Source organism: Mixophyes fleayi, chromosome 6 (genome assembly GCF_038048845.1).
Source record: "Mixophyes fleayi isolate aMixFle1 chromosome 6, aMixFle1.hap1, whole genome shotgun sequence".
Classification (NCBI taxonomy): domain Eukaryota; kingdom Metazoa; phylum Chordata; class Amphibia; order Anura; family Limnodynastidae; genus Mixophyes; species Mixophyes fleayi.
The window spans coordinates 33,203,143-33,347,321 of NC_134407.1; the positions used below are offsets into that span (position 1 = coordinate 33,203,143).

At 40.5% G+C, this 144,179-nt stretch overlaps 7 protein-coding genes across 7 annotated transcripts in view; 5 read left to right on the top strand and 2 right to left on the bottom strand.

Moving 5' to 3' along the window:
• The window catches only part of CALHM1 (calcium homeostasis modulator 1), a 7,821-nt gene extending 2,545 nt beyond the window's left edge, over positions 1-5,276 (top strand). The window contains exons 2-3 of the mRNA XM_075178260.1: positions 662-1,112; positions 5,119-5,276. Of these exons, the coding sequence (XP_075034361.1) occupies positions 662-1,112; positions 5,119-5,276 (609 nt within the window). The remainder of the gene's footprint in view (positions 1-661; positions 1,113-5,118) is intronic.
• A 16,855-nt stretch (positions 5,277-22,131) lies between these two features.
• Positions 22,132-34,989, top strand: CALHM2 (calcium homeostasis modulator family member 2). The gene is made up of 3 exons (XM_075216215.1): positions 22,132-22,511; positions 29,144-29,737; positions 33,600-34,989. The coding sequence occupies exons 2-3, from the start codon at positions 29,195-29,197 to the stop codon at positions 34,014-34,016; spliced, it is 960 nt and encodes a 319-aa protein (XP_075072316.1). The 5' UTR covers positions 22,132-22,511; positions 29,144-29,194; the 3' UTR covers positions 34,017-34,989.
• A 4,022-nt stretch (positions 34,990-39,011) lies between these two features.
• LOC142161019 (RING finger protein 122-like) lies at positions 39,012-50,339 on the top strand. Its single transcript, XM_075216219.1, has 6 exons — positions 39,012-39,117; positions 40,281-40,424; positions 42,473-42,515; positions 47,000-47,041; positions 47,357-47,439; positions 49,034-50,339. The coding sequence occupies exons 2-6, from the start codon at positions 40,282-40,284 to the stop codon at positions 49,128-49,130; spliced, it is 408 nt and encodes a 135-aa protein (XP_075072320.1). The 5' UTR covers positions 39,012-39,117; position 40,281; the 3' UTR covers positions 49,131-50,339.
• Positions 50,340-50,461: 122 nt separating this feature from the next.
• Positions 50,462-81,524, bottom strand: PDCD11 (programmed cell death 11). The gene is made up of 36 exons (XM_075216216.1): positions 81,387-81,524; positions 79,903-80,014; positions 79,217-79,345; positions 77,867-78,034; positions 77,528-77,689; positions 77,122-77,245; positions 76,409-76,590; positions 76,211-76,318; positions 75,451-75,657; positions 74,333-74,457; positions 73,490-73,550; positions 72,438-72,584; positions 72,071-72,322; positions 71,580-71,723; positions 69,097-69,291; positions 68,125-68,295; positions 66,849-67,068; positions 66,162-66,314; positions 65,743-65,858; positions 64,991-65,472; positions 62,718-62,780; positions 62,215-62,302; positions 61,171-61,260; positions 60,982-61,084; positions 60,161-60,338; positions 59,657-59,710; positions 59,328-59,450; positions 58,210-58,332; positions 57,968-58,115; positions 56,950-57,063; positions 56,241-56,393; positions 53,875-54,101; positions 53,596-53,764; positions 52,484-52,637; positions 51,918-52,083; positions 50,462-51,370 (listed from the first exon to the last, which is right to left on the bottom strand). Exons 2-36 carry the CDS (start codon positions 79,993-79,995, stop codon positions 51,199-51,201), a joined length of 5,364 nt encoding a protein of 1,787 aa, XP_075072317.1. The 5' UTR covers positions 79,996-80,014; positions 81,387-81,524; the 3' UTR covers positions 50,462-51,198.
• An 82-nt stretch (positions 81,525-81,606) lies between these two features.
• ATP5MK (ATP synthase membrane subunit k) lies at positions 81,607-87,079 on the top strand. Its single transcript, XM_075216220.1, has 4 exons — positions 81,607-81,760; positions 84,328-84,424; positions 84,503-84,594; positions 86,857-87,079. Exons 2-3 carry the CDS (start codon positions 84,338-84,340, stop codon positions 84,590-84,592), a joined length of 177 nt encoding a protein of 58 aa, XP_075072321.1. The 5' UTR covers positions 81,607-81,760; positions 84,328-84,337; the 3' UTR covers positions 84,593-84,594; positions 86,857-87,079.
• TAF5 (TATA-box binding protein associated factor 5) lies at positions 86,936-101,209 on the bottom strand. The gene is made up of 11 exons (XM_075216217.1): positions 100,730-101,209; positions 98,953-99,193; positions 96,148-96,463; positions 95,856-96,019; positions 94,584-94,719; positions 94,368-94,488; positions 93,301-93,430; positions 91,560-91,724; positions 90,495-90,672; positions 89,414-89,591; positions 86,936-88,449 (listed from the first exon to the last, which is right to left on the bottom strand). The coding sequence occupies exons 1-11, from the start codon at positions 101,181-101,183 to the stop codon at positions 88,232-88,234; spliced, it is 2,301 nt and encodes a 766-aa protein (XP_075072318.1). The 5' UTR covers positions 101,184-101,209; the 3' UTR covers positions 86,936-88,231.
• Positions 101,210-104,407: 3,198 nt separating this feature from the next.
• Positions 104,408-128,860, top strand: PCGF6 (polycomb group ring finger 6). Its single transcript, XM_075216221.1, has 10 exons — positions 104,408-104,642; positions 107,688-107,787; positions 108,475-108,571; positions 111,341-111,396; positions 112,632-112,691; positions 112,777-112,885; positions 115,683-115,710; positions 118,770-118,868; positions 121,187-121,273; positions 128,124-128,860. Exons 1-10 carry the CDS (start codon positions 104,478-104,480, stop codon positions 128,178-128,180), a joined length of 858 nt encoding a protein of 285 aa, XP_075072322.1. The 5' UTR covers positions 104,408-104,477; the 3' UTR covers positions 128,181-128,860.
• The last annotated feature ends 15,319 nt before the right edge of the window (positions 128,861-144,179 follow it).

Below are 144,179 nucleotides of genomic sequence, written 5' to 3' on the forward strand. Positions count from 1 at the left end.
TGGAAAGCCGCCCTGCATGCACACCTGCTCTTTTACTGCTTCAATTCCGTCCTCTCCATGAGTACTGCTTCATATAGCTTTTTTTTACATTTACTCTTCCTATTCCTCTTTGCTCTCCCTTTCTTATATTCATGTGTTTCCTGACCAATTTCTTACTCATGTAAGGGTAGATATACTAAAACCTTTAGAAAGAAAAAAAAGTGGAGATGTTGCCCATAGCAACCAATCAGATTCTAGCTATCAATTTCTAGAATGTACTAGATAAATAATAACTTTTATCTGATTGGTTGCTATGGGCACCTACACCTACATTTTTCCTTATTAGAAGTTTTAGTACATCTACCTACATCATTTCTGTCGCTTTCCATCTTATTTTTTCTGTTTTACTATTCTGGTTCATATTTAATGTTTGTGTATATGGTCTCCCCTAATAGAACTCTAAATATGTAACTTTTTTTTAATCAAGGTTCCCTAACCAACTAGTAATCTTTTAGTCCAGCCCTGTGCTAATGCCCCTATACCCTTTATTTTTACTATGAGAGGAAAGGGTTGGAAAATATAAAGTGTTTTTTTACCCCAAAATTATAACTTTTGGAGACCCTTAGGTGCCTTGAACTGAAAAAGTTTGGAATCTAACCTGTAATTTTTTTCTTTCTTCTAGGCATTTGGCTGGACCTTTGTCTTAATCATAACTTTCCTAGCATTTCTTGTCAGAGCCATCCGACCCTGCTTTACACAAGCAGCCTTTTTGAAAAGCAAATACTGGTCCCACTATATTGACATAGAACGCAAGCTGTTTGACGAGACCTGCACTGAGCACGCAAAAAGCTTTGCAAAACTGTGCATTCAACAATTCTTCGAGACCATCAACAAAGACATGGACATGGAGCATCCCCATATTTTAGAGAAAGCAGCAGAGCAAGAAGAAAGTGACAAACTCCTTGGGGTCACCAGTCAAGGGACGATGAACACGCTTCTAAAGAACTGGCATAAATGTAAGCCCCCTCTCAACTTGAATGCCTATGACCACCACAATGGGAATGGATGTATTAAAGAAAATCACCAGTTTAATAACCTAAATATACCCAAGAAAGAATTTGTAACTTATTATAGTAAGGTTTAAAGGCTTGATGACTTCTAAATGGAAGACGAAGGACTAACCGTTGACTAGAGGACCAGTAGATAAGGCACATTAATAGAGGTGGATCAAATGATCATCTCTTGACAAGTTCTACCACATCTTCTGTTGTATCAAGAACATATTTATGTATGAAATAGTGTTTCTTTGATAATAAAAGTGTAATTTAATGAAGGATGTCAAGTGATATTTTGGAAGTTATGGATGGACGGTGAAGTGATGAGAAGTTCTAATTTCAGAGAGGTTCTTCAGTGGCTGGAATGCAGAAGACCATCGCTGAGCTACACTTCTCTGTGACAGATTTTGGGAAATATATTGTGAGTGGAACTGTAAGCACAAACCCCCCAAGAGTCCCACGTGGAATTTGTCATTTCTGGCTTGCAGCCAAGTGGAGTGCAGAGTGACCTGAAGTTAGACATTTGGTTACAAGCCTGGACTCCTGCTTAGTAACTTTTTATGTAACAGACTAAAGCTACTTTATTCAATTGTGCCGTTTTAAATGGCAGAAACTTTCCAATGGAAAGGTGCTTAAATATAATGGAACCAAATATTTTCATCAGTATTAAAGATAATATTTATAACACAGTCTGTTTGACTTGTGAAATATAAAAGTTTCATATTTTTGTGTTGTTTTTATTAATTGTTGGCACCTGAACTAATGTGTGTTATTTAATTGCAAATAAAATCATCAAAGACTTTTGTATATGTCATATAATGTAACTAAAATAACCGTCAATAAAACTTGTTGAGTTTCTTAGTGGTAAAAAAGGAAAACAATGGTGTTTGATTGATAAACTGTACTGGGGTTTTTAAAACTTTTAGATATTACACGTTATATATATTTATATATATATATACACGTCACGTCATAGTGTTGTCGAATGCAGCATCTGTCTCTGAACAATTCCCTTACAAAAATGACCACAAACATTTTCATGTGGAGCCAACCTGATTGGCACAATATTGACTGTGTATGGTTAATATTGTATCAGTTAAGCAATACAGTATACAGGGTGATTCAAAAGTTGCAGTACACCCTTTTATTTCAAAAACTCTACAGGAAATTGGGAAACCTGAATACTCCAGTAAGGTATGGGTGACGTGGTCTATCTTTTACGGTATGTACCAAACATGGGCGCCATCTTGAAATCGGCCAATCGCCCAATTCCTGTAGAGTTTTTGAAATAAAAGGGTGTACTGCGACTTTCGAATCACCCTGTACTTATATTTTAGTGAGTTAAATAAGTGTGTCCACTTCTGTGCTCTTCAGAATTCAGAAGGAAGGGGTCAAAAGCTGACATGGTCTGAACAGATGTCTTCATAGGCTGGGTACACACTACAGGGTTTTCAGCCGATTAGCGGGTCAATCACACAATAAACTACCGGTTGGTCCAATATCGCATTAGTGTGTACACCCCAATGATCAAGGATTATTATTCAAAAACACATTGTATCGTTTGGTTTGATTTTATAGACTAAGAAACTTGGTCAACGATGGATTCTGCAGGGTGTATGCTCTCACGACCAGCAGCGTAGACGGATGTCTATGGAGTCATGATCTTTTCATTTGATTAAACCCAAACCTCAGACTGAACCTTGTGCCTCACCTTACTGATTGAGGTTCCCACAAACATTCCCTAACATGTGTGAGCATCCATAAGGGTCTGCAGGTTCTATTTCAGTGTCTTGAATGTGAAATGTTTCACCTGCGATGCAATCACCAGATTGCAACACAGGTGAAAGTGGCCAGGTAATTAATGAGCTGATCGCATGGGATCAGACGTAGTCTAAACTAGTATGAAAGACTGTGTGATTGCTTATAATACTCATCAGAGAAAATCATAAACTAATCCTACTGGGATTAGATAAGAGATTGAGGAGTCTATGCATCAAGCTAATCAAGCACTTCCCGCATTATTTAAGTTTAGTTGCTATGTATTAACTGCCTAACAGAGGAGATTTCACAGAAATTATCTGTTTAGGCAAATACCGTTCAGCATCGCAGTCCCCATGAATTAATATGGGGACTGCGATGTTCTGCAATGCATGAGGCTTTGATAAGCTTTGCATTGTATAAACAGGTAACTCCATGTCAGGATGGCGTTACCTTTCTTTTCCTATGGGATCCTGCTGAAGCCTCTCTGGCTTCGCAGAATCCGTTACAGTGGAAGTGCTATGTTCAAAGCACATCCTCCTTTCACCGGCAGCGCTAAGCTGCTGGTAAAAAGGAAAAAAACTTAAGCACTGCTGGCATGATGCATCCCAGCGGTGCTTAAATATTCATCACTGCGATTTAGTTGCACCGCCTTTTATTGATGCATAGACCCCTGAGTGACCTAGGAGAAGTGTAAATTGTTACTTATCATCATAAATCCTACAGCCTGATGAGACCTTAGGGTTCTGCATAATTTTATAAGAAAACTGCAGGGTTATTATACTCGGCATACTATATAAAGATACAATATAGTTATGGGATAGCACGGTGGTTAAGTGGTTAGCACTTCTGCCTCACAGCGCTGGGGTCATGAGTTTAATTCCTGATCATGGCCTTATCTGTGTGGAGTTTGTATGTTCTTTCTGTGTTTGCGTGGGTTTCCTCCAGGTGCTCCGGTTTCCTCCCACACTCTAAAAACATACTAGTAGATTAATTGGCTGCTATCAAAATTGACCCTAATCTCTCTCTCTCTTTCTCTCTGTGTGTGTGTATGTTATGAGAGTTTAGACTGTAAGCTCCAATGGGGCAGGTGCTGATGTGAATGAGTTCTCTGTACAGCCCTGATGAATCAGTGGTGCTATATAAATAAATGATGATGATGATGATGATGATGATGATGATGATGGGACAGAAAGTCACCAGTGTGGTAGAATTCCCTGCAGGGCCACCTACCTTGATAATGTTTCACAATTATGGTCACAGAAGATGTGTACAAATGGAGCTCATTGATATGCAAAACAAAAATACCCTTTCCTATAAAAGAGATATTTGACGTGTATGTGTTAAGTCAACTTGAGAAAATTACTAAACCAGACAGGATGTAGTAACAAATATGATAGATACGCATATGCTAAGTGATTTGAGAAGAAAAAATAATATTCATGCTTGGTAAAGCATGAGGTTTAAACAAAAACTTACAAGTATGTTTTAAATAAATGTATTCATTTATATTTTTAGGTAGTTGTGACTTATGATTAATTAAAAGGTCTCCATGGAGCAGTAAAACAAACACTTTAAAAAAAAAAGTCTGATCAGTATCAGAAAAATGATTTTGGAATGTTTCATTTCATCTTAATGTTGTTGTATCTTGAGGATTGATTCTTGATTGTATCTTTCACTTTGAAAATGTGTTGTATTGTCTTCCTCCAACTCAGCATATGTATACTTTGCATCCTAAATCAGGTTTCTAAGTGATACAAAGTACAGCAGCTGTTCAACCAGAGTTCCCCTGCTGAATGTCTACAGAAGCACAGCACAGTCAGAGACAATAGGGAAGGGAACACCTAGCCCAGCAGTGAAGTTAAAGAAGAAAGAGTTCTGCTTTATCAGGTTGTATCACAGAAATTAGAGCAAGGAATCCCACCCAGCATGAAGTTATGTAATTAGTTAAACAATATATTGAGAGTTTTAAATATCATCCTCTCTCTACACATGTCAGCTGTTACATCAGAAGTTCATATTAAATTTGCGTGATGGCGGATTCCAAACTTTTCTTGGTTATTCTGGCTTATTTTTTTCATACTACAAGGCTTATCTGATGTCTTGGACGATGGACGCCTCTTAGAGTAAGAACCCCTTCCTTTCTGAGATTGACCTCTAAGAGCGATTGGCTTACCCCTAATGGAGGACTGTCCTCTTGAAACTGAGCTACCACGAAAGGGCTGCCGAAAGGAACTGAACCGTGGAATTCTGGGTTTAGAAGAATTAACTGCTAGGAAAGTACTTTTACCTCCAGTAGTCTGACTGATCATATCATCTAATTCAGAACCGAATAGGACGGACCCTGAAAAGGGTAACGCCTCCAAAGATCTTTTAGATTCCAAGTCCGCATTCCATGAACGAAGCCAAAGCGTTCTTCTAGCTGCCACTGCTGAAGCAGAGACCGTGGAAGAAATTGAAGCCGCATTCTGGGCTGCCTCATAGAGATAACCAGAAGCCTCTTTTAAATGAATGGCTAAAGGAAGATATTCCGTATCCTGTAAACCTGCTACTAATTGGTCAGCCCAGGACTCCATAGCTCTAGCCACCCACGCGGATACAAACAAGGGTCTAAAAGACGAGCCTGCCCCAAGAAAAATATTTTTTAGGAACCCTTTCAATCTACGATCAGTAGAATCCTGGAGAATTGCTGCGCCTGGAACTTGCAAGGTGGTATGACGTGCCAGCCTAGCCACCGGAGTATATACCTTGGGTAGCTGTTCCCAGCGAGATACATCCTGTCCCTATAGAGGATCAAGCATAGCATATCTACGAGAGACTGAAAACTTCTTATCTGGATGTTTCCAGGCAGATTCAGCAATTTCCGTAAGTTCAGGGTAAGTAGAAAAGCAAATAGTTTTAGGTCTACTGCGCTTAAATAAACCCTGGACGGGAAGAACTAAATCCTCTTCCATGCGATCAAGGGTCTGACGCTAACACCAAATCCTGAACCCCCTGGTTTCTGGAATTTTCATCCCAGTCACCTAATTGTACAGAATCTGAATCCTCTCCTACCACGCCTTCCTCTCCAGATGAACCGTCAGAAAGTAACAAAGGATGAGAATGGCGAGGGCACTTTGCTCTGGGAGCTAAACGTGTAGAAGAGTCTAAGAAACTATTTAATCGGTCCAAATGCTTCCCCAAGGCGGATGACCATGCGGGTTCAGATTGAGATGTAGAGGGCTGTATCTGAGACAAGTCATGCACCAAACCGCCTGAGGTCCCAGACTTAATTATTTCGCTAGAATTTGCAGAAGCAGAGCCAGAATCCACTCCAATTACAGTGAAATTTGTCTCTGCCTGTCTATTGATAAGCTGGGTGAGCATAGAAACAGACTGCGCCAAAGAGGAAACCCAAACCGGTTCCTCCGCCACGGGGGAAGGGCCACCCCAGGTCTGCCCGCCTTGTGCTCCCGAACCACACCTTGCACACACAGCCCCTTTGTCCACTTGTCCTACTGGGAGTTTAGCAGAACATTTAAAACAAGAAAATATTTAACGCTGAAACTCTTTCCTTTGTTAGACATTTTATATATATATATAATTCCTCTCACAAATTAAATATAAATTTCCTGTGCTTTCTTTTTTATTCCTTTAGAAAAAAATAGCTTTTAGCAAATATATTGAACTGGTGCACGCTAAAAAAAAATAGGTTACCAGCCCTTATTTCAATAGGGTAAGGGTGGGAATAGGAGAACAGGTTGTGAAATCAGAAAATATACAGATATATATATAAAATGCTTAGTGGCGTCTGTGTGTGTGTGGGAAAAAAAACCCAAGTTGCAGCGCCACCTGCTGGGCAGAGTTATACACTGACCTACTAAATTCTTAGTGTGTGCGGGAAAAAAAATTCAAAAAGGGCTGAAATTTGGTAGGGCTCAAACTCATTTTCGTGAGGTAATTTTACCTCATGAACACACATGTGTAGAGGCGTGCGTTAGTGTGTGTGTGTGTGTGTGTGTGTGTGTGTGTAAAAAACTATTTTCTCAGAAAGGGCTCATCCAATTGACCTGAAATTTGGTATACTGACATTATTTGACAAAAAAATTAGAATAGTCAAGTCAGTTAACTTCCATCATCCCCCCTTCCCCCGTGGGAGGGGTAGTAAAGGCTAAATTTACGAGTTGAGGGGTCAAACTCATTTTCGTGAGGTAATTTTACCTCATGAACACACATTAAAAAGGGCGCTTGCGTCGGGAAGTAACGCTCTTCCCCTGAGGAGGCCTGGGCTAGGTCCAAATGCATGACAAGAACCTTTTTAACACCTTAAGTAGCTTGATTTGACTAGAATGCATGAGTATCATGCACGGATTAACTAGTATATATATATAGACTATACCTGCATATATATATATATATATATATATATATATATATATATCCCCTATGGCGTTTTTAACAACAGAGGTATCTGAAGAGGATCCTGAGGGGAGAAGTCAGCAGAGCCCTGTCAGTCTGTGTCTGATCGAGTCGCTGCCCAGTCCTGTCAGGTAGAAAAGGGCGGGAAAATCTCCCTCCTCGGGATCTTCCACTGAGCAGCCGGCACAGTCTTAAACTACCTCCGGCTGTCTTCTTTGTCATAAATAAAACCTCGGACAGTTCAGTCCTGTGAGCATATATTCTGCCTCTCCTATTGCTCACTCGGGACTCCTTCTGCATCCACAACACCTCCTGCGGCTATAGAGATCCAAGCCCCCCCCCCCCCCCCCTCCGCGGGGGACTTGGTATCTCCCAACATGTCCGGTCCTCAGACGGAGTGCAACACTCTCTGCCTTATGGCAGTGTCGGGACAGAGTGATGACAGGCGCTTAGCGATGTCACCGCTCACTATATACCACACAACCGTGTAGTTTCTTTTTTTTTTTCTTCCTTCTTAAAGGAACGGAACTTTGTTCCATTATAAATATCTATGAGGAAAAAAATGTTAATAACATTAAAACCTCACCTACACTCATTTCAAAACTAATAAAAAATAATAAAATCTAACACTAAACAGCAGGTACTGCTAAGCAGTACCAAACGCAGCCCAACTCCTTGGGCACTTAGACATAACTGAGGTGGATGGGACTGCAGAGGGGAGGAGTCAGCAGCAAGTTTAGTTCTTAACTGTTTAAGTGCCAACTCCAACGCCCTCAGACAACCCCAAGGTAGCAGTGTCCCCCAGAATGGATGAGGGAGAAAAATTGTTATTTTGCAAATTTTTACATCTACCAACAAAGAATTAAAATATATATATACTATAGGCCTGTGATTCTTAAGGATAGGTACCATAAAATGTTGGTATGTACGCTGGTGCTGTCAGGATTTTTAGCAAAGCTGGCCACACACAGACCAATACAGCCCCTCGTTGGTGGCCAACCAGAACCATGCAGCCAAATTTGTCCCAGAACACATTAGGGTCTGTAATTGTGGACCGAAGATGACTATAGATAATTTTCCAACCGCATTTACCAACATGACCCCAAGCCTGATAATAACCTGACCGAAAACTTTTGGACTATCAAGCATTTGAAGTCATTTTGGGGACAAAAACATTGGTCTAATTGGTCAATATTGCTGCTGACATATGGCCAGGATTTTAACAAGGGCAATGTGGGCAGTGCGGCCACACAGGGTGCAAGACCGAGGGGGTGCAAAGGCCCCCACTATCAGCCAATGGCTTCAGTGGAGAGGAGCCAGAAAGAAGGGGAAGAAGACCAGAATAAGCAGTGAGGCGGTTAAGAAGAAAGAAGCAGACAGGAGAAGAGAAGGTTATTAAATAATTAGTAAATAATACTGCCAAGAGATCAGGAGGGGGAGCGGGGGCTGGAGAGAACCAGGGGGGAGAGGGGGAGGGGTGGCTGGAGACAACAGGGTGAAAGGGACTGGAGACAACCAGGGGGGGAGAGGGGGCTGGAGAGAACAGGGTGGGAAGAGGGGCCTGGAGAGAACAAGGGGAGGGGTGGCTGGAAAGAACAGGGGAGAGGGGTGGCTGTAAATAACAGGGGGAGGGGTGAGTGGAGAGAACAGGTAGGATGCACAGCCATATCCACCAAGAAGTAGGATGGGGTGGGGGGCACTGTTTTTTCACAGATATACTTGGTGGCCACACTTGAAAAACCGCTGAAGAAGAATCAATGCTGTCTCCATCTCCTCTAGGGCGCTGCAATAGCCAATATGAAGATAAGGTGACGTCTGCATTTTTTTATGATCGGAGACAGACGGACATAAGCATACTAGCTAAATATGGGCTTTGTGCACTACCTGCACTTTGTATTGCGATAGCATCTAAAATCGAGGATTTGTGTTCCAGGACAACATATTTAAAAGAGCTTTTACAGGTGGAAGGTGTGCATTTAAGAAAGCGTTCCTGGATTAGCAATTGGAAAGGAGCAGCACATAGAATTTTCCTGCACTGTGCCGATAACTGAAATCTGTGCTATACCTTCAGTGGGAAGCTTCGAGTTAACAAGTGAAGTAAGGAAACAATAGTCAGACACATACAATAATATTTGTCTTATTATTTGTATATTTCCTAATAATTATTACTAACTCTTACAGTCATTCATTATCGGGGTATAATAAAAGTTGCACATTTTCCTCTATGTTGAGTCATAGTTGAATATACAGCACCCGTGACAACACAATACAGATGTTCTAAGAGGCATCTTTCTAAGCAACCATTCTAAAATTTTATTCCTTTTTTGAGTGGGCCCAAAATATCCAGGCATCACACATGTCTATCACATAACCCTCCATTACGAGTCAATCGTTATATCAACACAAATCTGTCATCAACTTAACCACAATGTATTAAAAGTGAAGACAAACTATCCAACCATCACCTTTCACATGTTCATCTAAAATGCAGGATGTTGTAAATACGTATGAAGGACACGTGAATGGGTTAATGAACATATTTAATGCTATGTGCACATGTTTTTTAAATTCAGTATGGCAAATGCAGAAATTTAACTTATACAAGGATGTGTTAAAAAATAGGCGTTTACATTTATATTGTAGAAAACTTATAATGGTGTTACGAGCTGCGGCGGTGCCCAGCCGCAGAGACTCTCCTACCTCCGTCCCGGCCGTTGCTATGGCGACCGGGACGTCACTTCCGGGGGCTTGCCTACTGTTGCCGGGGCAACGGATAGACGCTCCTCTCTCCAGCGCCGCGTCTCGGCATTGCAGGGCAGCCGGGCGCGTGTGCAACATCGGGGCAAGCCTGCGGGCTAATTAAACAGCTGATGTAATTAGAGAGCTGGGCTCTCATTGGTCTGCTTCAGTATTTAGGGCAATGAGGTCTGCTGCCTCATTGCCGGTTATAGCTTCTGTTTGCCAGTCTGCTGAACTGCTCTCTGCCTTGTTCCTGTCTGCTGGAAATTCTACTGACTACCCGTGTATGACCCTTTGCCTGGATTTTGACCCTGGACGTGTTTCTCGTGACCTTGACCTCTGGCTTGAATACCGACCTCCCTGTCTGCTCGTGACCCCTGACCTTGGCTTGTTTATCGGATCTGCTACCTGCTGCCGGCCCTTGACCTCTGCTTGGACCTTACTCCGCTTGCCTGGGTTCTCCCCAGCCGGTACACACTTCACAACCCTCTGTCAGTCTGCAGCCCAGTCTGTCCCCACCATCAGGGGCTCCAGTGAACACCTGATTGGCAGAGTAGACTCCGGGTTGTGTTGTGCCGGCTGGAGGGGTTCCTAACAAATGGATACTGTATTTATAAAAATAAAAGGAAAGTCTCCAAATCCCTGTTAAAAAAGATGCATGATGTCACCCTCATCAGAGTGTACATCATCCTCAAACTAATTCATCCCCGCTGGAATCCACCATCAGACAGTACAGTGCTAAAAATTATATAAGTAAAACAATAATAAATAAATAAATACAATCACAGTAACACCCACTATTTAGTAAATCTATTCCTAGTATGGACCACAAAATAGAAAATAATTTTGTATGGTTCACACAGAGTTGCATGTTGACCTGTCCACATGTAGTAAATAGTATCACATCACTATATGTTTTTGAGGCATGCCATTGTTTGTAATCTGCATTTATTGTGTGAGTTATATGTGCAAAAAGGGTAGAAAGAGGATCCCTGTTTTCCCGCAACTCCTTCTCACAGCTGTCATCTGGCCAAGGGGTATACCTGCAGCTATACTTCTTTGGTACTTAACGGCAGCTAATTTCTCAGAAAGTGAGAAAACTGTTCCATCTGATCTTAAAATGGGTCCTACCACTACCGTATGAAGAAATAGCACCTTCTCTGCTTTCAGCCAGTGTTTATATGATTGATGACTGTTACCACAGTTGCGCTATATACCAAGCTTAGCAAAAACCCTGCACATATCTATACTTAGACTCACTAATGTACTATACCTGCTGTGTACTGGTGCATGGAAGTTTTGCTGTACACACAACATTAATTCAACTGGTACGTCATACCAAACCTGAAGTGGTGCATAAGTTTGACCTCTGCAGTCATATGGCCCTCTGATTCAGCTGCTGAAGCTATATCTTTCATTTCAAAAGATCAATATGCCTGGTTATTTATTTGTATACAGATCCAAGCTGTGGCATTTCCCCAAAGAAAGGTTTGCAGAATAGAGAAACTGCTCAGCCATATTTTGGATAAATACAAAGATCCCTTCTTTGTATTTATATACAAGCAATAGTTAACATGGACAAAAACTCTACTGCCATAGCGTCTGGTTGGCTTGACTGATTTGCCCGATCATCTACAACCTCCAGTAGTGGAGAAGCAGCATACCTCCCAATCTTCCCAATCTGTGGTTAAGGAGGCTTTACAAGCTGAAAGTTCAGAAATTACTTTGCAAGAGGTTCTACACGCTATTAACTCCTCTGGGAAGAAGGTAACAAGAAAATAAATGAGTAGAATCCCACAGAAATGAGTAGAATCCCACAGAGGGTAACTGCCATCCCAGCTAAGGGTGGTATCCTCACAGTCAGGTTGCATGAAAAGGCTAAAGGTGAAAATCTGGAATCTTTTTTTGAAATATGACTGACACAGATATATGGCACAGATAAGTTCATGGACCAATTTGCAATTGAAAGATGCCTACCCAATCTCCATCTCCTGGGGCATAGAGATGCTATACTTAATCAGGCTTGGCTGAAAGCTCCTTTGCTCTTTCTAAATTAGCCAGTGGTAGTGCTCGCTGATAATTTTTTACAAGTAAAACTGCAATCACCTGTCGCTGCAGGGGTGCTTGCTCCTTATGGAGAAATCTGATTAGCCCTCTCTACCTTAAATAGCAGGACTTAGCCTCCCTGCCATTATATCGTTGTGCCTGCACCTCATTACCGGCTTCTTTTGATGTATAATACTCTTGATAACCTGTTGTTACCCTTTTTGAACCTTGCCTTGATTCTGGACCATGCCTGCTCGCTGTCTGCCTCAATCTTTTGGCTTGTCAATGGTTAGGCTAGCTCTCTTCCTGTCCTCGAACATTTGCATTCTTACTGGTTTACCTGCTGTATACTGTGGTGTGTGCTGTCTTCCCTGGGGTATATCTACTAAACTGCGGGTTTGAAAAAGTGGAGATGTTGCCTATAGCAACCAATCAGATTCTAGTTGTCATTTATTTAGTACATTCTACAAAATGACAGCTAGAATCTGATTGGTTGCTATAGGCAACATCTCCACTTTTTCAAACCCGCAGTTTAGTAAATATATCCCGTAGTGTTCAGTGCAGTCTGTTCAAACAGAGCAGGTGGGTGCAACAGAGCTACTATAAGCATAACTGTGGAACATTTCTGTTCAATCTCAGACAAGAAGTGCTAACTTATACCATGTAGGGTCTTCCTATCACAAAGAGGATAGCTAGTGGACATTGAAGGTAATGCCCTAACTGCTGACACACTGGAAACTCACTAATAATGTATTCAGAGAACACACATAGACAATCAATGCACATCCCAGTGAGCTCCCTCTTAACAGAGAAACTCTACTTCCATAACTCATTACAGTGATCAGGGAGAAAATATATTTCTGCTGTACACTTCCACTTCTACCGCCAGAGGGAGACCTGGTCTCAAATTAATTACAACAATAATCTACAGCTTCTATCCCACACTATATCAAAATTATAGCTCTTGTGGCACCAAGTGGCCAAATGTGATATAACAGATTTGAGCTTAAACTAAAGCATATTGTCCCCAGGGGCGGATCCAGAAGTCAATTATACTGGGGGCGATTTAGCCCCGCCCCCTTTTTGACACCTAAGGCTTCTGACGGCTGCACACTATGTGCAGATCCGTTCAGCAGGGAGAGTTAGGGAGAGAGTCCTGCCCGGCTGCTCTGATTGTGTCAATCAGAGCAGTTGGGCAGGACTCTCTCCCTAACTCTCTCTGCTGAACGGATCTGCACATAGTGTGCAGCCGCCGGCAGCAAGCCCCCCCCCCCCCCTGGATCCGCCACTGATTGTCCCCACCCTTCTTTACCACTCAAGAAACCTGGGAACATCAAGTGCCACACACACATGATCCCTGTACAACAATCAACAATACAAGGTTACTTCTGCGAATATATAATGTCTGCCCCATTATTACTGTCAGCATGAGACTCTAATTCGACCTTTTCTGGGATCACCATATCATCTACCAAATATATAAAGACTAGAAAAAGGAAACGCAATTAGTCTTCCCCGCAGTAAAATATATAACAAAAACCATTAATGCATATAAAAATAAGGTTATTAAAAATAAATATTATACAAGTATTATAATAAAACGATCTAGAGTCTCTAATATAGTTAAATCAATTCACCAATATTCATATCCGAAAATTGTCTTTATCAAAAAATTATCTGACAAGGGATTTTCACCCTTTATAAAACCCGATGGTGCACATAAAGAGGAAAGGAACCACAGTATTTGTAAAAAATAATTATTGCAGTCTTTTCTAAGTTATTGGCCAAATAGAAGCGACATATCCATACTTGATATACAGGATCAAACACTTGTTATAAAAGATGAATCCGGAGCTTATAAAAAGTTCCTCTTATGAATGTTTAATACCCTCCGGTCACTTGATAACAAGACAGTTCAATTACCTGAAACATAAATGAATGTCTTGCCCAAAATACTTCAGGTAGTTGTTAGGAAATGTAAATACTCAGGGGGCTTATAGTTGCTGAATATCTTAGCATACTAACGGCAGTCCATCCTAGTAGATTCATGCAGTGGACATAATCATATAGATCAGTATAGTATAGAACAATATTTTGGTAGATCTATGCTAACCATGGAATGGATCCGAGTTACCAAACCAAACCTGGAACATATCTCTACACCACTGTCCCACTTACATCACTCATATATAACAAACAGGCTTAGCCCCTTCTGCTTTGAAAAACTGGTGCTCAGAGATGTGAGGGAATATCTCCATACCAGTCTCTACAAAAAACACTATCTAGGGGAAATCAACAGAAATAACTTCTTATAGAGGACCATTGGCCCTCTCCCCTAAAATTGGGCGAAAAATGCTCAATACACCAAGGCTCCATGTGAGAGTATAATGGTCTTAGAAAATCAATATACGGTTATCACCCAATGGTACAGATGCTTCAATGTCCCAAGTAAAATGTTACCTGGATTTTAAATGTTGCCGATGCAGCATCTCAGTACTTGATTCAATGATGAATCTGGTGTGGGGTGCCCAAAGCATATCTCTCAAGAGGTTCTAGGGGATTGAGTGCCAGCTGGTCCTCATTTCTGGATCTTAAGCATAATTAATGCTTAAGATCCAGAAGAAGAAATTGCTTCTGAGGAATTTTAACAGCACCACAAAATCTGTTATCCCAGTCAAGTGTAAATCCTCTTCTACCCCACTGATAAGGGACTGGCTCAACAGACTTGACTTCTGTGGGCTGATTCATGTTCTTGCATATCTTGCATTAAGTAGCTCGGTGAATGCTCAGAAACCTTACTACTGCCTACGACCTGAGAGGGGGAACAGGCGAGGGAATGGGCACAATAACCAATTAACATAGACCATTTACTGTAGGGGCGTTCCAATGCATATGCAGCCAATTCAAGTCCTGGGTCATTAGTAAGTAGACTTGTTTTCAGCCGTATCCTTTGCACCCACTACAGGTCAGATGTACATGTCAATAGTGACGAGTGACACAGCATAGTCTTGGAATTACAAGTACACATATGAGTACCACTAGGTAGCATAGAACATCTGTATGCAACTAAGATGGACTATAAAAACACATTGTGGGCCTGATTCATTAAGGCATACAAAAAACCCATGCAAAACGAAGATAAATTGTGTTTTTTTTTAAATGCACATAAATCAGGCATATACATGTCTGTAATCAACAAGGACTGGGTATGAAGAAAAGACTCTTATTGAATTCAGGTCTAGGTACGCTCTTCTCTGACCGACATTATGAACTCAGAACTCGCAGAAAAAAGACCAAACTGATATTTTTCTTATTCCATAAAATACATCTATTAGGATGTTATTAATGTCTACTGTACACATAATGCATTTTACAGTTGCTGCTGATTGCAAACACGACCATCATCACCACATTTTTTCCTCTGGGGCCCAAGACTGCTTGGTACTATGGCAGGAAGACTCCAAAATGAGTTTTTTCCTGTTATAATGCAACCAGGTCTGGCTGGCATAGCCTAGTGCTGATATTGGCATTTTCAGAGTAACTTCACACTTTTTGTGAACCCCTTTTTGCCAATACCAGGAGAGGCTGGCAGCTGATTTTACTTTTTTGGGAGAGGTGGGGGAAGAGGCCTCATTTTAAAAATATTTTTTTTTTTTGCCAGGCTATAGCGCAAGTTACACTTAAAGCGTATCATACATTTTTAACATTAAAAAAAGAGGATAAATTATAGATATTAAACAATGATTTGGATCATTCACTGTACTTATAATATTCTGCATCATTTCTGTATTGCTTTCATATTATTTTGAATATATTATGCTTTATATTTATTTTTAATTGCATAGATTTTGTATTTTTAGATGTATATTTATGATTGATCCTTTCCCCCCTATGTAACCATTCCACAATAGGAGAAGTTATATTATTATTTGTTAAAAGATTTTGCTTTTGGTGACTGTCATTTTGGATGCTTCCAACAGTTCTCTCCCCTCTTGGAAATAACAGGGTGGTCGTGTGATCTGTTTTTCAATAAAATAAAAAATATGGATGTTTTTAATCTGTGTTCTGATTACATGAATTTGTATCTATATTGTTAAATGTGCACTGCTTCAGAAAGGGTGGGATTTCCATTGTAAACATTGCAGAATATACATGTATTGATTCTGACTTCCCATTCTAATAAAACCTTTTCTTTATTGAAAATTTATTTAAACTTTTTTTTCTGGTGCTGATGTTTTCTGATATTTCTACCATTATTGGATTCTTGGTATTGTTAACCTCAAACCAGGGCACAGCGCTTATGATACTACTGAGGAACTGAGGTGCAGATATATGGATTTATACTGCACTAACCTGCCATCTTGAGGGCATAGGGAGTACTACAGATAAAATGCTGGTTTTCCTGCCAAGCTGCTGTGTGACAAGTGAAAGATAGAAGTCGACATAAGTGAGATCTTCTTTCCTAAACTATGCACTACTATGGTTGTATCTATATTTAGTGTTATTTTCTTAACTTCCAGGCTATATACAACTTTCATCAGCAAACACAAAGAATTTATACTGTTAGTCACTTAACTGGCCTGAAACCGGCTTAACCACAAAATCACTTACAGGAAATTTTTGGTAACCGTAAATATTCTGCACAATTACAAAGTAGGAGTATTCATACATATCTTCACTATTTCATAAAGCTCTTCATGGTTTTTACATAAAAATATATAAAAAGGGCAACATTATTTAAATGGTTAGCATGGAAATGTATAATGTTATCAAGCTTATCGTGTTTAAACAACATTGTCATTGTTCCACCAGTAACAGGGATTAGACTCATGGGCACCCATCCACCATGGGAGAACACACCCAGAAAATAGGTCTTGTTACCTGTCCACCTATCATAGGCTGACTACTGCTCCCTTCTTTATCTCCACTACCATGGGAATATTGAGGGGATTAGAAGTGTGTGTGGCTTGGTGACTAGGAACTGCACTTTTGTCCCAGGTATAGACTGTGACCGTGGTTTGATAGGACTCTGTGGCTTTGTGTATCTGCCAAAAGTAGACAGACATTCCGCTGGCCCTACCCTGCAGTAGAGAGATAACTATTAGGCCAAGCGGATGGGATCCTTAGTTGGATCATCAGAAGACCCTGCAACTGTGTGCTTACCTCTATGCGAATTGAAGCATCCATCTGGTGAACAGTAAATCGGCATAACATGTACTTTCGTCACACAATAAAGCTGGGTTTTGGTTGCAACTATCTGCCTAGTTGATTTTCAAGAACCCACTACAGTCCTCATATTTGGTGGCAGCTACGATGGGATCACCTAGTTCTAGCCAAGCCCAGAAGGGGGTGTGGATACGAGATCAGGACCAGGCTCCGCAGGTAACTAAACCACACCTGTGGATGACAATGTAACTAATGAATGGCACAGGGGAAATGGCTGGACTGGAACAGGAGAATAAAAAAATATAAAGAAAGGACACTTGAAAGGAATTTGGAGAGGAATATTGAGATTGAACAAAGTGACACGAAGGATGTGTTGGGAGCCAAGATGCTTCAGAGGGATCGATAGCATCCGACAGGTCAATCCGAGGAGGATGAGGAGGATGGTGAGGAGGTGTCAGAGACGTTGAATGGGTCAGAAGCGTTTGGGAACACTGCAAACTCAGGGCAATCCCTTATGACCCATGCCTAGCAGATGTAGGCTATCTTTAAAGTCCTCGACCCCAATCCTAAGGAACATGAAGGGGCCTATGTAATGATGGCAGTTCTGCGTGCACCGGTGTGATTGCCTGAGAGGAATCGAGGACCAGTGGAGACAGTTGACAGAAGACCCCGTTTGTGATATCAGGATGTACCAACTTTTAATGAAAACACCATGGACATTGACACGCATCTGCAACTTTTTGAAAAGATGATGGTGGTCCATGGTATCAAGGAGGAAGACTGGCCATGTTACTTGGCCAGTCTTAATCATAGTCTAATCTGTTGATGCCAAAGTTCAGAGGATAACTGGATCAGCTCTGCTCTATGGGTTTGGCTTCTTGGTTGGAAGCAGTCACCATTGATGTAACATTAATTTAATTGCTTATGCACTTGTCCAAAAATGTGTGACAATAACACAAAATAAAGTTCATCCCTAAACTGTTAACCCCCATATTTTTCCTAGCACCCCTGGTCCTACCTTCTAACATTCCCTGCTCACATGTATGCTGTATAGATGTATAGTTGAATTATAACATGAAAAAAATGCATCCATTTGATCCTTAGAAGTTACTAGCTCACCAGAGAAAAGACCGCCAAATGTACTTCTACAGGCAATTCTGTCAGAAAATACCAAATACATCTTGACCATAATTGTTATATGATATGGTTTATAAAGGAGTCAACCCTGTTATAAAATATACAGATTATGGGGAGGGGAGTTATTCAATTAGATGTGAAGTGTCCCTGGAACGTCGTGAGACACTTTGCGGCGGAGATCTGACAGAAATCTCTGTTGATTTTTCCTCACAGCTCTTTTCTGCGAGGAAAATTGAGCAGAGATTTCTGTCAAAAATTAGCAGAGATTTTGATCGTAATTGCCAGCAATAAGCACAGCGAGATGTCCGTGCTCCACATCGCCAGCAATTAAATTCTCCCCTAATGATTCCTATACTCAGGAGAACTAGACAAATACATTTTGGGGTAAATGTTTGAGTTTTCCCTAATGACAATAAAAATGATTTTTCTTCCCTATATAGGGGGTAATTCAATTCCCCCCCGAAGTACCGTCGCATTATGGATATTACCGTTATTACGGTAATATTAAGCCGGCTTTCTGTTCGCAGCTCAGGGAGCTGCGAGCAAAAAGGCAGCGTTAGGACTACCGTAATAATGGTAATTACGTGCACTATTACCGCAATAACGGTAATCATTTTAGCGCGCTGGTACTTCGGGGGGAATTCAATTCCCCCCATAAAATGAAATAAAATGAAAACATATTTTTCCACAGTGCTATAAATAAAGCATTATCTGTCACACAGACAACAGTACACATGTCACTTGTTTAGACCTAGAAATACACTGTAGTAATATTTTCTTTATGGTAAATTGAAAAAAAATTATTCTGTTTTCTACGCATTTTCAGTGGGAAGATGGCTATATCTTTTTATGTACGTGGGTCAGCATGGTCAGAAACAGTTAGTCAGCAGAGCAAAATCAGGATCAGAGAAGATTAGTCATACAGCGAAGGTCAAGATCAGGAATCAAATGGTTAATGCAGGAGAACAGAAGCACTTGAGCAGGACACTGAAGACCTAATACTCTGGCAGCAAAGGACTGCCAGAGTCTGCCTTAAATAGGTGTTTAAACTTTGCGGTCAGTAAGTTTATTGACCGACCATCAGAGTCGAAGGAAGCACGTCAGGTTGCCTGGCAACAGGCGCACAAGCGTAGAAGGCAGCTGCAGGAAGGTAAAGGGAAAGCCGGCCATTGCATCCCGTTGCTAGGCAACTGGGGCGCGGGTCCATCAGAAGAGGAAGTCGTCCGTCACCGTGCAGAAGAAGGTAAATGGGGACGGCGCCTGACAATATCTATATGTAAAACACCATCATCCTGCATAAATAAAAAAACATATAGCCATCTTCTCACTGGAATCACATAGAAAACAATCCAAAGTGTGCATATCTAGAACACCATCATCCCACGTAAATTATTATAGAGCTGTTTTACTAGAATAAAACAATGCATGTAAATGTATTTGTAAATAATACATTTTATTATTTTGTTTTACCTACAGATATATATATATATTTATATAGATAGATAGATAGATATTAAAATGTAAACACAAAACATTTTTAAATACAGCTTCTGTAATGTATAGGGAAGATTTAATTCGACATGAGCTGTCTTTGGAATACACTTTGCGCCGATGTTGTGACTGGAATCTCCACTTATTTTACCTTGCACGAGAAATGAGCAGAGATTGCTACCGTAATTGACAGCAATGTGCGCAGTGCGATGTCCTTGCCAGAGATGTGGCGCGATGTCCGGCTGAGCACATTGCCACCAATTACAGTAGGAATCTCCAACTCATTTTTCCTTGAACTTCTATGGGGTGCGAGAAAAATGAGTGAAGATTCCAGCCATAACATCGGCATACGTTCCGGAGACACCTTGTGCCAAGTTAAATCTCACCCTATGGGGGTAATTCAATTAGCTACAATGTTCTCAAGAACATTACTGTTACTACGGTAAAAATATAAGCTCAGTTTTTGTGAAAACGAGCGGATATTTCAGTAAAATATACACGCAAAGTATCTCTGAAATGCCCGTGAGACACTTTGCACTGAATTGAATTCCCCCCTAAGGGGGAGATTTAATCTTTAAAAAAATCCACTCAAGATGTCTCCGAAACGGCTTCGAGACACCTCGTGCAGATTTTTTTCCACAGAAATATCTATCATTTTTGCTCACGTCCCATAGAGGTGTCAGTAAAAATGAGTGGAGCGGATATTTTTAACATATAAATGGTAAAAATGCTTAGTCGCAATGTTTCTAAGAACATGGCGCCCAACTGAATTTCCCAGAGTTGTTTTTCCTCTATTGAAAGAAACAAGTTAATGCCATCTAATGGCAGCAAAATTAATCGTGATCAATCATCCCGATCATCCTTTTCTGTGATCATCCATTTCAGAGCCGTAACTTAGAATTCTAGCACCTGGGGCGAGAAAGACAAATGCTGCCCCCCTAGCCCTCGATTTTAACCAAATGAACCTAAAATATTCCTAAATTGCGTCCCCCTGTCGCACATCCCTAGTTACGGCCCTGATCCACTTAGTACAACCCTGTTAATATCACTCCTTCCATATTTTTGCCATTACTGGCAGCTGTTCAGTGTTGGGATGGATAAAGGGAAATAAGTTATGTTATATAGTAATGCCTGGACATAGGTCTGTACTGTAACCTGTATTATTTTCCTGCCTTTGGTCTTGTAAAACAGGTTGTGTTGGGTGTGATGCGGTTACAAATTCTCCAGAGAAAAGGCCAAATATAGTTCTTTACACATTTCTGTCAGAAAATACCACATACGTCTGTCATATTAGTTACATGATAACATGCAGTACATGTAGTCTGAGACTGAATCCTGTATGTAGATTTTATGACACGTGTTTTATACACACTTGCCAACTTTTCCTCATTGGCTTTAGGGAGATCCCGGGGGAGGTGGGCGTGCGGGGGTGGGGCTTGATGAACTGCATCATTTTGGTCCCACCCCCTAAACGATTATCACAATTTTGGCAATTACAGCAGAGGGTGGGGCTATTAAGTTCACCCCATGCCACTTATCTATTGCGGGAGTGAGAACCGGGAGGTTGCCCTGCTTTCCCTGGGGTCTCCCAGAAATAAGGGAGTCTCCCGGACATTCCAGGAAAGTAGGCAACTATGCCTTAAAGAAAAGTAGCTAATGAGTCTCTAGAGACTGAAGTGACTTTTACATTTCTGTCTCCATTACTAAAGTCAATTTGTCTTACCTGTCAGTCTTTGATTAAATCTTTGTCTCCATGAAAATGGCCACCTCCATAGGCATCAATACATGGACATAGGACACAATTTCTGAACTGTGTCATCATGCCACAGATGGCGAAGCCAACCACGTCTTGTACTGGCTCATTATCAGGGAGAATGCCAGACTCTTCAGGAAGTGAGGGAGATCACCCCTATTTCAGGGAGTCTCCCTGACATTCAGGGAGAGTTGGCAAGTATGGTTTTATATGGTCTGTCATGATAAAATAGCATAAACAGGTTGGGTATCAAAATACTAAACTTTTGCAAAGACCCGGCAGAGTGTGCACTAGGTTAGTAAAAGACCCAGCTGAGTATGCAATAGGTTAGTAAAAGACTCAGCAGAGTATGCACTAGGTTAGTAAAAGACCCAGCTGAGTATGCACTAGGTTAGTAAAAGACTCAGCAGAGTATGCACTAGGTTAGTAAAAGACTCAGCAGAGTATTCACTGGGTTAGTAAAAGACCCAGCAGAGTATGCACTAGGTTAGTAAAAGACCCAGCAGAGTATGCACTAGGTTAGTAAAAGACCCAGCAGAGTATGCACTAGGTTAGTAAAAGACTCAGCAGAGTATGCACTAGGTTAGTAAAAGACTCAGCAGAGTATTCACTGGGTTAGTAAAAGACCCAGCAGAGTATGCACTAGGTTAGTAAAAGACCCAGCAGAGTATGCACTAGGTTAGTAAGGGGATGTTTTATTTTTTTTAAAAAAAGCAAAGTGCATAGTAGGTGAAACTTCTGCATGACTAGTGTAAAACTCAGTAATACCAATCTGCCCATGGTTAGAGGAGTAGGAGGGCAGTGCTTAGATCCCCGTTTTTTCCGCTGACACCCCCTTCTGCAGGGTGTGCATGTCATTTCCTATGAACACACCCCGTGGAGGATTCTTGGACAGCAAACCCTGAGCACGTCAGTGTCCTGAGGAGCTCTGCCCGCCCCGGCCATCAGCTCCTGGGTGCAGATAATGGAAGACACCCTCTAAGGCGGCTGTAAGTAGTGTTATTGCACATGCTATAGACACGCAGCGCTGTAGTACATAGAGAACACTCTGCAGCCTTATTAGAAGTTTACAGCTTAGAGCAGCTTCTCTCCAAGTTACTGATTCTTTTTTTTATACAAGAAACTATAAATGGCTCAGTGTGATTCATGCATCTTTCCCTTTTTCTTTTTTTCTTTTTTTTTTTTTTACTTTTTCCAGCTTCTTTACAAACAGTATTTCTCAGTTTCAGTCCAGTGTAATATTATATAATGGATGTGACATTGTGGTTTAGAATTGTAATTAATGGAAGGGGGCAGAGAACGGGGAGTAAACTGATATGTTTCAGACAGATGAGTGTATTTGCCAATAACATTTTAGACTATATCCAGCTGTTGTGACTTCATGTTCTAACCTTGGGCAGGATTTGTTTCTTTATATCTGGTGGGAACTTGAAGGTTATCAGAGATATTTCCATAGAATGTATTAATGCATCTGGTAGATTGACTGATATGTATATATAGAGATCGATCAGTGGATAACACTGATAATGTTCCACTCTACTTATGTAGAAGAAACCACCAGACTTACATTCTGTTACTGTGAGATGAAGAGGTTTAAGTTACATCTGGGGCTTTCAAAGATATCTGTGTTATCATTAAGTTCAAATTAAGATCTTAAATCCCGTTAAAGAACATCCCTTTGTAATGGTTTGTTCAGCTGAGAATTTTGGCATAGTTTTCAACCTGCTTTTAAAATGCAGATGATTGACCTCAGTACCTGCACTCCTGATGCAAGAATAAGTCTTAAATTACTATATTATTAAAGAACCAAAAATGCTGGTCTATAAGCAGTTCATGTATATGGCACTGTTAGAATTGTAGAATTATAAAATTGTCCGTGTGTTGTTTAAATGTTAAAAAAATAAGTAATCATTAACTAATTAAACAAGTCAGGTTTATTTGTGAAAATTTAGCATATGTTGCATCTCATTAGGTAAGAATCACCCTCAATACCAGAGCTGCATTAAGTAATTACAATTGTTTTTTTTGACACTAATTACTTTAGCTGCTGTTACAGCAATAGGAAAACTTTCTTTGACATATCCTTAATATGCATATTATGTGTATGTGTAATATGTATACATTTATTCATATGACATTACGTGCTATATACTGCATTTTATAACAATATAAAAAATATATGCCCTTATGACCCTTAAAGGAGCATATACTTAAAGCCAGACTATTTTGGACATTGATATATATCAAAGCACATGTATAGTGAGCTAAATAGTATACCTGTAAATACTTATGTTTTTATGTTTTACTATATCTGTCCAATCTGCTGTTTTTTCCCTCAGTGTAAATAGACATTTGCAAAAACTGATTACAATTCTTTGTTCTGTAGTACACTGGGACGGTGGAAAATCAAAGGATTTGTGATTGGTTTACAGTCTTTTATGTAACAAAAGCTTTGTACAGACTGCATATTGGTGGAATCATACATAGCGGCATTGTCTGTGATGTCTCTGCAAACTTATGTTATAATGTATTAACGGAATGTTAATCCTACATCGGATCACTTTTGCACAATAAGATCCAGGGGTGTAGCTATATCTGTTCCTCGTAGGGAAGAGAAACAGGGAAATGAAATAGAAAGCGTTGCTTCTCTCACCACTCTTCAACACTGGTTCCATGTCTGCTTTAAAATGCAATTCAAACTCCTCGCCTACAACCACCGATCTTCCCCCTACATATCCAACCTCATTTCCACATACGCTCCCCCCTGCCCACTCCACTCTGCCTCCGACTGCTGCTTCACCTCTTCCTCTACCAACTCCCACCTCCAGGATTTCTCCCCTGCACGGTTCCCAATCTCTGGAATGCACTCCCAAGCCCAATTAGGCTATACACCAAGAGCCTGATTCATTAAGGCATGCAAACCGAACGTAAATTGCGTTGTTTTGTTTTTTTTAAAACGCCCGTAATTTGGGCATACGCATGTCTGTATTCGACTAGAAGCGGGTCTGAAGAAACATCTCTTGTTGAATAAGGATCTAGGTGCGCTCTGCTTTGACACACACAATACTCTGCAGGATATGTGTAATACATATTTGTAATATAAAGACCCAACAGAACTCGCAGAAAAAAAAAAACATTTATCGTTACCTGTTAATAATATAGTCATTAATGATAAAAATAAGTTTTATTTTTTTCTATTTTTTCAATGAAATACATTTATCATTATGTAACAATCTCTACTGTACATAAAATTTATTTTTTGTAGTTGCTCCTGATAACAAGCACATGCTCTAGCATGTGTATGTGACAATCATCACTATCACTCGACTCTTACATCAGCCTTGTAGCTGGTGCAAGTGATAGAACAGAAATATACGTATCTTTGACACGACCAAAATTTGAATCGGACGCTAACCCATTGCGCACGTGAAATCGCAGGCTGTCGTAAGTGTCCTTTGTGCTCAAAGGTGAATTGGATGTTCTTGCATTCTATAGCCTATAGTCTGGTTCTGGGCATGCGCAAAGCGATTTTACGCAAAATACTGCACATATCAACATTTATGTTCCTTAATAAGTTGGGCCCGAGCCTTTAAATGTGCCCTTAAAAATCATCTTTTCATTCAAACCTATCCGCCCTCTTAAATCTTACAAGCGGGCCCTCTCTCCTATTGTTTTCTTTAAGTAATTGTCAATTTGTTGTTTTATATAATTTTTGTTATTGTGTGTTTTTTTGTTTTTTTTTATTAAATAGTTGAGAAGATAATATAAACAAACTAACTTTTACGATATATACCGTAACATATCTTCAAGTTATTTTAAATGGTGTTTGAAAATAATTATTGAAGGGAAGTGAAGAAGGATGGTGAAGAATACACTGTAAGTATTTGTATAGATTATCAACCCTAACCCGAGCTCAGGGAGGGCAGAAACCTCCCGTGGAGCAGAAGGGCAAATCGTAGGTTTTCGGGATTCAAAAAAAATAAGATATAACAGAAAAGACTGTTTCTGGGCAGCACGGTGGCTTAGTGGTTAACACTTCTGCCTTACAGCACTGGGGTCATGAGTTCAATTCCCGACCATGGCCTTATCTGTGTGGAGCTTGTATGTTCTCCCCGTGCTTGCGTGGGTTTACTCCGGGTGCTCCGGTTTCCTCCCACATTCCAAAAAAAAACATACTGGTAGGTTAATTGTCTGCTTTCAAATTGACCCTAGTCTCTCTCTGTCTGTGTGTGTGTCAGGGAATTTAGACTGTAAGCTCCAATGGGTCAAGGACTGATGTGAGTGAGTTCTCTTTACAGCGCTGCGGAATTACTAGCGCTATATAAATAGCTGATGATGATGATGATGAAAAGACTGCCATGACATGGGATTGAGATTAGCTTGGCAGAGGATTTTGAAAATGGAGGAAAGAACTGAGAATACAATAAAAAAAGCTTCCTTTCATATTTCAGGGGGTAGGGACCGTTCAATGGTGGCTCACTTGGGAGCTACTTTGAGTGAAGAAGTACAGGGCCATTATCTAATCAAATGTATGTGGTTTATTGTGTAAAAAGAATGTTATTTTCTTCGTGCAGTATGCTAGACTTATGTTTTGAAGGCTGATCTAGCAGGAGGGTTCTACTCGCTTCCAGTTTTTAGCTACTAGCTGCTGCTAATAAATGGGAGACCAGTTGTTGCCTATTTTGCAGATTTCCTCCACTCCGCTGGTGAGGTAAAGGAGCTTTGATATTCGGAAAGAGCCTGGGGGAGAGCATAGCTGCAGCATGACTTGGAAGGCAGGCCAGTCTATTAACATACCAGGGATGCTATTTTACAACTGCTTTGCCAGGAAAACATGGTGTGATAGAAACGCTGGCAAAATCATTGATGGACTGTATGTAAGTCGCAGCTTTCTGACCTGAGTTTTGAACTCCAGGGAAAATTGTAAGTATTGAAAAGACAGGTTTCTGAAAGCTTTGGGCTCAAAAGCCGCATCAAAGGATTCTCTGGAGTGAGTGAGAGGGAGGGTCTCCATTCATTAGGCCTATTTTGGGTCTATTAACCTGACTGTCAGCCTGCAAGCTAATTCATAGTAGCACCTTCAAGGTATAGTTTGAGTCTCTGTCAGTACCTGGGGGAAGAGGCTGGAGCCCTCCGCAGGGCGAAAAAATTGCTGTTTGTTCGTAAGTGAACTAAACCTTCCAACTTTTGCCTGTTTATGAGCTGAACATTATGTCCTTTTATATATTAGTTAGAGACTGACAGACTAGGATTTATTTTGTTTTGTTTTCGTCTTTAATAAGACTAGCTGAGGCAAGTTGTACCAAAACATTGGACTGCTGTGACTTTTTATGGCTGCTGTGTGGAAAAGTGCCTGGTCTATCCCAGGAGACCTCATCTGTACCCTGATCTCGTGACTAAGGCCACAGTGGAAATTCCATTTTGTATATACATGCATGGCACACAAGACACTGTGCAATGCATACATAAAATGCCATCCCAGAACCTGGTAATAGGTTCACCATTAACATTGGACATGTTAGCACTGTGGTTAGCATGGCTGCCTTTGTATCCCTAACTGTGCATGTTTGCATGTTCCTCCTGTATTTGCATAGGTTTCCTACCACGATCCAAAGACATACTAATAGGTTACTTACCTTCTGATTTTACTGTCCTTGGTGGGTGTGTAACCGAGCAAAGAAAACTGGTTTGTAAGCTCCGAAGCCTGAAAAGAATTCTCTTGACCATACTGCATAATGTAAATAAAATAATAATACTTATTTACAAAGCTGCAGTGGAAACTCAGGGAAAAAAGAACAATGTAGTTTACTTTTATGCTTCGCATAGAAACATTTCAATTATTTGGTTTAGCTTTCCTGTAAGCAATGTTGGTTATGTGCAGAACACTTTTCTTTTTTGAATATAGCTCAATAATTTTGGAGTGCAAACTGTCAAAGTACTTGAACGAATATATATCATTGTTGTTGCAGTTCAGTGGAGTTTATTTTCTGGCTTGTCCCCCCACCACTCTTTCACCCCAGGTGATATCCTGGATAGTTTTACACACGGGTTTATACTTGTTCATGGGACATCTTTGCACGCAAACATACAATAGGGAATTCCAGCCTTCTGGCGTTATTCAGCTAGACACGTATTACTTCTAAAATAATGCATGAAAGTGAGAATTTCACGTTCATCGGTCATTGTCCTCGCCTGGAAAAAAGAAATGAGATACCTTTAATAATAGACGATAATAGAAGATATTACATAGCTGTTTGCTTTTGACAGCTTTCTTTGTCATCCGACAGAAAAAAAAAACAAACTGGTTGGTTTACTCTCACGTTTCCTAGAACAACTTTTTAGTTTTTCTTCTTTTTATAGAAATGTGTAGGGCTTAGTCATCCTGCCGCTGCCAGTTGTGTAACCGAGCCAAGTTCTGTAATACTCAGAATAGCCATATTTTGTGTGCCATTGTATAACACAGGTTGGCGAAATATCCCATTTAATAGATTAATATCTAAAGCCGTAATGATATCAGTGAGTAGAGCCTCTAATGTGATGTTGGATGGAGTTAGCAAGTGCAATGAAAGCAAAAGAAAAACATACATGCTTTTAGCAGCTTTTTGGGAAGGAAATTTGTGGCATGTTTTCTTGAATTCTGTAGGTTGTTTGGCTCTCTACTTTCTTATGCTGTTGAGTAAAGCTCTGCCACACACACCAATACTGTGTGTGGTCCTAAGAATATCTGCATTTCGAGAATTATCTAATTAAAACATTTTGCTTGCATTGTTTGTAAATGAGGTTGACTGCAATTTGTCTGTGTCATCTGCCATCCATGATAATAGGCATTAGTATGATACGATAGCTCGGAGTGAGTGCTGAGTGACTGGATCAGCCAGTGTGTGGCCAACTTAAGGGATAGTGTATAACTGTATTTGTGGAAAGGCCATATAGACTCCAAAAACATACTGGTAGGTTAATTGGCTGCTATCAAAATTGACCCTAGTCTCTCCCTCTGTCTGTGTATGCGTGATAGGGAATTTAGACTGTAAGCTCCAAAGGGGCAGGGACTGATGTGAATGAGTTCTCTGTACAGCGCTGCGGAATCAGTGGCGCTATATAAATAAATGGTGATGATGATGATAGACTCATGCCCAAGCTACCCCCTATGTATCCACTGGTACACTGTACACATTTTCTAATGGATAGCCTTGCAAAGTTTAATTTTATTTCTGTGTGCACGTTTTAAAAATATATGTTGATCATATATAATATTAAGTCAAAACCACTCAAACTTATGATCACACAGTAATAGCTTTTGCAATTCTTTATGATGATGAATTAAATCGAACAGCTGCTTATTTTCATTTTAAACCTAGCTTAGAACTTCCATGTGCTCCTGACTTTGCCTTTATTCAATTATCTTGTTTCCATTTCCTACATCAATAGCTCGAGATTATTTTCTCTGTTAGGAATAGTAAGCAGAAATCAGAAGGAAACAGAAGAGAGAAGGGAAGTCGGAGGAGTTGGTAGGGCAATCATACACAATAAATATATTTGCAACCTCATTTTACAGAACCTTAGTTTGGGGGGGGAATTAATTTGTTACATTGGTGTTGACTGTTTTTTGTCTTCTTCACAGTATAAAGATTACACTTTTGTAATAATTGGATCTTAAGAGTGCAGAAGAAAAATGGCATCATTAATAACCGAAAACTTTAAATTCTTTGCTTTGTTCTTCAAGAGCAAAGATGTGATGATATTTAATGGACTGATTGCCCTGGGAACTGTGGGCAGCCAAGAATTATTTTCTGTGGTGGCGTTTCACTGCCCTTGTTCTCCAGAGAGAAATTATTTGTATGGACTGGCAGCCATTGGAGTACCAGCTCTTGTCATATTTCTCATTGGGATCATGCTAAACAACCACACGTGGAATCTAGTAGCGGAATGCCGTAAAAGGGCGTTGAAGAACTGTTCCACGCCGGCTACTTTCTTACTGTTTGGATCTATAGCCGGGAGAGCCATGGTGGCCCCGGTGACCTGGTCTGTGATTTCACTGCTCCGAGGAGAAGCGTACGTATGTGCACGGAGTGAATTCCTCAACCCTGCCACGTTTCAAGACTTCCCTGTTGGCTACGGACCAGAGACCATGGCTAAATTTCCTTGTAAAGACACACCGATCATGGTTCTGCCATACAAAGAAGAAGTCATAAGGAGATTAAAGTATGAATCGCAGGTAATGTTCTACAATCCTAATATACAACTTCTTGCAAGTTTCTGAAAGCAAAGATAAGCCATAAATCAAGGTCAGTCTGTTAGAAGGTTATAAATTGAAAGTATGCTCTACATTACATTACATATTTACATTAAATGCCTGTATAGGGTTTCTCTACTTACAATTTCCCTGTCCTCCCCTAGAGACACAACTATGTTGGAGTACGTCGCTTAAAGCTATGCTCAAGTGGAAGCCACTCCGACTACTTCTGGGTCATCATCACCATTTATTTATATAGCGCCATTGATTCCGCAGCGCTGTACAGAGAACCCATTCACATCAGTCCCTGCCCCATTGGAGCTTACAGTCTAAATTCCCTAATATACACACAGACAGACACAGAGAGGGAGAGAGGGAGAGACTAGGGTCAATTTTGATAGCAGCCAATTAACCTACTAGTATGGGTCATGGCCTAATCTGCTATTACCACATCATTTGACTGACTTCCCAGGTCCATTCACCTGACGTCTTTTCAATCTCCTATTATAACGTGCTATATTGTGATGCCACATTACAGTATGTGCTACATAGTGGAAGGTGGAACCCAGGAACACTGTCAAAATTGTTGTTTTTTTAAAAGAGGGTTGAGGGGAGGATTGGTCCATTGTGTCTATACAAGAGCTTTATACAGCAGGTCACACTTGCTCATGTCTTGCTCCTTTTGCACCATGTGTCTTTCCACGTTTGTCAATCCTACAGTTCGGCCAGATCATTTCCTAAACATACTAGTGCCTATAAATCCAATACATAATTGACCACAAACACAGGCAGATACCCAGTAACATTCATGAACATATTATCTGATACTACCGGACTGTCAATAGGCATCGTACTGGTTCTGTGCCACAAACACTGTAAATCTGGGGTCAATCGACAAATATTGTTAGTTATGATTTGTGGCAAACTTCAGACCCGCTAACCTAATCTATAGACAATACCAGCACTAAATTAATGATATTGCAGCTGTGCATTGTTTGCAGAACAATGGAAAGTGGTCATTTCAGTTTCACCAAGTAGGGATGAGTTCTGTATTACAACAAAAGAATGCAAATGTAACCTATAGGCCACTGTATTTTACATACGATTTACTCATGTTGTATTCCATTTGAAATGTTAATAAGTACGTTCTACATAAGTGATCATCACACAAGCCCTTAAATAGTAAAACATAAGCTTCTTATCTATAGAAAATGTATATCTGTATCTTTAAATAAATGCGTTTTTATGATGGGGATCTGCTTATATTTTCGAGTCTGGTCGGTTCTTATCGTTGGATACTATCCAGTTTGGCCTGTATCTGTGACCTATTTGGCTGGACTTCTTATGTCATTTTTGTAGACCATAGTGTAATAAATGCCAGCCACTTGCATTAGAAATAAGTGATAGGATGGACTTGGTAACTTACTGAGTATTTATAGACTTCTGTAGTTCAAACTTTGGTACTGAACAGTATTCTGCCAGACTTATTCATGTTTGATTATTTTTATTAAGTTCATACAGTGCCTGTATACTATGTAAAGCACTATATAAAATATTTAAACATAGAAGAACATAGAAACTCCCCACAGAAAGGTCCCTGTTCAGGAATCGAACCCATGAGCCCTGTGCTGTGAGAAAGCCATACTAATAGATCTGATACCTGTGCACCAGGAAATCAGCTTATCAGCCCCTGGTCTGGTGTCTGCATCACTTCCAGCTTCATTGCACCCGAGGTGACATGCATACCAGTTGCGGTCATCAGTAGTTGGCTTCGCCATCTTAGCCCTGCCCCCTGCTGCAATTGGCCAAACTTGTGACAATAGTTTAGGGGTGGGGCCAAAATTATGCGATTAGTCAAGCCCTGCCCCCGCACACCCACCTCCCCCGGGATCTCCCTGAAGCCAACGAGGAAAAGTTGGCAAGTATGCTATCAAAAAGGATATAAAACACATTCCATTACAGAGCAGCATACATTATATAACATTATACTATTTAGTCCCCTTTAAAAATCTAAATGGCATGAACATAGATTTGACCATGCAACATAAGGCATTTGCCAGTTAAGGAAAGCTAGCAAAATTGAAAAGAGTATAATAGATTTAGGTGAGCAAAATATTTTTTTTACCAATTTGGACATTGATTAATACACAAATGGAGAAAATGGGTATTTATCAGTTTTTGCTGTAATGGCGACAGCCACACACAACATACCCCATATTTATCATTATAACTAGGCAGCTGGTGGTGTCTGATTTTTTTTTTTAGAAAAACTGACACCAATTACATAGAAACATATTCATGCAACTTTAAAAAAATGTATTTTCTTCTATTTAAGCATGTGGTGACCAAGCCTTATTCTTATAAGCAATGAACTTGTAGCAGTTGGCTTTGCAGCTGTGAGTGTATCTCAGGAGCACCGCACGTGCAATGGGCTGTCTGTTCCTGTGAACTTCTCTAAAGCAGATAGTTGGTGAAAGTGAATATTTCAGTGCGAACAAAATATTGTATGTTTTACTCTAGAGATAACGTGCCTGTTTACGCCTCAGGAATTGTTAATGGTAACTTAAAAAAACATGTCTGTACCCATTTACAGATGTCATATTTGTCAGCTGTATTCCAGTCTACAGTTCTCTTTATTCATTGTCACTGCTTGCAAAGTTTCTTCCTTGTGGCTGTGTGTTCAGGGTTCTGATGTTGCTTGCTGCCTTCATACCAACAACTACATAGACAGTGTAAATTAAATAATACACTATAATACATACCTCCCTGAACCACACTTCATCTCCTCGTTTTGGTCGACCTACATTTCATATCTCCAACGTTACTATACCTAGACACGTGCCAATATATACCGCCTCCTCTCTTCGCAATGGATGGGTTGAACCACCTTTAGCTTGGACATAGTCGGTATGATTATCTTGCTTCAGATATCCCAGAAGGACATTTCCATCCCTAGTGAAATATTTTTGGCCTCTGGAAATTTATGGTAAAAAAGCGCAAACAAGAATAGTGATTTTGCGCCAATATCCTGAGCCGGATGCATTTTAAAATGCAATCGGCTCTGCATTTGCACCATATGCACCAGATTTACGCCATGTAAAAAACAAAAACCTAGGCAATCATAATTTTTATGGAAATGTCCTAAACAGAAATGTTTGCTAACATGCGCTATACTAGGCTCACACGCATTTGTAAAAAAAAATATCTAAATTTACATACCTCTATATAGTGCATGCTGTGTGGTCTGGTCGCCAAATAGCAACAGTCACACAAACGTCCGCTAAATTCTAGCCAATGAAGAGTGGTATCAACAGGAGAGTTGAAACTGCAATCGTCCAATCAGAAGCGACTAGCTAAAGGTGCTGGTCTGCATCGGCCGCATTTGCGTGAACACCTTTACTGTGCTTCACCTATATTAGAAGGCCCCTTCCCCATTCTGCCTCTGAAGTCATGAGGAGGGGTCAGTGTCAGATGAGGTCACTACTGCATCTGTGTATTCTCTTTATGTGCAGAGTGATTTTGCGTATTTTGCAGTGCGCAAACAAACATGCCGTACACTTCATCAGCCCCAGAATGATCAAATCCAAGTAGTAGTCTCACTGTATTAATATGTGGTTTTTAGCATGTGTTGGGTCGTTTTATGTCCTTAGTCACGATATATTTTTGTTTATACAGTAAGTAGCCAAAGTTCCTGGAACAATATTTTAAGAGATCTCATGCTAGAGGCATGTTTCTAAAAATGACTGTAGTTAATAGTTTGTGTAGACAAAATTGATTACAAATGCTGGGCAATGTGTTTGGCAGATGAGCTCACACTTTGTTTCATTTGTTTGTCCTCTCTTAGTTCCTTGGTTGGATCCTAATTGCAGTTGTTGCTTCGACCATATTTTTGCTAAAGTGCTTGCAGCATTGCTGTTCTCCTCTAAGCTACCACCAGGAGTCTTATTGGAACCAGTACCGCTCCTGTGAGAAAGACCTCTTTAACCGCACTGCCGAAGTCCACGCAAAGGTCCTGGCCGCCAGTAACGTTAAACAGTTTTTTGGCTTTGTGGCTTTGGATAAAGATGAGAAGGAAATGGTACATGATTATACAGTGAATGAAACTCAGCCGAGCCCTCAATGGAATGAAATAACTGGGGTCTACCTCTATCGGGAGAACAAAGGCTTCCCTTTGTACAGTCGTCTCCATAAATGGGCCAAAAAAGTCATTGGGAATAGCATGGATTCGGGATGCAGAGAAACGGCACTGCTTGCAGTGTGAGACAATGGACATATTCTTTTAATCTGTAACCGTGGGAAAGCACTGCTAAGTTGATGTCCTATGGGATACACAGAGTAATATGAAGTTCCACTAAACATCACTATCTTATGGTTTGTTTGTTTTTTGGACCATAAAACACTCTGGAGGATAAAATACATGGGAACTCTCATGGTTTAAAACGATTAAATACAACTATCCCCCCTCCCCCCTCATACGAGCACCTACCTGCCCCTTCTACTTTGTCGACAAGAATGTAGAACTCCTTACAAGTGAGCAATCCAAGAGGGGGTGCCTCTTTGCCTACCCTGCTGAATAGCAGCATATGATGCCCTGCATATATAGCCCCGCCTCCATATGGCAGGTCTTGGCCAAAGATTTTGACCCCGCTATTGATTACAAGGACATGTTTCAGAGAAGGTGAGCGAGGAGAAATTCATTATTGCGGGTGAGGGAGTGTCCTGTTGGCTGCCAGTTTGCCTGTTCGTATTAGCAGCAGACCACATATCAGCTTTTCTTTGCTTATTATGGTCTGATTATAAGGTATATGCTTGTAAACAACCTGTTATAGCCGTTTCCATCATCCATTGTGTCCTGTCCTTTTTATCCTGTTGATATGAATTGACATATGCTCTCTGTTGTACCACTTACATTTCTGAAACATACCCGTGTGCCTTTAAAAAAATGTATTTTCTACTTTTTAAGCATATGGTGACCTAATGTTGTTCTTAAAAGCAGTTGGCATTGCAGCTGTGAATGTAGCTCAGGAGCAGCGAGCGTGCAATGGACTGACTGCCTGTTCTCATGAATTTCTCTAAAGAAGATAGTTGGTGTAAGTAAATTATTTCAGTGCAAACAAAATATTGTAGGTTCCATTGTATAGATAACCGGCCTGTTTACGCCTCAGGAATTGTTAATAGTTATTTTAAAAAAATAAATAAAACTTGATGCCTGTAACCATTTCCAAATAAATATATTGTGTTCTTCACAAAACAGCTGTATTCTATTCTACAGTTCACTCTTTATTCATTGTCACTGATTGCAAAGTGTTGGCTGTCTGTTCAGGGTTTTCATGTTGCGTGCTGATCTCATGTACTCCTCCTTTAGGCTACACATTTTACATGACAATGGCAAAACATGAATGTCGGGGAATCATTACTGATGAATCATATGAAATTATTTAAAGGGATAGTTATCTTTGTTTTCTTTATAATTAAAAGTAATAGATCCATAATGTGTTTGCTAATAGAATTCTATACCTAGTTTGCACTGTTGGTTAGACTGTTTGAGTGTATTTAACCAACGTTTAATCTGTATAGGGAATCTTGTTTGTTTACAGAGTCTTTTATTTATAATGGGAACAATTTCCTAAAGCTGAACTATAGATTTACATTTTATGGAACAAACCTATAAAAGGAAGAGAAAACTGTTACAGCACTACTACAAAATGTGATGAAAATAACAAAATCCTTATCGTATAAATTGCCTCCCAATCAGGGCCACCTTAACAACATTATGGGCCCCCGGGCAAAGCAGTGTAGCGGGGCCCCTACCTCTATATATGTGTATCATATATAGATAGATATATATATATATATATATATATATATATATATATACATATACATACATATACTTGCAGGATTATTTATTTTTTTTGCAGGATTATTTATTTTACTTAAGAGCCCTGTCTGTGGGGCCCCCGGGCACCTGCCCATCGTGCCCAATGGAAAAGATGGCCCTGCTCCCAATGAAGGTAGATTTCAAAAGGATGATGAGTATAGTAATGTAAAAATACAGCAATGTTTTCCCACGTTTAGTGTGAGATAATCATCTGGTTATTGTTGGCTCTGTTGATGTCTGTTTTCTGTGCTGTTTAAATCCTGTTCATGGGAATGGGAGACCTAGAATACTATTATTTTAAAGTTGTAATTCTAAATTAAGTTGTACCTGTTATGCATGGTGGAGTCAGCTATGTTTGTAAGCTTCAGTCTCCTTAATCAATATTTTTTTAAACCCATAAAATGGCTGCCTCCAGTGTATATATTTGGTGTAGGTGATAAGTGCACTTAAAGACATAAAATCAAACGAATGAAGAACACATGGAGGGATGGTTTAGCTCTATAAAATTCAAAGAGGGGCAGGGTAAGTGTAAAGTGGCAGAGTGTTTGCTAACTCTAAATGTTATACATACCACTCAAAGATAAAAAAATATATATATAAGAAAAAAAGAAATCTGGTACAAGCAGAATTTGCCACCAGCGCTGCTAAAAATACTATAAAATAATAAATTTCAACAAAGTCCCATATTACAATTGTGACTCTCGTTACGCTGTGTAGAGAGAACCATATGTGGACCTTAAAACACCAGTTTGACAGACCCTCATTAAAAGATGAAAACTTATAGTAGTATTTTAAATTCGCACTATACTACAGAAGTATGAGATGCATTTACTGCACACAATTATAAAATGCTGAGAAGACCAGAGTGTGTTTTGTGACACAAAAAGGCAACTCCATTCCCTAACAGGTATGGTGTTGAGCCACAGGTATGGGCTTACATATGAGGTGGGTGTGTCAAGCAGCAGGATTTAAGGGATTTAAAGAACCGATCACCATACTCTACATAGGGCATTTTTTAAATCTACTTATTAAGTAGTGCCTTGTGCGCTAGGCGACAAGCAAAAAACAAAATAAAGGTGTTGTTTGTGAACCCATTAGCCTGGGAGAGGCTAAACATCCATGAGACTATTTTCATCACAGTCATGAGATCCTAAAGCAGTGGGGGAAACGGGCAAGCCGCCAGCCACTCTGCAAGCCTTCACCTGTGGCCCCCCAGCCAGCTGCTGAGGATGGGACATAATCGCTGCTTTATAACAAAGCCGAGCAGAAGACTGAATGGGAGCAGATGAGTTCTGCATCATGTGACCTCTGCACAATGCAGGGAAGTAATGCAGCATACCAGAGGAGGAAGGGGCTCTAGCTGTAAAAGTTGGGGTGTGTTTGGAGTCATTTCTGGCAAGTTGGGGTCTAAGGTCATGGGGCTCTTTCAGAGCAAGTGTGGGTGGGGGGTCTAAATGGCATGTGGTGGAATTTTGGAGCATGTGGGGGCATATGCTGACCTATATGCTTCAAACACCAATAAAATGCAATTAAAATCAGATGCACTTACCTCCCAATTATAGGGGCTTACATCTAGCAAGGGCTGGCTTGTGAGTCACAACCAAATGAGCCTTTTACGTAGGTTTGATGGACAGCTGCTAAGACAACATAAGGCCATATTTTGACACAAAACCAGAGAAGAAATAAGCCAGTGCTAGGTTAATCCCATATTATATATGGTACCGGCTGCATGTGCCCATCTGGGCTTCCTGCAGTGTTTTCAGACTGATGTGTAAATCTTCCAACTCTGCTGGAGATGAGCCGGTTCTGGATCTGTGGTTCCTCTGGGAACATAATCAAACTCTATCTTGTAACCCCTTCTGACAATGTCCAGAACCCACTGAATAGAATGTGTCCACCTTTCTGCCTATTCTGTGAGCCTGCAGCTCATAGGTGGTAGTCAGGACTGAGCCAGCCAGTAAACATTGCAATGTCTTTTGACTTGATCACCCGTCTTTGAGCCTGAATGGGTTATTTGGATACAGTGGTGCTATCTTGTCTGGTGTAGGGTCTGCCAGGCTTATAACGTCTTGTATCTTTGGTGTGTGGGTGAGATAAGGAAGTAGGAAAATACTTTTTATTCTGCGGCAGGTAGATTTAACCCCACCATCTACTTTTTCACAAAACTCCACTAATTGAATATTTGTTAATCCTCAATTATCTAGGGGTCCATCTGCTCATTACACATTTTGGAAGGAGTTATGTGAAGAGTAATTGAGTGATTGAGATCCTTCTTTCAGCTTCATCTGTTTAGTCTTAACCCACATGACATACATAGACACGTCTTTCTTGAGTTGCCACACTAGAATCCGTGGCAGACCTACAATTTTTTTTTAGGGGAGGTGATTTGTTGCCCGCTGCCAGCCGCACACTATATTCTTGTCCGTGCAGGCAGAGACCAGACAGCGGATGCTGCCCGACCGCACTGATTGTGTTCAAAACACAATTAGAGTGGCCGGGCAGGATCTCTGGCTGCCTTTTAGCCGACAGGGACAAGAAGGTAGTGTGCAGCTGCAGGCTCTGGATTCACCACTAACTAGAGCCAAAATAATGATTTCTGTAGAACACTGATGGGAAACCTGATACACTTCAGGGGCTGCATGGGGCGGTCCTGTAACTTTCAACATGGCCACCTATTACCCTTAATCTCGGTGATAACTCTCTTATTTTTTTTTTTTATCAGACATCATCAGCTATTTATATAGCGCCACTAATTCTGCAGCGCTCTACAGAGAACTCGCTCACACCAGTCCCTGCCCCATTGGGGCTTACAGTCTAAATTCCCTAACACACTCACACACACCTCTATCTGTAATAACATATCAGCAGGTATAATAAACAAGTGTTACAAGCTATTACAAACAAATCTGACAAAGCAGGAAGGAGCTGGGGCCACAGGTGAAGGCTCAGAGGGCCGCATGAGGCCCTTTGGTGCTCTAGGGGGTATGATGTCTGAGATAGTGAGGGGGGGATGTAACATATGCAATGTTAATATCTTTAATTTTACTAGAATATAGAAATATAAATTCCCCTTTGTGAATCTTGTAATTTCTCTTTACTATGTTGATGTTTTACTTACATGTTACTTTATATAAAATTGTGCTGCTTGATGCTTTCACCATGGTTTACAAATAACTACATTCATTCTACAAAAGTTTTCCTGTGCTTTTTCCATGATTCCCTCTGTACCTTTTAAACGATGCGTGGTCCCAGCACAAGTCATAAACAAAAGCTTGGTCCATGCTGACTGCAATGTGACCCTTCCCAAACCAGCCCATTGTCCCTGAACAATGACAGAACAAAGGACAGGATTTCCTGTACAATTCTGGGTTACCCCCACATGGTCACCTGATCTCTAAATGTAGGCACATTATGACTGCAGATGCTGATGAGGATGAAGCAGAGAATTGCCTCCCTACAAGTTCCTGCACATCATGTCTTAGTAAGTACCTTTCATGTTGGTGAATGTGTCTTTTCTATCTTGTGATTCAGTGGGGCAAATGTGGGAAAAGAAATTAATGGGTAAAACAATGGAATAGCCTTAAAAGCAGTTTAGTGAATGTTTAGGTGTGTACCTGCTGGATTTCCACTTTGTAAAGCTCCATTAAACCAAAGAGCTTGTGACATGTTGAATGAGTGTTGAAATCAGGCAATCAATGTATGCTTAACATGAGTCCACATAGAACACAATTGCTAAGTCTGGGGCTACAAAAATAATAATGGGAGTGTATGGAGATATATACACACACGCACACACATACACGCATGTATAATAAATATATTTATATTTATACTTTCTGAAAAACTTTTGCATCAACTTTGATGTAGAAAATTTATATTCAACATATGCAGCAATTAGCAAGTGAAATCCAAGGCTATCTCCACCTTAGATAAATCAGTTTATTGTTCAAAATTGTGCTTAGGTGAAGGTAGATTACTCGTCAACAGATTATTTACTATTCGCTACCATTAGTGAAGCCTGTGCCACACTATGTTGCTTGCTCAAAAGTTACATAAATATAGGCCTAATACTAATCTATAAAATCGTTATGTTGTCTGGCAGGACTTGCTGTGCGGAATTAGTGGCGCTATCTAAATAAATGATGATGGTGTGGCTTCTAGTTCCAGAACAGCTATAACTTTTCTATTTATTCTCCAATTAAATAAATTATATATTATAGTTCTTTTGACACAGCATATAAATGTTATTTTAATGATGGTTTGCCTTTATGGAGATGGGTTTAGAGAGGTACATGATGATGACACTGCTTCACTTACACCCAGTTCTGATAGAGTAGAAAACTATTGCCAGTGAATGCCACAGGAGACAGGAGTTTGGAAACAATTGATGAATACACAGACGTGAGACAAAGGGAGTCACTAGAGGAACTCTGCACCACGTTCTCTCTTCTGGATGTTAACTTGTTATTAATTTAACAGCATTGTAGTCACTTGATGATGATAGTCAGTAGAATAGTTTTCTGGATCTCCTCAATGGGAGCAAATTACAGATCAGGCTGCAAAACATAGTCCACTAGTGTGAATTCAGATGGAAATCTGCAACAGACATTTCCCTACACTGACCCGACCTTTATTATTATACAGAATGTCTGCGGTTCACCCTGCATTGAGCTGTAACATGACCAAGGACACGTTCCGTGTAGTGCCGCTGAACCTGTTCATCCTCGTCTTTGGAGCCGGATTTCTCTTACTCATTTTCTGCCTTATTTTTTGCTGCTACTTTTTCAGGTAACCGTACAATGTGTCAGCGCTGCGTAATCAGTGGCGCTGTATAAATAGCTGCTGATGATGATGCGTAACCTTGTTGGATCTAGCTATATAGTTCATGTACTGTAATGAACTTGCAATGCATCAGATTACCAGGAATTGTGAGCCACATAAACATTTTCATTTATGAAAAGCTTTTTCAATTGTTATAGTGATTACGCAATTCAACAGCTGCCAGGTGTACTGATAAAAATCTGCAAAGATCTAATTATTATCAAGACTCATTATCTTAAGTGTGTAACCAATTAGTGATTCAGTAGTTTATTATGATAATGGGCCTGCCTCACAAGATATCTTTCTGACGTGAAGGTTATTTAGCGTTTCCCTTCTCATATAGTAATTTATTCTCTCTACTGGCATTATCAGAACTATTTATTGAGAAGAACCATCTGAAGAGTTGGGGAGATGCCATTTCAGGCATTGATCTGTCTCATAAGAGCATAAATCATGACATTGACAAGAGGCAATACCACTACTCACTGTAAAATCCATCCTAAATGATTGTACTGTACAGATTCTCCCTGCAGCATTACAAAGAGTTCTCATTATATTAAGCTAAGGGTATTAATTGTAAGCCGAACCCAAATTATTGCAGTGAATCAGTTTTGTGATCTACAGTTCAGTGTTTCATTATTACTTCCTTTAAAAAGTGGCCTAAATAGAAGTCTATTATTGTTAAAAATAGTATGGTTCTTGTTAATTATATGGACGCCACTTGAGTCCTCTCGCATGTCATTTTAGGAAGGATTGAGTGATCTTGAGTGCAGGGAGCTTATGTTGCTGTAAAGGAGGAGACGAGGAAAATAAATATTGGTTTGATAAGATGCACTAAATACTCCACTAATTTTTATATGATTCTACATAGTTAGGGATTCTGCATTATAAAACTTAACCTTTATTGTATTGAAATAAAAATCTTCTAAAACAGCGAAATATCTGACTAAATAAAATAGTATAGTGAAATTGTGACTTTAAAAACTGGTTATGTCTCATGAATCTCTCGTTTAACACTCATATGGGGTAATAAATATTAAAAATTAGTGGAGTATTTAGTGCATCTTATCAAACCAATATTTATTTTCCTCTTCTCCTCCCTTACAATACTGTAGGTTTTGATGCACCCCTTTGAGATAAGATGCTAAGGATATTAACACACTATTTGTGTAATAGAAGGGTACAATAACTCCCCAAACAATTGGTGCGACCACTCCTCCTTTTCCCTGTCCCTATTTTTTCAAGCTTATGTTGCTGAACAGAACATTATTGGCAGCAAAACCAATTTCCTCTTCCTCAATACGTAAGTTCATGTTATCATTTTTGGCCAAATTCACCAATTATAAATACTATGTGGGACTGACACGAGCAGAGATGGCTCATCATAACTTTCAGCTGCTATTCAGAAAATGGTGCAAGTGAGGGCAAATGCGCTCAAGAGATGGTGTGAGCGAGGGGACAAGTGCTCAAGAGATCGTCTGTGTGGGCAGGTGACTAATCATAAATATTTCAATAATTTAAAGGCCAACTTAACCACAGCATTTAAATCCTCGGATATGAGAAGCTCTCCCAAAAGGACAGAACGGTGACCAAGAAGCTGAGATTGCAGTCATTTGAGCATCTGTGACATCACTGTCCATGTGTGAATGAACCAACCGATCCACACTGTGCTTCTCTGCTCAACAAGTCTGCAAGCCTATCACTTTCTGCTAGTTTACAGAAGCTCCTCTCCCTACAATGTCAACCTGCTGTGGAGAAGTGAAATAGAGCATGGTGGACTTATTTAGATATAACCCCTTCAGTTATTTAATGTATATTATTCAGCTAAGTAATACATTTCATATATATATATATATATATATATATATATATATATATATATATATATATATATATATATAATGTCAAATACTGGCTTTATTGAAGTATAGAATAACAGCTCATTCACCGGTGTTTATACTGTTTTCACTGTATTAGTGGCCAGAATTTAGGAAATATTATGTTCTTTATTTTAGACTGAAACAGCAGGAAGATTACCGGAGACGTGGCTATAAAAAGGTAATATTCATAAAATGTATTCATAAACACAAGCTTAATTTATGTTGATATTGTACTTTATTTTGTATATTCCTAAATATTTTGGAAAACTGAAAATAAAGATATACATAATGGGTGGGGGCACCTGCGAAGGCTTGGCGGGCCGCCTGTTGCTTATAACGTTTATAACATTTCACGGCCTGAGTGATTATCTGGATACAGTGTTTTCTATATGAATGAACAGAGTTCTCCATATTATGAGATATTTTACAATCAGAAATAGTTATTTTAGGATATACAATGCGATATGAATGCTTGGTTATTAGTGTGCTATGGAAGAATGAGTTTCACTATGGTGATTTGTAATCTTGTGATGTTAATAAATAATCTCATAGCAGAGATCCCTTATGATGAATTGTTTGCAATGTTCTATGTCACACAAGATTTGTAATCTCTGTGTAGTGCTATGATCACCTTTTAATTGCTCATTGTTCTAATTTAATCTTCCATACATTTCGGATGCTAATTCTTATCATTAGAGTTTAAAGGGGATAAGAGAATAATTACTTTTAGTTGTCTCTGGGCCGGAAATGCTCATGAAATAGAGATCACAGAAAGTTTTTTCTCTTTCTCAGGACGAGTAGTCTCATGAGATTTAATCACATGCAATTTCACTGAATGGCACTGTTTATCTTAAGCGATTAATACCATAAGTAGGAACCTCAAGCCTAAAACTTCAATCGCATAAATCTGTTTTCTTCAGTATATTCAAAATGAAAGAGGACTCTATATAGGCCCTGACTCTGACAGCCCAGTGGGCCACAGTTGTATGTTGACCGCCACAGAAACGCCCTCAAGAATGGACATTTTGGTTTCAGAACCCATTGAGGTACTTGGCTCAGATGTGACGATCGCTGCAAAGCAGTGACAGTAAGACAGTGCTTCCAGCAACTGTTGTACATCCCAGTGTGTATTAACACGTGACCACAGACAAGTCATTCTCTGGGATTAGGGAAGTAAAGGGTGAATACGTTCTTTTAATATGTCTAATATTAGAGAGTAAGAGATATTGGATGGAAATGCTTCCTTGGTTTGTTGTTTCCCTTTAAGTCGGCATTTGGATTTTTTAACTACTGTCACCTTAACCCCTTCCTATTCACCCCATAGTAGTTTTACATCTGTGACACACCTGTCTCTGCTCTCCACACCATGTCACCCACTTAAAAAGAAAAAAAGATTTATTATCGCGATTATGCATCTTCCACGTTCCATCAGGTTAGCATCTACTCTAAAGGGCTTCAAGCGTGCCCTTAAGACTCATTTCTTTATTCAAGTCTATCAGTCCTCTTCCTAACTCCCTTGTCCCAGCTCTCTCCCCCAGTCAGTACTACCCTATTTGTGTCTCCATCTTCCCTTTAGGATGTAAGCTCTCAGGAGCAGGGCCCTCTTTTGCTTGTGTGCTCCTTCTACTATTCCATCACCCCCTGTACCTCTTGGCCTGCTTCCCTAGCCCTATTTTCTTAAGCTTTGGCCTACTTCTTGTTGATTTCTACCATCTCTTTCACTAGCTGTCCCAGAAATAATCTGATTTGCTTTATCCTGTCATCTGTGTTTGTATATATTTTTGTATCATGTTGTGTCTTGTTTTTTTGTATATGCAATGTACGGCGCTGCGGACCCTTTGTGGCACCTTATAAGTCAAAGATAATAATAATATGCAAAAACTGAGCCCTACATGAAATAAATGTTATTCCCAGTAAAACCATCACGTCACCTAAAATTTATTATGGTCACTAATTGGGGTCAGTGGAAGGTTTCTGATCGCCCCAGGCACCACCACCACCACCTCCTCCTGGGGCACTGTGAGTGTGGCGCCCGGCAGCCCATCACTAACACGGATGAGAAGAAGCCAGCGTCAGAAACTGCTGGCTGCTGCCCATCCAGGTCCATGCCTGGTCCCCAGTGTGGGGACATTAAAACATGGAATGAGTGACATTAAGTCATTGTGTTTTTAGTCCAACCTAAACCATGACACCCCAGGTACCTGCCTAGGTTGGTAGTGTCGGTCCAGTCACTAAGGTAGGAACCAACTTTGGCTATGAAGGTGTTCAACAAGAATAAAATCACTAACAAAATAACCTTCTTGTTAAATCTATGTTACAACTAGTATGAGAGCTGTTGCGTGCAACTGTGAATGTATCTGATAAAATGCATGCTCTTTGTATGATCAAATGTCAGTTTGAAAATGTTCTCTATATATAGCGCACAGCTGCTCACTAATTCCTGACAGGCTGCAGGTCTCTATCATTGTGTTGGCATATGTTCTGGCCTATCTGCAGTCAGGCTTAATGGTTCAAAACCCAGTGCCTGAAGATCCATAATATAGTGTCTTCTTTAAATGCTGTATACATTTCATATTCATGTAAATGTGAGTTCTAGACAAAGGTGTGAGCAACAATTAGTTTACAGATCTTCAAACAATGTAAAATTAATAATTTATGCATAAATAAGATGCGGTGCGACTAAATATGCATCGCTGCAAATCGCAAGGAAGCATATTTTTGCACCACTGTAATGCATCATGCTGGGGCTACTCTGAGAGCCCCACCGAAGTGACCCCCTGCGATGCGAACTCGTTCCCTATTTACCGAGAGTGAAAGGAAGAAGTGATGGGCTCCGTGCTCACAGCACCAACACTGTCCCGGATTCTGCAAAGCCAGAGATGGCGTTACCTGTCTGCGCAATGCAAAGCTTTGTGCATTGCTGAACATCGCAGTCCTCATATTAATCCGTAGGGACTGTGATGCTGCGCGGTATTTGCCTAAATGGAGATTTCTGTCAAACTTTTTATGACTGACTATATACAGCTTAAAGGAAAGAAATGAAGGAACAGAACGGAAACTTAAGTACATAAAACATTTGTTTTCGAGGCTTGAGGGGAACATTTTCCAGCATAAAGGGGACAGAACTGTAAATTGGTGGGTAACTGGAGTAATCTTAGAAAATATTTTATTGAAAAAACTGAGGCTAATCCATGCATAAGTAATATGTTTAGATGGATTGGTCTTTTTATGTGCTGTGAATATTCTGCTAGTATCAGCTCTGATTATTTGTTAATAATAATTGATTTCAGTAACTGGATTGTTTATGAACCCAAAGTCTCGGTGTGATGGACACAGCTAAAGCTGCCCCAACTTGGTCACTATGGCCATTTGGCCGATCATCCTGTGATGGAATATTTGGCACGTTTGGACACACATTGTGGTAGTTGGGCTACAGGACCAGATCTGACATCATACATGCACTGATGTGCGTTTCATCAATTAATTTATTTTTCACACTATCCAATCAATTTCAACCTAATTGAGTCTGAATTTGCATAGACCAAGTTGACCATACATATTGCAATACCTACTTTGGTTGACATGATCTGCAACGCATGGATTCCATAGCACCATGAGAATTTACTTTTTCACAGCTAGAACCATCCATTAGCTATAGAGATAATGGATATCTTTTACACAGCCTAGGGCAGTGATATCAAATATAAAGAACAAATGACTATCATTGAGTGGTTTAGTTCATATAGGTTACCTTTGTGCTACCCTGCATTACTTCTCACCAGATCATGCTCTGTACTGTTTCAAATAATTTCAATTGGCAGCTACAAATTCACGTGATGTAAATGCTTTGGTTTACCCAGGATCTGTAATGCTGCAGTCTATACACGGATCTATTAAGATAGGGCATCAATGCCCTTTCTCCCTCAACCCTACACATTAACGAAAAATGTAAAACAACTGGAAATTGGAACCTTTTAATTTATATTTTTTCCCATTTCTTTTCTTGATTGAATCTCTAAACTGTTTAACTTCCTTTCACTGTGTATCCCATTATGAAAACTGAGTAGACTTATTGCTATAGTTCTTTTTTTTACTGATGCCCACAATTTAGTTAATTCCGATAGGCCTTTGTTGTTATTGTTAATTCCTTTTTTTTTTTGCATTCCGAGACTTGTGTATTGTAATTTTGCACGTTTATATTTTTTGTTACAAATAAAAAAAGACATAAAAAAATATATACACACTATATATATATATATATATATATATATATATATATATATATATATGGAGATAATAGAAATTGCCTAGTGCAGTTATTTATTATTAAGTTCTTGCTGAGACACTGGAGTGATACTCTGCTGCCTTGGCAATATTGTCCCGGAGTGAGAACTGTTGATATTGATCACATTTCGGATGGCTGGGGAACTGAAGACTGTACAGAGGCGCTAGGAAGCTTTCCCCTGTGATACAGGTAAGTAGGAGGGTGGCAGTGGTAGCAAGGTTTGTGTGGAGTGATCGCTGCAATATGTTACGGGCATATTAAGGGGTGAATGGGTGATGATCTGTTCTGTCGAAGCTATTAGACTTTCCTTTCCTAGAACATATTGCCCAAATACTACTGCTCTGTAGTAACCCATGGACCCTTTTACACTTTTCTAGGTAATCTTAAAAAACAAAGTAAAGAAATCCAACCTGATTGGGGTAAGTGTCAAATCTTCTCAGATAAATATGGATAGTGGTCATTGTAAATTCCCAGGAGAAAACACAAATGGCATTATAGGTCATTGAGGCAGACACAACCTATAGCAAAAAGAGGATGGTAATGTATATGTAGGACTGTACATATGATATATAGACATTTCCTACTAGACCATGCATCATTTTCCTCAGATTGATAGTGGTAAACAAACCGGTCAGCCATGCATGTGACATTGGTAATATCAGCAGTTTTCAGATCTTTAAATCTAACAGAGCAATGCAACGAATGTATTACATTATTTGTGGTTCTATTCACAGCAAGTGTGTGCAGTATGTCTGGAAGAGTTTAAAGTGAAGGAGGAACTTGGCTTGTGTCCTTGTGCTCACGCTTTTCACACAAAGTAAGGAGCATTTGGGAACTGTGTGCAATCATCATCACCATTTATTTATATATCGCCACTGATTCCGCAGCACTGTACAGAGAATTCACTGCAATATGCCTGGCTGGTGTACTGCAGATACATATATAAAATACTGCATACAGGAGCAATTTATATTGTGCCGAAGCACTACAACAAGGCAGCTATGCAAATATGTAAAAGGATTTTGAATTCATTTTGTGTTATCACTTAAAAAAAAAAAAAAAAACATTTTAGTTATTCCCATTGATTACATTACTGCACACACACACACACACATACAGTTGTGCATCTCTGGTCAAATTATGTTTAACTAAAATCACTTCAACAGTCCTCTTAAAGGTTGTTTCAGACAGAGGAAATTGCAAGTTGCAAGGCGTTTATCCCGTCCTAACATTTCCTTGCTTTATAACCGTCCCTCAGCTTATATTTTAAATCTTGCTGTTTAGAAGAACCCAGAAGTTACTGAGAGTAGGCAAATCAGAGTATTTATACAACTCCTAAATTATATTCATCTGACTTTATTTAAGGCCTACAGGGTTTCCCAAACCCAGTCCTCAGGGCTCCCCAACAGTGCAGGTTTTCCATATCTCCTTGCTGGAGCACAGGTGTATTCATTACTGACTGACACATTGTAACAGATCCACAGGTGGTCCTGAAAACCTGCACTGTTGGGGAGCCCTGAGGACTGGGTTTGGGAAACCTTGGCCTAATATGTAAATTAAGCTAAAGTAAAAATAGTAGTATTAATAAATCAACTGGGGGTGTGCAAATACTTGCACATACAGGTTTGGTGTTTTTAAACTGTTAAAATTCTGAAAAAAATAGTAAATTGTGCATTAAAATGTGCACAAATGTCATTTGTTAGTCTGTACCCTGCAGCGGTTGTTTTTTTTTTTTTTTCCATTTAGCAGTCTTTGAAATATGACTGTGGTGCATGCAACACATTATGTATGTATTACTTGCAGTAGTTGTCACAGTTTAACTTTATTTTATAAAGTGTGTATATTTACACACATATACAATGTATATAGTATAGAAACGGTGCTGGTTGATTGCCTTAATGCATACCATTGTACCACCGCATGTGTAGGACACATTTTTAGGTCACACTGCCAGGGTGGAGGGGTTTAAATTTACAGTTATTTTCCCTAATTATATTCAACACAATTTGTTGTAATTCACATTCAAACATGCAAATATTTAATCACAATATTCTAAAATTGTTGGGTCAGGATAAAAAAAAAAAAAAAAAAAAATGGAGCGTGCGGCCAATACGTCACATCGGCACAAAGAGTGGGAACCGCTGCTCTACATGAGAAGTGAACGTTTAATGCTAATTCTACTAAAGTATGGAAAACGTTACAAATATATCCAAGCAATGTAGCATTGATATTGTATATAAATTATATATGAAGCTAGTTTGCTAATTTTCCACGACAGAGCCTCCTTCAGCGAGCAGATTACAAACAGAAACCAATTAGTGTGATTATATATATATATATATATATATATATATTTCTTTAGGATTATATGATTTAACGCTTATACTTTGATTTGCTCTTGCTCCCTCTAGGTGCCTGATGAAGTGGTTAGAGGTGCGAAACGCATGTCCAATGTGTAATAGAAACATCTCAATGCCGATACAGAGACCTTCTTTAGAACACATGTGATAATGTTACCTGGTGTATGTACACACCAGCTTTTATCAGATGAAATATAATGATAGGACTGTAAACTGTAGGCGAGCACAGCAAGGTCTATTAATTTATTTGAAAGCTAAATACAGGACAGTGGCAAGGTCAGGGCTTTCCACACTTGTGTAAATATTCAGTGGGACGGACCCATCCTCAGGTTAGCTGGGGTAAAGAGGAGGGACGCCGGCTCTCGTTATTGGGTATATTAAATTTCCATAGAAGGGTTTGATTGAAGAGGTAGTATGCAAGGAGAGTCACAGACATATCAATCCGGGAGTGTTAGGCCGTGGCCAGAAATAGATTAAGGAACCAAGGAAACACGAGACACTTAGGAGGGATGAAGTTGGTTAAAGGTACTGAAAACCTAAAAGGAAATTACAGGCTGTAGAATGGTTAAAAGCAAAGCAAATATAAGAGGCCAATGAGAAATGGATGATTGTAGGAAGTGCTACAAGAAAATGGCTTTTATTTCATTTAATAATTTGTATTAAATGAAATACAAAGCTTTTGCGCAGTATGCAAAGGATGTGGGTGAATTTATGGCACTAAGTATCCACTAATTGTGCAAGTCTTTGCTTATTGAGGATGTCTAAGAAAGTAGAGGGTAGGAGGAAGTGAGTAGGGCCGACTGTTGACATAACCTCTTTGCTATATACACTTTTATTATTATTAATAACCAGTGAGAAGACAGACCCAGTCTTAGGTGTGAGGCCTTTTCTGTCGCAAACAGACTATATGTTTATTAGACATACCCATTAGTCCCTGTGTGGCGATAAAGTGCCCATGTGACATAAGCTGTACTGCTCTTTAGCAGACTGTGTATATGTAGACTTCCATTCATATGAGCACCGATTGGCTCTGAGCATTCACAGTGTAGCAGTGGTACCAGTGCTTATGCTGCCTGCTGGCCAAACAGTGCAATAGCGCTAAGCTTCCTATGCAAAAGAAATGGGGGTACACAAAGCTCCCATGTGCCACCAGCCTGAGGCGTCAACATTACTAGGTACAGTAATCAGACAATGCATTACTCTTATGGAAAGCCGATTCAAAGGAAATAAACCATGCACTTTCACTACAGGCGATTGTTCTATGGAATGTCTAATAAAGCAGACCACAGCCATTGAGGTTTGATTGGCCAATTTGGCTGTTTAAGATGGAATGAACCTGAAATTGCCACCTGGATCCAGTCAAAATCCTGTTAGCAGATGCTCACACCAGGCTGTATGTATCAAAGAATGCGACAAATCCAGTCATATAGAATCACTGGATGCCAGTCTGTTTAGCCAAATAAAACAGATCAACAGAGATTTAATGGTAACGACACTTTTAATTAAATCTCATTTTTAAATAATCGGTGTCTCCGGTTCAACTGAAGTACTTCACAATCTTATATATAAAAATCATTGGTCTGTTTGTCTGTCCACTTATGTATTCGGTCACCCCTGCACCGATTGGGATGAAACCAAGGTCAGGTGGTCCACTTGGATCTTGGCCAGTTTTTAGGGGAGTTAGGGTCCCAGTCACACCTCCCCATGATGTACGCTAGGCAGAACTTTGATCTGGGGAGCCTGTTCTGGGGCTTTCACTGGATGGATTTGGATGACATCTTAGCTGCAAATTATTCTTAAAATGTTGAGTTACATCCAACTCATTGATAACCTCAAGATTTAAACCCAGGCAACGCCGAGTACTTCAGCTAGTGTATTGTATGAGAACATGGCATTTCTATTATCAAATTGCGACAACTCTGTACAAAATGCTTGTAATATGAAATAAAAATAATGTATTTTGGAAATGGAAAAGCTCAGTGTTCAGTCTTTTTTTTTTTTTTTCCTTCTCTTCTTCGTGGTTTCCAAAGCTCTAATGTGGAACATCTGAATCAGATTATAAAATCCAAAGAGCAGAAACGCTGGGGAAAGTGTTTATATAACGCAACATGGGATTTATAGCCAGAACAACAAGTCCCCCTGGGACTTCCCGGAGATTTAGGGTTTAGCCACATTTATAGAAAGTCACTGGTACAAGTCCCACACTGGTGGCGGCTCTAGGATGTGCTCATAGAACTTTTAGATTCTACATACTCCAGGGCCTTCTCCTTCACGGCCTGAACTGTGCTCTCGTCGCCATGTTTCTTCTCGTACTCCAGATAGCGCTTGAAGAAGAATTTGATCTTTTTTGCTGCCAAACTCAGGTGAATGACTCTCTCAAATATATCCCTGCAAAGATATTCATTAGGAATACAATTAAGTACACATAATAAAAACAATGTTTTAGACAAATATTTGCCAAGCTTATTGTGTGTGATATATGCAGCCATGTGCAACCCTGTCTGAACTAACATACACAGCCCTGGACGGGAATATAGGATATGAAGAAAAACAAACTAAAACACGCAACTGAACAACCCCCAAAATAAAATGACGCTGCTGAAGGAGGAACACACTGTCAATGATCAGCTTCTAATGATTGTGTAACAGAATAGAAGCGGTGACAGCTTCATGTCCCAACTTTTCAAAAAAGCGGGGAGGCCTTCCTTACTGCTTTGTCTTTCTGCAGCTCCTGAACTACTAAGCACTACTGTCCCCACATGCTTTTAGTGTTGACTGTTTGAATCCCCCAAACCGTCCGCATGGACATGATTCCCGTTACATACAGTATACGGCTACAGAGGGTGGCTGTCCAAAAACAGCTATCTCCTTTAAGGCTAATATGTAAGAGGGTGTCCTGACAAGATGAGTAATAAGTAAAAGAATAAAGACTTACCGCACTTCCTTCTGGCTGCCATGTTTCACCATCATGTCGATGTAGACGGACCAGAGGTCTGTGCGCTTAGGGTAACTGCTGAGCGTGCTTTCAAACAAGGCCTTGGCTCGTGCAGCATCTCCCATGCGGAACTCCAGCTGCGCAAACTTCGAAATCACATCAACATCTGGAATACGAGTAAGTGTATTATAAGTACAGTGTGTATAGACCAAGCTTCCACCCGACATCACACCACAACTCCCATTATACAGTCAGAACCATCTTTCCAAAACATCTATACAATAACGGGTCTCGCAACGCATTATTGAAAGTGCTGTGTGATTACTACCCTTGCTCATATTTTGCTACAGATAATTTTAACACAATCTACACGGCAAGGCCTAAGAGAGCAGGTTTTATATGATGCTTATGTTTTTACAGTGACCTTAATTAATTTCATCATGAGTAGTCATGTTAATTTTCTAACTAAAGGCAAGCATGCAACTGTTCACACCCTACCCAAATCCCCTCTATTAATGAGCCAATTGAAAAGGACCCCTGAGGAATACCCTTGTTTCACTACTCACGTTCTTTATCTGGAAGACACTTAAGGGCCCGCTGTAGTAACCTGTGTGTGTTCTCCGACTGGCCTTGTTTCAGAAGAAATGAGGCATATTTCCACCATACAGACTTCTCCTGCCGGAAACGTTTAACCATCGTGTTGAACAAATTCTCAGCCTCCTGGATGTTAGTAAATAAGTAAAAATAAAGATCACAATGGACACTTTACAGCAGGCCTGTCCAACCTGCGCCCTCCAGATGTTGTGAAACTACAAGTCCCAGCATGCCCTTCCAGCTATCAACAGGTTGTCTACTGGCAAAGCATGCTGGGGCATGTAGTTTCACAACACCTGGAGGGCCGCAGGTTGGACAAGCCTGCTTTACAGAAATACAAAACTTATTCTGCAGAAACAAAAATGCTACTGCAGCTTAGGTTACAGAAACCTACATCTTGATTAATTTATGTTTACATTAAGTAGCCTTCAAACTTGGCCCTCTTACGAGTACGTAAAGAATCAAGTTATGTATTACAGGAGGGATAGTTCCTAATTTCTGGAAGGCGTACAGCATAGTGACAAGTTACAGAATAATATGTCCATTTTATGTGAAAACCAAGAGTTATCAATCAAAGCTGCGGAGGATATTAGGGAAGGAGACAGCCCAACCATAAGTTACTGCTTCGCTTTGTGACACTTGCTGCTTACAGGTAACACAAGTTAAACATCTGCTGATACTCAGGATTGGAAAGTAGAAGTGGATTAGAGTTAACTGCTACTAAATAGCCAAAAAAAAGTGCCAATAGCAGCATTAAGATTCTATTTAATAAATAAATAGTCCAAAAACACAAAAGACATGAAATGTCATTATTAAGTTTCACACCACTGACTATGGCACCATTTGAAACATTATCTGTTACATCCCTGATATTACATCATGCGTTATGCGAGTTTATGAAGGAGGTCACCAGATAATTCTTTGGGGTGGGGTTAAGTTTTGTCGGCAAACTTAACCAAATTTTCGATTTTGCTTTTGAGACAACTTTAATGTTGCGTTTAGCAAAGGAATTCTATTATACTGGAGTATATTGTCGTTTCTGAAGCTGTATCTGTTAAAGTCAATTTCTTCTATTCTTTGTTACCTTAAACTTCTCTGACTTGATGTAGATATCCACCAAGTGCTGGAACGCTTTCAAGGGGTCATTGTACTGAACTGCTCGTTCGAAAACTTTCAGCAGCGTCTCTTCCGTCCCATATGTGTTCTCCATGTTCAGCATAGCAGCCCATACACTCAGCTTTTCCTGCTCCTCACTAGAACCACAGCAAGGAAAAATACATCAGCAAACTAATTCTATGATGAGCCTGTGACACATTATAAGGAGTAGGGGCCTTTAATTCTTTGCAGCAAGTGGTATCATTACCGGAAGTAAATGGTCTGAAGTGCTCTCTCTGCTACGGCCCGAGCTTGCTCCAGTTCAGTGGCCTGGAGGTGGAAATCCATGTACTGGATCCAGTTAGCGGACAGGTTTGGGGAGCTGAGGACTAGACGCTCAAACTCATTCACCGACATTGGCTTCTGATCTGGGTCGATGGTCTCTGTCGCACTTTGCTTTTTCTCTACACCTTGGTCTTTCTTAGTTTTCTTTGTCTGAAAGATTATGAATGGAAACAGTGCTCATTCAAGCTGATGATTTAAGGCACAATGATAAGAACCCCCCCCCCCCCCCCCCCAGTAACTGGAGCACAAGGTGCTGCTCCCTGCAGCCATCTGTTCCTGAGGGTCAACCGTTTCACTCACAGCCCAGTCAAACACCAGGACGGTTAGCTCTATTAACCTGCAGATTCGACATTAAAAAACCAGCAGGGCTCAGAGATAATAGCTACCCCCGGGGGCTCTGGGCACGTAGGGATATAGTTTCCTAGGTTGTGGTGCTGTTTTTTTTAACAATACATTTTTTTTTTTATTGAATTTATCAGTTTTTACAGAGTTAAAAATACAAAAACGGAAGTTAGAAAAAAATATGATAGGAGGGAGCGAGGAGATCAAGGAGGGGGAAAAAAAATAACTCTTTACTATTAAAGTACATCAGAAAAACAAAAAATGTATACACAAAATACACAATACAACTGTTCCAATCAGCTGGCGGAGAAGAAGGTGGTGAGGCCAAGGGCTAGATTTACTAAGCTGCGGGTTTGAAAAAGTGGGGATGTTGCCTATAGCAACCAATCAGATTCTAGCTTTCATTTATTTAGTACCTTCTACAAAATGACAGCTAGAATCTGATTGGTTGCCATAGGCAACATCCCCACTTTCTCAAACCCGCAGCTTAGTAAATCTAGCCCCAAGTGTTTCACGTAATAATTGCTCCAGTCGAGCCATTTGATTAGGGGAGACAAAGGAGATATCTAGTATGGGAACCCAATAATTTCCATATCACAGCCTTTTGGATTTAACAGATAATAGAAACGGGGAAATGGGCATTTCCAATGTTGAGCAATTGAAGCTCTAGCAGCAATAATGACCCAGAACATATCTGTTATGACTTGGAATTTTGGGTAGTGGTGCAAAAGAGTTACTTCAGGTAGAGGTTCTAATTCAACATTCACCTAATGTATTGTAGAAATGACCAAATAAGAGACTCCTTACTCCAGTCGTCTTAAGCAGTTGTTGTTTTATTCCAGCATAAAACAGCATAAAATAAAACGTTATTAATTCCACGGCTTCCTGACAAACTACACCCACAAGCCCTATCTATTGTCCGGCAGCTAGTCAGCGTCAGAAGCCCTGCCCACCAGATCCCACAATCCTTTTCTTCACAACGACACACCATACCCATGTCATGCACCTGTGTGTAAACTCCCTCAAGGTAACAGCAGGATCATTAACCCTGTCTGTAACTCTCCCTGCTGGACAGGACCTATTCTGGTTACCTTTTCCACAGTATCAATACAAAATTCTCTGACCACAGGGATCAAAGCTGTGGACAGCTCCAGAAAATAGGAAGGAGATTCCCAACCTCACCACAAATCCTCCAACATAATTTTGATACAGTGGGTAGAAATCTGTGCAGCCTCTCAAGTGTTAAATACATTTTATGAATACACTTAACCAGCATTTCAGGACGATTGACACATTTCAACATTTTAAGTCCAGTCATCATCAGACAGAAAGATGAAGATCAGACTCCCATTGAAATTGAGTAGTTGACGTGTAAGGAGTATTTTATCCCTTGCAAAAGAGAGTCTTTTACACTAGTTAAGGTATTGATTACAATGGGTCTATGTTTCAATGCAACCTGCAAGAGGTCTACTAGAGGAAAAGGCAGGGATTGGTGTCTTTCAATAGAAGCCTTAGACAAGTCAGAAGTCCGTCTCCAAGGTGATCCAGTAATCAGGGAAGTTGATAGAACTCTAGTTTGGACTCTGCAAGTCCCCCATTCAGTTTACAGCGAGACAGTTTTTCTCCTTTGCTAACCTAGGGCATTTACCCCTCCAGATAAAGGAAATGCAGTTTTAAGGTGAACTGGTAACCTATACATTTGATTATTTTTATTTATTTTTCTATTATTTATTTATTTTTAGTTTTGTAATGAATACTATCAAGTGCCAGCAAATGATATTAGAAAATAGATATATATAATGCGAAGTAACGAGACATGCAAAAAAACAACAATGAAATTAAATGCATAACCCACTACACTTACCATTCAAATATTATAAACATAAGACTATCCAAGACAAAATATATCCGTGCTACTAAATCAGAGAAAAAGAGGACAATCATTACCTTGGGGAGCTCTTCAGGTTCATCCTCTTCACTGTCTGAGCTGCTCTCTTTTCTGTCCGTTATAGAGGTTTTGAGAGTATTTAAATCAACATCCCAAGAGAACCCAGAGGAAACCTGTAGCCGTGGGACTGGAGGCTTAACACCAGCAGTGTCCTGAGAATCACAGAAGGTTACAGGTCAAGGACATACAAAAACATCAAGTATAAGCCAAGGACATCCAACAAATATTTCCCAAAAAAGCAGCATTAGCGTGTTCCCATACAGGTCACCTTCCACCAGATAATTTAGGTGATGTTGATCCTTATGGACATCAATGAAAATCTGTAACATAAGAACTTCATAAAATATTCCAGAAACAAAAGTGACAATTGCCCATCAGTTTAATCTTCTCCTAGATTATTTCATTGTAGATCCAAGGAAAAGAGACAAAACAAACTAATCTGAAATCTATCCCAAGTGCTCTCAACTTTGGAGGAAGCTCTTGCAAGCAATCACCTAGACTAGTCCCTGTGTAATGTATAGCTATGTCTCCACGCCTGATGTAGGTTACCCATGCAGAGAAAAAAACAGAAGGCTGGTAGGAGCGTTAGAGGCCAAGTCTGAATATTGACAGCAAAGAGGCAACAAGTATGTTTCAGATATGGGAGGGTTTGTTGGAACAGAGAAGAAAGTTATGAAAAGTACAGAAAGGAAAATATTAGTCACTGACCTTTTTACTACTTTTTTCTGTAGTTTTGGACTTTTCTTCTCCACAGTAAACCTCAACTCCACTGTCTTCATCATCCTTGGGCTCTTTGGATCTCTTCATTTTCTTTTTAGTGTTCTAATAATACAATACAAATAACATTTAAAACACCAGCCACCTACGGCAGTGCATCCGTCTTCTATACCAGGGGAGGTATCCTTTCTGTGGATGTCTGTATTTCTTAGTGGGTGGAGGGGTGTGGGCCGTCTCCGGAATAATGGTTCAGTTCAATTAGTAGTTGCGTTTACAACGCTGTGGGTGTGACGGGTGTATGCTAAAAGACTCGCTGTCACCAATAGGGGCAATACAACAGCACTTCATCGTGTTCTTTACATATAGAGCAGAGCACATTAACACTTAATATTCACGTTTGTTGTAAATGTTTTGTACTCCAGCAAAGAAACAGGAATACTTTGAGAGGTGGTCCCCTGGTATTGCTGTTCCCTGTGCGCAACCTATATGCAATTTAAAATATTGTCTATTTTACATACATCTGTGCAAATCAGTTAACTGGTGTTTACTTATTAACTAGGAATATATAGAATTAATAATTTGATTAATAGGTGTAAATCTGTTAAGGCTTTTGTTTGAGGTGTGTTTTGTGTTTATTTTTTTTTGTAGGTGTTTCAATAAACTATTTGATTTTTAAAAAAAATTAAAAAAAAACACAGGAATATTGTAAAGTAAAGTAAATGGCAATAGAGAGTTTTAGTGAAACTAGGATCCATCACGAATGCTAATTAATTCATACGTCTGGATCACTCGCAGCCTGTCACAGCGCAGCTGGTGTGGTAAATGAAATACAGCCACCAATTCATCGCTCATTAAACGGAGCCCGAGACACCCTAGAAGTAACAAAGCGTCGATCACTGGAGCGACTGTCTCAGACAAGCAGCTGCTACAACACATTTTGTGCCAGGAGCTCCATAAGCCTGGTGTTGTGTGTGCTTTACACAGTGCTGCCACCTCCTGGCCACAGTACCTGGTGTTCACTTTCAGAATCTGTTCTCATCCTCTTGACACCTTTGTCCCCCCACAAGCTGTAGTTGGCAGACTTTGGAATAACCTCTGCCTTTCCCGTATGCTTGTAAAGAAGCGAGAGTGCCACAGTTTTCTGCTTTTTCTTTACACTAAAAAGGAAAGCATAAAGCATGCACATTCATTACACACGTCGAACTACACTCCCCACCCTGTACTACAAACGCTTTACACACAAGAACGCACGAGAGAACTTTCGCATTGAGCAGTTGTCCTTTACGGATGTAGGAATGACATTCTTCTAGATTTTTCACACGGTAATCAGTCACACGCTTGACCGGAATTTTGACCACGATAGAATTCGATAACCTGCAATACATGTATTATGGATCAGTCACCTTAGCAGACCATAAAAAGACTAAACGAAGAAGTACAAACATGGGGTTTGACAACCTACAGTTCCTTGTAATATGCCCTTTTTTGTGCTCGTTTTGCTTTTAAATATTTTAGCACGAAGTCTTAACAATACTAGTATGCTTGCCCCATGCATTCCTGAATTCTTTTACTGTAGGAGTCCCACAACTGCTGGGAGACTATTCCATGAATCTGTTATCCCCTCTATTAAAAAGTTCTTGTGTTACCTTTCAGTCTTCTGAACTTCAATTTTAAAGTTCGTCGTCTTGTTCTAGGCACCCTTTTATGGTCAAATGCTGCCTGCTCTTTTAATATCACGGATATATTTGGATGATTCTATCATAACACCTCTGTCCCTTCTCTCCTCTAAGTTGTACAGGTTCAACTCTTGGGGGAAGTAGATTTACTAACTGCGGGTTTGAGAAAGTGGAGATGTTGCATTTAGCAACCAATCGGATTCTAGATTTCATTTATTTAGTGCTTGCTACAAAATGAATAATGGTAGCTGGAATCTGATTGGTAGCTATAGGCAAGTTTAGTAAATATAACCCTTAGGGGGGGGGGGGTATTCAATTGTTAGCGAGACTGGTGAAATACCCACACTCGAAAAATATTACCGTTAATACGGTAATATTGTGCGTAAATACCGTTAATACGGTAATTTACTCGCTGGATTTCAGCTCGCAGCTCAGGGAGCTGCGAGCTGAAATTCAGCGAGTAATTACCGTATTAACGGTAATATTTTTTGAGCGCGGGTATTTCACCCGTCTCGCTAACAATTGAATACCCCCCTTAATGTCTTTCCCAATAAGTTTTGTTATGCAATCCATACAGCATTTTATGTCTTTCTGAATAGGGCCTACAGAATTGTACACTGTCCAGTTACCGGTTCATCACCCTTACATGCCCATTATGTAAAAGCCTATACTGGAGACGCTGAATATACTTACTGCAAGCCAAGCCCTTTATCTGTAACTGAATGAACAAAACCTGCAACCAGCTGTCCTTTCTTCAGACTGTTGATGGAAGAGATTTCTTTGTTTATCACTTTACTGTTAGATCCAGGGTATGTCCTGCACAGGGAGAGGCAGTAAGTATATTGTGCTCATCATTTCACTTATTGAGCTAATATTCTGCATTAGAGTACAGTGATCCATGAGCGTCAACAAGAGGTGCAAGCTAGTGGATTACCACAATCAAAGAAGTTTACTCTAGTCAGACTAAGTCACAAAAACAGCCGGTTATAGAAACTTCCACAGCATTATATTCAGACACTTACCGAGACTTCCTAAGAGACACCTTAATTGGTTTGGGAGCAGAGAGGATGCAACATCTGGATTAGGAGGAAATCAAAATTACAATTAGGCAGGTCTAGTTTAGCCAGTTTGCCAGAAGTTTCAATGTACTGTTAATAGTACACCATCAAGATGACATTCAGACTAGCTAATAGTACACCATCAACATTTAAACTAGCTAATAGTACACTATCAAGATGGGTGTTTTACATCCAGACTGGGTGTTTCAACAGTTAAATGAGTTGACTTTAGTATACCAAAGAGGAGGTTAATCGCATGAAAGATGTGTCTTTTATGAGACATAAAACAAACTCTCGTTCTGCAGGCAGGAAGTCTGGTGTGCATAGAATATATGTTTACTCCAAAGCACACAACTGTTTCACATACCTTAAGTTCTCACAAACGGTTGAAACATTCACATACTTGTTAGCACCACTGCTATTTAAAATACAACATTTCATTGACCACAAACAAAATTATTCTCTAACCTTACGAACGTTCCAGGTTTAAACTTTCTCACAGAGGCCTGAGAGTAGCAGTCCTCTAAATCTAAGAGGCTGGCTTTCCCAGAACTGCCAAAAGGAAGGGATATGACTAAGCCGGTAGCTCGTGCCATCGTCTTCACACGGCCAAGGGTTAAACAACCCTCTGTCAGAGTGTAGGTGTCTGTAGGGAGAGAGAGACAAGTAATCACAATCTATACCAATTCCTATTTTAGGATAACTTTAATATGTATCTGCTAGGTGGGCCTCTGTTCTGTCTGCCAATGGCTGGAGCATGCAAATTAGACGCTAGGCAGCACTGGTATACTGTCCTGTGGGCTAGCCATAAGGCAAAGGCACATGGTACTGTTGGTGACCGCACGGGACACTCTCCAGGGAAAACCAGAGATAGCACTGGGCAGATTAATATTAAACACCTGCTCAACAATTTAGCCAATGTCACCAACTTACAGAGATGAACAAAAGTGACGTCACATATGGGGCACATTTTTGTTGCCAGAGATGCGAGACACTTATGTGTCTTTATATGTGAATCTGTTAACTGGGGTAAAAAAGGTCAGGGCAATTAAATATAATAGATAGGCCAGTTCCATCCAAATCTAACACAATGATAGAGGGCAGGGGGTGTCTCAGCCTCACTGATGGGAGACACTTGTTACTCAGAGTCTGCCAAGTTGGGTTGTATTATTGCTTAATAACCAGAGGTGGCATTGGATGAACAGAGTGCATACAGGGATTTTAATCATTTAAGGAACGCGAGGCCGTATGATAGGAAATGTATTACTTCCAAGTTCTGGCATTTTTACCGGTTAGCGACAGACAAAGTTGTTTCTCAGACGCGTTCAAGCCAACCACAGTGGCGAGCACGGCCTGTCCTTGCTTGAAGTGTTTCTCTGGATGCTTTAAAACCTGCAGAGTAGAACAGATGGACGGTTACAGAGTTACAGCTTCACTCGAAACCTGTGGGCTCAGACAAGCGGCAGGAAAGCCCATACCCTTTTAGACAGGGAGAGGAGCAGAAATTCGACTGTGCCCCGGATCTCAGGAGCGATCTCCACCTCCAGATATTGATTCTGCTTGTTATACTGTACAATAAGAGGGAAAACGGTTACAGATGTCATTACAGAGACGGAAGCTGCCTCCATCAGATACATAGATACATTACACACATACACTGGGGATGCGCAGATGCTACTTTTAGGATTTAGCAGGATACAGAATCTGGCTACAAACTATTCAAACTGAAATCACTTTGAAATTGGGGTTCAGATTTGATTGACAGAATACAAATCACACCAAAATGCCAAATCCTGAACTGAAGTTGGTGCATTCCTAATAGAAATACCAATGTGTGGGTCAACTGGTTATATTCAGCTTGTGAATTAAACAAAACGATTACTGGCAATCTTATAAAAATAGTTCCTTACAAAGTTGACCAAGTGGTATACACCAAAGACCTTGAAACCAGAACACCAAGTATTGCATATTAGTGGATTAACAAGAAGACTCGAGAGCTGGATCAAGTTTAGAGGACCTGTGCAGCAGCTATGATTTCCTTACATGTGTCGGGATTTTACTTTCAATTATTATTCTGTTTGCCATTTTACCAGGCAAAGCTATGCATATTTTGGGCAGTCACTTCTTTAATTCAGGGCATATTTACTTACATTAGCCTAAAGCTTCCTGAACACTAAGCAGCTAATATTGTGCTTATAGGTCTCCAGAAATTCAAGCATTGTGTTTATTTTTTTAAATGATTAGTCCCCTAAACTGGAAGACCCATGAGACTACCACATCTGTCAATCTCTAGTGCTGGGCACCATGGAGAACTCTGAATGAGTAAAGCACTTTGAGAACACTGATTGGACAAGGGGCGAGTATCCAGTGAACCGGACATGCCCCAGAAAAGGAAACTCCAAGCTGCTGTCAGTTGGAAGAAGGAGCGATGATCTATGCTTTAGATCTGTGATGTGTCACATCAGACTACAAGGTTTCTCTTCTGCTAGCCTATTCTGACCCATTTCCATTATGGAACTTACCTTCACTACATAGCAGGTCACCTTCTCACCAGGTGAATACATCCTTAGGTCTTTGAATTTTGGAATTTTCTCCTTGGTGTTCATTAGACTGTAAAATATAAAAGGAAATGTAAAAGAAAGACTATGGTTATAGGGGGATTTAAAAAAAAACAAAAACAAAAACACCACACACCTTTTGGGCATGTTCACCCAAACTACAATGTTCCCTTTATACTGTCAGGCTAACAGTACAGGTCAGTCTGATATTATACAGAGGGTGGCCACAATGTCTAAAACAGGTCACCAAGAAGCAAAAATAGCTTGTGGTTTACATCTGGATTTAGTACCACTTAAGAAAATATTGTAACATTCTTAGAGTACAGTAAAACATTTTAATACATTGAAATAGTATAAAGTGAATAAAAGACTGGGTTGTGTCAACCATAAAAAGTAATTAGTGCATTCTACGCAATGCAAATATAATTTGGTCAAAGTGGATTTTTAAGAGTAAAAATATATCTTACCTGGGGAGGATACTGAGCTCTAGAACGGACCGTGTCAGAAGTGGGTGAGAAATAGGCAGGAACCTGTCACAAGATAAGACATACATAAAAGTCTAATCCTAAACTGAAGCATTTCCCAGCTATCCTTTCCAGTCATCCTCCAGTCTAGAAATCACACATATTGTTCTATACATCCCTTTAACTGCAACTCTCCTCATCAATACATATAAAAAAAAATATATATTAAATCGCTTCCTGCTCACTATAGCCCCTCCTGCTCATCAGTTTTTCATGAGGCAGTTAAAGGCTTGTATTAGTCGTCCACGGATTCCTGTGCGCACCATTCACAGGAATCCGTCAACCTCACCTCCATTACTGGCCATGGGTCAGGTTGACCTTTGTCTGCCTTGGGTGAGGAGGGGGGTCAGTCACTGATGTGAACCCCAGCAGCACCACTGGTCCTCCGATCCCAGTCACTAAAAGGTCCCAGGCAGTGAGGGCTGAGCAGTGGTTGTGCTCTTCGGCTCCAGCATATGACAGTCTAGAAGCCAAATTGTAGGGCAACCAAAAGCAACTGCATTGAAGGCGTTTGTGTTTTTACAAAGTGATCCTGCAGGCTAATTCTGTGCGGAGTTACCAGTTCCATCTGGGCTGAAGGACAAAACAATGGTAGGAAAGAGAAACACTCAAATCAGGGGGTTCAGTACTTCCTGGATTGTACATCATGAGGTGTCCTTCTGTTCTCCTATGTCTCCCAGGAAACTGAACCTGGTTAAAGTACTGTAGGGCGCTCCTGTTGAGCCTCATTTTTCTGTCCTTTATTTTTTTAGATTAATTATTGTTTACACTACTCAGGTCTCTGAACTGGCAGATTTTTCCCATAGATATTCATCTCCAAACAAAAGACCCATCATACGCTTCCCTCATAACACAACTTAAGGTTGTCTTCAGATCAAGCAGGAGTTTGTGGTGCCATCCTTACACCTCCAAGGTACATCATGGGCACCAGTGAAACAGGTGTGACCTGGCATAACTTTCCGACATTACACGGAGGCAGCCTTTGGTAGGAAGGTGCTCCAGGCCGCTGTACATCATTAGGCATTCCTCCACTTCTCAGTGTACTATGTAGGAAGTCTCTGTGCCATGTGATGGCAGAGGCGCAAGGGAGATGATTTTACAGTGCATGATCAGGAGACACACCAAGACTTTCCAAAACCTCTCTGCTCGCTCAATCATGTACCATGTCACTGTGGTTGCCATGGTACTTTATAATGAGATTTTATTTGTTTGTTTTTTTATAACACACAAACCTCAATTTTTCATGGGATTGTTTCTTTAATTATGCTAATCCCTTAGGTTATGTAACAGTTCACTTTGTTGGGATTTGTCAAAGGAAGTCCAATGAGGAAAGAGTAAGGGGCATGGAACCTAGTCTCCCATCCCCCGCTCTGCATTTTCTACCCTTCTGCTTTAAAACACTATGAAGTGAAGAGTAACTGTGGGCTGCCGGCTGCCTTTTGCTTTCTTATTAGCTTAATATTTAGATTTCTGGAAAAACCATGTATCCTCTGAATTCAACACCACGATTCCTCTCCTAAACTGCAAGTTGAATCTATTCTAAGGAGTGCATTAGATGTCTATTTTTTCTAGTTCAGCCATGAACAGACCGAAACGGACAGACAATTCTGGGTGCTGGATCACACCGCAGCCTTCTAATTTGCTGGGAAAATGTTCTGCTATCCATTTCTGGTAATAGAACTTGAGGGATGGATTGAGTCCTCCAGCTCCATGAGTCACCTGTCGGCTTCAGGTAACTAGGGGGGAGTACCTCTAGGTATTTGCTACGGGGGAGTACCTCTAGGTATTTGCTACGGGGGGTACCTCTAGGTATTTGCTAAGTGGGGGGTACCTCTAGGTATTTGCTAAGGGGGGGGTACCTCTAGGTATTTGCTAAGGGGGGGGTACCTCTAGGTATTTGCTAAGGGGGGGGGTACCTCTAGGTATTTGCTAGGGGGGGGGGGGGGAGGGAGTACCTCTAGGTATTTGCTAGGGGGAAGCTACGTTGAGGAAGGGTTATACAAAGATTGATAACGCCTTCATGGCATTTAAAGAAATTGTGAGTCAACTGGCAATGCATCAGGAAGACCGTCCATGTATAGGTGACCAGGGGCTTATTAGCATCCAATAAGCTGCTTGTTTAAACCTATTGAACACTAGTTTGTTTTCAAACCAGCGACTACTTCACAAAGAAAACAAATTTACTGGTACATTTTTCTGGACTTCAGACAACGTACCTGTGTGTCTTCACCTGTCGTCCTCCTATAACTCGACAAGACACAGTCTGATTAGGATGCAGCTTTGATGTAGGGATAAACCCACTTGGGACTTCCTCCATTATATGGGAAGAGTGAATGGTTCCGACTAGTTTATCGGTAATGGAGACAGTCACACTTGTGGGCTTTACGCTTTTTACAGTCCCAGTGACCACTTCTCCTATAATTGGTTTTCTTTTCACATAGGCACCCGCTTTTGGTCTCTCGGCACTGGACGTATTTTGCACCGCAAGTAGCAGCCCGTGTTCGTCAGCATCACTGGTCTTCAGGGTCACAGAAATCTGCTTTCCCAAATGTAACTTCTCCGAGTCAAACTGGAAAGTGTCATTATAGTGACATGCAAGAGGGATAGCGACTAGCTGAGCTGTGTCCCCCAAGGACACTACAGCCAATTCCTCTGCCACATGCTGGACGACGGCAGGATACTTTGTATCTACAACAAACTGGAGGAGGGGGGGGGGGGGATAAAAAAAAAAAAAAAAGATTATATATGATTTAGTTCTATGAAGAAAAAGAAAAAATTGGAGACAAGAACTGAAGACAGACATAAGAATATTTATTTACCAATGTTCATGTACTATAGAATGTGACTTCGTGAGAAACAAAACACTGGTCACACTTCAATAATTTAACACAAGACATTAGTTTACAAGCTGCTACAGAAACCTGAGCCGCACACTTACGTCTCACCCAGTTCACACTCAGACACTTACGTTTTCTTCGCGCTTTCTCCACAGTGCGTTATCCACGGACACGTGAACGTGGGACTTCAGCAGATCAACGTATAGAACCACAACCTTTACTTTTTGTCCCGACGTCAAACTTTTTGCTGCAATAAACACACGTGGCAAACGTTGACTACAAGCACCTTTCACAAGACTAGAGGTTACACTGTAGCAGAAAATCAAGGTGAATAGGAACTCGGTTTAGAGGAGAATGGGCAGCTGTACATAGGATTGTGTATGGTGCCAATATGTGAACAAGTGAAGAGTCACTGCCAGCACTTCCTCCCATTCTCCATTTACAGTAATGTATATACACATGGAGTAATTTATTGCTTCGCATTTACTACTAGAGGTTGTAATGAACAAAAGCCACCATTAGCACTGCGATGGGAAAGATGTAGTATTACCTCCATCCTTAAGAACGGACAATATTTTCTTGCAGCCAGAGATCTTGACACCGCTGAACAGTACTGAACCATCTTCTTCTATGTCTTCAACTACAAGGGTCAGCCTCTTCCCTGGTACCAAGGAGGACAGGCTCTCACCCTCCTCTGTATTCTCTAATACACACAGAAAAAGAAATAACCATTATGACGCTCTAAAAACTATAGAATATATAATGAGAATTTAATACAAATTTGTTACTGTGCATACATAAAGCATTGATTGTATCATGGCCCATTAATATCAGAGATTTCCACTGATACAGCTGGTACACAATCTTAACAACAGCAAAACACTTACATGTCACTAGAACGGAAATGTATAATAAACATTAACTCCTACTACACTTTCTAAAGGCATCCATCACTCTCCTTCCCCCACTGAAAGGCAGTTTCTAGTTTTGATTGTGTATTAGAACAAATGCCTTGTCATACATACAAGTCATATATAACCAGGTGATAAGCTGGAGATCAAGACATACACAACATAGACTAGTGGATTTCATTCCTGTTCTCAGGCCTCAACATCAAAGCATATTGGACTAATCTCCTCCGATAGAGAATATATATATATATATATATATATATATATATTTATTAACCTGTAAAGCCGTGGACACAAAGACATTATACAAGAATAAAAGGACTCACCTTCTCTGCTCATTAGACTCTTTGAGAGCTGCAATTCGCTGAGACACTGCTTCAGACGCGAGATGCTCTCAGCCGAGCGGTCATCAGCAGCGCACTCGGACAGCTTTAGGGTCAGCAGGAAGCGCTTCTTCTGCTCATCGGTTTTTATGACCTTGGCAACCACTGTCTGCCCTTCCACCAAATAGTCATTGATGTTTGTTACAAACTTGTCGCTAATTTCCTATTAAGAAATAAAAAACATTTTTACCTGGTTTTCGAAAATAAAGTTGTGAATGAAATAAACATTTAAAGGGGAACTACATAAAATGCAATGCAACTTGACCATTCAGACCTTGTTTAAAAGGTGAACATATGTATTACTTCAAGAATTATTACCACCAAAACAATGGAAACAATTTTGCAAAGGACAACCATTAGAAATTTGCCCACAAAAATTGACGTAGGTAACTAGACCTGCCACCTATACAACAGACAGTAATTTTGTAGCGTTGAATAGATGTTCTAGAGCAGGCCTGTCCAACCTGCGGCCCTCCAGATGTTGTGAAACTACATGTCCCAGCATGCCCTTCCAGCTATTAACAGGTTGTCTACTGGCAAAGCATGCTGGGGCTTGTAGTTTCACAACACCTGGAGGGCCGCAGGTTGGACAGGCCTGTTCTAGAGAATGTAGTCTATCAGTACTAGAAACCACTGACATTACAGAGGTAGGGGGCACTTCTTTCACTTCACAGTGCATACTGCAAGTCTGTAATTAGCTCCTAATGAATGGATAGACAGCGTTTACACTGTATTTATAATACTTCCTGTTAAATCTCTTTCTCCAAGGCTATAGGAAGACGCAGAGTATACTTCAATCATAGGAGACAAAGCATCAGAAAACATGAATTGAATCCTCCTCCTATAATAATCCCCTTCTCTCCTCAGTACCCAATTAGCTCATGAAAGAGACAAGAAAGTCTATAGGCTCAGAAGTCACTTTTGGTTTTCCAGAAACCCGGTTCCAAGGACACATAACTCGCAATCTGTGTCCCTCTGATGCTAAACGAGAAGAGGTTTAATCACTTCATCAGCTATTAATCTTCACTTACACGTCACTGGACCAACAGAAAAAAAAAAAAAAAAAAAACACAAATTTTAAGCTATAGGTTTATGTTAGAAGTTCTTTTTGGGTGGAAACTTTTATTCTCTATTTAAAATGTACAGACTATAGGGTTTACCTAAAGGACAGGAAATAATATACAGTATGTGAAACACAAATACAGTTCTGTAGACTTACTGATTTGGGGGCCAGACCGAAAAGCCCGTATGGGAACTCCACAAACACACCATATGGCATGATATTCTTCACATATCCAGTGAGTAGCATCCCAACCTGCACTTCAGCGATGTCTTTTACACAGGCTCCCCGCTCCATGAATGAGATGAGGGCAGATTTCTTAGTCAATAACTGCAGTACTTTGTGAAGGAATACGTAAGAGTCATGATTCACTAGGTTAGGCAGACATTGTATGGGACCTCTGCAGACTTAATTGTTAAACAGTGCGGACAATGATATAGTATAAATATAAAACAATGAAGTTGCACCGTGCACAAGCTGATTTGTACCATTTGGACAAGGAAGGGAGTCTTATTATTTTGCCAATGTAAATGAATATTTTTAGCTACATTAATAAATAAAATCAGAGAGAGGACAACAGGATATACAGAATAACTTTTAAAAATTAATTCAGTTGAAAGGCACCCCATAATTATAGGTAAAAAGTGCTCATTTGTGTCAAACTATGGACAGACCATGTACAATACACAAAACATTTTTAAACTAGAAAGGTAATAACCAGTGCTTAACCATACTATGCAGATAGTATGTATATAACAAACATAAATAAAATAAGACTGAACACAGAGGATGCAGATATCTTGCAGTCTGTACTAATATTCAAATTGCATCAGTGATGTCACTAGTAACGAGTGAACCGGGTTTGAAAAAAAAATAAAAAAATGGAGCTGTTGCCTATAGCAACCAGATTCTAGTTATTTGTTTAGTACATGCTACAAAATAAGAACTTGAATCTCAATGGTTGCTATAGGCAACACCTCCACTTTTTCAAACCTGCTGTTTAGTAAATATATCCCCAGATGTGATGTAGGTTTTGCATTTAATTTAATAAAACGCATTGATGTGGCAATGATTCCAAACCAGAAGGAACAACGTCCATTCCCTCTGACAGACATCTGAATAAAAGGATACTTTTTTCCCTCTGAAGCTACTCAGGTACATTGCTCCAGTCACTGTGTCACCCTCCTTTAAGCAGTGCCACAAGAGCTCACAATTTGTGTCATAATCAGAGAGGTGAGCTTTAGGAAGAAACGCAGGACTTTCCTCGGGTAGGATTAATGCAGTCAGTCCTTTATCAGTCTTGTTTACAATTTTCACATCGACTATCTGTTGGAGGGTGGGGAAAAAAATAATTAAAAAACGTTACAAAAAGCCTCATAACAGACAAGCAATACAGACATATGGCCACCAATCATTGTGTTTTCAAAGGACAGGACTCCAACTGAAATGGCATGAAATGACTATGTGAGCCTCTGGCAAAATGTGTTCTTGGAATTTAGAGATATAGAGGAATAAATTGTATCAGTGGTAAAAGGAGGACCAGTGCCTATGGAGGTCATAGAAAGTGGAAGATGGAACCAGCGTACAGCATGCTTGTTAACAACCAGAAACATCTAACGCAGCACAGACATGGTCAGACCATTATATTTTTTAGGATTTCACCCTTATTTATTCATACAGAGTCTTCATACATTTGCACCTCTTTGTATAGATGATAATGTATTGTGTGTTGTAGAAAATAAGGATATTAGAAGACACAGAGGAGCCCAGGGACAATATACATATATCCAACAAAACCTATATTGCAGTTTACACAACACTTTATAAGCTCACATAGTACCAAAGGGAAGATAAGAAAGAAAAGTAATAATAAAGGATAGAAAAATAAGACAGGACAGCCACTTTGGGAATATTCTGCTTATCAAAATAGGAAAGCCATACACTGTTCTATTTCTGATGAAATAAGATTAACAAATACTGATTAAACTGGTTTTATCTGATGCATAAAGAAAAACGGATCGATTTGTTTCATAAGCTATAATAATAAGTGCTCAGAGGGACGAAGACACCTTAAAATCACCTGGAAGATCATCCATTTTTGTTTCTTCGCTTTATTATTACTATACCTCTCAATTAGAGCGGGGAGACGCGGAACTAGAGAAAGGGAAAAGGCGAGCAGGGAGCCGGACAAATGGAGAACGGGCGAGCAGGGAGCCGGACAAATGGAGAACGGGCGAGCAGGGAGCCGGACAAATGGAGAACGGGCGAGCAGGGAGCCGCACAAATGGAGAACGGGCGAGCAGGGAGCCGCACAAATGGAGAACGGGCGAGCAGGGAGCCGCACAAATGGAGAACGGGCGAGCAGGGAGCCGGACAAATGGAGAACGGGCGAGCAGGGAGCCGGACAAATGGAGAACGGGCGAGCAGGGAGCCGGACAAATGGGGAACGGGCGAGCAGGGAGCCGGACAAATGGGGAACGGGCGAGCAGGGAGCCGGACAAATGGGGAACGGGCGAGCAGGGAGCCGGACAAATGGGGAACGGGCGAGCAGAGAGCCGGACAAATGGGGAACGGGCGAGCAGGGAGCCGGACAAATGGAGAACGGGCGAGCAGGGAGCCGGACAAATGGAGAACGGGCGAGCAGGGAGCCGGACAAATGGAGAACGGGCGAGCAGGGAGCCGGACAAATGGAGAACGGGCGAGCAGGGAGCCGGACAAATGGAGAACGGGTGAGCAGGGAGCCGGACAAATGGAGAACGGGCAAGCAGGGAGCCGGACAAATGGAGAACGGGCGAGCAGGGAGACGCACAAATAGAGAACGGGCAGAGCAGGGAGCCGGACAAATGGAGAACGGGCGAGCAGGGAGCCGCACAAATGGAGAACGGGCGATCAGGGAGCCGCACAAATGGAGAACGGGCGAGCAGGGAGCCACACAAATGGAGAACGGGCGAGCCGGGAGCCGCACAAATGGAGAACGGGCGAGCAGGGAGCCGGACAAATGGAGAACGGGCGAGCAGGGAGACGCACAAATAGAGAACGGGCGAGCAGGGAGACGCACAAATAGAGAACGGGCGAGCAGGGAGACGCACAAATAGAGAACGGGCGAGCAGGGAGACGCACAAATAGAGAACGGGCGAGCAGGGAGACGCACAAATAGAGAACGGGCGAGCAGGGAGACGCACAAATAGAGAACGGGCGAGCAGGGAGATGCGCAACAGAAAGAGGGAGACAGACTATATTGCCAATTAAATTACCAATAAGTTTTTGTACTGTGGGAGGAAACCCCCATGGGGAGAACGTAGAAACTCCATATAGAAAGGGCAGTGGGTCTACATCCTAAGGTGATTTTATATCAACTTACTTTACTCGCTGGGTTTAACTGCACTTTTCCTGTTCCGAAGGACTTTAATACTGAGCAATAACAGCACTGAGTAGATAAAGTAGATAGACTAGCCACACTCTGTAATTTTAGGAAGTTACTTCTACACATGGCTAGATGTCTAAAGAGCCAGCTTACAGATTAATAGATGTTCTAAGTGCAAAATGTATTACTTATCACACAGGTCCAGTCCTCCCAACATCAGATATCACAAGTATGAGGTGTCTGTAAATACCTTGCCAGGTTCATAGGTGGCAGCATTTTTTATTACACGTTCCCTTTTTTCTACTTCTCCACCATCATCTTCTTCAATCATCTTAAATGACAGTATCAGGGTCTGCTTTTCAGGATTAGACTCCAGGACCCTTACTTTTTTCACCTGTACATGAAAACACAAAGTCATTAAGTGTACACAGATCAATATAAAGGAGCAGCAAAGATGTATGCCATTATGGCTGAACCAATCCCGGGAGCCAAGAATCTAATGTGCCTAAAATAATGAGTGCTGACACCTAAACGTTGGGAGAAGTTTCTACTGATCTCATTGGATGACTCCATCAGCACTCAGATTGGACCTAATGGCTCCCGAGTTTTGCATGGTTTAGTTCAAAGGTCCCTAACAAAGCATCAGTCGACCTGATATGGTATTTGTGAATGGAGAGACGCTCAGCACTGAATATAGAAACCCTGGACAGAGCACATACAATATACAATCAAACACATTACCTGCCCCTTATAAAAAGCCTCCTCCGGCGAGGGTATATACTCCGAGCTCAGCTCGCGAACCGGTGCCAGTCCTTGAACATCATTATAAAACCTAATAATGCATCCAAAGTCTTTCACCGCCCAGATAAAGCCATGAGTGACCAGGCCAGGCTTGGCATCATGATACCTGCAAATAGTCGGCAACTTTGAATTTATCATGGTTTTCTTCCGGGTCAGGATGAGCTTCTTGGCTGAAGGGACAACATTTAAAACCTATAAAGTAATAATAAGAAAAAAATGAGGAGTTTCCCTATAATATTTTGGTCATGCAAGCCCTTCTTCTGCCCACTACCATCAAATACTGTACAACATGGCACAGATGCCTTACCCTGCACTTGATTTTGTTCCCAGGAAGATATTTCTTTTGAGGTTGGTTCAGGGAGACATCTGCCAAGTGGAGATTGGGTACCAGACCAGTGAGGTGTTCTGTGATATTCACTACCATTCCTACAGATTCAAAGCTGCCCACGTTACCCTGTAAGAGAACAAAACAGAAAGTTTAGTAAATAAAGTGCTGCTACACTCAGAACACACAAATTCCTCTCGGTGTATATTAAACCAAGCAGAGCGGTAACAGATTTCAGGCTGGCCTTGCCACTCTTGTGGTTTCACTCACTAATTTCAAGAAACAAGAGCTAAACCCCGCAAGAATAATAAGCGTGTAAGTACAACAGATGAAGACTCAATCTTCCTTCATACGTGTGGAATTCTAGCGTGTTTCCAAATACAGGAAGATTGAGATCTTCAGTCTCACCGACAGTCAGAATGAAGGATCTCAATATACATATTGACCATGATGAGACTAGTTAAATCCTACAAAAACCTTAAAGAAATTGCACCTGTTTGTAGGCATATCTACCTTTGTGCACCCTGCCAAGGGGTCCTTGCATACTAATCTCCAGGATTGAGGGCCATGGAGGGGAGAGAGTTGTCAGCCCTGGGAGGTTTAAACTCCCAATTGGAATGTACATAGTTAATGCAGCTTTCAAAGTGAATAGCAGCTGAACCTCCTGCTTGAACAACTAGGAAAGGTTTGGGTCCAGCAACGCTGAGCGCTCTCTCCTCTCCCAGCTGTCAGTGTTGTGGGAGAGACAGCTGGATGAGGATCTGGGCAGAGAGGCCCCACTGGAAGAGTACAGGTATGAAAGAGGGGCAGGGGGGTTGTGTAACTAGCAGGGACTGTATAAAATGTATAATGCTTCTTAATATATGAAAAAAAACTACAAATACATAAATGGAACTCAATCATTATATATAGCAGTAGGTAGTGATAATAGTAATAAACTGTCCAGCAGTTGGAAGGCTCCTTATCCTTATGTTTATTCTCCATGCACATAAACCTTTATGATCTGGGAACCAAGATGCATTTAATAACTTTACCTCCAGAATTTGACCAACTTGTATATCTTCATGTCTCAAGTAAAGACCTTTGACAACATCTCTAGAAAGAAAAATGAAAAGAGAGAAGTTGAATAAAAAGACCATGGCCTGTCCTACATACTGCTAATCTAAGAATAGATACACTGCTGTGTATACAATTCTGTTTCACACTTACAGGTTGACCAGATCAGTACTGGCCATGATACATTTCAGACACACTAGAGGCTCTATACTTCTACAAGTCTGTATAAATTTGCCATGGCCATCATTGGATCCGGGTTGTCCGTGACACTGCAGTGTTCAGGACGGGAGGACCTGCAAGCAATAACGTACTTCTTCTTACCCCAGGCGGCTAGGCTGCACATGATCCTCATTGGGGTCAGGGGTGGAAAGAAGGTACTGCACCTCCCTGGCATGCCCCTGGGCACTGCAGAGGATGTACCTCCAAGTGCCAGAATGGCTTCAGAGTTATAGTTTAAGATATCTCCCGGTACAGGTGCAACTAAGCAACATTAAAAAAAAAATAAAAAAAATGGACCTGGGGCTGAAGGCCCTGTGTCCACGCTCTATGCAAGACACTGGAACAAAACATGAGTATGATCGTTCTAGGGGAAAGGTGTAGTTAGTATTTTCCCACTGTGCTGCCTCCTAGTGGTGGAACATAATCCATCGCTTGTGTCCCCCCTTACTGACTGCAGTGGGAGAAAAGTGATCATGTGGAGCCACACAAAGCCTGTAGCGTATGAGAGCTGCAGGTGTTGGGTCAGTATCCAATTACGCTAGATGGCATTCCCCTGTGACTTGGTTATAAGTGACTTGAAACAAAAGCAAATAGTGTCTTACTCCTTAAAAGATAGCAGAAGTGTCTCATCCATGGGGCTAAATCCCACCACTCGCCCAGTGTGGACCGAACCTCCATTAAACTTATCCAGAGCATTGTCCTGATTGGACGTCAAAAGGTGAGGTTTCTGTAAAACAAACACAGAAATAATATCAGTATTATACAAACATTATAATATCTATATACAAGTCAACTGGAACGTTAACTCCAGGTCTCAAATTAAATTGTGTAAATTACCTGAGTTACTACAAAGCACATTTAATGACAAGACAATGTTATACTTTTATGCCATTTTGTACGTTCAAATAACATTCATGCAAATGACACCTATCAATTCATTTAAGAAACAGTGAGGCTTGAATGATATTTAGGGGGCACTTATTCCATGCGAATTAATAGGCTGGATTCTCATAATTATTGCTTCAGTCAACAAAACGGCTGCCTCCACTGTCTGTAAGCTAGACATACTCTGGTGGACCTTTCCACTTTCTCCCCCCTGGCCCAGCACAATGGGTGCTTTCTGCCCATAGAACAGGTCCCATTGGTTCCCTTGACCATACCAGCATTAGCCATAATAAGGGGTGCCACGTGGCCAGCAATAAGACAGCCCCAAAACTCTGCCCCTGAACTTCCTTGGGAGCGGATTATTCCAGATCGGGTGACGGCGTCCATCTTGAAAACAATAGCACTTCACAGCACCGGCTAAACAGGGTCATCACCAGTGCAGAAGTACTTCTGTAGCGAGGGGGGTTTCTTGCTAGTGAACCCTGAAAACGGAGGAGTGGGGTCAGATGAAGACGTGGCGCCACCTCCTCCTGCAAACAAGGAGTATTCCCGCATGGGAATGTTACAGCCAAAGTGTAATTGGAAGCCCCATAGAAAACCTGCCCAGCTCCTTGGGCACTTAAAAAGAACTGAAGATAGAGTGAAGTTGGGAGAGGGGAGGAGCTTCAATCTTTCAGTTAACTATTAAGTGCCCAGCTCCTGTGCTCTCACCTCAACCCAAGGTAGCAGTGTCCCCCTGATAGGATGAGTGAGAACGGATATTTACAAATGCTGGAGACACTGGTGTATAAGGCAATTTACTGTTGCATGCACAAGGGATTTATCATAAACTTACAAATGCAAAACCCAATGTATCTGCATCCAGCTGAAAGACTGCTCCCATTTTCCTAAACAACTTTTTCACTGTGCAGTTCTCATGCACAACGCTAATCCAGTCACTAGTTAGTTGCTTCACCGGGTTCCCCGGCTGCAGGAAAGACTTGCGCAGAGTCAGTCTTATGGTCTTGGAAGATCGATCAATCCACAGGATACAAGCTTTAACCTGAAAGAGACCAAGTCCAGAGGGACCGGTTAGAGAGACTGTTCAGCAATGCTCTGCAACCCGTAACAGTCACAATCTACAGTAAGAAACAGACTTCAGGGTTTTAAATTCAAGTTTCCAACAGGCCTTGAAGGATTGTCACCTCAGCTAAAAGAGAAAGTGTTTCAGCCCTTTATTCTAGCTCACCTATTGCAACATCCTTCTCAATGGTCATCCCAGCACCCAACTCTCCACATTTAACTGGAGGCAGAAAAATATACGTGTAAAAAAAAACCAAAAAAAAAAAAAAAAAAACTGTGAGCAAGTTTGAAGTGGGTGGACCTAGAGCCATAGGTAGCTAATCCGAGCAGTTATGCTTAAAACAAAAAATTGTTATCATTGGGTTTCAGTACACTTTCCTATTCACAGGTTTTCATATATGTCCTCAATGTGTTGTTTATTCAAGTGGTTTGTATCTATTTTTAGGCTTTATGAATCTTTTATACAATGCCATTTTAAAGTGTAAAAACACAACCCCAAACCAAATCATTCTAAACAGCTTTTGAAAACATACTTCTTGATCTTTCTTGTACAAGTTGCTTTTCTTAGGCTCAAAATGCAAGAAATCCACAACACCCTTATAGGAAGACAGGAAGGACAAGGCAATGTGGTCTGTGAAGATCTGTAACAAGAAGGAACAACAGTAAATTCCAGCGAGACTATCCATTAACCAGCGTCGGGTGTAGACCATGGGGTCTTCTGATTAATGTACCTTCTCAATCTCTGCTTTTACCACCAGGCCAGGCAGCAGGTTATTCAGAGTCCATTGCTGCTCCTCTGTGGCGACAGCCGCAGCCACATCTGACTGGGTGATCGACAGGCGCACGATTCGTCCATCAAGCTTTACCTCGTCAATAACGCAGTTTAAATACTGTCCTATACGCAGGGCAGCACCTGTGTACACAAAGTGAGACAAGGAGAATGACCAACACAGAGCTAAGGTCACCAGTTTGCAGGCTGCATGCACTTTGGTTTCTAGTGAATTTACAGGCTGTGTTTCTGATATAATATTGGTGCTACTAAGGTGTATAGGTGCTATTTAAAAAAAAATAAAAAAAATAAGGTGTACATCGGTTATTATTTTGTCTCAAAGCTATCAAAATAACAAGATATTAGGCACTTACTAGAAGGATAATCGATACATCCACCTTAAACGGAGAGCCCCCCCGACACCCATCTGGGCACAATCATCTCTCCAACCACCACCAACAAACCAAGGTGGTCTGCATCGTAAAGGTAAAGAGCGCCCACCCCTTCTCATTTTCCATCCAGACCTCTAAACAGACAACAGCATTTTGCACCACGGTATCCTGCACTACTTCCTGACACAAGGACCTGGAACTTCCACCGTTCTCAGCACCACATACCACATCTACACAACAAGCGCAGTCAGTTCTAAGCCCCATACTATTACTGTACACTCACCTTTGCTGGTTTGATTTAAATACACTTCCGCCTTTTGCCGAGGCAGGAAAGCCTTAGTCCCACCAACTCCTAGATCAATGAGATAGCCATGGTCTTCCACACTGGACACACAGCCAGACAGAAACTAGGAGAGAACACGATCAGTTAGAACATTCCACAGTACAAACAGAAGCACTCTATGGAACGACGCTACAAAACACCAGCCAGGTGATCAAACTCAGGCTACTTCCTGAAGACTGCAAGAGTTTGTACTCTATTTTCTTTTAACATTCAAACATTTATGGTTCATACCCCAATGTCTCGCAGTGTCCCCAAATGGTAGGAAAGAAAAATAAGCTTTATATCTAGATCACTGCCAGAAAGAGATCAAAAGGAAACATTTCCAGTATAAGCCACCAGTACGTACCATGCCTTCATGCAAAGAAGAAGGAGCAAGATCCACATTGACCAGTTTTGGGTTCAAAGACAATTTGATACTGTTGTAGCCGCCAGATGTAGTATCCAAACTGCTTACGGTACATCTTACTAACATCCCTGGTGAGTACAGACTAGACAGAGGTGACAAATCCTGCAATATAAACACACAAAATCCCATCAAGTGCATGCATCGACCAACATACATTGTGTACAAAGACTGTTCTCAAAAGTCAATCTCCATCTAAGTTTCCTTTTTTTTTGTTTCAATCAAATTAAACAGCGATGTTTTCCCAAAAAATAAACCCACAATGGAGGCACAGGCACTTACCTCCAGAGGTTCCTCTACTTCCACCTGCTCATTCAGCAAATTTGTGTAGGCCTCACAGATATTTGTTGCTTGGACATAGCCTATAAGTCCATGAAGCAGGCACACAACTAACTCAAAATCTTTAGCCTCTTTCACACAGCCCAGGAACAACATCCCAACACGGAGGTCCTGAAAGAACAAAAATTAAGTATAAGAGCTTGTGTGTTAGTACACAAGTGTATGATTTACAGTATACAGGTTATAAACCAGAGTACAAAGTGATGTACACAGGATTTTGCTTGCTGCAATGTTCCCCACATTTAAAAGATACAGAACACAGGTGTGTCATATATAAAAGGGAACAATGAATTGAAGAGAGTTGTCATCCACAGTTCTGATTTTTAGGAGACTGTCCCGAGTTCCAGTGGGTAACAGGTGAATGGCTCACCCGAATGGAGTGTGACTGCTACTAAATAGAGGTCAAGCTTGGCCAACCAGGGACATGGTCTCTGGAATCCTCGTTTTCTCCTCCGTAAAAGTGCTTACCACCTAAACACAGTTGAGAACCAATAGTCTTGAGGATGTTGTTTATAGGTTAAATCATAAGTAACTAGCAACACGAATGGGTCACAGTGCTAGCGCACATTGCTTCAGAAATGAAATGACTGCCTGCACACTGTACAAGTGATCAGTGCACTTTCAGTATTTTCATTAATCAAAGTACGGTATTACAACATAAATACAGAGCTCCCTTTATATTCTGCCCTACGCTTATCACAAGTTATAGCCTCTACAAAATTGCATTCAAATATTGTTTACAATATATTTCACCTTCTTTAGAACACTAACTTCCCTATGATCCCAGCTTTGACCTGTGCTCGAAGATAGTGGTATGAAGACAGAGCAATGCAAATGAAAGCAATGTGAAAAGAGAGGCAAGATGTAACACATCATTCCATGTATCATGAGAAGTCACTATGAAATAGACAGAACACCAGCTACTGCAATGATTAAAAACACAGGGAAGTAAAAGCATATGAGCAAAAAAGGAAATATAGACATCTTTAGGAGTGTGACAAGGATCAGTGCACCTATTGCATTCATTTTTCAAAACTGGGACAGAAAATGAAGAGGCCAGAGCTAGAACAACTAGCAGCCAATCAGATCATTAGAATGTTAACATTAACAAAGAGTGCATCAGTTTGGTAAAACTTGCCTACATATGAACATGCAGGAGTTTAAGTTGGAAGGGCTTGGCCAACACAGAGATCCGATGGGCGTTTCCTGACAAAAAAGCGTGGTGTGAAATGCCCCACTAAATGGCGCAAAGTTCATACATCTGCTTATTACTGGGGACAAGAGCCCACTAACCTTATACTTCACTAAATTCACGGCATCCTCTTTTGGAACCGATCTCTTGTCCTGTTTAAGAGTCGTTGACTTGACATGAAATTCCTTCTTCTTTTTCTTCTTCAATTTCTCCTCCTCTTCATGATGCACCTAAATAAAACCAAAATAATATCATCATCATCATCATTTATTTATATAGCGCCAACGTAATAATATACTAGAAAAGGTATCCAAGTACAATACAAATAGCACAAATGTGCTGTAACCCCTAGAACCTAATTCATGAAGCTTTGCTCAGTCTAGGGCAGGGGTGGGCAAACCAGTCCTCAAGGGCCAACAACAGTTCATGTTTTTAGGATTTCTGTCTGTAGAAACAGCTGGGATAATTACTGATCCAGCCAAATAGATTAACTCAGCTGTGCATGATTAAAGAAATCCTAAAAACATGAACTGTTGATGGCCCTTGAGGACTGGTTTGCCCACCCCTGGTCTAGGGCAAATTAGACCAATAAAATCAATTGGCTGCTTTGCATTACTGAGCATTAGTGCTATTGCACCATGTTATTGATTATAATTTATGGATCGAATTATGAAATTCTTGCCAGCAATCCAGATATGTAGCAAAAACTAATAGTTTGAGACTTTAAAGAATAAAGGTGCAAACATTTAAAATTAAAGTTGTATAGAATGTGTCACGTATGACATACAGAAAAGAGGTTGTCATCTTCCCGAGGTCTCTTCTTGGGTGCAGTTTCATCTGACTTTTTCTGGGAGCCTCCTCGAGGGAAACTCTCTTCCATGTTTTCTGTTATTGTGTATCTGTGTTGACAGAATGAGAAACCAATAAATAAAATATGTCCATTTTTAAGCCAACAACGCTGTAAATTAAACACCTGCTGATTTATTCTAACAGGGGTTGTCATGTCTCAGTCTGCTTATGAATTAAATTAGTTGTCCAGTTATTTTTTGTCTAATCAAATTCCTTAATAGATAATCAGATGATCTGCATAAAAAAAAACAACAATGTGAACATCCTGAACTAAGGCGGGTTCTCCTGATTTTTAGGAGAAGGGCTAAATGGATGGAGTGTGGATTCTGATAAATCAGGGCATGGCCTTCTGTAAAAGTGCCTACTACCTAAATAGAGTTGAGACCAAATAGACTTGAGAATGTTGCTTATCAATTAATTCATAAGGAGACAACGGCATGACTGAGCCGCGGTGCTTGTGCACAATGCTTCCGCACTTTAAAAGGCTGCCTCCACACTGTGAGAGATAAGTGCACTTTCATTCTCTTCACTAATAACAAAGCCAAGGGAGGAAACACATTGGCCTGTGCTTTAAGCTGGTGATATAAACATAGAACATTGTAAATAAAAGAAATACAACAAGAAACACAAAATGTAACATATCATGTCCATGAGAACAATGCAATATGAAATCCACAGAAAACCAGCTATTGCAAAGATTAGAAACACATTAATACAAAAGCATGAAAACAATCTGCACCCACATACATATCTTACTTGTCTCAATATCTCCCAACTAAACACCTTCGCTCTTCACAATATCTGCGTTTCTCATCCACAGTCAATGTCTGCTCCCAACTGCTGGTTACAGAACTTTTTTGGGAGCTGCACCCATTGGAGCTTACAGTCTAAATTTCCTCACACACACAGGGGGGGGGGGGGGGGGGGGGAGAGAGAGAGAGAGAAGAGAGAGAGAAGAGAGAGAGAGAGAGAGAAGAGAGAGAGAAGAGAGAGAGAGACACTAGGGTCAATTTTGATAGCAGCCAATGAACCTACCAGTATGTTTTTGGCGTGTGGGAGGAAACTGGAGCACCCGGAGGAAATCCACGCAAACACGGGGAAAACATACAAACTCCACACAGATAAGGTCTGCCAGGGCTCTCTAACAGATGCTGAACTACAAGTCTCAGCATGCACTGCCATCCATGCTATGTGAATGCCAGGACGTGTACCAATAACAGCTACAGTTAGATATAAATTATCACTCCTTCCGTGTGTGTCTTACATATATACACCATACATGTCTTATTATATCATATAATAAGACATGTATGGTGTATATATGTAAGACACACACGGAAGGAGTGATGGACAGCAGTATATACATGATGACCCTATACCTCCCATGAGATCACCGACCACACAGGGTCTATATTTACTTACCGCCTGTACGATCCACTCCACAGCGAGCAATCTGCCCCCTTACTACTCCTTATTACTTCTTATCCCACTAGGAAACATGCAGCGTGAGAACCCACGTGTGGGTGCCCTAAGAGCCACCCGGAAGCACAAGGGACGTAGGGTTCACACGTTACAGGAACTTCCTACTCCTGGCAATGGGGGAAGCGTCGCAGGAGTCACCTTCCCAGTCTCAGAGACAGGGCAAGCGTGTCAGCCAATGGCGTGAGAGAACACTCTGACGGGCAGTCACGGCAGCCAATGGTAGCAGACAATGTCTTGAAAGCGAGAGACCGGCCACAGCGAGCGCAGTAGACAGTGGTGAAGGGCACAGATCACAACGCTGCTGATACAGACAGGTGAGTGACCGGCACTAGGCCGCACTGGGCACTAAGCATCTAGTAGGGTGATGGTTATGTGTATCTATCTATCTATCTATCTATCTATATATGTAATGTGCAATATTTGTTTGTTGGTAACACGATTATCTCGGAGGCCTGGGCATCAAATGTCCCCATCATTCCATTATACACGTACTCAGCTCCAAATCCCTGTCTTCCTAACAGGAAAGGGGTAATACTTATTTGCTAATCAAGTCACATTTGTAAATACTCATGTATTTGTTGCATATTGAATTATGAGAATCTTGCTATTCTTACTTTCTGTATTTTAGAACTTAAATTGTACGAAATAGGAGTATTTAAATTGCAAAAAGCACGTTATCAAATTATATTAACCTTAATATACATTCATAGGCAAAACAAGGGGGGGGTGGGGGTTCCTAGTGCATTGAAATCCCCCTCCAAGCCTGGGGCACTGTATAATTGAGGTGTCTGGACCCTGCTCCCACTTCACACAGCTCTGCTTGAAAAGGGAGACCTGCCTGCACCTAACAGTAGTGCACACAGCATTGCCCATGTATATTATGGGGATAGGAAGAGTTTGAGAGCAGCCAAGCACTGTCTAAAATTATAGCCATGCCCCCATGCATGCTGGTCACGCCCATTGGCGGTGTGGTGTGGAAACTCCCCTCTACAAATCCTGCGGTTGCCCCTGACATTCTAGTGCAGTGATTGCTAACCTGTGACACTCCAGGTGTTTGTGAAACTACAAGTCCCAGCATGCTTTGCCAGTAGATAACTAGCTGATAGCTGGCAAAGCATGCTGGGGCTTGTAGTTTCACAACACCTGGAGTGTCACAGGTTGGCCATCACTGCTCTAGTGTTTCAGATTTGCCACAAAGCAGTTTCACTGGCTCATCAGCCAAGTGTCCCTGGAAAAGTGGGCATATATGGGAACAAGGTGACCAGTCGATCTCCCTTTGCTGGCACTTAGAATAGCTGGATGTAGGAAAGATATTACTTATGGGATAATGTTCTCCATACTGTAAAATATATGGATATTAAACATCACCAAGTAGCTATGTGACCATATATAGTTATGAAGGTGTAAGACAAGTATTTTTTTTTGTTTATTTTTAATAAGTCACATAAATTTGATGACTTATTTGTAACTGATTTTTTTTTTTTTTGTATTATACCTTATACAATGTGTTCCCAATGACACTGTGAACACTGAAGTTATGCCCTCAGAACTTGCCATTTATACAAAGATTATCTACAGGTGCTTATACATATATTAACATCACTTGTGTGTTATATGTAGGAATAAATAGCTGTAGTGTTACAGGGTGGATAATGAAAGATATAATACCCTTAATCATACAGAAGGTTGATAGCTCCCTCTCCTCCTCCCCAACCATGCCCTTCTACTACACCTGGTGCAAGACAGCAGACAAACCTCTTCCTGGAGCCCTATATCGGCCATTGGTAGGAGGTACTGCGACCAGCTACATTCCAGCATTTCACATCGTTACTTTGAGAAGTGTAGCCCTCCATCCAAGCAAAACCCTTAACTTCCTATGTGTTCCACTTTTGGGTGATTGTGCCACATTGGAGGAAAAACTAACATTGCCTTATTTCTTCTCTGTACTTCCACTGTGCAACAAAAATAAATACAAATTTGGGCTCCCATCCAGACGTGAGAACAGTGCACATAGAGAAGGATTCCATGTGTCAGATAACATTGGTTTTTAAGCTCGGTGAAGGCCCTAATCTGTGATAGAATGATTGTCAGGACATATTTTGCCTATTCATCTGTAGTACTTAAATTTATAGTTAATGTACCATACAATTTACAATACCCTATAATCAATTTGTTTTTAGTCCATATTTTCTTCTCCACTTTAACCTGTGAGCCTAATGAATTTATTACCCAATGTATTAACCTTTTTTATATGCAGTCAGATAACATCAACATAGATATAACGGATGGACCAGCGACAGATCAGCAATAAATTGTAAACTTCTATATGTATGCAAACATCATGCAGGTTCTGCTGTACTGGGAATATTAACCAAACCAAAGAGGAACATTACTCAAGGTGTATAAAGGAATGCAACAGATTTATTGTAAAAACTGCAAACATCTATAATACTAAACATTGTTCTAGCAAGAGTGTCACTGGTCTGAATATATATTACAGGTTTCTATATGGGGCCTGTCTGTTACTGCATTGAGTGGATGGTGCTGAATGAAAATACATTTTGAATAGTTCACTATATATTTTAATGTACGTCATAGGAGACTTTTAATTCTTAGATTGTCGCATTGTCTGTCTCTATACAGCTGTTTTGTGGACTGAGTTAATATTCATGAGTCCAGCTGATCGATTCAGTAGTAATAACATGCATTCTGCTGGAAAGTGGTTTAGCCCAAAGAATGGTTACCAGCATTACATATTCACAGTGGTTGTATTTGAGCACTTTTTCTGGATGGCCCAAGCGGCTAAATCACCCATTTGAATGAAGATGTGGGAGCTCCATTTGGTTTTTTGATTTGAATCTGATTTTTATTTGTTTTCAAGGTGATAAGCCATGGGAGGACACGATTCAGGCGCACAGCACCACTTTACCGGTATCCAGAAGTACTTCAATTCTTACACCATGATAGGCAGGAGGAATGTAAGTTTAAAAAAAACAAAACACTAAATTCCATATATGCCTCTCCCAACATGTAACGCTCGGTACTTTATTTTGTAGTGTGTGCTGGCTACCTATGGGACGATAGCAGCGATTATCCTTTTCTTTAAGCTGAAACCTAAGAAACAAGCTGCAGTAACAGAAAAATAATGGTAAATATCCATTTTACAGTCTAGAAACTTGTTCTACTTTTTTACATTTAAAACTTTAAATCAAGGGAACAAAACTGAAAAAGTGGATAAATAGGTGCTGTTCTGCAAAACGACAGCATCACACAATGTGATGTGATGTAGTTTAACAGAACAGGTATCAAGAGGACGTGATTAAATCTACCACTGAGGCCTGGTTGTCCCTTGGAAAAAAGAAAATAGATGTTATTATGTATGAAAGATTTATAACTGGATATTGTGAATTGTATGCCATCTATTATTTGATAAATGTGGACATATCCTTTATATTCTATAGACTGCTGTGAGCTTTTCTTTCCCCCCCCTTCCTTTTATATTAACGGTCTACAATATTTGGTCAGATAGTTTCTAGTAGACTGTATTACCTGATGAAAAATAACTTTGCTTGCTTCAGCAATGGGCCCACTATGCCCCATCAATGAGCAGTTAATGAGTGAAGTTCACAGCATGACATTTTTTGCTTTATACCGTCCCCCCCTTTGGACTGTACCTGCCCCTTGTAAAAGCAAAAATATGTTCAAGTCAGGTAATGTTACATATTCTGATTATACAGTATAACTAATATTGTACAAAAGTATGTAGATCAAAACCCCAAAAACATTGTTGGGTCTGTTAGTGTTTTGTTTTTTAAAAGGACATTTGCTCAGTTCCCCAGCATGGAGCAATAGTAATTTACAGCGTAGTTGCTTTGATTAGGCCAAATAACTGAGACCTCTTGCTCTTATCTATACTTCTAAGGAGTTTTTGCGTCTTTTGTGACTACTGTAACTATCATACAAAAGTTATTGGCATTAGATACTGTATTAAAAGAATTCACACTGTTTCTCTAAAGTTTGTTATACACAGTATATAAATGCTGGGGCCATATTCAATTACGCGCCTCCAGAATGGAGTCAAAAGCACTCCACATTACTGCAACATTACAGATTTTCGTTCGCTCCAAATCCACAATGTTGTGGTACTGCTTTAACATAAGCAATGTGCAACCATGATGTTCATCCGCTAATTGAATATGCCTCCAGTTTCATATTTTTGCGGAAATGTACTAATTGTTTTTGTGGTGAAAAGGTATACTGAAACTAAAATACTAGTTGCAATATACAAAAGTTACAACTTTTGTGATCATCTAAGTATTTGATTTTGCTGTGCAGTTGAATGCAAGTTACTATTATGAGCAATTAGAGAGAAGCCACATTTAGTGTCCTTCAATGACATTACAATGGAAGCCCTTTAAAAGACAGTTTAGCTGTCTTTTTAAAGGACAACATAGGTTTTTCACCCACGTCTTGTGCCAGTCATATGATAAACTGTTAGGTCAGATATTGCACTAGTGTGTATGCCAGTGGTTCCCAAATTTTAGCAGTTTGCGGCACCCTTAAAGTCTCCATAATTTTTCAAGGCACAAATAATTACTGAGCAGTCCTGTTTTAGAAGTAGTTGGGTCAAAAAAAAAAATGTAAAGTATTTAGGTCAGGACAGAAATACTTTAGTATGCAAAAATGCTCCCTCTACATCCAGACACGCTGTCCCCGCTCCTCTGCCCCCTGTCACGCTCCCTCTCTCGGGAAAGCCAGAAAAAAAAACATCCTCCTCTCTCACGCAGCTTGTCACTATAGTAACAAGCTGCGTGAGAGAGGGAGAATGCTGGGTCCTGGCACCACACGGATTGGTGTTTGTTTTAGGGGGGGGGGGGGTTCCCCCTGGGAGCCGCGGTGCACACTTTGGGAACCGCTGGTGTATGCTCCCATTATCATGTTTTCTTGTACCTAAGCACATCGTATTATTTGATTTTATAAACTGACTAAAAATATCTATCAACGATGTCAGGCATATTCTGAAGTGTGTACACACAAGATCAGCAGTGTAGTCAGATCTCTATAGACTGTGCAGAGTCACAATCTGTTCAGCAGATAGTTGACTGATGAGGATCACAGAGCTGGAGGTAAACTACAGCTGTGTACGCATTAATGGGCATGCATACTCCATCAGGACTTTCAGCCCTTGGTAAAATCATTAGATGTCATTGGGTGACATTTTCTGTAGTGTGTACACAGCTTAATGGTCCATTTTCCTGTCTTTCCATACTATGAAATGATTAACATCTGAATCCAAAGCTAGAGCACTAACAGACATAAGATACCTGTCAGAAACAGAAGTGTTTGGTGAATTACACACTAAATAACTGTTTGTTTCAGCAATTCTCACTTATAAATTTGTCATTAACAGGATCCTGAATGTCAAGACTGAAGTCCAAGTTGCAGGCCCATCCGGTGCTGGACACTCTTATTTACCATTAGAAACAACGTTCTTGTATTTGTTTTCTTTATTTACAAAATATCAAGATAAAAAAATCTGTACAAAAAGTGGCAGCTACATCTGCTGCTCAACTGTTCATGTTACAACACACATTGTTGGAGGTATATGATTAAATAAATGTCATATTTCACAAGTAGGTTTTCTGCTTCTTATCTGTGAAAGGCTAACAACTGTTATTGCTCCAGCATCCATTTCAACCAGCTTAGGCTTATTCCAGTTAGAGGTAGTAAAAAAATTAAATGCTTATTGGGACATTGATGTAGAACCATACTTGGTGGGAAACAATACAATAAATGTTGCTTGTAGTTGTATTAGAAAACAGTCACTTAAATGATGACTCAAGTCAAGGTCTCTGCTCTATGTATTGGAATAGATAAGTGGTTGTGGTAATCTGAGTTTAAAGATGAAATAATTATCAATGGAGGTTACATATAATGAAAAACTCATAGTTTAAATACCTGAGCATTTTGATTCACATGAAAAACGTGTGATAACTGGCCAGAAGGTTGTTTACATACTAGCAGTCCAGCATTCATATTTGGAGTCTAGAACAACAATCTGGGGACATAATCCACAATCGATAGAGTAGTATTTGGGGGAGGAAGGGGGGGGGCTGGTTTAGGATGTATGCATGTAGACCAGTACCTATTCTGTTAAAGTGGCTATCCTACCCCCTCAAAATTCTGATTGCCATCTCAGATTTGCAAAAAAAAAAAAAAAAAGTGTAAAAGGACCCATGTATGTTGTCGAGGCTGTTGGTTCAAAAGCAGCTTCCAACAGATCATATCCTGCCCTGATCACATTCAGGTGGTTAAATGCAGAAATCAGGATTTCAAGAACAAGGTAGTGCAACACCCCTTTAAGTTTAGTCACTGATTAGAATGATGCTGTTTCTGTCTACGTAGACAAATACTTAACACTGCTGCAGTGTAGTACATTACACCTATATATACCTTCTGAAATCTGATGGACAAATGCTGAAGCAGCAGTCATCAAATAGACACAGCGTTATATAAACACAAGCACTCAGTGCTTAAACTATAACTGTCAAATGATCACAGCACCAGTTCCACGTGTGTGTGTTTGATCCCTGTTGCTTTCCAAGTGAAGGCAGTCTGGAACAAACAAGGCAGTGCAGAGAATGCAAGAGAATCTTGCTCAAAAATGACATCTGTGTCCCGTTTGGTAACGTTGTTGCATAACAAGGCCTTTGCCCTTAGGTGGACTTTTGCGGGTTAAAACGACGGAAGATGATCTTTTTGCATTAAATATAAAGTGCATCTGTTCACTGCGGGCTATATGCTCCAGCAGCCAGGAGTAGGTTTCTTCGTGTGAAGTGAAGATGGACAACAGGAGTAGATTTTGTCAAATAAGTGCCCAGCAGCAACTCTTGGGAATGTTCATGTAAGTTTATATGCCCTGTAGCACTTGTGAAATCATCTGTTTCTAAGTCTTCAAAAGCCTTTATTGCATCCCATAAGCAAACTGTATTATCCATTGAACCTAAGGAGAAAAGGTGGGGAAGATTAGGAATTTAATTTCATCAACAAGAATTAATTTTGAGTAACATCAGTTATAAACAGAGCACTGCTATTTTCTAACGTATTCATTTTTAAATTATTGAAGTTACATTTTAAGTGGCATTAACACTTAATCCAGCAGCCCCACAACTGTGGCTGCTCAATGCCAGGGACCCAACCACTGAAAGAACTCGCCCTGCCGGCATAATAGATTGTGGTTCTCAGGTTGAGAACTTGGAACAGATGAAAATAAAACCAGTCAGTCTCAAACAGGCACTGTTATGTCCATTCTGTGTCAAATGGACAGTGCAGACTGAATCCTCCCTCAGTGTTGTCATGTTAAGAAAGCAAAATATTGTAGAATTGGAAGGGGGGGGGGGGGGGGGGGTTCTTACCAGTGGTGGTCCCTAGTAGAGAACTCAAGTTATGGGGCAAATACTGTACTTGGTAGTGGAGATCCCCTTACAAGGCTAGATTTCAAGTTTAGGTGGAACTGTTTATTGAATGCAGATTAATTTACGTGGGTATCTACAGATCCCCCTCCTCAACATTGAGCAGGGTCCGACAATATGCTTCTGCCAGCCGCAGGTTGACAAAGGATAACATGCTGCCTGTTTGATAAAGCAGTGACAAACACAAATAATCTCACTCCTCGTGAGACAGCGTATTGTACATCAACTTGATGCTGACAGATGGAAATAGCATCTGCAGGTCATGACAGCCTTCTGGGTGGAATGCTGGACCCCAGCTAAGTCATATTCTGCATTCATTTTGACCTTCTAGAACTCCAACCAACATTGTTTACAGATTTGAGTGGAGTTACCTTTTAAATATTTTGTTCACTTGGAGAGATAAATATATTCAGAAATAGAATATTTTTTCCCCCATCTCTTGCTACAACTGCCTTCATTGTGTATTCAAAATGTTGTTCTACTCCATAAACATACCTGATGCTAAAATCTCTCCATCACGGCTAAATTTAAGTGCATAGACTGTGTTTGTGTGACCCTTCAACTCGCCAACCATCAAACCATGACCAATGTCCCAAAGCAAGACTCTGCCATCTGTGCCTCCACTGGCAAGGAACTTTCCATTGGGAGTAAATGCCATTGAGTGAATTGGTCCCTGCACAGGAAGACAAAATACGTTAGTGAAGATGTGAAGATTAAACTCTGAAATACTAAAGCATTCTGTAAGAGGAAGGGAGTCAATATTTATACATACAACACTCCCAGGTATTTAAGGTGTAAATACTATCAGATCCCATAACCTGCACTTCCTATTTTCTCTGGTTTGCTTAATTTTAATTTGAGCCCAGTCCTTCCAAATGCCATTAATCCCCACCTTTAACAAGCGGCGAGAAGACTTTGATAGAGGAATTACACTAGGGTGCGAGTGCACAGTCCACATAGATGACCACTTCAACGACAGACATGTTCACTGGAGGAAAACCCCTGCTCGGATCAACACACTAATGTAATGAAGAAGTGTGCCAATGAGACACAAAACACTGCCAACTGATTTGTTCAGTTTGGAGGTAAAAAGGTGGCACAAATTAGCACCAGACTGTGTTCAGTGTTATCAATAGGATCCCTGTGTGGTTCACCACATCCAGACTGCTGGAGAGATTGTGCGATTAGCCAATATTTAGCATGTGTGGCTGCGTTATTCTCTACATTACAGTGCACTCATACTAGTGCTCTGTAAAGTAGGGAAGACAGAAGGGTGAAGACTGACCTCTGACAGGCCCATGCTCAGAAGAGGTTCTGCTCTATTAAGAGCAAGGGGCCCGAGAGGCGAGAACAGCATGGCCCGGCCCCTACACAAATTTTGCTATGGGGCTAGATGAAAGAATGTTCTGCCTCTGGGTGAAGGGATCATCTGCTGTATCTACCTGGGAAAAATAATGTGTGGACTATGTAAGGATATTACCAGCAGTGGCAATCATTGTTATAAGGCAAAAAGTGTGTGTGTGAAGAGTATGGCACAGAAGACGAAGCATTATTTGAAGATTTATCCAATGTTTACCTTGTGTCCAGTGAAGATCCTTACACAGTTCCCATTTAGAACATCCCATACTCTGACTGTTCTGTCCGTTGAGGCTGTGGCTATGTAGTTAGAGTTTGGGTGGAAACGAGTACTTATAACATCTGCCAGATGGCCAGCAAATATACGTAAAGGCTGATAATGGTCAGTAGCCCATAAGCTGGAAAAGATGCGAGGAGTATTTATTAATCTTGTGTAGATTAAAAGCTACAAAACACAGGTTTACTTGCATAGCATTTAGTTACTTATTATGCAATTGCCCCCTACTGGAAGACAGTAACAGTGCATTCAGTGGATTATTTTGGAATAGTGACAGAGGCATTAAGTTCCTAGTGAATTGATGGGCTGTTTTCTTCTTCAATATTGTCAGCCCACAAAACGGCTGCTTCCACTGGCTGCAGGTGTGTAAATGGCTATGCTTTTTGACATCTCTTACCAAATTCAATAGTATGTGACATTACGGATTATAATTTTCAATATCACATAGTGCAATTAATGTTCTATATGTTTGGTGCTAGGAGATCTGAGGGAAGTAAATCCTCATAATACACCATTGAGAACTATACCGCAACAATTGTAGTGTAGTGAAATCTTACTAAATTACATTCGCATACAAGTACACATCTTCTGTATCATCTACCTGCACATTCAGTATGTTGAACAAATAGTTAGTAAACGTATTTGGTTAGATAGGAATCCAAAACACAAACTGGTGTCTGATTAAATCAAGAAACACATTAGATCTCCCATAGGCCTACTGATTCTAGTCTCACTATCCTCTTGAAAGCTGCAGGCAGAGATGACTGACCTATTGCTGGCAATCACAGGGTAAAGAAAAACATTAGCAAATTAAACATTCTTATATTCTACAAATGTTAATACAGAATACTAAACACACTTAAGTTTAGTTACATAATTAAAATGTTATCCTGAATACGTTTTAAACACAATAAGTGGCAATAGATTGGCTGAGGCAGATATTAATGGTAAGGGACAGTGAATACATTAATATTTAGGAGGGTTAATAATAAAATGTTTTCTTTTTACCGAGCAACTCTGTCATGTCCTCCAGAAACAAAGTAGTAACCGTACGGAGAGAACTGTGCATCCCAGACCGGGTAGTTGTGCCCTTTGTATGCCACTAAGCAGGTGAACGTCTGAAGGCTCCATAGCCGGATGGTGCCATCTTCTGAACTGGACAGTAAGTAATTCCTAGGACAGACATCAATTCTACATTTATTTAACAGTACAGTCTGTGCTCTACAAGTTGTTGTTTTTTTTTTTTTTCTAATTCTGTAGTGTGGAATAAAGTTTGCAGTCATTTTGGAAGGTCATTGAGAGAACAGTTATTGCGTAAATAAACCCTTTTTATTAAATGATTCATTTTCTCTCTGTAGATATGCAGTGGATGCTTCAAACAAGAGTTTCAGTAACCTGGGGAATAAGTGTTTATTAACTCTAATCTGGATTTTTTCATGCTGAGTAAATCAATGGTAAAACCAAACACAAACATTTGTTCAAAGCTTAATACTTGGTAACAAATTAGGAACTTTAAAAAGAAAAAAAAATAATTACTGGTTTGCAGTCTTCTATAAAAAGATTTACAGAACATCCTAAGTAAAAGCCTTGCTATGTATTCAACATGCATACAGGTAAGAGACTAATCAGCTATAAAAGCACATCCCGCTGAGTCAGATGCTTTAGGCTTTATTTAAACTAGCTGTTTGTGTGTGCTGAAGTTCCTGTGACATTGAGCTCATGTACTGTAAGCTGGCAGCCTGATGTCACAGAATGCTTCTCAAGGGCACTGAGCATGCTCCTGCCAGTACATGTACTATACACATGCTCATTCATACTAAAGAACATTAATGTCTGCCTAGAAGACTTCATGCAGACATGTAAAAAGATGACTATTGAACAAGCTACAGCTGTAACACACATTAAGGGGCATAATCAATTCTCGGTGGGTTCTGCCGCGGTAAAACTTACCGGTATTACGGTAATAGTAAGCCGGATTTCAGCTCGCAGCTCCCTGAGCCGCAAGCTGAAATCCAGTGAGAAAAGTACCGTAATACCAGTATTTACGCACACTATTAACGTAATGACGGTAATAGTGCGTGCAGCGCGTTAATTTTGGCTATAACGCCAACAATTGAATATGCCCCTAAATGTTACATGTACTTTATACCTGGTGCTAGATTTACTAAGCTGCGGGTTTGAAAAAGTGGGGATGTTGCCTATAGCAACCAATCAGATTCTAGCTGTCATTTTGTAGAAAGCACTAAATAAATGAAAGCTAGAATCTGATTGGTTGCTATAGGCAACATCCCCACTTTTTCAAACCCGCAGCTTAGTAAATCTAGCCCCTGGTCTCTTCAGATACAGGCTTAATGTTTTGTTGCAAATGACCACTGACAGGTTTGTAAGAGATTTTGGCCTTTGGCCAGTGGGTGAACTGTTCTATTAGACTATCGCTAATGAGCATTAGTGTTATTATATGCAGATAATATTATACAGAATAGCTCGTGGCCATCTATACAGAGATAGTTTATAGAACACACCCTATATTTAAGCAGTGTGTTCTGCCTACAACCAATATCTATGAGAATGCAGCCTGTCCATTCACTACGAATCAGCGACATTACCAAGACAATTTATAACTGGTTCTTAGGTTGTATTCTCGTGATTATTAGCTCCACCTACAACATGGCTGCCTCCACTGCGTGCAGACCACATGTACATTTTAATAGTAGAATTTATCTTCAGTTCAAATGATTATTTACTTTACCTGTCCGGACTGAAGCTGGTTGCATATACAGGACCACTGTGTCCATATAACACCTTCATCTCGCTGGCAGTTTTCTCATCCATAATTCGTTCCAAGACATCATCTGATTCTTTATCAATCACACTGAGATCTGATGAGAAGGCAGAACCATCATGAGCAGATATGAACATGAATTTGCCATACGCACCGCTACTGTAGAAATTACATTGTTAAAAGTCTAACAAATTTAGCAGAGTACAACATGGATGAATGTTGGATGAGATGCAATCAGGTTCTCCTTTCTGAAGTAACACTATGTAAAGGATTTAATCTTCTATTGTTTTATATAAGTACATTCTCTCAAGTATAATGTCACAGGCAAATATTCTGCAACAATTTTGTAAAAAAAAAAAAAAAGAAAAATTTAGTTGTAAAATACAAACACACATTTGTTAAACGATACTGGGAGATGGACAGCGATAACAACAGCAATTTACCTCTTACTACTGTAGTCAACCACTGCAGACAGCATTTTGGTTTAGCAAGTAAAAGGCTACCGAGATATACAGCTCTATTGAAATCAATGGTATCTGACCATTATCTGGTACATAAAGCGTATTCATTTCTGTTAATCGTTGATCTGTAGCTAATTTTTTTTCTTTTGAAACTGACTTGTGAACAATATTCAGCAATTTGAGTCGGCAGAGAAATCTTTCCTGACGACAAACTCAATTTTTCAAATTGAAAAACTGCAGCTGAAATATTGACCATACGCCATTACCCTTAGAGTTCCTCACTGACACAAAGATACAGATTTACTTTAATAAGAATATTCAATCCACTTAATGCTCGCTATTCTGTTCTAATGAGCATCATCCAGAGAGGAAAGAGGACAAGTAGGTCCTGAGCTGCTTTTAAACATTGTAAATGGTGACATTCTTTCCTTATTTAATCATTGCAGGATTTCTCATTATAAATATCTTAGAGTCCTCAAAATAAAAATTTTAATGACTGAACTTCTTCAACTATCCATCTACCTATGTGAGTTTCCATTCTTATTTCTATTAGAAAACAAAAACACGTATTACCAGTTGTGCTTTTAACACTACGAAGTTTTTTAGGTGTCAGGCTCCATACACGCACAGTGGAATCGGCAAATCCTCCTCCAATCATGCTGGAATCGTCTGTGACATCCACTGCGGTCAGGCCCTGCACAGAACCACAGACATAAGTCACATGAGATCCATTTACATGAAACAGCTGCAATAAATTCATTAAGACTAGATGGGGTTAGTGTTGTATACCTGATAAGCATTAAGGAATGTGTAGAAACAGATTGATGGCAATGTTTCAGGGCAAAGCCGAATGCGCTTTGCGGCTTCCTTCATAATCATTATTTTATCAAGTTTGTCAGAATCCTTCAGCTCTGGGAGAGGAATCCTAGCAATATAAAAGCAGTTTAAGTCAAAATAAAACTTTGGGGAATAAATGGTCATTTCTGCTTTGCCCGAGGTTCTGGCAGTCATTCAAAAATAAAATTACAAGTTAGTTGTGATATCAGACATAGAAGCAAATAGTAAATTTGTTAGTTACTGTATCCAATATTTGAAAGGGACAACTTTATTATTAATGAAATATGCCCCATGTCCTCTGGGGACCCCTCCTCCCTTTACCTGAATTTGAGTGCTTCCATACTGCTCTATTGCAGCACTATAGACAGACTATAGTCCTCTAGAGGCAAAAGAATCAACACGAGACAGCTTCAGGTAATAGGGTAAGTGGACCACTCCCTAGTTATTGTATACGGTGGACATATTTAGCTAGCAACAGGACCAATAGAAGTGCTCTTTTAAAAGCACTAACAAAAACTTTGGAAAAATACACAAATTTTCATTATATTTTTTTATGTGCAATTCTAGTATTAGGAAAGTTAAAGATAACTAGTCAACAGGTTCTACGGCCAATTTTTTTTTTTTATAACAATAATGCCTTGTACAAAAACAAAAAAAAAATAACACTCTTCACTCAGAAAGGAAAGTGTGCCTAATGTGCTCTGTAATCTATCAGCCAGCATCTCCATATCTCACAGCCGGAGAGCTGATAACTAACCCAGGAGAGAGCATGGCGACAGCTAGTCGAGCTTCCAAGTCCTATCAGCTGAGAGTATGCTGAATTATGTGCTCTTAAAGGCAAATAGGAGTACGGAGGAAACCTGCAAGGCATTATCATTTTGTGTGAGACAAACGTACTGACAAAGATACAAACTCCATTGGGTTATAAAAAGAACAAACAAAAAAACCTTAGGTAAACTTAGTGACTCCAACTTATACAATGTACCTTAAAACAAAAAGTGACAAAACTACAACTTTAAATACATTCTAACAGGTGAACATTTATACGTATTTATGAAAACAACTTATTTGTATCTTTATTACCACTTTATAGAACACCATTATTTCTACGGGAGCTGTCCATGATCTCATCACAAAGTCCATATTTCACCACAAAACTTTGAAAGCAAGTCAACAATGCCCAGTTTCCTCAATCCCGTAACACTTTGTATAGCACTCACGTACCTATTCTGTGGTGGCGCATTGGGATCTTGTTTCTTGCTTTTCGATCCAATACTATCCTTTTTTGGCTTCTTTTTCTTTGGCTTGCCTTCCTCATTTTCTCCTTCTTCATCCTCATCATCCAAAGGTACCTCAATCTCCGGCTCTTTCAGAAGACCAAAAAACACCTAAAAATAATGTTCAAGATTTAGAACATTTCACAAAGTTCACAAATACCCAACAACAAATTCACCTTTCACAAATACTTATATTTATCACCCCTTATGTGCATCTCCCTCTTTACAGTAGTACAAACCTTGACTTTGTTTGCCTCTCGCTTGGCTTCTCCAGAAAGACTTCCCACCATAGCATCGATCTGTTGCTTGCTGCGTGGCATGCCATCAAATATGTCAATATACAAGTGTTCCTGCACTATGCTCCAAATCTGATTGTTCTGCCTCTCCTGCAGATGGCGTTTCAGCAGCTGGTAAGAGTCACGGGATATTCTCAATACAAACTTGCTGGTCCGAAAGTCCAGCATGGTCTCGTTTCCTTTCATATGCTCTTTCTTTGTGAGGCTGGCTAAAATACGGAGATCATCTTCATAATAACATTCCTGGTCTCCATGAAATCTTTTAGAAATACAGAAGGATACAAACATATTAGCTATGCTTCACTTCACCCGAGTGCAATAAGATAAATTAAACAATAAAAGCACTTATTTTAAACACTCAAATGAAAAAGTGCTGATTATTAACATTGATTTTGCAATTTCAGCCTCATCTAATAAAGCACTGCTATCATTCATGTCTCACCAAGTGGGTGGTGGGTGTTCCTTACACTTTTGAGAACAATTAAATAATCTGTTAATAGTTTGAAATAGATCCGTGATATGTTACCTTGTGTTCACCAGATAGTGAATGCAGCAGCAATGGACCTCCAAATAGAGATCTATCAATCACCATGAGAAGCACTTTTCATGCCAGACAGTCTTGGAACCCACCTATCCTACTTTTAATCCTTCTGGCAGAACCTTCTGCTCCACTGTCCCCAGGGTTGATATCTCTACCTGGGAAAATTGAGCTTCTCTGCATCTTCTAACAAAAATTTCCTCATTAGACAGGTTTTTTTTTTTCGTATTCTGTAGTTATTGTTTTGGTTTTTCTTTCCCTTTGTGTCAGATTATCCACCAGTTTGTCCAGCCCTGGACTAAGAACTATGTCCTCCAAAGGGAATCATGCAAAGCCTGTCCTTCAAATTTATATGAGTGATCCAGTAACTCAACCATGGAGCCAAACATGATGTGGTTCTCAGATGATCATGCTGCCATCCTTAATGACTAAAGATCAGCCACAGAGAAAGCATGGTGCTGAACAAATCACAAAAAGCAATTCTGCTATCCCTATTTATATGGAGTCTTGTTATTCACACCTTACAGCAGCATTAGTTATGAACGTAGAGATCTGGCTACACATACCATTGTTACACTAGGGGGTATATTTACTAAACTGTGGTTTTGAAAGAGTGAAGATGTTACCAATCAGATTCTAGCTGTAATTTTATAGAATTTACTAAATAACTAACTAAAGACCAAGGCCTCATGGAACATTCCAATGTTTTCTCAGCTGGATCCTTAAAACCAGAAGTTTTCCTATGACACAGCAATGTATTTAGATAAATGGGCAACCAGTGTTTTAACACTAGGTGGTAAATGTATCAAGCTGAGAGTTTTCCGGCGGGTTTGAAAATTGGAGATGTTGCCTATAGCAACCAATCAGATTCTAGCTTTCATTTTGTAGAATGTACTAAATAAATGATAGCTAGAATCTGATTTGTTTTTCAAACCCGCCAGAAAACTCTCAGCTTGATACATTTACCCCTAGGTGGTAAATGTATCAAGCTGCTGGTTTGAAAAAGTGGAGATGTTGCCTGTAGCAACCAGATTCTGTCATTTTGTAGAAGGTACTAAATAAATGACAGCTAGAATCTGATTGGTTGCTATAGGCAACATCTCCACTTTTTCAAACCCACAGCTTGATACATTTACCCCTAGGTGTTCCTTTCCAGGTTTTGGAATCTTGTTCATTAAAAAGAAAAAAAAAATGATGCAGACCAACATCTTTGAAGAGCTGTCTATTGCTCTTCAATAATTTCCAGCGTTGCCTTGTGGACTGAAAATAGCTTAGGCTTTCAGATATATCCAAAACACTATAAACATCTTATCTTTATGTTGTTTCTTTAGCTCTGCAATGCATAGTAATTTTTAGTGCCTTGAAGATCTAATTCCTAAAGGTTAGAGAGGCATTTATTTTCCTTTGCTGGTAGACAGGGGGAAGAGTGTCTCTAACACCAGGTCCTGTCCACACAGGAACCGCCACTTTCATTTTCCTTCGCTTTTTTGGGTCCCAGAAGGCCACACTAGGGAGCCTATCGCAATGCTTCTGGTGGCAGAAAATAAATCAACAGACCCTGTTTGGCAAAAAAGTTATTTAGAATAAAATTTTCAGATGAATTCTTTCTGCTTGACCGTGGACGAGTGGTGTCATCTTGTTTGCATTATCGATACGATGCAAACAAAATGCTGTATTAAAAGTAACTCTTCATTATGCTATGTATTGAATTCAAGCAACATTTATTTCCATCCTGTAATTTTAAAACAGTGAAAATATTCTAAAACCATGGCCGTGTTTAAAGCAGACCGGTTATTATAAGGTCCTCTAGCACAATTTTTTTGCTCTAGTATTTACGTTGTGCCTCCTAGCATGCAGAAGAGTAATTTATTCAGTAGGCTATGCTTTTCCCCCCAGGCAGGCTGCCTTCAAGTTGCTTAGCAGTAGAGCGGTGTAGCATATAATAAGTCAGCCCTGGAGCTAGCACTTTAATCTGACAACCCAGGAGAAGTCAAAACACACTGGATATATTGCTCTCTCCCAGGTAAATGAGAGTGTATTCCTAAGATTCAGTGTATATCATTATATCAATAAATGACTGAAGTTGACTTAAGCCAAGTGCTGCTTGACCAAGTTCAGTTATATGTTGAGTAAAGTTATAATTTTACATCCACTGCAAATTCTGATGACTTTTTTGTAGAGAGTACAAATACCACAGTAACTTTACTCACTTATCAAAGAAAGATTTTGCTTCATTCTCATGCTGATTGTACACCAGCTCCAGATACATGTGTACAAACAATGGGTAGAATAACTGGGAAAGCTCAGCACGATGACAATCCAGCACAGACTCGATAAATCGCTTCAGGCCACTGTAATAGTCCTGATAAAGAGCTGGATCTCCTTGCTGGGTGTAAGCAGACAGAACAGCACTGACATCTGGCTGGTCCTGTGGGCCGCTAATCAATGGAGCTAAAAGTCAAAACAAAAAAAATACAGGTTCAAAAAAAGTTAACTAGAAATGAACATTACCTGCCAAATCACTTTGAAGCACTGGCACATATTAATCTTTATATGGACCACACAAGATAGGCGATCTTATACATTATTAGAATTTTACTATATTAATGTGCTTACTTTAAAACATAAGCATATTTCTTTATGCCCCCCACAACAAAGATGTACAGCCTTTCATAGCAATGTTACAGTCTGCACTCAATACATTTTATGAAGGAAAATTATTGATAAGGACAGGTAAACAAGAGGCCAAAACATCAGATAGGATAGTGAAAAGCACCTGCATAATATATATTTTATGTAATACTATCAAAAATATAACACTTTCCTTTGTAACACTTAAACAGCCTCAATATTTAGTCAAGACAATTAAACACACTGCACTCATTTCTTGAGACAGTAAGTAGCAAAATTCACTACACATCAAATTAAGCAGCCCACTGAAACTCAAATGGGAATAAACTTATGATCTCAATTCTACATTCCATATTCTAAACAAATCCTCAGTAAGCTTGCAAATGCTATAATGCAAAAACTGGTCCATTGGACCATTTCAATAAACTGCTGATTTTATGAAAGATCTATTGAATCCTGATGAACAAGGCATTATGCTCTTACTTATAAACATTCATACATGCCCCCCTTATGATAGCCAATATATGACACATTTAACTTAGCAGTACAATAACCAGCACATTGGATGAGAACCAACAATCTATAAAGTAGGACAAAGCACTATTACAGAGATAGTCAGCAGGTGCATGTGTGCAGTTATAGGAGGAAAGTGAAAGTATTGCCTGGGATATGGGGCAGAGAGATGGATGCAGGGGTGGATGGAGATGTCTTGTCACCCTGAATAAGTGGCAGAGACTGGGGATGCATGCACAGGAGATGGATGGGGGAGATACATAGTCACCCTGGAGAAGGAGAAGAGAGATGGATGCAGACGCAGATGGATGGGGTAGATACACTGGCACCGTAATAAGGGGCAGAGAGATGGATGGGGGAGGTACACTGGCACCCTGGATAAGGAGCAGAGAGATGGATGCAGACAGATGGATGGGGGAGATACACTGGCACCCTGGATAAGGGGCAGAGAGATGGATGCAGAATCAGATGAATGGGGGAGAATCATGGTCACCCTGTATAAGAGGAAGAAAGATGCAGACACAGATGGATGTGGGAGATACACTGGCACCCTGGATAAGGGGGAGATGGATGCAGAATCAGATGAATGGGGGAGAATCATGGTCACCCTGTATAAGAGGAAGAAAGATGCAGACACAGATGGATGGGGGAGATATACTGGCACCCGGATAAGGAGCAGAGATGGATGCAGACACAGATGAATGGGGGAGAATCATGGTCACCCTGGATAAGGAGCAGAGAGATGGATGCAGACACAGATGGATGGGGGAGATATACTGGCACACTGCATAAGGGGCAGAGACATGGTCACCCCGAGCAGACTGCTGGGGTCCCTGCGCTCACCTCTCCCCGGGATCCCCGCATTACTGGCGCTGTTGGATGTGGCTCCGCTGGCCGCAGCCGTTGAGATCCCCGAGTTCCCCGCACTCACTCGGCTCAGGAGAGTCTGCTCTGCCCCGTCAGCCTCCCCGGAGGGCTCGGGGCTCAGGGAGTCCTCGGCGTTAAGCAGGCCGGTCTCCCGGCGCAGGATATCCGCGGACTCCTTCAAGTTGCTCTTCTTGAGGAACTGCAGCACGGCCAGCAGGGTCTGGCGGTCCGGCATCTCCGAGCTCGCCGCCTGGGACGTGACCGCGGCTGGGGCCACCTGGGGACTCGGAGGTTTGGGGGAGACCCCATTGCCATTCCCGAGCACCGTCTCTTCATTCTTGATGCTCCCCAAGTTTTCGCTCTTCACGTCCTCCAAGAGCTCGGGCTCCTTCTTCACCGAGTCACTCGCCTCATCTGGCACCGCCGCCATCTTGGAGCGGGAGTTTATTCTTTACGACGTCGCGTTTTACGGTACATGGGGCGGCGCTCTCGCGACTTCCGAGAGCTCCTTTACGACAGTCCTGGCAAAAGCCATTTGCGGCAGGTGATGATGCCGACGTCATTCGCGCTCCTCATTGGCTGCTTTCAAATTGACCCTCGCCCGTCTCTCTCTCTCTCTCTGGGGCATTTTTAGCAACAGCCGCATAAAATGAAAAATAGTTGGCAATCCTTATTGCATAAGAATTTAACTATTTCTCATATTTATTAAAACATTTCCACAAGAGCAGCAGTCACAAAAAAACTGCTGTTCCTGTGAAGTTAAAAACTTACCTTTTCACTGGCTCTTCGTTCCCGGAGCTGCTGTGCGATCCACAGAAGTTTTCTGCGCATGCTCCGTCTGAGAACTGCACTTCACTGCTGCAGAGAGCGGAGTGCAGGGCCGGATTAAGGGAATGGGCTAAGGGGGCCTCCATTCCCCCATGAGGGCCCCCCCCCCCCCCCCCGGTGATCCGAGCCGCCCCTCCCCCCCCCCTCCCCCCCCCCGGTGATCCGAGCCGCCCCAGGCACTTACCTTCTCCTCCTTGCCCGGCGCGCTGTACACTCTTTACTGAGGAGATCTCGTGAGAGTGAGACTCACGAGATCTCCTCAGTAAGGAGAATACAGCGCGCCGGAGAAGGACCGCAGTGAAAGTGCTCAGCAGCACTGATCGCGCCGGGGGCGCCCCCGACCCTGACCGATCAATACTGCTGCTGAGCACTTTCAAGGGCCCCCTGGATGCCATAGGCCCCTGGGCTGTAGCCCAGTTAGCCCTATAGTTAATCCGGCCCTGGCGGAGTGTGACGGAGGGACCATGTGATCCCTCTACACATGCGCTGTGTGATGGAGGGATCATGTGATCCCGCTACATATGCGCTGTGTGACACGGAGAGATCATGTGATCCCTCCACACATGCGCTGTGTGACAGGTAGAGGTCATGTGATCCCTCTACACATGCGCTGTGTGATAGGGAGGGATCATGTGATCCCCTCACACATGCGCTGTAAATCTCTGCTCTTCGGAGCAGAGCTGAACAGTGCTGAAAAATAGCAGAAACGGTAATGTACTCCAGCCTGAGCTGGCGTACATTGCCGTATGTGTATAACCATTTCCATTCATTGTTAAATTGCGGTACATAGCAGTCCCCATAGACATCTATGGGTACTGCTATGTATTACGAAATAAAAGTGCAAAGCAGCAGATATCTGTTGCGATACAGTGTTGGTAGATGATGCAGATACTTCAATTGGAGTCTATCTCTGAAAACGGCTGTTTTCAGGGAATAGACGCCAATTGAAGGTTTAATAAATAGGCCCCTCTGTCTCTGTATATGTTAAGGGAATTTAGACTGTAAGCTCTCCGTACAGCTCTGCGGAATTAGTGGCACTATATAAATAGCTGATGATCCTTATCAGGACTTTTTTTATTTTTCTGTCGTTGGTAAAATCGTTAACTACATCGCAAAGGGAGAAATTTTGTGTAGTGCGTACCCGTGATCGTGGCTATGCGCGGCCGCGCACATAAAGTGTAATCACGGTACCGCTACATCGCAGATTTCTGCGAAGGGACATCTGCAAAGTAGTAGTATCGGGAAGGAGGTGGCCGCGCGGAAACGCGATCCTGGAAACTAATTGAATTTGCCCCCAAAACTCCATGGATGCTGATTTAATGCATAGCTAACAACTGTCCTTAATTTCCAGAGATAGTTGCAGATTTTAAAGGTTTGACCCGTAAACTTTTGCCCCTGGAATTATGCCTAGTTTTCACTACTATCTGCAAAGTGCAATTACTATTTTGTATACTAAATTCAATTATCACTATCCATTTTTATTATCTGTGCTTTATAACTTAATATTTATTGAACAGGTGCATTGAAAATGGAAATGAATGAGATCCTACCTAAGTTCAATAAACATACCATGTTGGGGATAGTATTCCTCTGATGTCTACCTAGACCCATGGTGCTTAACCAGGGGTATGATACTCCAGGGAGAGCGAGACAACATTTCTGGGGGAGCAAAACATCATGCTAGATTTTTAACATCTAGATTTGTAGAGCATAGTAATTCGTTTAATCGGTGTCCAAAACGATTGGTGCAAGATGGCAGTGACTTCACAGAGCGATAATAAAAGTATTTAATTACTATTGTAAAAGTACTTTGCAATAAATGTATTTTGTTTTTCATGTATTGTGTAACGCATTATGGATTGTTGCAGTCTATTGTATACTTCTGTAAATGGCAGGGGCGCACGCAGGGGGGGGGTTTCTGGCTCTCCAGAAACCCCTTCCCTCCGCTAAATAAGTGCCCCTACATAGCGGCACTCAGTGGCGCATGCAGGGGGGCTTCTGAGTCTCTAGAAACCCCCCCCCCTGCGCTAACTAAGTGGCCACTGTCCTATACAGCAGCCGCGGCGCTGTCAAAGAAGCGTCTGCGGCAGTGCTGTAGTGTATACAGCACCGCCGCGGACGTTTCTTAGACAGCGCTGCAGCTGCTGTATAGTACAGTGCTACCGAAATGAAGTTTCTGCGCATGCGCAGCAGCTCTCTCGCTTTTTTTTGAGGCGGGGGGCCCTTAAAAATCCTATGTGCGCCCTTGAATGGCATGTAGAGCGCTGCAGCCCTTCTGTGGAGTCTTATAAATTAAAGATAATAATAATCATCGTCATCATCAACATTTATTTATATAGCGCCAGCAAATTACGTAGCGCTTTACAATTGGGAACAAACATTGATAAAACAATACTGGGTAATACATACAGACAGAGAGGTAAGAGAATCCTGCTCAATAATAATAATTAATAATAATAAAAGGGAGTGTGAGAAAATATTTTGGAAATCAAAGGGTTTACCCGCTGCCAAAAAGGTTAAGAACCACTGACCTAGACTATACCACTAAGGACAAACCGAGATGAACTTGTTCAGCACCAAAATTTATTTATAAAACGTTAGCTATGTTTAATGGTAAAATGGATCATGGATTTAAATATATTATGTACTTAGGTTTTTCAGGCAACCTCTAACTTTCCGTGTGTTTTGGAATAAACCTCACAGGTTTGCCTGCCAGCAAAGGGCGTTCATTGGACTTGTAGTTTCGCAAGAGCTCGCACACCTGTAGGTTTCCTGATGCTGGATGGACGTGAGAAACTACAACTCCCAGCAAGCCTTGCGCGGCACATGCGCAGGTCGGTGCGGGGAAGAAGGACCCGCGCTGTAGTCTGTACTGCGAGTTGCGGGTGTCGGGGGGATGGAGGTGGAGCTCGGTGACTCGGTGAGGCTGGAGGAGGATGGGAAGGAGACGGTGACCGGGACATCTCTGGGCCTCCTCGCCACCGAAATCACCAGGCCCTCTCTCGGGGACAGTGATGTCAGGACTGAGGCGGGGGAAGACGGGCAGCCCGGGGGGGACGAGGTGAGAGGGGACTGTGGAGGGATTCCCATCTCCCTATCATCATGGTGCTTTACTTTGTGTAATGACATAAAGTACACATCTTATGATCCAGCAGAGAGACAAGTTTAATGCTTGTTCCCATTAGTCTTTTTATGGCCCCTTCCCCCCCCTGGAACTTGGCTCCAATGCAGCTGTATCCTTATGGATATGTGGTTTTAAATGGCAATAATAATAATAAAGCATATTTCTGACTTGCTATTTCACTTATGCGAGAAATGGAGTCAGTAGATGTAATAAAATAGTTTGTGGTATTTAAAACACAGCACCTATTCTTCACCTTGTGCTGGAAGACCTATGCAATTGTATTTAATACAATGTTGCTTTTGGTCGCTATAACACACAAGCAAACACATTTGGTATCCACAAGTAAAGTTTCCAGACTCCATATTAGGTTGTTTTTGTCTCCAGATGTGAAAAAAGGAAAGTGGGAACTCCTGAAATTAGGACTTTGGTTTGTTTTGTTCTGCTTTGCAAGGTGGTTCAATAAAATTGGGCAAAATTATTGAATGGACACCGACACTGTTCTATGATAGATTGAAAGACCAAACGAACTTGGCAGGTGGTGTTTTTATATGTGACACTTTTATGTCACATGCATCATTGTCAAAGTCTTACTTTGATTTTCCCAGTACTTTGTTAAATAAAGTTTGTGTTTTCTCCCCTGCCACTCCCTCCCCCATCCCTCCCTCCCTCCAGTACATACACCCACACAATTCTTGAAAAATGTCTAAAGTGGTTTTTATGGTATTAACAGCTCCAATAAGTAGTAAATAACCGATTCTGTGGCATCACTTACACATGCAATCTTTACAGGGATACTGAGACTATAAACCAAGACACTGAAGCTCTGTCCCACAGAGTGATGTAATAAAGAGAACTACCTCTTTCAGAACAAATGCTGTGAAGGCTGTCTTCAATAATAACTTAATACTATAACTAAAACTTAGTCCCAGATGATAACTTACCTGGTTTCCTGCAGGTACACAATCTGACAGATCACCTGACATCTTGCACCCACCTTCCGCTGGCAATGTGATCTCAGCGGACAACATTCTGCCTATGTGAAAAAAGGCTGTCAGCCTCCTAGCCCCTGCCTACCATGGTTTTGTCTTTTGAACTGCTAGTTTGTGGTTCATCAATAGCACACAGCCAGAAGGGGCAAACTGAGTTGCAGTGGATTTGTGCAAAGCTTAGGTGAGCCTGATTGTGTAATTCTGGATCTCGTCGTATAACTTATCTTTTTGGATCAGGTTTTTACTTATGGTATTCCACCCAAAACTGCATTTTGGATGCAAACTATCCTGTAAAGTATAGAGTCTGTTTATATACAGGCTTTACTGTATATACAGACTGTACCAGAATTATTTGATAAACATGAACCAAAAAGGCAGTGTAAAATTAACAACACAGATAAATACTTTTATGGGAATAATACTATATTTTTCAAACACATTCATTTTCAGAATAAATTCTTGGCTCCCTATTTTCTGTGCCGTGAGAAAAACAAAAACCTTTTCTCATTCATCACAATGGGAAAATGACAAATAACGCTCAAAATAAAAAAAGACGATTGTTGTTCTCCACAAATCAGGGATTGGATACAAATTAATTCATTCAGAATTAAATATACTTAGCACTATTGGGGCAATAATCAAACCACTAAAACAAATGATGTACCAGGAAGACGACATCAGTATGTCTTGTCCACACTAATTGTGAGGTGAGTGAAGCCCCCCCAAAAACTCCAAGGGTCACAGCTGGAGAACTGCAGCATCTGCATGCTGAGGGTTGCTAAGTCTCCAAATTAGCCATGAGATGGTATCTTCATGCCAACATGTGAAGGGTTGCCAGAAGAAAGCTCTTACTGACAATCAGAAATAAATTAAAATGATTGGTTTTTGTCAAACACCATTTATACTTTCTTTGGAATCGAGTGCTATGGTTAAATGAGACCAAAACTAAACCTTTTAGCCCCTAATGCCATATTACATTTGGCGTCAGAAAAGGGAGGTTTACCAAAAAAAGAACCTGATACCTGTCATGAAATATGACGGTGGGTTATTGATGTGTGGCTGTTTTGCCACGACTGGCCCTGAGACATTTGCTAAAGTCAATGACATTATGAATTATAAAAAGTATTAGGATATTTTAGCAGACAATCTGGTTCCAGTGTGGACGCAGGGGGGCTTTCCAGCATGATAATGACCAGATACAGTGGCGGAACTACCATTGGAGCAGCATGTACGGTGCATCAGGGCCCATGGAGATAATAGGGCCAGTTGCATGGGGAGCTAACTAATTGTGTGCCCGGTTCCCTCCTCCCCCGCTTTCCTGTATCGGGGCCCCACAGCTCGCTAGTTCCGCCTCTGACCATATATATATATATATATATATATATATATATATATATACATATACCTTGAGAGCAACAAAGAATGATTATCAGATAACAAAATCAATGTTTTTTCAATGTCCCTCTTAGTCTCAACTTAAGTCTCGGAAAACCTGAGAGCAGTCTATGAGCATAGATGAACATGAGTGATCTGGAAAAATTCTGTGTGGTGGAATGTTCCAATATCTTTCCCAATGTCCCCAAAACTTATGAACAATTATAGTAGGTGTTGTGGCAGAGAAGGGTACACCAAGTGATATATTTATTAAACTGCGTGTTTGAAAAAGTGGAGATGTTGCCTATAGCAACCTATCAGATTCTCTCATTTTGTAGAATGTGCTAAATAAGTGATAGCTAGAATCTCATTGGTTGCTATAGGCAATATCTCCATTTTTTCAAACCCGCAGTTTAGTAAATATGCCCCCAAGAATATTTGTATTGAAGTAGTTATAATAGAATGCACTCATGTAGTTTTCCCACTGATTAGCCCTGGCATTTAGCCTTTTACCTGTGCTGTTTATTTGATACTGCCTACTGCTGCTTGTTCTTTTAGGTAATGCATAGTAATGTGTTGAGATTCCAACTTTATTAACTGCCATGTCATTCACTTGCAGCATATGATTAATCTTGCTGACCTGAATCCCTACATTCTGTGCTCAATCTGTAAAGGTTACTTTATCGATGCCACTACCATAACGGAATGTCTCCATACATGTGAGTACAACGATCTAAAACCCTGTCCCTGTTATTGTCTTAGCAACACAACTGTATACATTTATTTAGTAGTGTGCTGTTGCACTAGCAGTAATAGGCGAACCTAATATTCTTCAGGCCTCCAACCTTGAAAAAAGCAGCACAGTACCTGTAATTGCAATAATAAAACGAAAAACCTGGATACGACCTTGGCATGCCCACATCACTCATCGTAAAATGCCACCACGTACCTTCCATTTGCTCCAAAATTCCCCCACAGGATACTCAGACCTTCATCTTGCACCAAAATTGCCCAACATGCCATCAGACCACAATGTCATGTGCAATAACAAAAACATATGTACCAGACATCGCAGGGCTTAGTTGCATAATTGTCCTTAGGGAGTTGCTCTGTGACTTTTGGACTAGCTTCACTTAAACATGAAGAGTGAAGACATTAGCTTAAAGCATCAACTCATTTGAGCACAAATATTAATATACGGTCTTATATCCCACACTAATTTCACTGCACATTTTTGTGAAGTATATTATCAGACCCCCTGCACAGGTTTAGTTTGTACAGTGTAAGCTTATCGACATTAAATTTGAGATGTAAACATTTTAATTGTGGAATTTGTAATATAGGAAACAAAATATGTTGTTTGCTTGTAAAAGTATCAGTATTTAATGCTTTTTTTTATTTTTTAGTTTGTAAAAGCTGCATTGTGAGGCATTTTTACTACAGCAACCGATGTCCAAAGTGCAATATTGTGGTACATCAAACACAGCCTCTTTACAATATCAGGTGAGAATGATCTCTGCATTTGGCTGCCTACTAACTAGCTTGTTGTGAAATAGAATCCTCATTTACTCCCAGACTTCTGATGCTAGAGCAGGGGTGGGCAAACCTGTCCTCAAGGGCCATATCCAGTTCATGGTTTTAGGATTTCTTTAATCATGTACAGCTGAGTTAATCTATTTGGCTGGGTCAGTAATTATCCCACCTGTTTCTACAGACAGAAATCCTAAAAACATGAACTGGATATGGCCCTTGAGGACAGGTTTGCCCACCCCTGTCAAGAGGATGCAACATCAGTGACAGGCAAATCATGCATTCATGTGTAATAATCACAGATAAGTAAAAAGAGGAGAACTATCATCAAATAACATTTTTCTGTTGGTCACCTTGGGGACAGAGCCTTACTGACGGGGAAGGGAAGTTTTACCACTAAGAGGTAGGGCGTTTATAGACAGCAAAGTTTCCTCACCCCCCCTACTTAATACCCCTCCTGACATGGGAGTTGCAGTTCTTTAAGCACAGGAGAACATAGTATTTTATTCTATATATCTTGTTCCTTTGGTCAGGCAAATACTCACCCGGAGTATGACACTCCCTCTATGGTAAGATTAAGATAAAGCAGTTTATAACCAGGGGAAAGAGTTTTGGCTGCACACTTGGTGCTTCAACCCTTTGCATCCCTCCATTACACTGATTGTGATCAGAACTTATGTAGGACGCTCTATCCACCATTTAATTTACAGGTTGTGCGGAATTAGGAAGTTGACTTTCTCAGTTGGCAAACCCATTCACCATTAAGACCATGTTACACACCCAAAAGCCAGTATCACACAAGATCTATCATTAGATATGGTACAGCTAAATCCATTGATGCAGCACCAACAGGGGCTATTTGATCCTGCAAGCTATCTTGCCACCTTTAGTTTTTGCAAGATGGTCTTGATAAAGGCTTAGCACTCACTTTATTCACAATACAGGTACTTTTTAGATCCTGTTTCATAGTCCTTTTGACAATATCCAAGAAGATCAGACCTGGCTAATGTGCACCCTGCCTTGTGCCAATTGATGCCTCCCAGTGATAATACCTTAGCCCCCAAGGCCCTACATTCTGAGAGTGAAAGGGTTGTTTTTTTCTTGCTGGTGAATCTCTGAGACCAGTGCCATCCATGGGATGTCTCTTTGGTTGTTTGTTGATCCAGTTGGTCTGTTTTAATTTTTGTAGTTGTACCTTATGGTTAATCCTATTGTGATTGCAGAGGTTTTTTTTTATTTTTATATTTTCTGGTTCCTCGTAGCCATACATGGCTACGAGGAACCAGGTTACCTAGGGAGCTGAGCCTAAAGTTTTCGGCCCTGTCTTCTAGGGATGGGTCTAGCCCCCATCATTAAAGCTGTGACCCCCTTTGGCCCCAGAAAATATTTGATGGACGAGTAAGAAATCCCTCTATTACAATATAGTAATATTATAATTTGGTCATTATCTAAAGTCACTAATTGTGAAGTGGATAAATTATCTTTTGCTGTAAACTCCTGTACACACAGTATAGCTTACTGTAGAACTCTATTTGGGCAGCTGCAGTTACTGCCTCATTGCTTTTACAGAGTGTAATTAGGTTACAGTTTGTGGAAGATACCCTATAAAATATACATAAACCTTCTACATTGATGTGTTATAGAGGAGGATGAAACCTGTCTTGTCTTTCCTTGAATGTCTGAAAAATATTGATCTCAGTGCAGACCGACATATTTCACTAATTGGACTATATAAATGATTTTTCCTGTTAGCAGCAATACACATTCCATCACACTTTTCCCTTTTTTTTTTTTTACCTTATTGTGATTTTTTTTTTATATGGACAACAGTGTTCTCCCCAGGGGCAGTTGTATTACTGTGTAATAATATTGAAAAATGTTGGAGGTTATTGCCCACACCTGCCAGGACTGGTCAGACTGGTGGTCAGTGGTGTAACATACTGCTGGCTGTAGAGCTCACATAGTGCCTGTTCTAATAGGAGAAACATTGATTTATTATAATAAGACTGTTGGGTTTCAAGAGCCGGGTTGCAAGTAAAAACACCCGTGCTGGGGAGAACACTGAAAAAACACCTGAAAAAGGTGCTAGGGAGAACACTGGACAAATTGTGGAAAACATTTAAAGATTAATGTTTGTTACCAGTGTATATAGCACAGTGTGACATAGACCTTCATGGAATCTCCCACGTAACAACCATTCTTTTGCTTTCCTAAGATATTAATATTATATAAAAAGTCGCACATAAAGTATATTTTGTATGTATATTAAACACTGCTGAGCCCTGTGATATCTGTTTGTTGTGGCCTCTGCATCTTATCTTTTTGTTGCAGATTCCTGTATGATCTGTGAATGGGATATTAAATTAGGGACTGAGAGAAATATAAACTGTTATCATATTGTGCACTACATATGGAGGTGCTTCTATGATGTATAATTAGGCGCTGATGTGATGTCCATTGCAGTTACTTTATATTTATCTGTTTAAAATAAATGTTACTCTTTATGAATTAGATGTAATGAAACTATAGGCTCTACTCTGCACATAGATATTTCTTCCATTATTGCTGAGCTACAGTGTCTACAATAGTGTAGAGGGAAATAGATCTTATGAGTCAACTGCACCTAATTCTAAAAAAAACAAAACAAAAACTGTCTAGAGAGGTTTAAGTATTCTTTAATATTTTCTGTTTTTTCACATATGTTTATTTTATCATGATACATTTTTTTTATTTTTTTTTTAGGTTGGATAGACAATTGCAAGACATAGTCTTCAAATTAGTTGTCCGTTTGGAAGAGTGTAAGTTTAGTTTTTTATCCTTTGTTTTGCTAGAAAGAATTGTGCAAATATTCGATGATGGATCTTGTTTTATGCACAATAGTATTAGCTTGTATGTATATTTAACAGAATAGGGGACATTTCAGAAAATGATTCCACAGATGGCTAAGAAAAGGTGCTATAACCCACAGCAACCAATCAGAAGTTTGTTTTCATTTTATACACTGTGTCTGAACTGCTATTTTGGGCAATATCACTTTTCTGCACCTTTACATGTGCAAAAATGTCTCCCTTGTATTTGTACTACTATTATATTTCTTGGCACAACCGCCAGATTATATAATTTTATTAAAGTAATTTTATCGTTTTCCAATAAGTATTGTCTAAGTGATTTCTTGTGTTTCCAAAGCACAAACAATTTATTTAGCAGATGCAAAAGTTTTATCAATTCAATACATAATTATAATAAAGTACAGCCGATACCAAAGATACATACATACCGCTGCGCTCACCTGCGCTCCGCTGGTACCAGCTTACAGTACTTCACTCCAGAATACTGTGGTCAGAGAATGACTGAAGCCACTGCCAGCAAAGCTGTATTATATACACTCAGTGTTACAGAGAAAACAATGCAGATGATGTGGCTTGCTTCTATTGGTCCAGGCTTCAGGAAGGTCTAGTGTACAAGGTCTAGTGTACTGTAGGTCATAGGCCAGTTCAAACCAAAATATCCAAAGGTGGGGGTCATCTCTCTAGGGTATGTGCTTCGACATTCCCGCCAGGAATCCAGTTTTAACTAGTCTATTTGCATTTTACAGTCTGTATCACTTTAAACATTTATACCCTAACATCGCTAACTAGAGTATGCAATGTGCGATTCCTTCGGTGAATGCACCGGACAACTGCTAATGAAAAGGGGATTAAAATGATACTAAACATTACATAGTTCCTGAAACTTAAATAACACTAAAGTGTACATATAACCTTAAAATATATATAACTATAACTTAAATACCATCTGCTCATAAATCACTGGGGAATGGAACCATTATAATGTGAAATATATAAATAACTAAATGTGCGAGTGTGTGCGTGCGTATTTCACCGTGTGGCATACTGATCGCAATCGCATGGTAAAACAATATTAACCAATATACTTTCGTTCATCCAATTATACGACTTCGACAATTTTGTTAAACTTTAGGGACTACTTGTTCCGAGTACTACCCACTAAATTTTATTTTTCTTTATTTTAGGTGAAAAAAGGCAAATGTGTGATTTCTACAAAGAAAGAGGTCTTGAAGTCCCTAAACCTAGTGAGTTAATTACCGTTCTGTTGTAATAACACCATTTACTGCAAGCCTAAATGTCATCGTTACTGACCTGATATGTTCCACACAGCTGTACCACAACCAGTCTCCACGGGTCGCGGAAGACCAAGAAAATTATTAGGACCTTTGTTCCATATCCCACCAGAGCTGGACGTGTCATTACTTCTGGAGTTCATGGGGTCAGTAAATCTCCTCTCCAAATTTAAACTTTTTTTTCAGATTCAGCAGATATGTAATGTACAGGTTCTGTTTAAACATTCTGAACAGAATTTATGTATTCTATGTGTATTTTCTTTTTAATGTCTTAATCTGCTAATTATGATGTGAGGCAATACATAACTTGGTAGAGTAGACATTACAAATGTTTTTCTTTACATTTTAGTTAAGCAGAGCATATTATGCCCTGTGAGGGATGTTTATGTGTATATAGATAAAATGCTAGAAGTCACCAAGTGTCCCATGACTATATCAAAATATAATTCATCGTACCAAGTCATCAAACTTTGAGGTGGATGCGAATATCCTTAGGTTCAGATTCATTTGTCCGCGATGTTCTCAGGAACAAAGCGGCATGCTTTATTACCATTTATATGGTAAAAGTTAACACTTTTGTTCACACCTCTATGGGGCGTGAGCAAAAGTGAGCGGCATTTTCACTAGAAAAAATCACTACATAGTGTCTCGCGGCCGTTCCACGACACAACGCAATGATTCTTGTCCCTTAAAATCTATTATTATTTATTTATTTCTAAGGCGCCAAAGATTCCGTGTAACCGGATAGAAGAGCAAGTAACAAATAGATGAGGTGATACACATAAGTAGCACAGATGAGTATTAGTAATGCTATGGGGACTTACACAGAATTCAGCAGAAGATATGACAGGATGTATCAAGTAGCCAGACAACAGGTAGAGAGGACCATGCCTGCAAGAGCTTATATTCTGTAGGGAGGGGTGGTGAGAGACAGTAGAAGCAACTGGGCGAGGAAGAGGAGGTGATGGATAAGATGGTCAGGAGGTGGTAGGATAGGCGGGCTTGAAGGATTGAATGTTGGGGGAGAGTCAAGTGAGGCGGTCTAAAGATTGTGGACAGCACGGCAGAAGTCTTGATCCATGTAGAAGTTCTAGTTGTACATTCAGATAAGAAGTTCATGTAAAATAGAGATTCCATCTGAGAAAACCTCCCACCAGGTCCTTCTGAATCATATTTGTACAGTGCAGTAACACTGAAGAGTTCCTGCTTTGTAACAGGAAGTCTAAGTGACCTTCCCAGGGATTTCCTCCAGGTTGGTAGACCTGGATGCTATCAGGAGATTGCATAATCAGCTATACCATGCAAAGCTTTATTATTAGGTCCATGCTAACATGAATCTAATAGTAACTGCTATTGTAGTTACTAACTGATCCAATTTGCTATTTTAATTGCAAATATATCCATTGCAGAGACCTATTGGAATCTCCAATGACTTAAAGATCTGTCCTGGATTTAAAAAAAACCTTTTACTATCACTGTACTCTAGACTAATACATTTCACAATCATTTTCGGGGATAGATCTGAATATGTAAAAGTAACCATGGGAGAAATTATGGAAAAACATTTTTTTTTTGTGTGATATTTCTCTGTTTTTCCCTAGCTAATGGATGTAAAAAGCTATCTATTTCTGTATGTTATCCGAGGAAACCCTTTATGTTCCAAAAACATGATAGCATAATTTCCAACCAAAGTTACACAGCACAAAACCATAAAAACAGATTTGGTCTTAAAAGTGTGACCCCAGCTTCAAGGGGTTAATAATAATGTTATTTTTGATAGCACTGATGTTTAGTAAATATACTATAGAAAACACATTTATTAGTATGTTCTGTATATTAAGGCAGCCACAAGGGGGCAAAAGACTCCAGCAGTAGTGGTTTGGGTGTGTTATCTCTGGAAAGATCTTTGTATTGACTGTGCTGTGTTTCATATTGCAGAGCGCCCTACAGTAACAATTTCTTTTTTTGTGATGTATTTTAGTGACTTTAATAGAATGTTAAGTGTGAGTGACATAAAACATGTATTTGGTATACGCTGTACCTCCTCCCAGGATGCAGTGATTATTCCTAGTTTTAGTATTATAACCTAGTAATGCAGAAAATTGATATGCAGCATTTCTAAATGATTGTACTTTTGTAAATCATTCTTATGTTTGAAATTTTAGAAGACATTTCATTTGTAAGTATAGACCTACTGCTTGTAATGTCATTTAAATACACACTGACCCCAATAGATACATGACACAATGATAGCCACGCCTGTGCAGCACCAATCCCTATCTCAGTAATGTTACAGTTCTTCCTTCTTCATTACAAGGTGCGAGAGATGCGGTTGCTAATATTTCCTCTGCTGCTACTACAAATACCCAGCATGCAGCCAGCTCTGTACATTATTACTTTCAAGGGCCAGCTTCATAAATATTGCCGCTAGTAAATGTTGACTAAAACAGTAGCACTGTTCTATGTATGTATTATTTAACTAGTTCTAGTCCTTTTGTGTTTGGTATTTTATATAATGTACATATAGTATTTGTACATAATATAATTGTCAGATTAGCGGACTACGGCTGTTTGAATGGATTAAATTACCTGATATATTGAGGTTGATGGTAACTCCTTTGGCTATATTTGCATTTTCGTTACATGCATCTTGTGAACACCCTATTTTGGCTTTCAGAGCATACGCTTGAATACACTAGACTACAGTGGTGCTTGAAGTGCTTAATGTCTGTGTAGCCTGCTCACTGTTGCATTATTTATGACAATGAAATGGTTATGAAAGTGCATTAGAACCTCAAATGAAAAGACATGTCATTGCATGGAGAGATTTTAAAACCTACATCAGTAGAGAGCTTAAAATATTTACATGGTCTGCTTAGGGAATGATGGTGTGTATTTTGGCATTCTCGTTTAATTTACTTTTGTTTAAATATTTTCTTTTAGGGCTGAACAAGGTACAGGAAGCTTCAAGGTAATTGCTCTTACATTAGTATATTCCATACAGAAGCGTGCATATATCTGCTATTACCATAATGAGTAGTTTACATGTAGGACAGCCTTGGTGTAAATCGGTGCTGTTCAACTACTGAGGCACGGAGGGACAAGTTGTTTGTTTTTAGCTCTACCTGTTACAGGACCAAATAGAATACAGTGTTGTTGAGACAGAGACATAAGTAACATTTTTGCATTCAGCACTTCACAAATACATAGAGCAAATCACAACATTAGCAAAATTCCAAATTTACACATTAATAGGCCAAACCCCCTGAACACCCGTAAATAGCACAGCGGCTCAGGACACACACAAGTAGCACAGCGGCTCAGGACACACACAAGTAGCACAGCGGCTCAGGACACACACAAGTAGCACAGCGGCTCAGGACACACACAAGTAGCACAGCGGCTCAGGACACACACAAGTAGCACAGCGGCTCAGGACACACACAAGTAGCACAGCGGCTCAGGACACACACAAGTAGCACAGCGGCTCAGGACACACACAAGTAGCACAGCGGCTCAGGACACACATAGGTAGCACAGCCACCCTGGACACACATAAGAAGAACAGCCGCAAACTTGGACACACATGCAGAACAGCACCTGCCCTGGAGACACACACACAAACAGCTTAGCAGTCACACAGGACATACACACAAACAGCACTTTAACACCCTGGACTCACAAAGAAAAATCATAACAGCCATCCTGGACACCCACACATAGCACAGTAGCCACCCGGGACACACAGCTCAGCACAGCGGCCATCCTGGATGCACAGGCACAGCGGCCACCCTGGATACATAGGCACAGCACAGCGGCCACCCTGGATACACGGGCACAGCACAGCAGCCACCCTGGATACACGGGCACAGCACAGCAGCCACCCTGGATACACGGGCACAGCACAGCAGCCACCCTGGATACACGGGCACAGCACAGCAGCCACCTTGGATACACGGGCACATCACAGCAGCCACCTTGGATACACGGGCACATCACAGCAGCCAGCCTGGATACACGGGCACAGCGGCCACCCTGGATTCACAGGCACAGCACAGCGGCCACCTTGGATGCACAGGCACAGCACAGCGGCCCCCCTGGATGCACGGGCACAGCGGCCCCCCTGGATGCACGGGCACAGCGGCCCCCCTGGATGCACGGGCACAGCGGCCCCCCTGGATGCACAGCACAGCGGCCCCCCTGGATGCACGGGCACAGCACAGCGGGCCCCCTGGATGCACGGGCACAGCACAGCGCCCCCCCTGGATGCACGGGCACAGCGCCCCCCCTGGATGCACGGGCACAGCGGCCCCCCTGGATGCACGGGCACAGCGGCCCCCCTGGATGCACGGGCACAGCGGCCCCCCCTGGATGCACGGGCACAGCGCAGCGGCCCCCCTGGATGCACGGGCACAGCGCAGTGCCCCCCCTGGATGGACGGGCACAACGGCCCCCCCTGGATGCACGGGCACAGCGCAGTGTCCCCCCCTGGATACACACTCAAAGCATTTTGTTAAATGTACTTTTTTTCATGTTTAACCCACCTCCTCTCTACTTTCACACTCTACTGAAAACTGTATCTAGTTTAATGTTTGTTACCCTTCAATTTCCCTCTGCCTTTCATGGGTTGTTCTCTCTAAAAGATACTGCCCTTATTACTACAACTGCCTGTCATTATGAATCCCTTGCACCTCTTTAATAAAAACTTGTTCCCATTTTGGGAATATTGCACCTGTACTTCATTTCAAGATCCCTGTCCCTTGTTTATTTATTAACACCCCTTACCACTTTCATTTATAATGCTCATTAACCCATATAGTGGTGCAGACTGGCAGAACATAGGTCTGTCTGCTGCTTATACAAGTAACCTGCTCAGAGCCGTTCTGCTTTTATCTGCCGTTTTTTCGGAAGTGCAGGGGAATACCCATTGTGTCTGCAGTCTTCTGCTTTTTATCTTTCCTTTGCAACACGCATTAGAGCAAATTGACAAAAAGAGAATTGAACGGTGGTGAGGATTCGCTGTCTCTCTCTTTCTGTGTTTTGTCACTAACTAGCCACTGCTGTGTCTGGGCTGTGCTCATACATGTTTAATATCCAATTTATTATTCATAATTAATCTGTGAAATTTCTGGAAACAGGCCTATGGGAAAATAATTGTCATGTTCACATGGTTGGTGAGGAGATGGTTGCTGTTAAGCATGAAAAGCTGTACAGTTTTTAAAGACGTTATCCTTAGCTCATCGCCAGATCTTGTTGTACCTGTAGTAAGACAGAACCTGTTTTTTTTTGTTTTTTTGTTTTTTATTTTAAACTTCAAATTAAAAAAATCCTTCCAAGTGGTGGATTAGTTGACACTCTGAGCTGCAATTTACTGATTGTATTTTAAAAGTCCAGTAACACAAACATTTATATAAATATACAACTTAATATCTTCAAATTTATATAAACTACCTGGCCAAAGCTCAATTTTTAAGTGGGGTTTGTACAAACACAGGCAGTACCTTTTTAATGAGGGAATTGATTGACCAGTTGTTAATAAATATAGCCCTTATCCTCTGAATCCATTTTTTTCCTTAGGTAGCATAGGTAGATGGTGACTCACATCTTGCATTGGTATTGTATACCTACCAACGTTCCCAGGTAAAATAAATAAATTATAACCAGTCACCAGACCACACCCACAATCATAAGTAACCACACCCACATTCTCTGACCACACCCACAATCATATGTAACTGTGCACCCATACTTATAGGTCACACCCCTTTTGTATACAGTACTTGAAACTGTTCCTAGCAAAGAAAAAAAAAAAGGGATGGTTTGGGATAACAATCTCTATAATTTGCAATGTTTTATATTTGTCTAATTAGAAGCCATCTAATAAGACCATATTTTGCAGTCATTGTCAACTATTCTTTAGGCCTTTTAGTTCCTGGCCACTTGGGGAAAAAAAATCAATGTTCATTTGCAATTTAATGAGTTGCAACTTCAAAGCAATCCTAAAACACTTTGTACTGTCCTGAATTTTAGCCTTTGGAGAAAAAATTTGTTCGTGTATCAGGAGACGCAACCATTGGGCATGTGGAGAAATTCTTAAGGAGAAAAATGGAACTTGCCACAAGCTGTCAGGTGAGAAATTAGTTTGCTATATAAAGTTCATTGTGGTACATAGTGGATTTGTTTATAAGATTTGTATATAAAAAAGACTTGCAGAAAATGTACTGAACAGAAAATACATGCTGTTGTTAGGGGTAATTTAACCAGGGCTTCTTCCTCAGGATGTGTAATGTAAACATTGGGCATGTAACATTTAAAAAGCAGGTGAGCTTCATAACAGAGAACATGTGTTTAAGCGGGTATGGACTCCTTGGGGTGAATTTATCAAAGCTTCTAAGAAGGAAAAATGAAAGTGTTGCCCATAGCAACCAATGAGATTCTAGTTATCATTTTTCTTGTGCATTCTAGTAAATGATATCTTGAATTAGCTTGGTTTTTATGAGCAACTCCTCTATTTATTCTTTTTTAGAAGGTCTGATAAATCTACCCACATGACTCTTTAAAGAGTCACCAACATTCCCCATAGTGTATATACATTTATCACAATATATCTAAAGTCAAGCAGACTGGGTGAATTGACACCTTTCTCCTTCAAAACCTGCTCTACCCATTGATTAATGTAACCTCTAGCAATCTGTGACCCTCTTATGCAACAAAGGTTTAAAAAAAACAACCTATTACTACTATACTTAATGTAAATCATGCGCACTCCTCACTCCAATTTTCTTCTCTATCCTTTACCCCTCCCTCTTTTTGTCTTTGTTCTCACAGAGATAAAAATGGATCACACTCAGAACTTTATTTCTATAGGTTTATACAATCCATTTGAAATGTAGTTGAATATGACTGTAAAACAAAGGTCTATTGAGCAGTTTTCTTTTTTTTCTATATTATTACTTTATTCTTGTTGACCTGATAAAATACAACAACAGGTAATGAGTAAAAAATAATATCCAGCTGCTCAGAAATGTCAGAAAATAAATACATTGTTATCTTAATAATGTATTTGTACTGTGCTGTTTTTGTAGTTGCAGCCTTTATACCCTTCCCTACTCTTCTTCACAGTAATATGCAGCTATACTCTCTCCCCGTCTTGTATTGAGCGAACTGGAAATTCTGGAGTTTACGCCAGAAGAGGGTGATGGGGATTGCAATAGTCCTGTAACGATGACATATACTCTGTATATAGTGTGCAGCTGTCATTAAACTCTGAAGAGAAGTTTTGCAAGGAAGCAGTTGTGACCCCCATCGCACAATGCACTTGCAAGTGAGACTGTCCACCCACATATGGGCTCCTGATACTGTAAGATAAAAGTTCAAATATTCAGAAAATCAATTTCTTGGAAAATCATGATAGCCAGAAAACATTCCCCAGTTAATCCGTATTCAATATCTATACTATATGCATGAAAATAAATCTCACAAGTCTTAGGGCTAGATTTACTAAGCTGCGGGTTTGAAAAAGTGGGGATGTTGCCTATAGCAACCAATCAGATTCTAGCTTTCATTTATTTAGTACCTTCTACAAAATGATAGCTAGAATCTGATTGGTTGCTATAGGCAACATCCCCACTTTTTCAAACCCGCAGCTTAGTAAATCTAGCCCTTAGTCTCTATAATATCTGTAGCAAACTATCAGTCTATTTTATATGTACACTATGTGCATTAATATTAGCAGTGGAATAGCAGTTTAGACATTCACTCCTATAAGATATAGTTGTTCACAACTCTCCTGAGTCTGCACCTTGTGCATCGGCTATAATTGTTTTCGGTAGCTTTTAATCCAGCTGTGCTCCATTCCCCAAAGGTGGAACTTCTCCAGTGTTGTCTGGCATATCTGGCAATTGCTCTAACTCTTGAAAACAAATGCAGATACACCTCACTGTGTCAACAGACCAGATTTCTGTCCACAATTAAACTACTAAAACTTGCTACAGAGACATCCGTATTTACAAAGCTGTATAGTCTCGTCATTTATTTATATAGCACCACCAATTATGCAGCGCTGTACAGAGAATATTTGTCATACACATCAGTCCCTGCCCCATTGTAGCTTACAATCTAAATTCCCTACAACACACACAGAGAGCACATTAACTTACCAGTATGTTTAGGACTGAACATCCAGAGGAAACCCATGCAAACTCCACACAGATTAGGTTCATGAATCGAACTCCAGAACCGAACGCTGTGAGGCAGAATTGCTAACTACTGAGCCATCGTGCTGCCTTCACACTTCTAAACTAATTTTCTGTTTTCTAGGCCTTGGACCAAAATCACAATCAATACTTTGTGTTAAGATCTACAGATATGGATTAGAGTACTATAAGTTTTATTATTAGATTATGTAATGCAAAAGTCTACTAACTGAAAGTATTATTGTTTTACAGGTGGATATTATATGTGGCGATCACTTGCTGGAACACTATCAGACACTAAGGGAAATTCTTGCTGCAATTGGGAAAAGTGCTCTTCAGGTACAGTATAAATCCTGTAATCATTTTAAATTACAAGAGATAATTTTTAACAATGGGTTAACTGGTAACCCCTTCATCACCCAGTGGTAGTTCATACCTTAATGATTTAAAGCTAAATGTCACACTTAGGAGCTGTGCCAGTTTCATCTGGAATAACTTTTTATTATTATTATTGAGAATATACGCTGGTGAATTTTATATTGTTTCTTAGGAGCACTGACAAGTCTTTTATTTCATGGGCATTTTATAGGTAAAACATAAACTTTTCTGTGATTCTTGTTATAGTTACTTATACTTATTATTAGCACCACCTCAGAATCTTAGACCAAACTTAATTGGCTTGTTCTCCTGAGTCAGGGAAAGGAACATAGATACATTGTTTGTTTGTTTTTTTAGTTTTAAATGTAACATATGACGCAGTTGCAAAGCTTTTTGTGTTCGGAATAAGGACTCGAAGCAAGCACTTCTCCTTTCACACCAGCCTATGTAAGTGTTCCACAATCTTTTTAGAAGAGGGCTGGTTTTCTGGCCCTGATCATGGTCTGGATGACATTCTCAGATAGACCCTTCATACGAAGAGGCCTCAACCAACATGCCGTCAAAGCCAGCCGTGCTAAGTCCTGGTGGAAAAATGGGCCCTGGCTTACAAGGTTATCTCTGAGAGTTTGTCTCCATGGTGGTTCTGCTTCCATGCTTAGAAGATCGGTGTACCATGATCTTTATGGCCAATCCAGTGCCACCAAATTACTGGCACCCCCTCCTTGGCCTTCTTCAATCGGAGGGAAAGTTACACTAACTGGTAGCACCAAGGAACCCTCATGGCATCCACTCGGATTTATTGCGGATCCCTGGTTCTTGCACAGTACCAAGCTACTTTGTGGTTCAGCCGAGAGGCCATCATGTCGTCCTCCAGCTGACCCCATCTTTCCACAATTTGGTTGAACAGGTGTCCTAAGGCAAGCTCAGGGAGGACAGAAACCTCCTGTGGAGCAGAAGGGCAAAAAATAAAATGAAGACATTATCTATATTTCTCCATTAAACGGCAGCAGATGGGGGTTGTGGTCTGGATGAAGGAACCAAACCCTGCGATGAATGGCATGGCGACTCAAGAAGTCGTCTTCCTAATAGTCCACCCCTGGGATACAGCAGAGACCGCCGTCACGATGTTCTGCCCATCGCATGATCTTGGCTGCCTCCTGCATAGCTAGAGGATTTTGGACCCCCTTGGTGATTTGTATACTGGATTTGGAAGGGTGTGTTCCTCAAGAGGGACTGAGCCTGCACCAGAGACTTCAGAGCCGCTCTAAACTCGATGATGTTTATGGGTAGCCTTGTTTCCTCCAGAGACCAAAGCCCCTGAAGTTGGAACACCAGTGTTACTGCACCACATCCATGCAGGCTGGCATGTGTGGTCATGATAGACCAGCTCCACACCAAAAAGGGCGCCCCAATTGAGATTCCTCATCTTTAGCCATCAGAGAACGAACTGACGGGTCTCTGGTGACCGTTTGAAAAACTGTGTTGCAGAATGAGGATTGGATGCGACCACATAGCTAGGATCTCATTTTGGAATGGTCGGGAGTGGAAGCAAGCAAATTGTACAGTTACAGCAAACAGGGTATGACAAGAATGGATAAAAGCACAGTCACTGTGTTATGATTCCTAGTGCATTCACGAAGCAGCAATGGAAGTATAATAAAGCAAATGTCTTCATTCAGTCAAACACATAAACAAGGATTCAGAACATGGGATAAGCAGATTTCCAGGTTGCAGTATAAGCAAGAATAACTCAAATCCACAGATATGAACAGGTGAGATCACAGAGCAGCAGGTTCCAGATAGTGACTGTACAGTTAAATGGCAGGGATAAGTATTATAAGTTACCCCATTCCAGGAGGCACGAGGCTGTCCAGGGAAGCAGAGTCCAGGGATCAACAAAAGATCAGGTTACACAGAATCTAATGGTCAGGCAGAGATCAGGATCACAAGCGATTAAGCATAGTCCAGAAGTCAAGCCGAAGGTCAGGGCAACAGGTCAAACGGCAGCAAAGCAAACACCGAAGCAGGGATCAACAGGAGACCAGTAGCAGCCAGCTACAAACAATGAACTGCACAGAGCACAGCTTGAGGCAGGTATTTCAAGCTGTTGGACAGGTGCAGTTCTAATCAGGCAAAGAGATTAACTCCTACAGGCATGGTGAATAGTTCAGGAACAGAACAGCAGCACCTCTGGTGGATTTGAGGTACTGCTGCTACATCCAAAGAATAGGCAGATCATAACACACTGTACCATACACTCAACCCTGGAGGGACCAGGCACCGCAGAGGTAAAGGACAAAGTGAGGAAATGGCGGGCTTCCCTATACAGAATCCCGCCAAGTGGGAGGTGCTACCATTGGAGAAGAAAGCACCTCCTCCCCTAGCTCCAGCCCAAGTATGGCGGCTCCTTACTCTGCCACAATAGTCCCTGGTGTGGGGCTTACCCTGCACAGCCCCTCACCAAACTATTTCCCCGTCTAGTTGTGTGTCCAACACTGTCTGCCTCACATCTTTGTTGTGGCTTGCTTGCAGAGTCACTCTTCCTTGTACCCGAGAGAGACTGCAGCCAGCCCCGTTTCAGCCACACTGGAAGAGACTGGGGCTTGCATGCTGCGCCTCCCGTATTCAGTCCGATGCTGCCTTGCTACAATTCCTGGGTACCTGGTAGCTGATATGTGTAGCTGACTGTGTGACCCTTTTCCGAGAGCCCTACGTCGTAGAGCTGGTAAAGGCAGCATTGATGCGCTGACAGCGCAATCCCCGCTCTCAATGAGAACACCGCTAGTAAGTCTTAAAAGAAAAGAAAATTTAAGAAAAGTGCCCTACTCCGTGGGCACTAAAATAAAAACTGATGGGTCACTGTACAGGGGGCATATAGGGGAGGGAGAAAGTCAGACAAGTCGTTATTTTATGAGTGTCTTACTCCTAGTACAGCGCCCTCTATATCTCATGGTAAGCATTGTCCTCCAAATGGTATGAATGAGGTATTAACCCAACTTGGTGTTTTCTGATGGTCATGCTTTTCCTTTATTGTATATTTAATTTACTTGTTAATTATTTTGTTTAATTGAATTTTCCAATGCTGTTCCATTGAATACCTTCGGATCAATGCCCACTACAAGACATGGACACACACATCAAGAATCTCTCTTCCCTCTGCAAATGCTATGGCTGCTGAGGGAGTAAGTTGCAACCTAAGCCGTCATTTGATGTATGACTGACAGTTTTAGCACAGACATGGGCTTCACTGGCTCATAACACCCATATAACAGCAATTCCATAGCTAATTGAAGTTGCTTGCTGAATACATTTTCACTGTGTGCTGAATCTGCAAGATTAACCATAAAATGTTAGATTGTGGCTGATAGCAGCACTAATAAAAACAAAGCTGCTATATTTCTTGATAACCAGACACATTTTAATGTTCTTCCCATGCACATAGAATATTTTTGTGTATATATAATAGTTTTATTTAGTTACCTATTTCAATATCCTTTTGTCTCCCCTGTATGGGGGAAAAGGATCAGATACACATACTTATTAAACATACAATACTACGCTACTGTCATGATTCATTTTATAAGCACAGATACACTCAGGTGGTCTTGCCAAAAAAGCACAGTTAGATTTCATTGTACCCTATTTTTTTTTATTATTTTTGATTTCTATTACGAAACCTGTATAAATCACAATGTTGTATGTTGATATGCTATGAACTCTGTCTCCATCATTTTTTTTCATGTTGTTTAGGAGAAATCTTTTATTTTCACTGCTTGATTGTCCTGTGATTGCAGTTTGTTTGTCTTCTATAAACTATGCAGTCCTGATCTTAGTGGCTGTTCTGTGTTAAGCCGCCAACATTGATCTGATTGACAACCCCAGGACTATAAACAGCAGAGGTGCTGGGATTATCAATCAGTGAAGGTGGGGTGAGGGGTCGTTCCAGTCCATAGTTGCTTGGCTTGGGGCTAAATGGTTTATTACCTTGGTAATTAAGAGAAACAAGTTCAGTCACAAGCCCCCAGAAGGCAGTAATTGAAGCTTGGACAATTGGGTTAATATGACGAGTGGTTGTATTCGAGGGGAACTGCAGGAGGAAGCTACATTTTTACTTCTAGACCATGACAGTCCCATGCCTTGTTGTTGGGCACAATTGGACACTGTATGAACTGTAACTGTGTGACAGTGTAAAATGGATTAAAAAGGAAACAGTTGCACCTAAACTTAAAGGCTAAACTCCCTTTAGAATAAACATAAATACATTTTCTGATACAGTATATTTAAACTTGCTATGTTCCTTGCTTCTGTTGTTTTCTAACTGCAGCCTCTAAATGTTTCTGCAAAGTCCCCAGTCAACTCTGCTCATTGCATAGTGGGAACCATAGACAGCGCTTCCACATCTGTGTCTCCAACGTCTTCTTCCCCAGACTTATGGCGCAGGGCATTCCCAGCGCTGGACGAGCGCACCTCCTAACACGGGCCAGCGCTAGGTCTGCTCTCAGGCACATGCACATCTCTCTGTTTGCTGGCAGAAGCAATCAGTGTAAAAGCAGGTTTGATGTTGAGATCTGAGACTCTACACAGTTGTACGTCCCCCAATACTAGAGCGTGATCTTGCATTGCAGATGAGCGTAAGGTATCGTGATACCTCTAGTATTTCACTAGAATACAAGATGTTGCTGGCATTACCATAGGGCCAGAATACAGGCATAAAAGGTAGGAAAATAGAGAGAAAATACAGAAAAATTATTTGTTAAGAGCTTAATGGTTAGGGTCTGTTTTTTGTGAGGATGGAAAGCAGGGCTTTCCTGCTAATACTTACACAATATCCACCCTCCACCCAATAAGTAGATCCGCTGGGGTTCCATCTTTGGGAGCTTGTGGCTCTCATTAATCAGCTTTGGTCTGATAATCTCGCACAACACAATTTGTCTGTCATGCTTGGAAAATCTTCCATTACAGGCGCTTCTGGAGTTCCTCACAGCTTTTACTTTCAGTAATTAGGATGTGCTTTTTTATGACTGTGTTAGATACTATTGCCTTTATCTTGTAACTGTTTTTACATTTCTATTCACATTGCTTGTAGCACTGCTTGTACCAAGAATGTGCTGGTTCAGTTGGAATTGATGTGCTTATTCTGTCTTCAGTTGATGCTTTGTACCTTGCTTAATAATTATTTAAAGATAGAACTGAAAACATTTGTCACCTTTTTGATTGTGAGTCTCTAATCAGCAAGTTTAAATATGTAAATTACTTCTGCAGGACAGCCCCAAGGTTAACACAGCTATTTCTATTTTTATATCACTCCTGGCTACAAAGCATTCTTAACAAACGAGATTAAAGAAAAGCCTTAAATTATAGTGTGTGTTTAGTAGAAACCTTGTTACAAGAATTATATGGCTTTTACTGTAGTACAGAAGAAAATCAACTCCTAACATGCTGAAATAGAATAGTGGCAATCCAGTAAAGAAGGCTGACCTTTGTTATGGAATGAATTTGCATTCCAGGCAACCACTAGACTTCCAGAGACTGTACTGCACACTCCTATTTCACTATCTATAACAGGGGACTTAAGGAAACTATTTAGAGTTCTAGAGATATAGAGGACAAATCACATTGCAGACTATGCTGCCCTAGTATGCCTGTAAAACTAAAGGTAGAACTGCCCGATTTGACTTTGAAATGTATTTATTTTATTTTAACAATTGGAAAACTTGGTACGTTCCCATACTTGGCATCAGCAGTGTAAAACTTGGATTGCTGGTAGGGATGAAGCCCAACATGGCGGTTAAAGCAATTAATGGATGTGATAGCTGTTGGTTAAGTATTATCTATACCAGCTGCATAAAGAAACAGGTTAGGGACAGATTCCTAAGAACATCGTGGACGCACTTTTTTACCATTACTACGGTGAAAAGTAACACTGAATTTTGCTCACACCTCCATGGGGCGCAAGTAAAAAAAAATCAGTGTTACTTCAGTCAAAAAATATCCGTGCGAGGTGTCTCGCGGCCATTCCGGAGGTACCTCGCGTGGATATTTAGGGAATTGAATCTGTCCCTTAGTTGCTTAATAAGCCCCATCCATATATTTTTCCCAAAATTGTTATGGTAATGCTTAGAATCACACAAGTCGGCAGAGAGGTTTTTGTTGTGGTATTTATATATGCATTGTCTCCATCTCAAGAATGCTCACTGCTAAAAACCAAGATTAGTTTTGTTATATATTTTTGTTTGAAATTGTTGCTTGTAAATTAGAATATACCAGTAACAAACCAAGACACTGACTAATTAAAATCTACACACCACCAGGCTGTCCATAATGAGTCAGCTGGCTCAGACGGCAGGGTTTGGAGTCCATAGGAACAGGTTGAGTTGTTCCCAATATTTCACTGTTTTCTTATTTATTAATACCACACATGTGGAAAAAGTCTTCTGGATGAGATAGGAAAGTGCAGGATAAAATGATAAAAGAAATCGACTTCTCACAAGTCAAATGTATTTAATTTAACATTTTATTAAAAGTCACAAAGGGTACTCATATTGAAGTGAAGAGACAAATTAAACTAGACTATTGTAAAATATACTGCTCCCCACCACGTGTATATGAAAGGGAAGCCATTGGTTGCATTGCAATTGCACTGGATAATATGAATGCGTCTTGTTGTGGGGGTTTCTTGTGTAGCAAGCTGTAGGTTTATTGCTGTAGAAATAACATTTACCTTGCTTTTTATGTGTCGTAGTTTACCTTGCTTTTTATGTGTCGTAGTTTGCATTTGAGTGAAGAAATGTGATATCTTGTTTCTTTCCAGGATGGCTTGCTCGTTCTTCACTTTGGCCTGGTCCTGTCTCCGTTAACGTTGACTTGAGGTTATTTGCTTTCCAGAAAATAGACTACAAGACTGTCCTGTTCATTTCTAGTCTTGGCTCGGAGACGAAGGCCGTGCTTGGAAGGGTGACTAAGAGCTATTCAGGACGAGTGCAATGACAGTTGTACCACATGTGACCCTATCTGTTGGCAGAGTCACTGGTGTCATTAGTCTGCGTCACCTTTTACAGGTTCTAATTTCATATCCGTGGAACAACCAGTTATGTACATACACTGTATATTATTGTTACAGACACTTTGTAAAACAAGATAAAAACAAAAGCACAGATTTATATGACTGAGTATATAATTTTATATTGCAAGAGCAATTAAAAGTGAACTTGGGCCCTTACAACGGTATACAAAAAGCATTCTAACTTTCAACTTGATTATTCATATGTACTTGAATTCCTTTCATTATAAAAATGATTCTTCTTATTTGCAGTAATTAATGTGACTTTGAAAACAATCTGCCGATACAAGTTAAATCCTTTTGTTGTCAATTGACTGTTGTTGATGTACAGCTATAACTACCCACAGATGAAGTATGGCTGGTGTCCCATGTGTAAGGTGCTGGCATGAATACATTGTTTCTCTGAGCTTACAATAAAGCTGTGTATGTCAGACATGTTTTCATCCTTGTTCTTTTAAATTTTGTCATTAAAGGGTATTTGACTTATATATTCATGTTATGTACTTTTTTCTAGGAAGGATTAAACCCTCTTTTAGCAATGTGTTCTCTTTTTTTTCTGGCAGTGGAATATAAGAACATTAGTCTGAGTTCTATTGCTTATCATAGAGGCCCAGGAAGTCTAATATTTGAAAGCAATGAGCCTTAAATACATGACTAGTTATTTATTAAATTACCTCTTGGTAAATTTTTCTTTTTGCTAAATGAGGGAACTTTGTGAGAGGTTAGACGTGGGGACAGGCCCAGGTTCACAATGGCATTATACTTAGAATCATCCCAAGGTTTATGGTGGGCAATGTAATCTGCAAGACATTTCTCATATACTGTAATTGCTTTGGTAAATGCTTTAGGCTAAGAACAAGTGTAGATCTGTCTGTACCTATACGATTTGAGGATACTCCATGGAGATGAAGCAGTATCATTTAGTCTTCTGATCAGGGGGCCGAGTAGCTGGAAGCCCAGGGTTTTAGCACGCTAGCCAGTGGCAGCGAATCAGAGCGCAGCTGATTAGTTCTGAGTCACTGCAGGACTGTCTGCTCTCAATGTCACAGTCCCCAACTCTTGCAGCCACAATGAAATACAGTACATTGCAGGACAGGCAGTAGCAAGGAACTATGGCATCCGAGACTAGACCACAGTATGGCCTCCACGCTCATCTTCTTTTCCCCCTAACACCTTCATGCAGCTCCTTCCCCTCTCCGGCCACTAAATTTGTAGGTGCAGATAATGTATGGGGGAGCAGCTTTTTGGATTGTACAAGCAGATCTGTAGTATGGGGAGGTTTCAGTTTTTGGATTTTAGGTGCAGGTCAGGAGTAGCTAGGCAGCCTAGACTGGTTCTTGGGTCTCATGTTTTTGCTGACTGTCAGGGAGAAGGTCCTGGATCCTGGCTGCATGCTAGTTAGTCTCATCCTGTGTGGGTGCCAAGCGATTAGAGAGTGCACTTGCATCCGATTCCTGCAGCAGTACACACGTCAGTTGGCTCCTCTGTCCCCCCTGTGCTCACTCACTGCGGTTGGTGTGTGGAGTGCACATGCGAGTCATGAGGAGAGAGCCTCCTGTAGGCACCATCTTTTGGCAGGGAGTAGACATTGGCACAGTTAAACACCTGGGAGGAGTGTAAGCAGCACTCTCCCACACCCTAGCGGGACCATTGAGGGAAGCTGATGGCTGAGATGTATACATATACTCACACACGCTGGAAATGCTACAGGGCAGGCACTCTAGAGAGAAAATGTGGCTCACATGGGGCCACGGGTTGTCTATCAGTGGTGTACCTTGTATCCTCACTAGAACGCCGAGGTTTCCTGGTCAGACAATCACAGATTTCTAACATTTCCATTTATCATTGCCCAACAATATGACTGGTTTTGGGTACTATGTGTTTAATGGGTGGAGGTCAGATCCAGTTTGGAAATATATAAAGCTTGCTAACGTTGGGATTGATGCTGATAAAATGCTCTGTGCAATTTCCTGTATTGGAGTGTCAGATTTATAGTTGATGTTCTGTTTTGGCTTTCCTTGTGAAGTGTCTGTCTAATGAAATGCAGGATCAATGCAATGTCTCAAAGGAGTTGAACTTGTTGCAATTACTTTGATATACGAGGGGAGTATTAAGATTAAAAGCTCTTCACTACTGTTAAAGCGTGTTTATAATAAATGTGCTGACATTGTAATTAAGGCTATTAATTTTGTTGTCACCATGTTTTCAGTCCTGTACTATTCAGAAATGAGGGCCACTTGTGTTCATGTGTATTCCTGTATTGCAAACCAGAATCTACTAATATGTGCAAATATAATAAAAAAAAAAGATAGTTGTTTGGTGGAATGATTGATTAAAAAATATTTATACTGCCCATGCACATTAAAAATTGACTATATTCTTTGTAATAGGTATGGTGATATACGTGCCTCTCTTTCCCAACCCTCTCCCCCGCTCCCCCTCCTTAACTCACTTTGTTTCCTGTCTCTTTCATACCCCTTCCTTCTACTATAAAAATTTAAAATAAGAGGAGACATCTTGTTGTCTTAAAACAGTTGTTTTTTACTTGATGTTTGCTCTTTTCTATGCAGTTTCCTCTTGTAACAAATAAAGAGTTTAAAAAATAAAAAAAAATGACTATATTGGAAATATTACCCACACACTGTTGAGGCAACCATTTAGTCAGCTGTACCATAATCCGGCTCCCCCCACACTTGTAGCCAGTGACATCACTGAGACACTGACTAATATTCATAAGATTCCAGATTTATATTCATGAGGTCTATGGTTCCTAGTGAATTAATAGGCTACATAATCATGAATATTGGTTCAGCCTCCACTGTATGTGACAGGTCCACTTCAAGATGTAAATGCATTTAGTGTTACATTCATTAATTCCGGAACATACGGTTATAGGACCCGTTTGGTGCCCACACCTGCACAAATTCAGTAGTTCTACAATCATGTAGTAGGCTGATGTCAACACATGTGCTCATTGTTTCCCAGCATGCCCGGTAAATACATCTTATTGCTAACTACTGGATCTTGGTAGTTTTGGCCTCCACATATAAAACTAGAATTCCAGTCTGATAGAGAGTGGCCTAATTGCCTTACCTGATCTCCAAGTCTGGCTAACTGTAGACCTACATTTAAAGGGACACTCCATTCACTAGAGATGTCACTGTTTCTTATCCCCATAATCCTGTTATCTCCTTGTACTCCTATAAATTTTATTGAGGTGTGAAGATCCTCTCGCAATATAATAGTTAGGTTGGGTACATGACCCAGTGGCAAAGGATATGTGTGATGTCACCGTTTCCAGGGTATTATGTAATTAAGCTGGTCCATGTATGAAAGAATAGCACAACAGGCAGAAAGGTAGCAGAAATAACCCCCAGAATTTGCTCATAGCCCGCGTGTGTGTATTGCCATCATGACCACCTCAACGGATTGGTCTGCAGGGGCTCCAACATATCGTGGGGTCACTCTTCAAGAAACCCTCCCATCTATCCAAGTGTTTCTGTTCAGCTCAGACAGACCTGACATGCCCCTATCAAATGTATAATGTGAGATATAAATATGATCTTTGTTTTCCAAGAAAAAGCTGCTTCCAGCCATAGCAAGGGGATCACGGTGGCTTAGTGGTTAGCACTTCTGCCTCACAGGACTGGGGTCAGGAGTTTGATTCCCGACTAATGTGAATGACAAATATTCTCTGTACAGCGTTGTGAATTGGTGGTGCTATATAAATAAATGGTTATGATAATGATAGCTACAATATCACCAGGTGATGTTTCTCAGGTAATGAGCATTCCAAATAGACATAACCTCCTTATACATATCTCCAAATACCTCATGTTCTACCAATATGTTGTTTATCATTGTGTATTTTACCAAGTGCTGTTTTGTTTAGGAAATACTTGTGATTAAGTTGCCATGTGTGCTTAACTCAGAAATTGTTTATTTTTCCCAGTATAAAATGTAAATATTTGGAGAAACAAAATATTGTGACATACTTTACAGTGAGGTGACATGGCACACAATGGATATTGACCTAATAACAGATAACAAGCGCTCTACTCATTGACGAAGCTACGTACTAAATATGAGTTGTTAGGAGACCATGTAACAATAGAAAACATTCATTAATTGAAAGGTTGGTATTTGGTATTCACAAACACTCTGAATTTGAGTGCGTAGTGTGTTTTTCACAATGTTGGTCAAGCTAAGATTTTATTCTTTTCAACTTCCAGTGAGACGTGTTACCAATAAAAACTTTCTCCAACTAAAATAAATATTCCATCCGCAATGGTGTATGTATGTATGCATGTGTATATATGTAAAAAATATTTATATATATATAGATTATATATATATATATATATATATATATATATATATATATATATATATATATATATATATATAATTTATATTTATAATAACCCAGCCATCCATCCATCCACCATTGATCTCCCTGTATATAGCCTGCAGGATAGTAGATTTAACAAGCCTATAAACAATGCCTCTTCTTTTGTCTGATGAACTGCAAAGAAACTAATGAAAGCAGAAAAATACAGACCCACAGTGCAGATGATTTTATGAGCCAGCCCCATCCTAAATGGGACAGGCCCCCTCATTGATCCTTCTGGTGGCTGGTTCCTCCCCTGGGACACTCCAGCAATGAGCTGCTTTCATTTGTAGTCCCGCCCCTCTCCTTTACATGTGACTGTGTGGCTGCCTCCATCTGCTTTGGAAGACAGGTCATGTGGAGTGGCTGTGTACTTTTATGTGGTTATGGGCTTTTTTTATAATGTGTAGTGTGGGTATTATTGTTAAGGGTGGGGTGTTCAATTTTTATATAAGGGGTGGATATTAAGGGTGAGTATTAGTATTATGTGGGGTCCGGTGGGGCAAAACTAGTAAAGCCTTCCCCACTGAGAGCAATATACAAGACGTCTCTCTCAGCATCTGTTTTCTTCAAAGGACCAGTCTCTCTTGGAAGTCCGTCAGAGGGTGCCAGGGGTGGTTAAGGAGAAGGGAGCAGGGGGCCCTACTATTTCATTTGTAATGGGCTCCACAATTTCTGGTGACAACCCTGTTGGGGAGTGCATGATGTATGTGTCAATGCAGATTTCTATTTGTAGGGCATGGCCTAGCACACCACCAACATGGTGTAGACCCCTGCACATAATTACATAATCCACAATAGGACAAACCACATGTCCTTACTATACCCAAATTTCTTGTGCCCTGGAAATCCCACAATCTACACCCAGACAGTGGACTTGACAGCTAAAGAAGCACCTATTACGAGTTCTAGATTATAAAACCCAGTTACAGAACACTATGATTACATAGTGTGATCGGGTAGGGGGGCCGGTACCATCTCCTGGGGTAAATGGTGTTTATAGCAGCCGAGAGATTTCACACAAGTCCAAAGATTTAATGTTACTGGCCTCAGCCAGTTTTATTTAGTACGAAAACATAAAGAAAACTCCAAAATAAACTCCTTGCTGTCCGACCTAAACACTGGTCACTCCTGGCTAACAGATTAAGCAAAAACAAAAAAGAAGTTTCAGCTCTGTTCACTTACAGGTAGATATCAGGCTTTCTCTCACAGACACTCTGCAGGCCCCTTGCCCAGGCAATGAGAGCCTGCCTGAGCTTCCTTGCAGCCTTTTACTAGCACCACTAAGGTGATTACCAGCAGAATCACTGATAATTTAGAAGACCCGTTTAATGAATGGAGCCCACCCCCACTCTCCATCTATAACCCCAGGACCCTTTTCCAGGGGCCTGGGGTTATGGATGGAGAGTGAAAGCCTGTTTTCAACAGGCATATAGCCCTTCAGCAGCTTACACACAAATACATTTTTTCCTGGGGTTTTAAATCAAGTAGGTTAGGAACTTAGGTGAAATATATCTGCCATCATATACTAAACCTGTGTCTTTGTCATAATAGATACAAATAATAGCCCTGGAATGGCGAAGACTACTATTTGGGAAGCCCACAAATGTGTGATTATAGGGAAGTGCATTCAACGAGTAACCATGCTCAAGAAGCAGAAAGAGTAAGTAGCAGAAGCACTCAGGAACCATTAAATCCTTAGAAATGAAACACATAAAGGTCTCTCAGAATGTACAAGGAGAATAAGCAAAAGCTAGGAGAGCTACTGAATTACAGAACTAAAATAGTATTGTGTAAATGCAGGAAAAAATCTTTTAGATGGATAAATAATGCCAGTAAACTGCTAGCTCAAGCACTAAGGTAACAAAGAGCCTTTATTTACATCCATAAAGTTATAGATGATAAATGTTTGCCAACAGACAGTGGAAATAAAAAACTATTCCAACAGTATTGCTTCAAATTATACAATTGAAATAAATCCACTAGATAATTATTCAGAAAGCGCACACTATAGGTAACTAAATCTTCATCTATTTATATAGTGTCGCTAACTCCACAGTGCTGTACAGACTACTCACTCACATTAGTCCCTGCTCCATTGGAGCTTACAGTCTAAATTCCCTAATATACACACAAACACACCGAGAGAGACTAGGTCAATTTTATAGGAGCCAATTAACCTACTAGTATGTTTTTGAAAGGTGGGAGGAAGCCATACAACCTACACACAGATACGGCCATGATCAAGAATTGAACTCATGACCCCAGTGCTGTGAGGCAGAAGTGCTAGCCACCATGCTGCCCAACATCACAATCCTTACAATTTTAGAGCATGAGAAGGAATTAATAGACCACCCTTTTACAATAATTAAACTAGAAGGAGCAATTGCGTCTTCCCGTCAGATAAAATTGCAGGACCTGGTGGATGCACTATTTGTTGTCGATTTGTAAGGCGCCAAAGTGCTCTACAGTGCCCAACAGTGGGGAAAACAGGATATATCAAATAGGAACATACAAGGTAGATAAAATAGTCATGAGTTTATTTTTTATATATAATATTTCTTTACTGAGGTTTAGAATAGGTAGTGCTATACAAAACCGGTAAACATACAAAAGGCGTAATCCACATATCTCACATTGAAAAAGCAATGCAACAAATCACATAAACATTGAACCACCTTATTAAGTAAAAATCAACATAATAGAACAAAGCAACAACAGAATAATAGGGCAGGGGGAAAAGTAAATCAAGGGTAACGAAAGTGGTGGGTTTTGAGAGCAGGTATACAAAGTCATAATATTAAAATTGAGGTATTGTTAAGAAACAAGGACCTCTCCTGTTTGCCTGATATGTCATCTGTGCAAATACTGCTGCAACCAGGTGTAGGATCATTTCTGCAGTTCACTGATTCAGCTGGTTGCTATGTTTATAGCAATCAGCATTGCTTCAACTCTCTGTAGCATCAGCTGTGCAATCCTTGCTGGAGCCATGCAGCTAATCATCCAGCAAAGTTATCATTCTAGTACTGGTGATAATTCCTACTTGACCTAGTGTGTCTTGTATCCTGACCTATTCTTCTCTAAGTAATTGATTTGGATTGTTGTAAGGATTCTCCATCTTCTCCTGCTCCTGACCACGACTTGTTTAATGGATTCGGCCTTATATCTCTTATAGCCCTTAACTCTGCCTTGTTTAAGAGGAACTGCTGATTTCTCCTGCTTCTGACATAGGCCTGTCTGTTACTCTGTATTTACCCATGCCTGTCTGGCCCAGAGTTCTGCTATTGACATGCTGGTTGCTCGCTACCTTCTACAGTGTTTTGTCCACTCCATCGGGCAAGTGCTAGATCAATAACTGCTACTACGCAAGCTAAAGTCCTGGGGGCATCTGAGTACTGTGGAAAAAAGCTAGTTCCTCTGGAAAAGGGGCTGCTAAATGTGAAGTGGTTCAAGCAGTTGAGGATGTCACCCTACTCTGCCCTTAGCAGGTATATTTCACAGGTTTATTTGAAATTACAACCAGCTGCCTCAGATTGCACAGAAGTCTTCAAATTTGTCAGTGGACATTAATTAATATTAGATCATCCACATTCTTGTAGAATTCCAACCTAGCAAACCATTCTTTTAACATTGGGGGAGTTCAGGATCCCCAGTGCGCAGGTATTGCTATCCGTGATGCACTGTTTCAGTGTTTTAGCAAGGATTTCCTATATGGTAGGTTTGTCAGGTTGAGGAGCCAGTAGCTGGGATTGTTTGGGATTTCACTTCCCAGAATTCCTTTACCCCCTTCCCAGAATGGCTGGATTTTGGGACATTCCCACCAAGTGTGCAGAGGTGTTCCTTGTGCCTCGCTACATCTCCAGCAAATGTCGGAAACCTCTTGGTATATCTTAGAGAGAGAATATTAGGAGATTGGTACCATCTGGTTAAGATCTTATACTGGATCTCAATTACAGCTACGCTTACTGAATCATCCTGAAAATGGACGGCCAATGATGGTCACTGTCTTAACCTCCAAAATCTTTCTTAAATGCCTCTTAATAGTAGTAGTATGTGAGAAGGGCATGCACACCCCCTGGGAGCTCACCAGCTGGCCGGCACTAAGAATTTACACTTGAGACCAAGGCCTACAGGCAAGTTTAGATAATCCTGACAGCAAATATGGATTGGCGACCAGAGGTGTCAGATTAGAAATCAAGGAGGAAATATGTTTTTGAGTCCTTAGATTACTCCATCAAGCTAGATTGGGACTAATCGTTGGATGTTGGATTGGAAGCATGGTATACAGCCAAGGCAGAACAGCCGGATGGGTTTAGAATGAGTATTTCTCTATTGCCACCCTTTGATCCAATGTTGTTGATCCAAAAACCAATTGCGTGGGACATGCATGAGTAGGGCCTATAGCAGATACAAGAATTTCGGTAGAATGTTAGTTTTTATAATATTGGACCTCCCTGTCCAAATTAACATTTTTATTTTGCCACTCTCTCAGATGGTTGCATATTTTGCTTATAATTGGTTGGAAGTTGTCTTTAAAAACTTGGGAAACACCAGGATAAAGTGGGATTTGTTCCCGGCTGAGCAAAGCAAAACACCACGAAAATTGTTGATCTAATCCATTAGGGCTCACTTTCAAAGACTACTGCTGTTCTCCTATCCACAGATTTGATAGGATAGATTTAAGTCCAGATTGTTGGAGCACTTGGGTCTGGCCCGATGTGCCTATCAAAATATCTTTCTTTATCTAACAAACTTTATGCTAGAATAAGAATTTATGGATCTATATCGGAGCCCCTCTCTATCTGTAATGGAACAAGACAGGGATTTCTTTTATATTCTTTGATATTTATATTATGTATGGAAGCAATGCGCTAGCTAAACCCCTGGGTGTGACCACTGCAACACTATAGATATACATTCATAGAAAAGGGTTTCTGAAGGAAAATAAGTTCCCCATTGGGAGGTACATGGGGCCCTTGCCAAATTTTTGCCATGGGCCCCACAAATGTCTAGTTATGTCCTTGTATAAGAGTGTTTTTCGAAACTTTAGTGAGAACCGGACATCCTAGAATAAGCACCTTCCCTCCTCGCATCACCTTCACGTGCGGCCGAGGACTTTACAATTTTAAATACATAGTAGATGTTATGCAGCATAAACACCTTAGAAAACCAGCCAGTTTCTCAAAATCAAAACCATTTTGGATAGCAGGAGACTTTGTTCCCGATCCTCATCGTTCAGCGGCCCCACGTTCTTCTCCCATCTGGCTTTGCAACAAGTGGAGATACAGACACTCATTAAGCAACATAAGCAAAGGACATTATATGATATTGTTGGCTCCTGCTCAAATATGTTTCAGGAATGAAATGTTAAAGTAATCTGTTGAGGGAATGGCATCTGTTATGCATGATGTAGCTGGGAAAAGTTATGGAAAATGCTGTTTTTTTTCCTATGTTGTTTAAAACGAAAAATAATAACATTGGAATAAATAATCATCAATGTTCTTGTTCTCTTTTCATACACAATATTGGATCACACGCAGGTGTGGATTATATATATATTTTTATTTATTTATTTATAGGGTGCCACAAAGTATCCGTAGCGCCGTACAAGGACAAACAATGGCACAGTACAAGGTGAAACAGCACCGTATATGAAATAACTTTATGTGCCTGATGCATGGCAAAAGATAAATTGAACCCATTGCTCTCTTAATATTATTAGGGACTAAAATTAAGAATACCCTTAGATTAGCACCTTCAGAAGAACTGACATCTCTTTATTTATAAAGGATTTCGGGTTAACAAACCATGAGCATGGGGTGATTGTGATGCCATAAAATAGAGACAGTAATTAGGTGGGGCAAGGCCTCCCTTGTTGGACCTGTCTTTGTGTACTAGTCGAGGAGGTTAGCTGCCCCAGATAATAAAAGTTATTGTTAAAGATTTGAGTCTATTAAATTACCACTAGGAGATCTATATGCAAGAGTGCTGAAAGTCATAAGTGAGTATAGGCAATTTGACAATCTGATCCATAATTATAACTGATTTATTCCAATTATTTGATCTTTCCATCTTTGATGCTTAGAAATCTCCACAATTATTCATCTCAGTGCACCGGTCAAGGATGTACCCATATCAGTTATATATAATATATCATCTGCATATAGTGATATTTTCTATACAGTATCTCCAGTGTGAAGATTCTGCATATTGGAATACAGGCAAATCAAGTGAGGTAAGGGTTCTATTGTAATAGCAAATAGTGTTGGGGAGAGTGGTCATCCACGGCAGACACCCCTGCCTAAGTGAAAAGAGGAGGATACACAGCCATTTAAAAAAAAATTGGCATTAAGGGTATTATAAAGTAGCTTTATCCTGGCTACAAATTCAGGAACTATGTTAAACTTGCCCACAAGTACTCCCACTCAATCAAATCAAAAGCCCTATCTGCATCTGGGAATATTACAATACAGGAGCCAGAAGTAATGTGTAGAAGTTAAGTTGGTATAAAGGTATCTGAAATGGTCCCAGTTGATCTGTAGGGCACAAATCCATCTTGATCAGGGTGTATAATTGAAAGGATACATTTATTCAGTTTCAATGCTAAGATCTTGGCTTGGATTTTCACATATGAAATCAAATTTCCAGTAGAAGCATATTAGTATAGAACTCAGCAAAATAAGCACACATTTCTACAGGATCCTCTACATTTCTATAGAGGATCCTCTATAATGCTGCCTACCATATTCTTCCCTAGTTAAATAGGCCATTAGTTTGCCCTCCTTGTTATCATGCTCAAAATATTTTGTTGAGTTGCCAGCAAATGTTTCCTTGTTCTCTTCTGCAGAAGTACATATTCTGTTTCAAATGCTTGGCACCTATTATAATCCTCCCTATACTTAGAAGTAACAGATATTTGTATAGCTTTATATAGATGGAGCTCCAGGTCCTTTTGACTTTCACTATTTATATTTCGGTGTGCCCCTACTTGTGCAATAAATTGACCTCAGGTTATGCCTTATATGTGTCACTTCTTAAAAGATAATCAATAACTTTCTCAGCCCTGGTACTGCTAGCCAGGTAATATTTAATCTCCAATTCCAGTCATGTCTAGGATGAGACCGGAATTCAGATCAGGTGTTAACATGGTATAATCTATTCTAGGAAAGAGGGAAGCAGACAAAGAAGAATAGGCGTGTATAATGGATGTTTGTCTCCATGCCTCCATTTGGGCAGCTGCATACTGTCTGTGGGGCTTCAGAATTTTATCCATTGCACGTTGGAAGGTTGCTGGGGCCCCATGTAACCCAAACAGCAACACCATATACTGATAGAGCCCTTCTGGAACAGAGAAGACTGTTTTCTTTTTTGCACTGTTGGTCAATGGTACTTGTCAGATCCAGTGTGGTGAGATATTTGGCTGTTCCTTGCATTTCTATCAGCTCATCCACATGGGGCATGGGGTATGCATCAAACTTGGACACTTCATCTTACGAAAATCATACAGAATGTCTTTTAAAATTTTGTATGCCTTGAGCGTAATCTCCGGTCAATTAGGATGCTGAATCTCTCGAGAATCACACACCACTAATTCACTTAAGTTCTTATGATAAAAAGAAAACTATCAATCCCACCAAGCTGCCAACCAGTTTGTCATGAACGCTCAGCCTGTCTCAGATACAGCAATCTGAACAGTTGGCCGTGACTGGGGTCACCTTCATCATCATCATCAACATTTATTTATATAGCGCCAGCAAAAATTCCGTAGCGCTTTACATTTGGTCACTTAGCAATGAATACACCTTTTCTGCCACCACAAAGAATTTACTATGGTGTCCTTACGTTCACCAAAACCACTTATTAATGTTTATTTATTAATGTTTCACACAAATCATATACACATGTAGCATGAGCCACAAAGAATCACTGAGAATATGCTAGATTAAATTTATTTCAATACGAAAAATGTTTCCAAGGCTTAGTTACCAAAAAGTTAATAACAAGGCATACAATAAGTTGCACAAATAAGTTTCAGATATAAAACAGGAAATAAAACCAGAGTTCCTACTTACTAGTTAGGACTTGGTGTGTGTGTGTGAGGTAACACAATTGAGAAAATGGGACATTTCAGATAGACCCCCTCCTGAAAATGTACTCTGTAATGTCTAAAGCAGAAGATTTTAAACCCTTTTTACAGGCTCTTCACCTACCACTTTAGGAATTACATTTCCAATTGGGTCAGATTGATTCCCAAATTGACACAGAGCATTCAAAGTAAATTATCTATCGCTAACATATATGTTGGGCACCTCAGAGAATCTCTCACGTCTGCTCTGCTTGAGTGGCTAGATGGTTTGCAACTTTGGGGCGTCAAACTCCTCCAAGGTGTTTATCTATCCCAGGCCTGGCTAGTTTCAAAAGACTCTTGGTCAAATGCACAGGTCACTTAGGTCAGTCAGTAAAACATACTTTGAGAGGTTACATAAAATATTCACATTGTCATATATGAATTCAAAAGAAAATAACAATCAGTCATTAGATATACTACATAATCGTCACAGATGGGAAAAACTGGGATTATTTATTTCCATATTTATTACTGGCCCTTAGAGAAGTTCCTCAGACCCCTACAGGTTTTTCTCCACAGAGGGTTGCTGGATGTGGCAAAAGAGACATGGGAAGGGCAACCCGACCCTTATTAAAGTGTTATAGAATGTGTATCTCAGATGCAGGATTGGATTGCTGCTGTAATGCCCATTGTCAAGGAGCATATGGAACAGACCCAACAAGCTCAACAGAGGGTATATAATCAGAACACCTGGGTACGTGCACCCGGAGGAAACCCACGCATACACGGGGAGAACATACAAACTCCACACAGTTAAGGCCATGGTCGGGAATCAAACTCATGACCCCAGTACTGTGAGGCAGAAGTATATATATATATATAGTTAAAGTTATTTTATCGTTTACCAATAATCATTGCCTGCTGCGATTTGTGTGGTTCCAACTCACAAAGCGTTTTATTAGCAAAAGAATAACAATTAAATAAGTACAACCGATACATTCGCCGTGCCCTGCTGGATCCAGCTTACAGTCATTCAGTCCTGAAGTCTGTGGTCAAAGAGACTGAATGGTGGTTCCAGAGAGCAATATATATACATTTGGTGTTATAGTAAGTACAATACAGATGGCTTGGCATGTTTCCATAGGTTCAGGCTCCAGGACAGTGCAGTTTAGTGTGGTTCATAGTTCAGTGCAAACGACGCCCTCCAAGGATGGGGGTCAGCTCTCCAACAGCTTCCCACTAATCTTCCCACCAAAAGCTAGTTCAAACTGGTCTAACCTGAACCTTAGATCTCAATAAAGTGCTTCTAACATTATCATGTTTAACTATAACATTTGTTCAAAAGCAACTGTGGGTTGGAACTATAAGAAAAATGAACTATGTACAAGTGTATGTGTAAGTGTATGTGTGCGTTGTTTATCTGTGACTGCGTCATAACACGTGGTGTACTGATCGCAATCGCACGGTAAAACAATATTTATCAATATAGTTTCTTTCGTACAGTTATTTGACTTTGACAATATATATATATATATATATATACAAGTTAAACCGTGCATGATACTCATGCATTCTAGTCAAATCAAGCTACTTAAGGTGTTAAAAAGGTTCTGGTCATGCATTTGGGCCTAGCCCAGGCCTCAACCACCAACCACTCCCCACTGTCACCCCCGGCAACCACCAACCACTCCCAACTGTCACTTCTCCTTCAAGAAATATATATATATTTTTTTAAAATCTTTATAAACACTTTTAACAATTAACAAATTAAATTAACAAATTAAAAACATCTTAGTATACCAAATTTCACCCCTTTCTGAATTTTTTTTTACACACACACTAAGAATTTAGTAGGTCAGTGTATAACTCCACCCAGCAGGTGGCACTGCAGTTTGGTTTTATTTTTTCCACACACAGACAGACTAACACACTCCACTAGACATTTATATTATATATATATATATATATATATATATATATATATATACACACACCTCTCAGCAGTTCCAATGTGTGCAGCATAGTCCTAATATTTGGAGATCAGGTGGGGTGTGGCATGCAGAGAAAGGAGGGTGGCCTAGTTGGAAATATATTAGATTGGGGATGTGGCTCAATAGTCCAACTGGCAGTGTTATGAGATATGCATTCAACTTGTTTCATGTATTGTAGTGAATATTATTTATATTCTGGAGCTATAGTAAATCTACCAGTGTACTATTTACCCTGTAACAATGTTTTTTCTTTTTTTTTTTTTTTAAATATAACTCTAACCTTACACATCTTATATGCAGAATGTTTCTGACACATTTTCTCTGTCATTTGAGCTTACATTCTATCCTTGTTGTCTGTGACACAGTGACTACCGTCGTTACAGGAAACTGACACTGGGATTCTAAGCCTAGTCTCCATCAAGTCTCTCAATGTCATTGTTATCCGTGGCTTCTAATCTCTGGGGAACTACTTCTTCAAATCTGATGAGTAAATGCAAGATTCAATGAATTTCAGCGTTTTACAGGTGACACTCGTAAATTTCCGACAATAATTACATTTTAAAATTATGTTAGTAGTAATAACACATTGGAAACATTAAATGATGCATTCTTATACCTTTTAAAATGCATTTTAAATCACCTTTTCCTTGTTTCCTCCAATAGTTAAAGATTCGCAAGAATTAAAGATTAATTAATTCACCCAAATAGAACTATTCTCCAAAATGCTCTGCTCTATGCAGTGTAAATGAAGGTATATTTGATTCTCTGTTTCTTAGCCACCTTAGGCAATCTGTCACATAAAAACAGAGAAATGTGGCCTCATAAATCAGCACTGCCACACATAAATAGAAGGAAGAAATTGATGTCAATGCTCTTAGGACATAAACGTAATGTTATTCTTATTTACACTTTCAAAGGTATGAACAGTCCCTTAGCAAACAGAACATATACAGCACACCAGGAAAGCACAGTCTGAATATATGATTGTAATTAAACCACTGTACAGATCTAGTACATAAAGCACAAACCTGCCCATAATAAGTCTTCACAAGCCACTTGTTAATGTATACAGGCTCTTTACATGCAAATCTTACTTGAGTATTATCCAGTTTTTCAGACTACTTAGCACTCGCTACATCCCTAATTCAGTTCCATGTCCCATTCGTCACATGCATTCTGATTTTCTTCAGGGAATTTCAAGTGCTATTTACTACCCTTTAACATGATTACAATCGAGCCGAGCAAAGCCGCAGAGAGAATATTATGGTAATGCTGTTTAACTGTGACATCCTTGCAGGCACCTCTTAAAATGTGCATTGGTTTTCCAAGATAGCACACAGAGATACTGGCAATCCAAC

Bases quoted from the DNA above. Each gene is read 5' to 3' on its own strand.
- PDCD11 (XM_075216216.1), bottom strand. From the start codon at position 79,995: ATGGAAGAGAGTTTCCCTCGAGGAGGCTCCCAGAAAAAGTCAGATGAA. The intron at 68,296-69,096 runs GTATCCTTTTAT...AAAGTACTGCAG, and splicing joins GTAGCTTCAGAGGGAAAAAA to TTATTGACTAAGAAATCTGC. The intron at 56,394-56,949 runs GTCAGTGACTAA...TGTGATTCTCAG, and splicing joins CAGAAAAAAGTAGTAAAAAG to GACACTGCTGGTGTTAAGCC.
- TAF5 (XM_075216217.1), bottom strand. From the start codon at position 101,183: ATGGCGGCGGTGCCAGATGAGGCGAGTGACTCGGTGAAGAAGGAGCCC. The intron at 93,431-94,367 runs GTAATACGTGTT...CCTTCTCATCAG, and splicing joins TAGTGTTAAAAGCACAACTG to ATCTCAGTGTGATTGATAAA. The intron at 89,592-90,494 runs GTAAACATTGGA...CTTCCTGTGCAG, and splicing joins GGATCTTCACTGGACACAAG to GGACCAATTCACTCAATGGC.
- CALHM2 (XM_075216215.1), top strand. From the start codon at position 29,195: ATGGCATCATTAATAACCGAAAACTTTAAATTCTTTGCTTTGTTCTTC. The intron at 29,738-33,599 runs GTAATGTTCTAC...GTCCTCTCTTAG, and splicing joins GATTAAAGTATGAATCGCAG to TTCCTTGGTTGGATCCTAAT.
- PCGF6 (XM_075216221.1), top strand. From the start codon at position 104,478: ATGGAGGTGGAGCTCGGTGACTCGGTGAGGCTGGAGGAGGATGGGAAG. The intron at 107,788-108,474 runs GTGAGTACAACG...TTTATTTTTTAG, and splicing joins AACGGAATGTCTCCATACAT to TTTGTAAAAGCTGCATTGTG. The intron at 111,397-112,631 runs GTAAGTTTAGTT...TCTTTATTTTAG, and splicing joins AGTTGTCCGTTTGGAAGAGT to GTGAAAAAAGGCAAATGTGT.
- LOC142161019 (XM_075216219.1), top strand. From the start codon at position 40,282: ATGTCTGCGGTTCACCCTGCATTGAGCTGTAACATGACCAAGGACACG. The intron at 42,516-46,999 runs GTAATATTCATA...ACACTTTTCTAG, and splicing joins GGAGACGTGGCTATAAAAAG to GTAATCTTAAAAAACAAAGT. The intron at 47,042-47,356 runs GTAAGTGTCAAA...TTCTATTCACAG, and splicing joins AGAAATCCAACCTGATTGGG to CAAGTGTGTGCAGTATGTCT.
- ATP5MK (XM_075216220.1), top strand. From the start codon at position 84,338: ATGGGAGGACACGATTCAGGCGCACAGCACCACTTTACCGGTATCCAG. The intron at 84,425-84,502 runs GTAAGTTTAAAA...TTTATTTTGTAG, and splicing joins CCATGATAGGCAGGAGGAAT to TGTGTGCTGGCTACCTATGG.